The sequence below is a fragment of the Labrus mixtus genome, chromosome 13 (genome assembly GCF_963584025.1).
Source record: "Labrus mixtus chromosome 13, fLabMix1.1, whole genome shotgun sequence".
NCBI classification, from domain to species: domain Eukaryota; kingdom Metazoa; phylum Chordata; class Actinopteri; order Labriformes; family Labridae; genus Labrus; species Labrus mixtus.
In genome coordinates, this window is record NC_083624.1 from 24,537,377 (window position 1) to 24,681,555 (window position 144,179).

The 144,179-nt window shown below is 39.5% G+C and overlaps 2 protein-coding genes and 1 long non-coding RNA gene across 3 annotated transcripts; 2 read left to right on the plus strand and 1 right to left on the minus strand.

Moving 5' to 3' along the window:
* The first annotated feature begins 7,064 nt into the window (after positions 1 to 7,064).
* Positions 7,065 to 32,161, plus strand: kcnj3a (potassium inwardly rectifying channel subfamily J member 3a). The gene is made up of 3 exons (XM_061054329.1): positions 7,065 to 8,702; positions 9,711 to 9,927; positions 30,190 to 32,161. Exons 1-3 carry the CDS (start codon positions 8,025 to 8,027, stop codon positions 30,783 to 30,785), a joined length of 1,491 nt encoding a protein of 496 aa, XP_060910312.1. The 5' UTR covers positions 7,065 to 8,024; the 3' UTR covers positions 30,786 to 32,161.
* A 19,449-nt stretch (positions 32,162 to 51,610) lies between these two features.
* Positions 51,611 to 72,226, plus strand: LOC132987140 (uncharacterized). Its single transcript, XR_009675580.1, has 3 exons — positions 51,611 to 51,723; positions 56,539 to 56,683; positions 72,035 to 72,226. It is a non-coding gene; the product is annotated as an uncharacterized LOC132987140 (long non-coding RNA).
* A 57,958-nt stretch (positions 72,227 to 130,184) lies between these two features.
* Positions 130,185 to 135,775, minus strand: nr4a2a (nuclear receptor subfamily 4, group A, member 2a). Its single transcript, XM_061054330.1, has 8 exons — positions 135,564 to 135,775; positions 134,997 to 135,098; positions 133,946 to 134,808; positions 133,360 to 133,489; positions 133,012 to 133,175; positions 132,432 to 132,634; positions 132,087 to 132,265; positions 130,185 to 131,976 (listed from the first exon to the last, which is right to left on the minus strand). The coding sequence occupies exons 3-8, from the start codon at positions 134,804 to 134,806 to the stop codon at positions 131,720 to 131,722; spliced, it is 1,794 nt and encodes a 597-aa protein (XP_060910313.1). The 5' UTR covers positions 134,807 to 134,808; positions 134,997 to 135,098; positions 135,564 to 135,775; the 3' UTR covers positions 130,185 to 131,719.
* Between the last annotated feature and the right edge of the window lie 8,404 nt (positions 135,776 to 144,179).

Genomic DNA, 144,179 nt, shown 5'->3' on the forward strand with positions numbered 1-144,179 from the left:
ACAGAAACATGCTAGCTGTGGTTTCCCTCCCTTAGCCTACATGATAAAACGATTGCTTATGCATATTTCCCTCAAACTACAAATTCAACCATCTATTAACTTAAGCTATAAATTAGCCTAAAGTAAATGACGTCACCTTAATTTATTGTAATATTTTACCTAAAGCACAAGCTGTGTGCATTCACAGGACTCAGGGAAAAGTATTCCCTTTTTAATAAATCACATTCATACTTCAAATATACTTCATATTTTAATTTCCCTAACTCTTTATACATATTTGTTTACCTCTCAGAGGTTGCAGAAGTATTAGTTGTTGCTGTGGAGCTGACAATACATCAGCACCTCACCACACTCTCAGAAGGGAGCCTGGCTGTGGTTTCAGACAGTCTCACACCTGTTGTAAGCACAAGCCAGACTGGTTAACTGGGCCTGGGAGGATAAGATAGTGGGTCTGTGGCCGGGCCAGAGGAGTCCATTAACGCGTGTGATGCTTTAAAATAAAAGCCCTAATGGAGGCCTTATCTGAGGCTCGCTGTGGCTTTAGGAGCTTGTACGTGATCAGAGCTTCTCACCATGGAGGCTGCACAGTTCCTGGGTTCATTTAAGCCCAGGAAACATAGAACTGCGGCTATGTATTAAACCTTTTAACACATACTGTGCATCCCCGGTGCCCAGGGATCTTATTACATGCTGTCTAATTCTCTTGTTTTATTCAGTTAAGCCCTTAAGTTAGTCAAGTGTTTCAATTGTTTTTCTTCAAAATGTTCATAGGGTCTTGAGAAGCCAGAGGTAAAAAGAGAGCCACATAGTTTCTTCTCTTATTTGGAAATTGAAAGTTTTATTCTTACATTTTTTTTCAGCCTCAGTCTGTGTCACTGTGGTTACATAAGGCTGTAAGAATAAAAAGTTCAAATTTTGTTTACTGTCACAAGTTTCTCAAATCTTTACTTACAGCTCCTGTGAGGAGTTTTTTTGTTGATTTTGAAACAGACTGAAATTGAAACGATTACTTAAGTACTCGTTGAGGCCATTATTCGAATAACATTTCAATATTCCCGCACCTGTGCATGCTTTGTCTTAATCTACGGTAGTTCAGCTCAGCAAGTGTTATAGGAACCATGTCAGTCATGAATTAAAATGACTGGTTAGATGGTTAACCACATGTACTTAAAGGGATACTTCACCCGTTTAAACATGAATCTGTATTGACATTGGGTCATATATGTAGAAATGTGAAATACATTTTGAAGTTGGTGTTTTCTTGGCCGAGAAAAGGCAGAAAGTGTCTTTTTGGCTCATGTGGATGAAAGACACCAAATCCCAGAATGCACAGCACGGCAGGCCACTCCCACTAAGGTCAGGTTTACAGACATATTTACTTCAACACATAAGGCCGTTTCCTCAACTGATTCCTGCGGCCAGCGGCTTCTCCATAGAGCCTGTTAGCATAGCTTCCAAGCAATATGCCGGACGTTAAGTTTAAATTCTGGGAGTGAGTTCCCACCCACTGATCTGTGATTGGTCTGTAGCTTCAGTGGTCAAAAATATGAGGTTTCACCCCGCTAACCGCAACAGCTTCCGATGATGCAAAATGACGATTTTTGCGTCACTGGAAGCTCCTTTTCAGACTCAGAAATACAAAGATTTCCCATCTCAGGGGAAAATGAGGGCGGGATGCACGACCATTCAAAAATACTACCAGGTTTCTAATGATACAAAGATTAATGAGAATGGGTGAAGTATCCCTTTAAAGCACAAGGTGAAACCAGCGGAGACAAGGTTAGGGTTAGGGTTAGTGTTACAATTATTGGCTAGTCGCTAACCCTGTTAGCATGATGACAGAGCAGAGAAGGTCAGCCTGCTTATAACGCAAATGGTGACTGTATATGCTCCCATTAAGTTTTGTGGAACTTACAAGAGTTGGAAATTAGCTCTCTGTGCAGCATATCAGTTTCCTGATCTTTATTGAAACTACGTCAAATTGCATCTTCCAATTCAAATAAAATAAACTGAAAACTTCCAGGAGCTGGTCACGTTTGTCGAGCCAGAGTACAAGCCACCATGATGGAAAAAAACTATGAGAATGAAAAAGGTGTATGGGGAAAGCGCAGCAGAATTAAAGGCTAATTTGTAAGCTCTCACCACAGAGTCGTATGTTACCATCATTTGTTGTTTCATTCAGAACTGGGATTTGAAGACCACTGTACAAACAGCCACCACAGAAAACACAGCAGACCACCTCAAAGAAGCTGCCAGGGAGTTGGAAAAAGGTACAATAAAAAAACTTGATTTGTGAGTAATTTATAACATGGAGTAATAGAGCTACACACACTTGTGTTCAACCTCGTTTTTTTAGATAGTTTAAAAGGAGATTTGAGGCATGAATACCACAATGTTAGTAATATAATAAGTGCAGGGCTTATGAAGGCAGGGCTTACAGCCGTGTAGCAATACAAGATAATGAATGGAATCTGCTGACTCATTTTTGTTTGGTTAATGCCAGTCATTTAGTGGAATTTGGTTCCCAGTATAATACGTAAATGTAAATAAAAGATAATTGGCTATACAGAGATATGTCAGTAGGTTGAGTTTTTTATTCAATCTAGGCGATGGGAAAACACTGAGAGTTTCTTGTTTTTCTAACCCTGCTGTTCTAAAGCTCACAATTGTAGCTTTTTTCGCTGATGCTCTTCTCCAGGGCAGCGTTCAAGGACACAGGAGCAGGAATTGAACCTCTTACCTCCTTGTTATGTGATTGTCTTGCTAACCTATTTCCATTAGACCTTCATGACAAGAACCTCTCAACGCTTTCCGTGCCTTGACTTTAAATACAAGGCTATACATTTTCTGTCCTGTTTCTCCCAGAGTCCTCTGTTGTGCCTGATTGTACGCCTGTTCTCCTGTCTGCCCCTGTTCAATACATGGGGATCCATCAACTAAGTGAATCCAATAATGGGTAGCAGTGTGGGGAAGGGGGGGGGGGTTATCAACTCTGTGGATGTGCCTTTTCTTCTCACAGGGGAACAGAGGAAAAATCCTGCTCTTAATTGTTGAGGGAACCTGACGTTCCAGAGCGCCTGCATTGAAAAGCAGCTTTAATTAGAGATGGTTTGAGGCCAGTTTCTTAGCGGGGGTCAGATCTACTGCCAAAGGAGGCACACACACAAACACACACACAGACACATATATACACTCACAGAATAATGCACAGTACCTGTTCTCAAATGTACACATCCAGCCAGCCTGGGTATCCAACTTAGACATTTCTGATGTATGCTTGCAATCTCTTGAGTAATTTTTATTGATTTGCAGGGAGGAAGTGGCTCTAACAAGCTTCTCCTATGTGATAATCTCCTTTTAGTCGACGAAAGCGGTGATTAGGAGGAGGGGCCCTGCTGCTTTCAACTGTAATTGTGGAGTAATCAATCATCAATCTCCAGGAGCTGCTCTGCAAAACACTCCTGCTCAGATGCTATTTTTGACCACAGCGACAACTAATAAGATCTGGGGGACAGAAAAAACACAAGACTGCTCCAGAAAAATCGATGCATTTGCTCTCTTAGTGTACCTAAGATAATACCTCATCATCTGACATGCATATAAGAGGCTATAAGAGGCATCATCCTCATTATTAGACACTGTTTGCCTCCACTGAGGGTTCAGTCTGAGGTTGAACGCTGCAGCTTCTTTCACAATCACTCGCGAACAGCTGTAATGTTCTTTGATTACCACAAGATGCTGACAACCTCAAAAGTCCCTCAGAGGCTCCAGATTCTGACCCAATTGCTGCACCCCCATGGAGTCACTGGTTTTAGAGATGCTGCTCCGCTCAGCCACCACATGGTTTCACATAACATGCCAAGCATGAAGGCAAAGGCTGTTAGTGCATCCAGCATCCAGCGAGCATGCCTCCAATCACGCCTCCGATCACGTTAAAAGCTTTGCAGGAAGAGAACATCCGGGTGCATGTCTTTCATAAGAAGAGGATTGTTTGTTCAAAATGTAAAAATCAATACTGTTGCAGCGAATTATGGCTTGAGACATTTTTTTTTGTAAGTGAGGATGTTGTAAATTTATGAGAGGGGGAACTAGAAGAACAAATCCATCAAAACCAACATCAAAGCTGAGACGGTTTTCCCTGCTCGGCTCCTGATTGTAGAGATTATGAAGGGAAGATGGAGAATTAGAGAAGATTGTCTGAAGTGATTGGCTGATCTTCTTGCAGAATGACCTCAAGTGCTATTCTGACTCATTCAGAGAGCAGGACGAATGCATCTCATGTCCTACATCGCACTGATTAGATTAATAAATCAATCCTCATCCTTACCAGCCCATCGGGTTCCTGCTGGGGCTATTTTTATGAATAAGGGTCACCGAAGACCAGAAAAGTATTTCTGATTATTGACTAATGGAAGTTTGACATGCACTGCTGCAAGATATGAAAACAAATACAAGGTGCTGTTCGATGATGGTGATTGAAAATGTTGAAAAAAGAAGCCAATGTCTGCCTTTCTTTTTTACTTTGTACAGAAAAAGAAGTGCAGAAAATTCAGCCGTTTTCAGATCCAGAACCTCATCTACATATATTCTAATTTATTGCACAGTGTTACACATCAGCTGCCTCCTGGTGTGTGACAAGAACAAGCCCGGACCTTCACCTCTCTCTTGTATTAAGCTGTCAGAGATAAAGCCTTTGTGGTGAGCAGGCTGAAAGGAGAATTTCTGCAGGGTGAGTGATGTTTGAATGATGCTTCAAAAAAAAGGGTTTATTTATGTAGATTGTGAAAAACATGGGTGTGTTTTGAAACCACATCACTGTTTATGGAATTATCACTGGGACATTATTATTATTTAAAGGATTAAAAATATACCTTAATGGAAAATAAAAAACAAGAGACTTTATTCATAATGCAAATCTGAATTCAATAGAGTTACATACACTTCACTGATGTTTCAACTAAAAGGCCGGTACTTCCTTTTTCATAAACTTGTTCCCATGAATGTTAAGATCTTACATGATCACATGAACATGATTTTTGCCAAACTTAGAACAGTTTTGATCCTCAAATGAGCAATTTCTTCTTTCCCCCCCTTTGTTCTCCTCACTGACTCAAATAGGGCGGCACTTAGTCAGAAAGGGGGTGATGTCATCAACCGAGCCAATCAAAATTAAGTAACATTTAAAAAATAATTTGGCAGTTGGTTGATGTAATAAAATCACACCATCACAGTCGTGCTGAAACAAAAGTAATGCCAGAAAAATCTTTGTTTTGCATTGACTGGTGCATGGATATTTAAGTCGTAGAGAAAGACTTTAATACAAAGTTTTGGGCACTTTGAAACCCAAGAACACTAGACAGGAATAGAAAAAGACTGAGTCATCAAACAACCCACTGTATGTTGAATTTAATTGTCTTTTTCAAAAGCACACACACACACACACACACACACACACACACACAGCAGACACTTTGACAAGAGCTATAGAAAAACTTTTGAGTAAATATGTGAAACACAGCAATTAAAACATCTCTGTCTCATGGTGCCGGCTGGATGACTTCCTGGCCAGTCCAAACTAATAGCCTTATTTTCGCTCTGCAAATATGTGAATAGGTTTTCCTCCTCCTAATGAGGGCCAGGATGCATGGTGGATGACCTGTGCCCCCCCTGCACTCATTATAAAAGCACTTGCAGAATCTGTTACTGATTGTTCACCTGACAATTATGACGGCCCGGTGACTGATAGGGGAAATCTTGTGCCGTCCGTTCTCCCCCGAAGAGGGAGTGATCCCAGAGCTGCACAGACAACACTTGGAGGCACATCATTGCTGCACTGAGCTGCCACGCAGTCGTTCATTTGGAAACAGTTATGTCAGGCCTTGGTGCTGTTTTTAGAAGCTTCACTTGTACAGTAAGACACACTGGGCTCTGACTGAACATGAGATCTTGTGCCATAAAACACAGCCAGCGAGGTCCAGGATGAGAGGAGAGGTGATTTCACCTGGAAGCACAACTAATTGATCCCAGCGAGCTTGCCAAAGGATCAGATTGGTTTAAATGAAACCAACAAGCTCCAGAAGTCATTTTGGATTTTAAGATATTGACAGAAGATTCTACCTGATTTCTTATTAGGGTATAAAGAAGATTTGTTTCATATTCACAAGAGATTTTGTTTTATCACATTTCAGAAGTGGATGCATTACACAGTGACTTATTTATCGGTTGTTGATGCATTTTTGCTCCGGGGGGGGGGGGGGGGGGGGGGGGGGGTCATAATTGTCAGCTCTAGACCTGCTTTGCTGCTGACACAGCATATCTCCTGGTTAGCATGTGAATTGAAAGGCAGCAGGCATCCCTGATTTCATGAAGTGATAATTGTAGGAGAAATATTGCAGGAACAACACCCCGATTTAGTCTAGCACACAACATCCTGATGCTGAGTGGAGAAGTAAAGAGAAAGGGGGGAGGGTGGCAGTGGCGACGGTGGGGGGAGGTACATGTGTGAGAGCTGCTGGTATGTTGTTCATCCCTCCTTATATGTGTGTTTGGGAGACAGGCAGCGTGTAAAAGCCTGGGTAACCATGGTGTGGGTGTATTCCTCTGTGGCCCTGATCTCTGTAATATGAGTGAATTCTGCGTTGTGTATCCCCCCAATATCTCATCCAGCTTGTTGTGAGTGTCAGTCAGCAGCTTTCCTGCAGAACTTGTTACTCTGTTAAGATCTCCTCTGTGCAGCATTCACAGGATAAAGCGGGTGCAGTCACCCATGGGATGGATGTGCGGTCATTGGTGGCTGTTAGTGCAGTCCCAGAGGTAAAAGCAGCACACAGGCAGCATTTGTAAATGTCCATCTCACATAAAATGTAGAGTAAATAATGTGTAAAAGGAAATGTTTGAAAAGAGGATGTTTTAAGTAGATAAGAAGGTGTGAATTATTTTATTTTCCACTCGATCCCCCCCCCCCCCCATAATAATATATTATTGCAAAGAGTCAGGAGCCTGTTAATTTCTTTTTAGAAGGCAGGAGCCGTCCAGTGTGTTATTTAAGTCATCTTAACATCTTTGGCTGCAGCCTCACACATTTGATCAATTGGAGGAGAAAAAAAACTGTCAAATCAGGCGATCCTCTTCCCTCCTCCTCCTAAATTGTCTGTCTTTGTAGTACCACTAGGCAACAGTGCGTGCATCATTGGAACAGTGGAAGTGCGCAGGAACCGCGCAGAGAATTCGACGGGAAAGAAGGATCCAAGCAGGCAAACAAAGGATCATCTGGTGGATCTCTACAGCTGAAACATGACAACACAGCCAACATTTCTTTAAGAGATGCCTGAAAAGAGCCTGGCCATCAGCGTCGATGCGCGCAGCCAAAAATGACGACAGTGGGACAGTGATTTCTTCCTCCAGCTCGTCATTTTTTACATACTCATATGCTCGGATGCAACTCTTCTCCTATGTATACACATCACAAAGGAAGGACTGGAAACCAGATCTCCAACACAAGGGCGCACAGACACGTTTCATCCTGGAAACCGTTTCCAGCGATCTATTACGCAGAGATTTTTCTGTTTTATGGGGTCTTAAGGGATTTTGAACTGAACTTTCGCATGAGAACTTACTGTGCGAGTACTGTTTTGAACAGGTCGATACAGCCCCAACCTTCACGGGCGATGAGTAATCCACGACGCAGCAACTGATAAACCTGTAAAAACCTGGACTGCTACTGGCGCGTTTGGATACCTCATCCTGTGCGTCTTTCTTTTTTCATTCATATGGCTTCTATCATCGAGGTTTGTAAAGAACTGATCCATTATTGATGTTTCATGGCTGTAAGGTGTAGCAATAGTAGTGTGTGGCGAAAGAGGACAGTGCAAGACTAACTGGTGGCGAAGACAGCACACTTTTTTATCGCCTTATTTCCAAAAGGGGAAACATTGCGCACGGGCACTGCAGCAACTACAAGCCACGCTGTTTTTATTTTTCATCATTGAATCCTTCGTTATTCCTTTCGCTGCTGTCATCGTAGTATGTCTGCACTTCGAAAGAAATTTGGGGACGATTATCAGGTAGTGACCACCTCATCTAGCGGGTCTGGATTCAACCAGCCTCCCCCGGAGAAAAAGAGGAAGAGGCAGCGCTTCGTGGACAAGAACGGGCGATGTAACGTCCAGCATGGGAACCTGGGTGGTGAAACCAGCAGATACCTCTCAGACTTATTCACAACACTCGTAGATTTGAAATGGCGCTGGAATCTGTTTATTTTCATCCTCACCTACACGGTGGCTTGGCTCTTCATGGCCTCTATGTGGTGGTTAATCGCGTACATTAGAGGAGACCTCAACAGAGCACACAACGACAAGTACACTCCATGTGTGGCCAACGTGTACAACTTTCCCTCAGCCTTCCTCTTCTTCATAGAGACCGAGGCCACCATAGGGTATGGGTACAGATACATCACAGACAAATGCCCCGAGGGGATCATTCTCTTTCTTTTTCAGTCGATCCTCGGATCGATCGTCGATGCCTTTCTGATCGGCTGCATGTTCATCAAGATGTCTCAGCCCAAGAAAAGGGCCGAGACTCTGATGTTCAGTGAACATGCGGTGATCTCTATGCGAGATGGAAAACTAACTCTCATGTTCAGGGTCGGCAACCTGCGTAACAGCCATATGGTGTCTGCACAGATCCGCTGCAAATTGCTCAAAGTAAGTGATGCTACTTTTAGTCAAGAGGGATCCAGTATTTGAGTCCTGTACGTATTGTTTATTAACTAGGATCATGTGTTAATAAGATTTGAGGAATTGCCTACACACTGACATTTACAGTAAGCCTCCCCATTACTGTACATGAACCCTCTGAAATATTATAGACAAAGACCACAAATAAACACCAGCAATTCTTGGCCATAGCTAGGGCACAGAAAGCCTATTTTCCTCTTTCAAAAATTACTATTATTATATTTTGCAGTCATAACAGAGGAACAATAATCCGCCCCAAGTTTTCCAAGAGGCCTTTCCCTAAATAACTTCTCTCCATGTCAAACCTTGGGAGGGAAATGAGGTCATACTCTCATTTAAAACATGTTCAAAGTGGTAATGTGTTACACCTCAGTGTAAAGCTGCTACCATCCTTCATTAGGAGAACGTCATCTATGGATTTCCCTTCTGAACATTTTGGCTTCACCAGTGTAAAAACAAATGCTCTACAATCCTAAAGCAAGTCCACAAACGAGCATGGCAATCTTTAGGAATGGTCAATGAGATTAAATGTAAGGTTTAATAAGGTTTAAGGTAAGTCCAATCTCAGAAAGTTTATCCAAAGCCTTACTGCTTTTGTATCCATTTTAGCACGTTATTAAAACTGCTTTTTAAATGGAGACGAATGAGCTTAGTTGTTCTTAGCTTCCGTGAAAAGCAGGTGAGTGTTAGGCAGATAAATCAAACAGTATCAAATCATTTAAACCATCTTGTGAGCTTGGTGGTAGTTAAATCAAATGTGGGCTGGATAAAGTAAATCCTCTATATGTCATTTAAGAAAATAAAAGAAATGATCCAGTAGACTGCTTGACAGCTGCCCTGATTGCACCTAAAACATTAGATTTCTTTTTTTTTAAAGTCACCACAAACCTCTTAATGAGCTGCACATAAGTCTGTCTTTACCCCCCTTTTTTCCCCCCACCAAGCATCTCTGTCTCTTCCCGTACGCTTCCCTAGTCTCGCCAGACGCCCGAGGGCGAGTTTCTTCCGTTGGATCAGTTGGAGTTGGATGTGGGTTTCAGTACCGGGGCAGACCAACTCTTCCTTGTCTCACCGCTCACGATCTGCCATGTGATCGACACCAAAAGCCCTTTCTACGAACTCTCCCAGAGGTCCATGCAAACAGAGCAGTTTGAAATCGTGGTGATACTTGAAGGAATAGTGGAGACGACGGGTGAGTAAAAGTACACCTTTAGAGGCTTGCCTTTGGAAATGAGGGTTTTTTTACTGCATGAAGCTCAAAGTACATCAGCCGAGGATGTTGCATTGTCTTCACTGTGTTTTTGTAGGTGTTGCATTGTCTTTTTCTAGAACAAATCTCGTGAATAATACCCGACAGCTCCCCCAAAGGTGTCAACAGCTGACATATTTAAGGACTCACTGTTGACCTCTTGATTGCATCTCATTGATTTTTTGCTCCTGAAGCAACTTACAGCGCAGCTAATAATAGCCGTGCTTAACATTCATACATAATAGATGATTGACTCTGTCTTGAAGGCATAAGGAGGAACACTTGAAGCATTAGAAGGTGTTTCTTGATTTTGGAGAAGTTTATCCAAGTTTCACATAAAAAATCCAGAAGGTCAATTTTGGACAATAAACATTTTCTTTTTCCTATCTAAAAAAAAAAAAATCCATTCTCCGCCTTTGTGCCCGCACAGCACTTACTTCAGGGCTGCTTTTCTTACAGGGGGGGATAAGAATTTGCTTTCTAGGGTCCCTTTTGAATAAGGGAATTCCATTTCCACAAAATGAGTAATGCCCCGAGTAAAAATTCTCCACTGTGGTCATTTTAAATTCAAACCGTTTATTTGACACAGCTGATGTAGTGTGAGGGGAGAGCTCTTTTTTCAGTGCTACAGGGCTTAATAGTTGTAATAGGATGGCTGAGAGAAAACAACATATGGGAGATGTGACAGCCCTCCACTGTAGACCGCAATTAGCTGATAGTTAGTGCTGTGTTTGAAAGTCTCTTCGCAGCTGAGACTATTCAACATATCTGCAGTTTGAGACATGCAGCATTCTCGTTGTGTTGTTTGGATTTTACGTGTTCAAAGGCAAATTGCCCATGTAAGGCGTCACAATTTGAAGTAGCAGTTCAGCGTGGCTTAATGTGTCCCACAATATAGCATACTATACTGTTGGAGAACATGATTTATTCTCATCTAATTCTGGTGTAAAGTTGATCTAAATTTTACAGTTTTTAATGAGAGTAATTATGCAGCTAACACATAAATACACAAGCTGCTCTGGGTTTATGATATGACTATATTTATTTATATAATATCATGTATTTATAGTATTATATAACGGCTGCCATAGAAGTGTCTAACAGTCAAAATCTCAGTTTTTACTACCCTGCTTTGGGATTGTCCGGCTCTTGTTTTCACCTCACAGAAATGTCTGCATCGAGGAGCACTTGAGCGTATGTGAAGCCAGTTCCTGAAGGCTGATGTAGGAACAATCTATGGTTAAACATTTATGTACAGTGAAAGTCTAAATCCTCAGACGCTTTCATTTCTGGCCAATGTAACTCTGTTTCCATGGCAACCTCTCCTTGAGTATTCAGGATTGCAGCACTGCACCTAAACTTAGATTCTTTTCTTTTTTCTTTTTATTCCTATGGTATAGGGATCATAACACAACCATAACACCCTTTCTGCAATAAAAGCAAGGCAAACATGTGATGCCAAACATGAAATGAAATTGCTTTTTTTTTTGCTGACAGCATCACCTGCTAATACAGAGGATCTAGAAACGCACACAGAGTTCTTACTGTACGAGGAAAGTGTTGGCCGGAACAGGTGATACAGCAGAGAAAGAATAAGATGAAATATTAATGAAGCTCGTTGTTTACTAGCGAGGATGATGCCCAACTCCCTAGATCTCTTTTTTTTTTCATTTGTTATGCGTGGAAAAAAAAAAAAGTCTGGAACACGAGTTAAAACACTCTCTGCTGCAGATTAAAGCTTGCACAATCTTTATCCCTACTACCAGATTATAGAAAACACACAAAGGTGTAACATTCTTGGCATTGTTACCTTTTGTTCCCTTAGATCACACACCTTTTATTTTACACAAAAACAACTAAGTGAATTCTGGAAGATATCACGCAGGAGCCCGGGTTTGTTCCATTAAGCTGTAACCTCTGACAACCTCTCCGTCGTATAAACAGACACGAGCCATTCCTCATTCCTTTTGAAAAGGAGCCCAAAGGTGTTTTTTTGATCACCACCTCAGTACGATGCATGTTCCAAATGAGACATGTAGGATGTCTGGTAGCAGCATATTTTCTCCTGGAGTTGTGCCAGTTGTGGCTCTGTGGTATCGAGTTGCTTTTCTAACACGGCTGTGCCAAGTTGATGTGCTGCTGAGGATAAATTGGGTTTACATCACGTTGCAATTAATGTAGTGTACATGGCGTCTGAAACACAAGCTAGCTGTGGGGGGGAAAAACACAAACAAGAAGGGTGTAGTAACAAGTTTTGGTTGAGTTAACAATAAGAACAGAGATAACGTTTTGACACAATAACAACCAATACATGTCACAGATCTCATCACTCCACAACAAGGATCTTCTTGTGAGGTGCTAACGTGTCATTGGCCACAGAGAAGATCTGCATGTCAGGCTCTGTGTGAGCAATTCATCCCCGTTATTATTGTTGTTGATGTGAATCGCAGCACAATAACACAGAGCCGAGTTACATCTGCAAGATTTGTGAAGTGCAGGAGTGACAGGTGTTTGGATTACAAAAGAGGATTTTAATAGTGTTAATATGAATAACAGGAAATGACTGGAGCCAGGTGGTATTGGTCATGGATAGTGCTAATGCCCATTAATAACAATAATTATACATTTAAAACTTAAGATCATTTTATTTATTACTTTTTATCCATTTTAATTTTCAATTGTATTTCTTGTAATTCTTTTAATAGCATTATTTTCCAATAATATCCCCAATACCTTTCATTACTGTATTGGCTTTTATTTATTTTAATGGTTTTTATTGTTGTTATCTGTTTGTGTTGATTTCTTATTTTTTCTGTTTTATTCCTTTTACCACTTCTATTTCTTGTATATACTTAACTTTTTTTTACTTCTTTTTTATATTCCATGCTTTAGCTGTTTGTACTTTTAATTTCATTTTAAAACTTCTTCCCCTCCATCATTCTTATCTCTTATCATTTTTATTTATATCTCTTTAGATTTCTCTTATCTTATTTTGTATCTTCAACCCACTTTTATTGTTTTTTTTTTATTTATTATTATTATTATTTTTTGTCATTGTCTTTATCTCTTTTAATTGCTTATATCTTCTTACATCTTTGGCCCTCTTGGTCTCAATTTGTGTAGCTGGGTTCCTGTGTTTCCTGGGTTCTGATGATGTTTGGGTCAAAGATGTTGTTGCTGTTTTTTTGTTGCTGTTCCATCACTGTTGTTTTGTTGTTGTTGTTGTTGTTGTTGTTGAGGTGCCTCTGCTGTTGTGCTTGTTTGGCTTCTTACGCTTTGTTCTGTTTACCTCTGCATGCGTCAAAGCACTTTGTAAAGCCTTGTTTTCTCAAAAGAGCTTAACAAATAAAGTTATTATCATTATTGTTATTATCAGCACTGAGCTGTGACACAACTATGTACCAATTAGATTTGCAGTTGAACAAGTCCGCAATGCAGTAGCATCTGTTCAGTTGCAATCTGGTAGTCTGCTGAACAAACTGATCACAGTTTGTGTTCTGCGATCTCCATGTTGTTTCTTTGAATGATTAGTTCATGTGCACGTATCTCTGCACATGTAGCTGCTACTCGTTTACAACAGGGACCATACATTTTTAAAGAAAAGTAAAGTTGCCCCGAGAAAGTACACTTTTATTTAGAACTATAATGGTCTACTCATCTGATCTGGCCTGTGGCAAAACATGACTCAGCAAAATAACATGCTCATTGACGCCATAGTTTATTTGGTTGCTCAGCCGTTAACGGTATAATATAAGCTTTTACGTTCCTTTCACTATGGTCACCTTCAGGCATTCAACAAACTTAACCTTGGTATTAAAATTTGACAAGGTTAAGCCGTCTTATTCTTACTCATGTACACATAATCAAATACCTAACTTGTCCCCTAACGTTAACCAAAGTGCTGCTGTTGCCAAATAGAAGTTTAACTTAGGGTAGTATCACTGTTGAATATTCTCCCAGCTGTGTTTTAAAATCAAAGAAATGGAGGAGAACATAGCTGGGTCAATTTGAACACCTTTAAAAATTGTTTGCAATACGTGTGGATTCACCTTTTGCTGCTCCAAGCTACCTGAATGTGACCATTTCTGATTTACCTTCATGACAACAGAAAACGCTCAATGCTGATTGGCTTTCACCAAAGTGCCACCTAAGTTTCTTGCTAGTGTTTTTTTTAATTTTTCCTCTAGTGTCATCCCTATGATCTTGTCGTTTACATTTACTTTGTAGGTTACGTGTACAGCACATCACAGCTTTATTCAGCTATGTTTCCTTATGTCTCATTCAGCGGTTAAAAAAAAAAAACACCTAACATTATCATATTGAATATTGATGTAATGGATCACAAATCTAACGGCTCGGATCTGATCACAGATTTTTTTTTATCACGTTCTGGGTTTTTTTTCAGGATAAACAAACCTTCCCCTCAGCTAGCCATGACTCAAACTGCATTTTAACAGCACTACAAATCAAAATGCATCTCAATGAATCTTGATAATGTACCTCACACTCAATTTTTTTTCACCATATAGGCCTACACATTGCTACTTTTCTAATAATAATAAAACAAGCAGTTAGATAAACCTGAACTCAGTTAGTATTGAGAAAGTGCTTTAACAATCTGAGAACAAAGACTGTTATGTAAAAAGCTGCATCATCTCAACAACAGTAATCGTTATCCCCCATCAGGGACAACAACTTTAAAAAGAATACATTGAAATCTTTTTGTTGTCTTTATTTCTTGTTTGAGCTTTGACAGTGTTGAATACGTAACATAAACACACTGTTTATTACGCTGATGTGTGTTTCTGGACAGGTGGCTCTTGCAGCTGCAAACAGGAAGTGTGTATTTAGAGGCTATATCTCCAGTTTGTGGACCGAACACAGGGCTCTGTGATAGAGCTTGTTTGGCTAAATATAAAGCTACTACAGCTGTAACATTAATAACATTAAGCTAGTGATTGTTGTTGCACAGAGTCAACGGCTGATAGAAAATCAAAGCAGCGTTTGAAATAAAGTAACCATACATAATGAAATATAAACATTTAATGACCTGTTTCTGTGTGAAAGTCTGTGAAAAATATATGAAAAATAGACAGCAGGTCTTCATGATACAGAAGAGGATAGGGCCACTGAGTTTTTTCTCAATACATGTCAGAACTTAAAAAAAAAAAAAATCAGTGGCCTGAATCGTTTTCTGTATCATAGTCCCACTTAAACGCTACACTTTTCACTGAGAGTCTACACAGATATTTAGTGGGGGTATATTTACTTTACACCATGTTTGTAAGTTTACTTTGCAGAACGAACCATATGAGGTGATCTGAATGAATCAAGTAATTTGTTTCACCCCGAATAAAAAAATAAAATAAATAATGGCAACAGTAAAACAGTGTCACTTTTCACCATTCAATTCTGGAATGGAAAGAGTGAGAACTCACATGGATCCAAAGAGGCATTTGATTGGTATTTTCCATCCAGACCTCAGAGCAGTGATTGGTCAGAGTTTGGATTACAGCAGGTAGAAAGGACGGCTCTTTTTTCGGTTCTTTTTCAGAGTAATTAATAATTAATAATAAAGTAATTTATGGCTATCAGGGTGGAAAGACATTTTTTAATGAATGCTTGATAAAATTACCAACCCTATTAGATCATGCAAATTTGGGGGCTGATGAAAGGTGGGTGCTGCTGGCTGTCTACTATACTGTAAGTGTCACCTTAGCTAGGCTAATTCATTCACTTAACCTACCAGCCTGTGTGTGTTTTCGTAGGGACCTTTGGGCCCAATTTCAGGCTCATATTATGATCAATAAAAGAGTACGCTGTGCGTTTAACAAGCTGTCCAAGAAGTCTGTGAATCCTTTTGTTGGTGAGTGAAATGCTAGCATTACTTTATGGAAATGTTAGCATGAATTAGCAGTGTATGTATGTGTCACCATACTTTGTTTCTTAGCTTATTTAGTGTGAACATACAATAGTTAAATTGTGGCAGTAAGTGCTTTGTGAGAATTCCTTGTCACTGTGTGAAAACATAGAGGAATGTATTGTTCAGAGAACCACTTCTTTCTCCGTGGAGATATGAATGTGGCTAGTCTGCTTTGTTCCACAAGCTCTCCTAGCTCTCTTAACATTAAGTCTAGCTAGCTACTTAGCAAGCTAATGAATTAAACCATGAACTAAGACTGGACTACTGATAACTTTACATTTGTGAATCCCTCGCTTGTCTTGTCCTCCACCCTGTTATCCTAATGTGGTAACTTGTACCTCTATAATACCAAGATGATGATGCCATGCTTCAGTACTGCTGCTCAAAAACCATCATGGTTGCTACATCAACTTCTTCATTCACTTTATGACATTGGTTCCCAACCTGGGGTCCAGACACCAAAGATCTGAAGTTATCAAAATTAGATTTTGCAGATATGAACTCAAATAAATGAAAACACAGTTACTGGATGTTTTAGTCACAGGTCTGAAGATGAAACTGTGTAAAATACATGTTTCTGCACTTGCAATTATCAGGCTACTCAGTCAGACATTCTGGTTCAAATGTATGTTAATGTTTGATGTATCATGTATCACTTTTTTGTTTGGGAGGGCAAATATGTAGGGAAAAGATTGGGCACCGATGTTCTGGTCTAATTAGACAAGGTGATTGAAAAAAGCTTTGTGGATGGATGCACAAGGCATTCAATTCAATGTGTAACTGCATTTGTTTACCTCAGCAGACATTTTGATTGGTCAAAGTATGAAAACCACAGATTTTATAAACAACAGCTTCTTTCTGTTTAAGTTTCCCTGTAAATCAGTGGGAAAGTGTTAGAGCTACATGGTATTTATTCTTTGTCTTCCAGGATGTGTCAAAATTTCTTGCGGAGAAAAAACAACAGCTTCTTCCTTATGTGTAGAGTTGAGCATGTAGGCCTATGAGTTCCCATAGCAAATGAAAAACAAATAGTGAAATAATGTAGTATTAATAGCATTGCGGGGTCATTCTACAGAGCTGATCATGACCTGACTTTGACTCATCCGCTGATTCAGAACTACTACATGCAGCCTCTTAAAATACATCACAAGTTTAGATAAGTGTCCCATTACTGCACCAGTACCGCTGTTCAACACTACAAAGGCTTAAACGCCAAGCCAGAGCCAATCTGTTCATTAGTGGAGCTGATTCTCGAGGACCCAAAGTAAACTGTAGCTGCCAGTAACAGACGTTTATGTTCCCCCAACCATGAAACTAATCAGTGCATTGTAACTAAATTCGTTTTCTTATTTTCTCTGCGGTCTTTGTACAGGATGCTGTTGCACCACAATGCTCTGAATGCTGACGCTCCTGCATGCTGAGGATTGAATATTTATTTATGCAATTTAAAAGAAGGCAGTTTACAGATTAGAGAAATAATAACTAATTAGCATAAACAAGCTGATGTTTTTTTTTTTTTAATGGGGAACTCATTTTCATTTCAGAGCAGAAAGAAGTCTGAAAGGAGCACGTCAGTTTATCCCTGAATGTTTGTACAGTGTTTGGGTTCTAACATGGAGGCAAACCACAGTGTTAAGATCCTCAAAGCTCTGCAAAGTGCTTCTAAATTCACTCATCAGCTATGAAAAGCAATGATTCATGAACTCTATCATCAGCATAAACCTTTTTTCTTTTCAGAGGGATGTGACTTTCATGCAAATGTGTTCTGTGTGATCATTACACTTGCTATGAAATTCATAAAATGGTGCAAATAAGAAATATTTAGGAAATGTTTTCCAACAAAGTTGGCAAGGTTTAAGGGATTAGGAGGCATAAAGTTTTCTTCATGATAAACCAAGCTGTCCTGCTGTTCATTTAAATGCTTGTATTTGTTTTCTCAGAGACTTTTGACTTTTTCTCACCCTTCTGGTGACACAGCACATTTGTGCTGCAGGCAAACAATCTCTGCTTACTGAACTAACTAATAGTCTCATATTTGAAAATTATTTCCCACTGAATGTGTGTTGTACATGAAACTCAGCGTCACATTTCATCTCTTGATTTGATTAGGAGGCAAATTATGGCAAAAAAAAAAAGAAAAGATCAGAATCTCTCGCCTTTCTCTTCTAAAGTCATGCGTTGATTGTTTTCAAAGATTGCTGTCAGCCCCCTCTTTTTCATACAGCTACAAGGCTTTTCCTCTGATTCACTGTAACAGAATAAAAAATAGAGTATCCCAGCTATCTGCTCGTTTTAAAATGATTGTGGGTGGCAGGGGCTTGGTTGCATATAGACAGGATCAAGTGGTTATGTTTATTCATATGTTTTTGTGCATAAATGCAGGAAGGGGCGGGAGAGAGAGCAGCTTTAAATCATGATTCTGTTACCTGTATGTTCCGTATTTTAGATTACGGAGCTGAATCTTTTAAAGAAAGGTATTTGGACTTTTGCAGGTTTAAGTTTGAAAATAAGCGAAAATGTGTACGAAGGTGGAGCTTTAAGATTTATGATGAAATCTATTCAGGCAGCAACTCTCTGACCTGTGTTGTGGAGAATAATAATTATCATGTCGCATAATACTATCATCATCAGCTTTAATTAAAGTTATTGCGGTTGCGACACAAATATACATAAAGAGTATATTTAGTCAATGAAATGAGTAATAATTGCTTTCATGCAGGCTCTGCAGCCAGCATAATTAATTGGAAACATCTATTGCCACTGATTAGCAGAGCAGCAAATGTCAAAGCCTGATCTGTTTTATCATCAGCAGATGTAATTGAAAGAAAATAGAAAGCCTTATGTTTGTCCCACCAGAGGCCCTCTCGTATTAATCATATGAGTCTGGGGCCTTAGCCCCAAGGGTCAAGGGTCGTCTGAAGCTGAGAAAATCCTAGTTTAAGCAAACAATTGTGTGAGTGAACCTCAGTTATAAGCTAGAAACTGACCATGATTCATTACACTGTAAGTGAGTCTCTTGGTGTCTCAGCCCGTGGGTCAGAGGGTTAAAGATGGTTCAGAGTGAGAGTTAAAGCTCCAGAGTAGGAGTTGCCAATTAAATCTAATGTGCTCAGGGTGAGAGCTCTGGAGAGATGCTGCTGTCCCTGCTGAGCTCCACCTGTGCCGTGATAAGCCACGTGTTGATACCAGAGAGCTCTCGTGTTAAATAGGTTTTCATGCTTCTTGGTCATTTGTCTTTATTAAGAATACATTCTACAGCTAACGGCCTTAATTATTTTAGCATGAAATAAAATGTTTGCAGGGTCACAGAGAGGTGTAGTGATACATTAAGTCTGGATCCGAATAAAATGATCTCTCTTTCCTCGTGCTCTTCATTTAAAAGGACCTGACAGTTGAATTTTCATTGCAGAAAAAAAATAGGGGTCTACATTATTTCATATGTAAAATAGCTTCACCTTAAGTTACATTTAAGGACATTTTGTTGAGTATAATAATACATTGTATATGCCTGAACATGGTCTCAGTGCTGTCACCCATCAGTTACTGAAGGGATTATGCATATCTCCTTCATAAAATCTAAACGGATAAGATATAAAAAACTTCAGTTATTCATTTGCAAAAATGTATTACATTGAGTAAAAATAACAGTACACCAAGATTTTGTGGTGCAAAAATGGAGGGTTCTAAGTAGAGGTGGGGGAAAATATCGAGATTCTTCTCTTCTAAGATTTAAAATCGATTCAGAACTTCCAAAAATCAAGGTATTTTTCAATCGGGGATTTATTTATTTATTTTTTTGACTTATCAGTCACTCCCTGCTAAGTGCTAAGGCTAGCTCTTTAATTCAGTAGAAGGCAAACTAGAGCAATAAGAAATTCAGCCAGTCTGACAGATGACTGGAGTAGATCTTATGTATGTACTCATTCAAAAATAGACTTTGAATCCATGGATCAATGAATTCAGAATCGTTTGGAATTGAAATCGATTCTGAATCAAATCGGGACCCGAAGAATCGAAATAGAAATCGAATCGTGAGACACCCAAAAGCTTCCCAGCCCTACTTCTAACTTTGTGTCTTGATTATGGTGCTGTATTAAACATCTTAGGTCATCCAACCACAACCCCCATGGTGATACCAGGTACTAAACTTAAAAGGGTGGCTGCTTCTTTGCTGTATTATCTCCCTTACTTAGGAACTCACCTCCTTCATTCAAATCATCCGTTTCTGTTGAATATTAAAAACACTTCTTAAAAAAACACTTTTTAAAATCAGATTTTAGAAAGTACGCTTTTGATCTCTGTATATGAGGATCTATGTATTAGCATTTCCCAAATGGGTATTCATAATGTTCTGCAGAAATGTAGCCTGGTTTAGCATAGATGTGGTATTGTTTTACACTGAAATTAGCATGCCTAATTTTAGATAAACAAAGATATTCTTAGATCAACTCTTATGTCTACTGTGCATACAATAATGGCACTGGGGATTAACTCCCCATTATGGGCATTGCAGCGAACCGTCGATGACATCCTGGATTCATTATCCCTTTCAGATGAACTGTGCTGGCCTCCCGAGGGGAAGCACGGTAATTGTGTCTTTAGGGATTTGTCAAGTCCCTGTTGGATAGCAATAAATCACCGGTTGAGAAGAAGTGGAGGGAGACCTGAGGTGAACTTGTGTGACCAAGGTGCCGTCAGTGCAGAGGTCTTCTGATCACTCAATGAAGACTGGTCATGGTGTATTTTCGTCTTTGTTTTTTTGACGACTGTACAGTATAGCTCATATTGGCCCCTGTGTCTTTGGAGGATGGACTCTCAGGAACACTGTTTCTTTAAGAGGTTACCGGGAAAGGCTGTGATGCACTCACAATGTTGTTCGATGGCAACATTGATTGTTGGAGCTTTGATTGTCCCTGAAGTGCAGGTGAATCAATCCTGTGGCCTAAACGCAAAGCCACATGAACAAGTTCTTAAGGCTTGTCTTCTAGAAAAAAAAGCCCCTCCTCTGGGATGGCTCACTCTATCTCTTCACTGGAGCATGCTTAGGTGTCCCACTACAATCTGCTCTTCAGCTTGAGTGACAACAAAAAAAATAAAAGCAATTCCTTAACAACGAGCTGGCACCATGTGAGGGTTTAGAAGTCCCTCCTTTGTCTCCTCCTCTTTCAGCTGTGACTCCTCTTCATGGTTTAAGTACATGTAATAGCTGAGATCAATAAGGGATTACAGCTGTCACTAATTCAGGATGGGTAAAAGGTTTTCTGATCACTTGTGTCCTCAATATATCATAAAAAGAAATCATTTGAACCCTCAGTGGGTTTGGACATATTCTCCTTTATGGTTGTTTTGTGTCAGTGGAATCAATAGATCGCTGCTTTGCTCAATTGGTTCCTTTCAGTGCAGCATTCAGGATTGCCTTTGCTTGGTAATATGTGCTCTCCTGGCTGTGTTAATGGCCTGCAGCCATATGTTCCTTCAGCCTGCATGACACTCCACCTTATGTGGAGATGGTTGGCAGCTCTTGCTCCTGTTCCTTTCCCTTCCTTCTCTTCCATTCCAGCCCTCAATTGCCTCAGCACCCAGGCTCTCCCCTCCCCCACAGCCGCCTGCCTTTTCCCCTCCATCACCTTCCTCCATCGCTCGGTCGTTTACTGCATGGGCGGAAGCTACCTTTACAAATGGATCTCACACTAAATCAGCATTTAAACACGGGGAGTGGGGACTTATGTCCCTCTTTGTAAAGTCAAACTATGAAAAAACAGGTCGCTGGATGCTTGTGGATGTTTCTACACTTTCAGCACTTGATGGTGGTCACCATAGAAACAGATGATCAGACAGGACTTGGGACCACAATAGCAGTGTCTGTATCAAAATTAGATTTCTTTTTATGCTGTTGTAGCCACAATTTGTTCCATCCTGTGTTACATTTTATTGAAAAGAGAAACAAGTCAGTTGTGAAATGTCAAAGCACTTAAGTAACCAGACCTTTTCACTGAGTTTTGGTCTCTTCAGTACACTGAAACTCACCTCTGCGTCCTTATATTCTCCTCCTCTTCTGCCACACATTAGCATATTCATCACAGCAGCTTAATCTGTTGTAACACAAATCACAAAATTAGACAAAGGGGAATTCTGCTTCCTGTTTTGCACAAACGAACAACAGGATAATTGTCTCCAAGTAATTGTCTTTCCACCACAATCCAGCACTGCAGCTAAGGCATTTTTTATGCCCGGCCAGAGCCAGCATCCCCGACAATGAGATCAGGATGAATCCTGGAGTGTGTTGTGTGGTTGTGTTGCTGCTGTGTGTGTGTGTGCAGTGTCCAGAGCCTCATGCTTGTGTTTTTGCTTGTATTTCTTTCTCATACATAACACTTGAGCTGTTTCCACAGCCGTGATAGACTGTCAGGGGACTTTGCTGACAGCACTGCACTGGTGAACGAGTTTGTGTGTGTGTGTGTGTGTGTGTGTGTGTGTGTGTGTGTGTGTGTGTGTGTGTGTCCGGCCATTTGAGTGACTGAGTGAAAGAGAGAGAGCCAGAAAAAAAAGGGAGGGATGGTGAATTTGTCACTAAATAGGAGCTTGCGTATAAAGCCTCCGACACCCACCTTCCTTTTTTTTTTCGGTGACTTGCTTTGTGAGAGTTCATCCAGAGGAGTCATTTGAATAAACCTTCATTTTCACAGAGCCGTCAATTTGGAGTGTCATTTGCTCGCTGCCTGCGGGGTTGTTGAATCATATAATAGCGGTGATTTCTTTTTTTCACAAATCTAGATTGAGACCGTGCCTTGGTGGTGTGACCGAGCTGCTCTCAGGTCTGCCCTCTCCTTCCCTCTGTGTTTCAACAGCAGGATGAGAGCTGGAGAATGTGGCTTCCCCTGCAGGCATCAAACAGATATGATCCCCTCGCTTCAACAACCTGGATTAGCTTCTTTTAGACGACCTGGGCTGTGAATACCACTTTGTCTTTTTTGTTTCTTTTCTTCTTTTTTTTTTGTTTCTATCAAGGCACATAGCAGGCTGCCTCTGAGTTTACTGTGCTCCTTCTATCCCAGCCCCCAAAGAAGGCTTTTTATCTTCACTGTCACTCGGCTGAATGTGCGGCTGCCTCACTTTGTTAGACCAGAGGAGCAGCCAGCTCTGTGTTATGGAGGGAAAAGTGCATTTATTTAGTCTCAAGCTGAGATGGCTTTTGGGCATCTAAATCTCAAAAAGTAAAGTAAAGTGTGTAATGGAATCAAATGGGAGTCGTCCCGTCTCACCGCTGTGTAGTCTTTTCCACTTCGGCTCACTTTCTCAAATTCCATTCGGTTTTCTTATTTGGATTACGTATGGAGATTTTATTAGAAAACATATCTGTTGCTGTGACAGCAGGAAAAAAAAACCTCAGCGTGAAACACACCTGTACACATCGAGGCAGAAAAAGTGTCCTCTCTGACTTTCTATCTCCGTTTCCCCTCTGAAATTCACCTCAAATGAGATGCTTTTTTTTTTTTTTTTTTACATCTGTCTTGAATTTGTGGATTCAGCAGAGGATTATTCTAATGCCGCTCATGCTGTCACATGGATATTGCATGCTGTGTGAGAGCAGTAAACTGCTGGGTGAACTTCAGCAACAGGGGGGCTTCTGACGGGATTTCACACTTTGGATTAAGGTATACATCGGCCAATCAGCAGAGATCATATATCCTGCAGTCTATACACTGTTTGTAAGGTGACATCCTGGAGGAACTCTTACAAGTGAATATATGACATTATCACCAAGCTGTCAGATCATATTTTTGTTATTTTCTAAGAATCCTTCACTGTATGCTGCAGTCTTTTATGTCATCACATTGATTTCTTTATGACTTGGGCTGTACTTTATAAAATAGGTGCTTTACAATCATACAAATATAATCACCTAGGTAACGCATTTGTGTCAGTCTGTGCAAGGTTCTTATGATAGTTATAACAAATAGGAAATGTCTGGTTAGACTTTCAAAATGAAGGAATAAAGATAGGGATGATAATAAGGCACTACTTGGTTAAAGCTTGATGACAATTATTCACATTGAATTACTTTTTGACGTTCATGTGATTCATCTCTGAAATAGACACAGTTTAGTTGCCCTTAGAACCTAATTGTATTGGTTGTGTTTAGAATTAAGATAAAATGTGTGTTGAATAAGTATGTATGTACACTGGTTAGGCAACTAACGCAGGAAGTGTAACGTAACTACAGTATCTAGCAACAACAAAAAAACACACATCAAAGTGACTATGGTACATTTGTAACAGAACTAAAGTACTGGAAAACATCTGTCCATTTCCCCTGACAGCCAACGTTAGCAGACCATCATGCTCTTCCTACCATGTCATCTGACCTTTATGTCAAATTCAAGCATCTTGAAATGAAGCTAGAGGAGCACCTCCAGCTAGTGCTGTAGTACTCGAAATCGGTCTTGGTCTCAAGACTGCTTTTTGAAGGTCTCGGAATCGAAAGCATTTTTACCTGGTCTTGTCTCGGTCTCAGACTGGGCGGATTCCGGATTTGAAATCAAGACTTCCACTGAAAGACTTTTGTCCAAGTCAGTAGAAAGAAATGCCTCTTTCTAAAAGAACGAATAACTTTGAATCATTTGTAGTTTGATTTTTTCCCCCTGTTACGGCCTAAGAAAGTGACACCGTCTGCTGCACACAACATGATGATTTTTCAGTGATATTTATGGTCTTGGTCTTTTCGCAGTCTCACCCTGCCTTGGTCTTTGTCTTGACTCTGTCTCAATCCCTAAATGTCTTTGTCTTTTCTCGATCTCGGAGCACTCTGGTCTTGGTTATGTCTTGGTCTAAGTTAGTGTGGTCTTGACTACAACACTACCTACAGCATCATATTCTGATGCATCGGGCTGCTGACCAAGCTGCTGTTTTTGACAACATGGAAGTGAGAATGGGCTTATTATAGCAAATGCGTCAGAAAAGCAGTTGATGGTTACATCTCCAGCCGACTGAATCCCTTTTAGCACTCAGCCAAAGCTGTGTTTTTGACTATCTGGGGAATGCTGCGTTGTTCACACAGCTCCGGATGTTTCTCTTGCAGCTTAAGGCTGTTCTGTGTTAACCTGCTTGTTGCTAGCTTGTCGCTGCATGATGATGAGAAGGTGGTGTTCTGTTGATTTATCAGAATGATTCTCTCCTGCTGCTCATGATGCTGTAAGAGAGTCATGGAAGTAAATGAACATAGTGATGTTACAGGCAGTAAAACTAGAACAATCAGCTTGAAGATACCCTGTAGAACAAATAAAATAACTCATATTTGATGTGTATTTCAAATAAATCAATTCCTTTCATATTGTACAAACTTTTTAAAAATGTTATTATTGTAGCTTTTAGTATCTTTTTCCACTCTCACCTGAGGTAATTTTCCATTGTTGAGAGACTTCTTTTACTTAAAAGACTTTTACTTAAGAGGGGCATTTCTTAAAAACATTTTAACACACATTTGAACTTTTTAAATACCCTCACAATGCTGCTCGCGTCAATGCCGCTAATTAACTGTCCAGAGCAGAAATCTACACTGTATCATAATCTGAAGAAGAAATGTTCTTGTCATACATCTAGTGAGCAATAAGATAGTGTAAGTGGATATTGTATACCACAGTATGTTTTTCTCTGGTACAGAATCTCTATTTTACAGGACGTTATTGAGGAAAGCTCCTCCATTGAGAATTCAAAATCTTTATTCTATTGGTCTACAGAGTCACAGAATGAAACAGATAAACATGGAGTGAAATTAGAAGTGTGATGGATCCTCAGAGTAACAAATTTCTCTCTTAATGAACATTATGAGAAACGGTCTCAACATGGATTTCACTGATTGTTTTTCCCTCCTGGTTTCATTGGTGTCCCTGATCTCAGCCATAGTGTGGTTGAACTGTGATTGTATTCTTGTTGGGTTGAAGAATGAATGCATCTGCTTTGTAGTGATTCCATTTGTTTGGGTAAGGCTATGCAAAGAAATCATTTTAATCATTAAGATTTTATTGCTCAATAATTTGATTTATTTTCAGCTTTACTACACCAGAAAATAGTAAAAGGCAAACAAATGAAACCAGTAAGATAACAGATGATTTAGTTATGGTGATTTTGTTAGTCAGTGGGAGATAATGTAGTTGAATGGCAGAAGTCAAATATTTCCACTCAAACACCACAGGTTGAGGCTTTGGTAGATGGCTTAAGACTGTTGAAATAATAAAGCTGATGAAACTGCAAAAAGTTTTGTTGGCGACTTGGCGTTGGAGGCAGGCACATTACAACCAGCAACAATGAACTGGAGGCAGAGTAATATTTAAAAAAGACATCAGGGACGAACAGGGTGTGCTCTGGGCTGTTTGATGGATTTTATCAGCCAGGGAGGACACCTGGAATACGTTCAATCTGAAACCTTAGTCATTATTTTGTGTATTGAAAGACACATTTGACCTAAAAAGGACGTTTAAGAATCAGTTTTTCCTGTGTCGAATGATTGTAACAGAGGTCACAGCTAATCAGACCTCGCTGTATCAAAAAACTGCACTCTTCCATTTCTGCTTATACAAGCTTTATGCTAAATTTGTAAAATAAAGATATAACCAGATGAACCTTGAAGAAGCATGCAGTTTAATCTGTGTGTGCTTTTATGGTTTCACTTTGTGAAACTTTTGTGTTACCAATACAAGAAACAGGCCGTGACAACACTGCAATCTGATGTGTTTCTCTACACTGTTGTGATGTGTGTGTGTGTGTGTGTGTGTTAGCCAAAGATGTTCCCAGCAGCAAACAGCAATAGAGATGGAATGAGATCTTTGTCCCCTCCTGCTGTGTGTGTGCGCCTGTGTGTGTTTATAACACGATGCTCGTATGATACGGACAGAGGAACTATGAGGATGGCACAGTTATAAAACACAGCAGCAGTGTAGTGTTACAGCGATAGATGAAAGAGGAAGAGACCCTTGCTCTGTGCTTTAATAAAGAGAACATTTGTTATATGTGCCGAGATGAAAAGTCACCAAAATATATGATTCCTCCACTCCACTGAAAAGCCTCTGATCTGAGGTGTTTGTATAATACAAGGTCAGGTTCTTATCTGATATTGAAACCATTCTGTTCTAACTCTGGAGTCGTGCAGATCATTTGATCCTGCCCTCGATTGGAAATCAATTTATGGTATTCTTTTTTCCACTTAATCTTAAAGAGAGACTTTTGTTTTCTTTTCTGTTGTCTCTGTTACTTTTTGCACAAACTCAGCAGTGGAAAGGTTTATGGCTGTCACATGAACACATTCCTACAGTTTTGTTTCCATAGAAACACTGAGTCTCAGGCAGGCGTGTGTTTTATAGTTACATAAGCCTTTGCCAGTAGTACGAAATACACACCGACACGGGTATTCTTATTTGTCTTCCTATTTTTAGGAATCATATTAAAAAAAACAGATTAAATATCGTGTTTTATTATTCCACGTCTATTTTTAGCTCTTTAGCTGTATTCTGATGTGATCTCGAGGTTTTCTTTCTAACACATTCGTCTACATAAGAGTACATTTCCATAACAAATTCAGACTATTTTAAGTCCTTGCTTCAGTGAAAGTCGGGGAACAGAGTTCAGTCCCGTTGCTGTGTCTGTTAAACGGTGTGCTGTGGGGACGTGGGTGTTTCAGAACAGCTGGTCTTTAGCAACACAACTGTAAGTATGTGATGTAACTGTGTTACTAATTATGCACGGCTCAGACAGCAATCCTTGAATAATGCATGGAAATTAAATTTATATTAATGACCATGATCAAGTTGAGGTCTTTAGTTAGATTTTGAAGGAGGGTGCGGTTTGTTAGACTGTCTGTACTGGTGATATGCTCTCTGTTCCTTTGTGTGGGTTGAGTGAAGGGGAGAGTGAGATTCAGCCCCAGGCCTGCACGGTTCATGAGCATCCAGAGGTCTAAACAGGAACTTAAACAGCATCTGCAGGAAGAAAAGAGCATTATTAATAGATGAAAGACAAAGCTATACATGTCTTTTATATCACTGTAGCAGCCTTAAGCCTCAGGCACAATTTAATTTCACTTGTTCCAACCTTTTTTTTTCCCCCATAAAGCTGCTATTGATTCTTTAGTCCTGTATCTGCTAAACAGACGTCCAGTTAGCACAGACTGCTGTATCCTATAAAGCAGGTATGGCTCACTTCTGGAGGTGATTAACAAGCTGTTAGAAAGTGTTTAACACCACAGTTTTCTCCAAATCAGTATATGTAAGCCTGCTGATGATCAAATGCTGACTGTGTTTTGGCTGCAGGCAGCTGAAAGAGCTCACAACACAATAAGCTTTCCATTCACACTTAACTCTCAATCGCTCTGGCCTCAAAGTCCTCATTAGCTTTAGCCGCTTTATTCACCGCAGCGCACACACTTCCGTATGCCCCAAAGGCTGTGGGACTCCTGAGCCACAGTGCAGAAGTAATACTTTGAATACCCCGAACGCACTTCATGTTCAACACTCCTGCACATCTGCCATTGTGTACAGAGCTGCTGTCATTGAATTATTTTATGACCTTGGGAATCAGGCAGAGTCACAGATGCCTCCAGTTTCATTGTAGGCTGTCCTCACAATCAGCCGTGGTGTGTCTCACTGTGAATGAGCGCTTCGTCTGAGTCTGGACCCAACTGTCTCTGCTCAAACAATAATAATCTGGTAATTAAAACATGTGATAACAACACGCTGCAGTTGTTGATTTCCTAATGGATTTCAACAAGTCTTAGCACGAGTGCCCCAAGCCAATCGTCTGTGCTAAAATAAGAGCTTTTAGGACTGATATTGCCAAATTAGAGTTTTGTTTAGGATATAAAACCTAATTATAGATTTTCCATGCTTAGTTTGAGTGTGAAATTAAATGATTTCTTTTTTCATCAGAATGTTCTCTGTGCTCAGAATCATAGGGCTTAGCTGTAAGCAGAGTAAAATGATATAATGCACTGCAGCTTTCACAGCAGCTGTTGCATAATGGTGACGGGGAAAAAAATCACTAATAAGCATCCAATAAGTTTGCATAGAGAGAAATGTTGTTGTGAGATGTTTTACAAATTGCAATAATTTGTTTCCAAGGATGTGAGGGGAATATGTAAGTATTGATTTAATTCAAAGTCCCTGTTGAGGATGGTTTTATTCTAAATTCATTAAAATCTGATATCTTCAATTAGTGCAGCATGGTTACATGTTCATGCACACAAACACTGAATGTGCTAAATTGGATATTTGGTTTTAATTTTCAATCTGAAAGTGACACAATTGGATGCTTTAAACTGAATTGTCACGCTCATTTTGGCTCCTCTCAAGCTGAACAATGTTTGTGTGACAAATGTTTCCGTTTGTGTTTCTGAATTAATTTGGATTCTCTTTATTGTGTCAGAGAGCTTCAGAGGCATTTCACTCAGGGTTAGACCTCCAGAAAACTTTAGCCTGCAGCCGTTACTTCTCTGGGTCTGCCTCTCCAGAAATTTGGTTATCTTAATCCTCCATCTTTGTACCTACTGGCCAAGCTTAAGATGTGAACCTTTTTAGTAACATAAAAGTGGATGTGAAGAGGAGCTGTATATAACACAACATGCAGCATCACTGTGTCCTCCACAAATGCATTCATATCAGGTTTTTATATTTCTTGTTTCATCCCTAACCTGTAATGTGCATTCATGTGGAGCCTCTAGTTTATAGACGGTAAAACAAATACTAAAAACATAAAGATGTCATACTGTGTTTACTTAGCGACTGTATATGATGAGTGCATATGTAGTTCTTTATGAACAGTAATTACAGAATGTATTAGACCTTTTATGATTAACTAATTAACCGAACAAACACAGCAAATAACTCAGCTGTACTTCTAATTATATTTCAAGTTAGGCTGGAAATTGCTCCTAAACATCACGTTTGGAAGCCGAATAATCCATTAAGCTTTTTATTTATGCAGCTGGCTCTGTAATACAGTAAGCACTCATTCACTGAGGCACTTTTGTTTGCATTATTGTTGGCTCTGTGATCCGGGAATTGCAAGAATCCTGATGAATACCGTCTTGTTGATGGAACTGTGCCAAGCATATAATTAAATCAGCGCTCCGTTGTTTAACACTGGAGTCATGAAATATTTCATGTCAAAATGTTAGCCTCTCGTGTGTTGGGCTGGGGAAAGACAAAGGCACATAATTTGTTATAATTTGAAGCCTCTTCAAGAATTTTTCCAGAAATAATTCATCAAGTTTTCTTTTTTTCCCTCTTGGACAGGAATGACCTGCCAGGCGAGGACGTCGTATACAGAGGACGAGGTTCTGTGGGGACATCGCTTCTTCCCAGTCATCTCCCTGGAGGAAGGCTTCTTTAAGGTGGACTACTCGCAGTTCCACGCCACGTTCGAGGTGCCCACCACTCCGCACAGCGTGAAGGAGCAGGAGGAGGCCCTGTTGCTCTCCTCGCCCCTCATGGCTCCGTCCCTGTGCAACAGCGGGGAGAAGAACAGCTCCCTGGACTGCCTGGAGACCCTGGAGGACAATGACAGCACCACCAAGCTGCCCACCAAGCTCCAGAAGATCACAGGACGGGAAGGCCTGCCCAAGAAGCTGCTCCGGATGAGCTCGACCACCTCAGAGATGACTTACAGCTTTGGAGACCTGCCAATGAAGCTGCAGCGAATCAGCTCTGTTCCCGGGGTCTCTGATGATAAGATGGCTGGCAAGGCCTCCAAGATGAGCTCAGAGCCCATGAGTAAGTCAGTGGCGGACTTACCTCCTAAGCTGCAGCGACTTGCTGGGGGAGGAGGGGGAAGGATGGACGGACACCTGCCCCCCAAACTCAGAAAGATGAATTCAGATCGCTTTACATAAAGGCAACATACTTTAACTAATGCCATCCACCTTTACTTCCCCACCTGAAGTCCTTGTACTATTCCCCCTTTATTAATGGACAATATTCTTATATTAAAAGAAATGTAGAATATGTGCACAAATACCTTATATAAAGTAGGGTGATGGAATTGAGCACATTTGTCCCAGGCTGTAAGTGTATACATGCTATGGCGAAAGATCTCTGATATATTTTTTAGGATGATGTACAATTAGCACAATCTGGCATGTAAGAAACAGCGCATGTAGAGCAGAATCTCAATAATTTCTGGCATGACATTTATCAATATCTTATTTTACAAAAAAAAAAAACAATTTCATTAGTGAATTTACTGACAGTGGAAAAATTGCACAAAGCCATATGATTTACAATGTGGAAAACCTACATTACACGGTTCTGATTTGTGGTGAGGAAAGGCACATACATTTGTTTTGAGTTGATTGCTTTTGTTGTTTAATGTAAAATTGTGGCAATGTTCTGTTGATTGCATGCTCCTCTTATTGACTTAGCTATACAAAGGTAATAGACAAGATGTTTAGCCTTAACTATATTACCTTGTTTCCATTTTCACGTTTGTTCACCGCTGGGTTTTTTGGTATTTCATATATAGACTATTTTACCATGTGCAATTTTCTGACTTTATTAGTTGATCAAGTACAGAATATGTTGCATATGATGCATTTTGTCTTTTGGAGAATGCATTATTGGCATCATATGAGCTGTCTGAACTGGGCACAATGCTACACAATTTTCACTTGCTTATTAAAGTAACACTTAAGTTGAAAGCGTCAATACTTGTACTTGATAAGCACAAACATCATACCCTGTGATATTAGAAAGCATTTATGGACATTTTTTTCATTAATGACCTGCTTAGGGCTCAGTACTGTGCAATCACTTTATGTCATAATAAAACCAATTTAATCTATGGTAGGCCTTTGTAGTAACACAAAACACGCCATTAGGATTTCAACTTAGGTGTTACTAGTTAGATTAGAGGTGGGCCTGTAAGGAAACCATAACCTTTTGTCTTAAGGGTCCATAACCTCCCTCCTCTGTGATGAAAGCAATAATATTACAATGAATATAATCTTTATATTGCCACAGGGTCTACCACAGCCCCATATTCATTCTGTTTACTGAATCCATGCCATGAAATCTGGTTTTCTTGAAATGCTTCAAAGACATTGTATGATACCCAATCTATTCAGGAATAAAGATCTAACATACCTGTTTAGCATCCCGCTACTTTGACTAGACTTAATGCATGCTTTACCCATTAGATCAATACAAAATGATTAGCAATGGAGGTGTTAAGAATGACGGGAGGCCAACAACTCTCTTACCTCACATATGTCACTGTATAAAAAAGTCCAAGACCAAATATCGGGCAATTGCTAAAGCTAAACATTTTCATTCCACTGTGCACGTGTATAGGCTAACATTTTTACTTAATTGGCTAAAAGGAATATTGCTTGACCTGAAGGAATTAGTCAACCTTCAGAGAGCTCGTATACCATGTCTGTACTGTAAACATGTAAAAGGAATTGTACATTTTGACATTCGGAAAGATTATACATGAAGCCACAGCTAACAATTAGTCAGCTTTTGCCTAGCAGAAAGATTAGCGTAAGCTAGCTTCAACCTACAGTTTGTTTAAGCTCCTTTTTATGTTATATATTAAATCATGTTTCAAATATCCTGATAGGTTGGTTTTTAATTACTTGTATAGCAACGTTAGCTTTATTTATGCCTGTTTTAAGTGTTTGTGCACTGAGCTAACAAGCTAAAGATAAACATACAGACATGACAGAGCTAGCATTTTACTTCTTATGACAAAATGTGTACTTTTCTTTGTTGGACAGATACAACAGCACTTCATACCAGATAATACCATAGTTTTAGTATTTTTAAGTGTATTATTATGTACTCAGAGATGTCTCTGAACACTTATACTATGCATTAAATGAGCTGAAACAGATTGACTCAGTAAAAAAAGATATACTCTGATGGTCACTCCAGTTTTGTATGCTGAACATGTGCTCAAGTAGATAAAAAGAGCAAACTGTCAAAAAATCTCAGGGGCACAGACGCAGACGATTGTATCTTTTTAGAATCAGTGGACCGGTCTGTAGACCATTTTCAAAACACAGCCCATACAACATTCATTAGAATTGCTCTTGATATTTTTGTCCAATCAACTTGCCTTTTTATAAAACAAATACAAACTGATGAGATGCATTTTAAAATCTGCACCAGATCTGTGTCACATAAAGTATTCATCATCGACACTGAGGCAGTGTTACCGTGAGAAGTCTTTTCTTCTGGCATTTTCATAGTTTTGATCGTACAGTGGGTAATCACTGCTGCTCTTCACACTTCACTGTACACTCTTTGTTGTTTTCAAATGTTTTGGGTAAATAATACCTCTACTTTAAGAGATACCTGGAAGGCTTGTGGAGATAAAGTCAAATGTATGATCGTGTCAGTGGGTTCATTCTGTCTTCATCACAAGATAACCCAGCGTTTATTCTGAAAAGTAAAATAATGCTAAAGGATGGATCAGAATATCAAAACAGACCATGTTATTGCACTTTGACTCCCACAGGTGATGGGGTACACTTCATTTAAGGGCACCTATGAGCACTTGATCTGCCAGAAAACAATTGCCATTTAAGACTGACGAGATCTTTGCTCTATGTCACTCCATTGTTTTATTCTCTAGTCAAGTGTGGTCTCTCCGGCAGTGCTAATAATGCCTCTCCACAGAAATAGCATTTCAATACTAAAATAATTGACTCCAGTGTCTTTTGAAAAGGTGGGAGGATTTTAGTGGGAGGCAAGAAAAGGGTTAGTCAGACTTAGGAATCTTGTTTGCTGTCCAGAAAAAAATGCAATTCTTGGAGAGTTGTTTTGATTCTTACTGTTATCATGGTTCTTGAGAAATAATCTCTGTCACCGACTCAGCCTATGGCAAAGAAAACAGCTGCCAATGCTTGCAGGACAAATGAAACACAATTTTGCACTGAAATGGCACATTTCTATTTCTCTTTGTAGGCTCTATTTACCCCACAATCAAATCTGTTGACTTTGAGAGAAACAGTTTGCTGAGTTGTTCAAAAAAAAAAAAAAGAGAGGAACTTCATATAACATTCAAGAATAAATATGCCACGCCGACTGGTTATCTAAGGACTCCTCTCACTTCTCGTGCCACATCACTACGTGTCAGCGTCAAGTTGGGTCAATACATGACACATCACATATGAAGAATGATGCAACATAAGAAAAAAGTGTTGCTGACTTTGCGCTGCATTGCAAACTGCTAAAAAGAACAAATGTCCTCACACCATCTCAGTGATTTTCTGTGTTTCCCTTCTGTAGCAGCTTTGTCTTCAGTATAAATTACTCTGAACAAGAGACGTACATGTGTAATTCAATAGGATCCAATCCTGAGCAGTCAAGTATATGGTTACTATTAAAAAGACAAGATCATGTATGTGAGTATGGTAGGTTGGAAACATTTAAATGTTTTATCTGTAATATGTTAGGAAAGGAGTTTTTACTGTTTACCAAGCCCCTCCCCCCTGCACAGTGTTTGTCTAATCAAAGCTACCCAGTAAAACATGGCCATCAATATGGAAGAGCTTTGGAGCTCCTTAACATGTTCAAGTGGTGTTAGGGTTGTATCTTGTAAGAGGTATAGGCTTTACCTTTAAAAAACAGTACATAGTCTGAAAGTTGGTTTCTTTTTGTTTCTCTCTCTATCTTCATTTCCACCTAACGTCTGAGGCTCTGTTCTGCTCTATTTGATTTGGGGAAGTTCATACTCCATTAAATAATGATGTGTTGCCACAACAGTCCTCTTCCCAAAAGGCTTTTCTCCTCTAATGTTGAAAAGTGAAACACACACAGTTTGAAAATACAAACCACAAAGCATCTCTCTCTCTCGCTCTAACAAGCAGCCAACCTTAGTTTTTGTCTATGTAGTGAGTTAAAGTGAAAGTCAAATATTTACATGTTTCACTGTCAAAAGCCATAATACCAGGAATAACAGTTCATGACCATGCTGTTTCACTTTTTTATCCACATGGATCAGCCGGTTGTTAGGTTGCTGGCTCTCTGCGTGGACAAGCAGCTTTAATGTTAGAGTGTGCAACAAAAACAAAAAAGTGTTTTGGTGCAATGCTGAAGTGGCTTTATGAGGTAGATTGTCAATTTTGACCACAACAAAAAATATTCTACTAGTCTACTAGCACATTTGTCCTGGTCTTTAAATACAACAACACATTTTTACCTTTTTACACAGTTTTTGTTGTTATTATAATTGAAAAAATCCAGCATTGCTGACTAGAAGTGAGTCTGTAATTATCTTTCATTTCTGGAAAAGGTTTTTAAGTGTTACCATGCACCTTTTAGCAGAATTATCACTAATGTTATATTTGTATTCCTGCTATGCTCTACCCATGGGTGAATGCAGGTTATATTTTATTTATTTTTCAGGACCACAGAAACACTAACCGGCATTCTTTGCGTTTTTGTCCCATATTGAAACTCCTGTAGCTCTATAATACTGAGTCATCTCTCAGCATGAGCCAGCCTGCCGAGTCTAAATGTAAGCATGTTGGACTGACTGATTTTGTCCCTTCTGCATTTTTGGGTTTTGTTGAGGGCTTTTACATGCTGATCTTTTTCTAGTCCGCAGATTAGACTGTAGTCCATCTGACTGGAGAGTGTATCACATTCTCAAGGCCTCTGTAGTGATTTTCCAATTCAGTTTTTATTGCAGCGCCTCCTGACTCACGAGCCGAGCACTGGGTGTGATTTACTGCTGGGCAGGTTGAGTCGGGAGGCTTAGTGCTCGTTTCTGCTCAAGGCAATGATGATAGTGGTTAGATAATATCTGCTCCATGAAACAAATATGAGGGCTGAAGCCTATAACAGTTTGTGGTTCAACATGCATTTTGACACTGAGCATAAACTCGAGCATTATGCTTGGAAAGGTTGCTGGAATGAATAAAGTAATCTTAACGCACAAGGACATCTTATAGTCCACATCTGCAATCTATAATACATTTTAAAGAAAATTGGAAATTCCAATTTATTACTTATTTAAGTTCCTCCTTCATGTTTAAATGTCATAATTTCTTTCGTTTAAACTTCACAGATCCCCAAAGATCAGAACGACGGAGAAAACGGAACAAAAGCAGAAACTGACAGCAAGATGAGAGAAGTGCATTACAGACAGCAGAGGAGACTCAAATTGGTGTGTGGGATGAATAATGCATTTGTCTCAATCCTTCCAATCCTGTAAGTTAGCAGAATGACAGTGATCAAAGTTGAGTCGGGATGATATTAAGGGGGAGATTAAAATGGTTTAGAGAGTGTAAAAGAGAACACCAGAGGGAGAGTGAGGGGATATTTCTGTCTCTTGTCAGATTCTGTCATGACTTGTTTTACATTTGCACTTCCGCTCTTTATCCCTCAGCTCCTCTCCTGGCCATACACACAAGTCTCATAATATAGTGTTTAAAACAGCTGCTACAGAAAAACAGGGATCAATACCTCATAATATATATGTTTTTTACAAAGTAGTGTGAGAGGTTTGTTTTAAAAATGGAAACAGAAAGGTGCAAAGGACAAATAATGCTAAAAAAAAATTCATCCTCTGTTAGTCTTCCACTGTTTCAAACATCTACACAGACTCACAAACACATCCCTGCATCCTCACACCCACACACACACACACACACACACACACACACACACACACACACACACACACACGCACAGGCACACGCACACAGCCACAACAGATGCCTTGTCTCTGGTGTATTGTATTTGTAAGATAACGGGGCTGGTGTGGGCGTCTGCAAAACAGCTCAGTTTGCACCTGAGTCAAAATCTCTCTCTCTGCTTTAGTCGCCAACAGCGCAGGGAAAAAGAAGGAGCTGAGGAGGACACATCACACTGAGCCCACTCTCTCTCTCTCTCTCTCTCTCTCTCTCTCCCTCTAGAGTGATGAGCCTGTTTGCCTGATGCTCCCTCTATCTACTTGCTTCCATTTCATGTTTGCTTTAAGATCAGTTTGCAACTGTCGCCCTCCTTTTGACAAAAATATCACTCTGAGGGGCACGAGAGAGTACAAGATCTATTTTTCACTTCTGCCCCTCCGGTTTAAAATGTGATGCAAATCATTTGAATTCAGAATAGTTATTTGGCACTGAAAATAATTTATAATGTAGATTAAATTATTGTAAGTGCAGGGATTTTGATTCTCTGTGCATTTAAGCCTAAAAAAAACAGAAAGAAAATATTTAAAATGTAGATGTGTTCATGAATTTGTTCAGTTCTCGGTATGAAAAATGACCTCATCATTAACTCACTCATGTACAGTTACAGAAAGAGAGGGTAAAAGGGATCGTCCGTGGCCACGAGGAACACTTCTGCTAGCTGCAGCGAACCTTTCTAAAATCCTGCCACCTTTTGTTCATCCATGTGCTGGATGTACGCTCAAGGAAAATGACTCTGCATACTCGAAGGGCACCAAATAATTGTGGTACTTCAGGCAGAGCCGGTAGGACTGAAATAAAACAAGTGCTCTCTCACAATCCATGCATGCTAAAAATAAGCCTGTTCAGACAAGGGTGGCGGATTCTCGGCTGCAGCCTCGGCTCTGGCTGTGGAGGCAACTGTTTGATAAGTGTGGAGCTATGAGAGAGGTTGTTTGCTTACTGTCTGCAGCTCTTTTGTCTCTGCATGCGTGACATACAGTACGTGAAGGCTTTTTTGGATCCAGATACAGTGTAACGTAAACTGCTTCCACAGCAATCATGTCCAAAAAATGTAATAATTACAGGGGGAACCTCCTGAAACGGGTTGAAAAATCTTGTCATGCTTTGGATTCAAACATTGTCATATTCACACATGCTGTTACTGACGTGTGTAAAAGTATTTAAGATAAGTATTCAAATACTTATGTCTCCAAATTAGCAATTAATGATGCGTTCAAGATACTTCATAATGAGGATTCCCCCTGAAGCACTTGTTACCTAGCAACTGCATCCAGAATACACTGTATCCGCATGTTTCCACAACTAGCGTAGATGTATTTTTGTGTACTGTATCTCCTCTACGGTAGGGAGGTTTAGATTCATGACTCTATATTTCAGTGCAGCAGAAAAATGACTGATAGTAGATTCAGGACTGGTTTCACTCGACTGGGCAAGGTCTTTCTCTCCCGCTGTTGGTCATTCACTTCATCATAGTCTTTTCGCAGCCATTTCAGTGTCTGCTGTGGCAGAGGGATGAATATTTCAAGAGGCCACACTCGCAGACACACACTGTGTTGCTTTTGTTACTGTACCAGGTTGTAAACAGTGTCGGTCTCTTCCCCAGGTAGTCGAGTGTTTATGTGCTGCCAAAAACGTCTGTTCATCCGTCTTACACAGACACTTGGCTGTTAGCTAGTATGCAATTAAAGCAGAGTTTTATTTTATGCCCAATTTTTTTTTCACCTTCAGTGCAATGATAACAACAATACACAACATGCCTTTAGTTTTTCATGCAGCTTGCTGAGATATCAATATCAGATGAAAACCCAGGCAACAGGCTAGGGATGTTGCGTAACCATAAAGGGGTTCCTCTTTTATTAAATGGCTATTAAATTAAGAAAACAACAATTTGACACAATATATCAAAATGGTTAATGAATTTATTGACTAACAGTAAGAATGACAAGGTTTTCTGCCTCGTTCTTGTTAAAGCCTGCCAACATTCTCTTCCTTTCACTTGTCTTTAAACAGCGTTTTATCCCATAGCATGTTCCCTTTGGTGTTTACTCAATATGAAATCTTTAGTTTGGTAGATTTCTCTGACGAAGGTTACAGCTTTTTTTGTTTTGTGTGACCTCTCTGGCTTTATCTCTGCTGTTTTCACCTCTTCTCCCCTCCCCCCAACATTAAACGGACTGTCGTCAAGAATTTACCAGACTTCGTTTTGCTGATTGAAATGAATGAAAATACACTTCCAGAGTCTGCGATCAAAGCTGCATCCCAAGGAAGCCCACTATAGTCTGACATTTCTAGCAATGATCTGCTATAAAGAAAATAACAAACCTTGTAATGCTGTAATCTACTCATTAGAATTGAATTTTAAACAGATCTGTATTCATTTTAAGGTATCACACTTGTTACATACCTTTTCAGAGATTTTTAATATAAACGATAACATAAGTGATAACATGCAAATAATTCAAGCTTTCTTCCTTGATCATTCAAAAAAGAAGTGATCCAAAAATGACGTTCTTACCTGTCAACAAAAGAAAAAAGTGCTATTGAAATGTCCCAAAAGGTTCTAGCAACAACACAGTCCATATAATTTAGTTTGAACTTATAAATCCCTCCTATAGGAACAGGGTAGCCAATCTTCAATTAGGATGATGAGTTCGCATCTGGATGACCAATCAAAATTCAGGTGGAGTCGTCATCCATCTCCTGGAAATTCCCCTGAAATGTGCACATAGAACAACAAGAGTTTTAGTTTCACTTTAGTAGAAGTCTAAACTGACTCCTCAGTCCAACACTGATACAAATAGCTGAATTCTTTTGGATAAAGATGCCAGTCAGCAAACTGTAATGCTCAGCGACCTTGTCCTTATGGCTTTATGGATTTGTAAGCTCCTGCATGTAATTCGTAATGCACTTCATCCACATGCATTTTTCATGCTATAGAAAAATAGAGCAAGCTTACATCCCCCACTTTCCTTCACCGCAGGAGTCAGGCCTCCCACCGGCACTCAGCCTCAGCGAGCTGATTGGACTAAATGTAAACAGGATGAATGAAACATCGTTTTCTTTCCCCTCTCTGTCTTACTTTTGTTGTCTGGGTCATGTTGGCACAAAGGAACACATCATTTAGTGTTTGTGGTGTTATTTTGAAGGAGTGGGTGGATCGATAGGTGACAGGATAATGAAGACAGAGATTAGCTGAGGGAGGGTGATGACACAAGGTTCCTGAACATTTGTGGCACAGCAAAAAGGAAGTGTTTTCATTTGGCTTTCACACTTTTGTGTCACTTAAATACATCAATAGTTTCCCAGTTTAATGAGCCAATCACTTCTATACAAGTCAAAGCAGAGTTTTAGATCGCTCTACGCACAGAAGTGGAACAAACACACAAATCCAGACAGCCCAATGATTGGCATGCCCCATCCATTAAAAACAAAAACTCTTACAGAAAGTGTTCACAGATAAAAATAAAAAAAACTTCACCTAATTGGTTTAACTCATACTAACATTCGACCCATCTTTCCTTCCCCTCCCATCTGTTCTGTGTTTCATTATTCGAGAGTTATGCTGAAAGTAATAACACAGAGGAACAATCTTAATTGGGCTCGAATGTGGAGTAGGCTTCCTGCAGGCGCTGAAGTCGAACGTGGGTGAGTGTGATAGCTTTCGCAGCGTCGCGTTTGAAGGCTATATTCAATTATGGGCTACTTGTCAGATAGAATAAATCATTCAGCAACTGTAATGCATAATGCAGTCAAACAAAACTTTACTGTGGAAAAAATATTCCCAGGCTTGAGAACTAATGACTCCGGAGGTTCGGCTGTGTTGCCTTATCATCAAATGTCAAAGTCTATCATGAGGGAGGAAGAAAAAAAAGAGACACCCAAACAAACTAGGACTTTAACAATGGAAGTCAGATGGATTATAGTAGGAGAGCTATGATCTAAAGAGTTATTCATGGACAGTGTGGACCTTCTTTAAGCTAAGGATTGACAGTAGAAGGCCATATTCCCTGATTTGTCAAAGATCAGTGGAGTGACAAAAAGTTTTTAAAAACTCGTAGTGTGCTTGACTTTGTCATTTTCTCTGTAGTTAAAAAATAAACGAGGGTTTTGCATGAATACTGTATGAAAAAATTAACCTCACTCTGCAGAGAGAGAGAGAGAGAAAAAAAAAACTATTAAGTTGTATTACTTTTTCAAAAATGGATTATACTCCGAGTGCTTCCAGGAAATGTGCTGAAAAATGCTCTGCCACCTCTTATTGTAAATGACAGGTAGGTCTGAGGGTAACTGTCCCCTCAAGGACAAACATCCAGCATGGGAGTCTGGAGAGCTAAGCTGCTGTAAAAGGAGAATGTCACACACAGCAGCAAACAGCAGCGTGTTTGCAAAAGGAAACTAAAGATCAGCACAACAAGGGGAGAGAAAACTGGATGTTGATCTAAGAACGAGCCTGTCATTCTAGGTGTTTCTTCAGAAATTTTGCACTTGTTTCACGTGTTTATGCATTGAAACTTGTCAACGGTTTGTGACACTGAGACATGAGAAAAAAAGAACTTGGATACACTAGAAGTAAAACTTTGATCAAATCACGCTGGGACATTTCAAAGCTGTTGCCTGCGTTGCTGTGTCATCAGTTGGGGGAATTATTCATTCTGGCCCAGCTCAAAATATGCTTACCATCTGTTCCATTTTATTCCAGTGCATGGCTGCCTCATGTTTAATGTATCTGTGCTAATGGCATCATCTATGTACAGTACAATGGCCGCGTCCACATCAGGAAATCAGCGGTGAAGGAGGGAGACCTTGGCTGTATGAATGCTTTCAAAACAACCTTTTATCTGCATCATTTGCTCTGTCGCCTCACAAAATTGAGAATGAATGTGAATAATCATCCTTCTGAAATGTATTACATGAATTAAAGGCTATTACCATTTCAGCAGTTTCCATCCAAATCTCATTTTCAAACATGCATGAGACATATTAGAAACATATCAGTCATTTGACCACGCTGCAGCTTATGATCTATTTAAATCTTCTCCAGTGGAGGTCAAGTATGACTCACTCTAATGTGATTATCCCCCTGAGAAATATACAAGGGACATATGGAAGCCACATTTACTCGTAGGCCTACTGTACATTCACTCATATACGTACCACACATACACCAACACACACACTGTGCTGTACACACATGATCATAAAACAAACAGTGAACAGAATCTTACAAACAAGCAGTCTGGAGAAGATGTTTGTGTAGCTTCTTGCACAGAATCTGACCTTCCTCTGAGAAATGATCACCACAATGGAAAAAAAGCTTTCAGCAGCAGGATTATGAATTTTAAGTCAGGAAGGCCTGTAACCCCTGGAACTGGGTGTATTAAAAGATAAAGCAAGCAAAGTCATGAGGGAGAAGCTGGAAGCTTACAAAAAGTTTTAGGGGTTGGGGAGATTTTAACAGAACTTGTCATCTCTCAGTGTAATTACAGCCCATTCCCTCTCAAAGGACATCAAATACAGCATCTTAAAAGTAATTGTTTTCTCTGAGAAGCAGCTCAAATCAAAAGACATTCCCTTTAATAATATAATGCCAAAAAAAAGTTGTGCTTGCCCTTGTACAAGTGGGCATAGAGGAACATCGTTCGAGTCCTGCCATGAATAGTTGTCTCATGTCATTCCCTTAATGTTGAATGTTAATTCCCTCTTATGTTTCCTGTCTGAACCAATTAAAGCTTCTGTGAAGAGTTTTAAAGTTGTTAATGAAACGGACTGAAAATGATATTGATGCATGTTTGTGACCTATAAAAGCAAACAAGACCATTAGCAAGAAGATAGGTCATTTCTGTGTTGTTATTGTAAAGGGGGTAGGTGTCAAAGAGGACATTTTCCCAGTTTTAATCCACAGTTCATTGATCTGCCATTATCTGCCAAATATATTTCAATAAATCATTATTATTATTTATAAATCCAAATATCTTGCAGGAAACATTTTAAATGTCTAAAGACGCATCATGCACTTACTAAGGCATTTACTCATTTTTTCCCAATGAAAAGGTTTGTCTAATTGTTTTGATTTTGAGTTATGGGGCCGGTGTTTGTTTGGTTTTCAAGGATCCAATCAAACTCATCCCAACGTTATGTCCCACCCTTTATCTTGTGATTGGTTCTATCCCATTTCAGTAGAAAATACGTCACAACATGGCAGAAAGATACTTTTTTCTTTTTTACAGCCAAAGATTCATTACAACCTGCATGTCAGACATTTAAAGGAAGGCAGAATGATATTGCTTATGCATTTACAAGACAAGATCAGCAATGAGATAAATTATTCCACTTCGTCCACAAGGGGTGCTAAAATCAACATATCCGGACAGTTTCTCACAGGAGCTTTAACCCTACCCTTAACATTTAAGAATACACATAAGCAGCTTTGCAGTAGAGTTAACGCATTGTGCAGAGAGTCATATTGTCATTTACAGAATAAGTTGGAATACTCAGAAATTACATCTTTTGTCGTACTGTACATTGTTGTTTTTGCTTGTGTTTAGGTTTTCAAGAAAGGGGAATTATCTGTAAATATGCAAACAGCTAGAGGCAAGTGTAATTGTTCCAGGAATACAGTGATTATGTTGAATAAAAAAGGAGATAAAAAATTGGTAAGCTGGAAGAAAAACGCATCCTAAAACCTTAAAATCCTCCCATTCAAAATGTTTGAACCGTCTGCTGCTAACTGATCTGAATGATTGACATCAAAATTGTTTCCAATGATTTGTTTGCCAATCTGTTACGTTTTTGTTTTTGTTTTTTAATCAAAGCCCTTCAGCTTTAATCACAAGTCTTTCTCTCTTCACTGTAACTTGAGAAACAAATGCATATTAATGTTTGATCGCCCAGTGTCAGAGGAACTATGCCACCATACACTATATTTGCAAATGTTTGGCTGTGGACTCATAAAATCATCTCCTTCGCCAATTCCTCAGCGGGAAGAATTTCAAATGATCTCTGTGATGTGCCAAGCCAATCTTTCAATTTATCGTCTAATGATGTCCACTCATATCAAAACATATTTGAATATGTGTGTGTTTTTTTTCCATTTGTGATCTGCTGCCGAGGAAACGTTGGCTCAGGACGCACGGCCTGTAGGGGCCACATCAAATGGCTCTGGCTTTGAGGAAGATGAGAGAGCGGCATCGTCTTAATCTTTTGCTCCCAGAAAGAGTCTCCGCAGCTACCTCTAATCACCTCACTGTGAATTCTCACTGCTGACTCACGCTTCTCCTTTTTCATTTTATTCTCGCCCAAAAGAGAAGCACATGGCCTTGAAAGTAACCACAGTGGACAGCTGAGGTGGTTCATTAACACGAGACATGCCCAGGTCCAGGAAATGTGTCTCCTGATGGCTTAATCAAGACATAATGCTGGTTCACAATGCACTGTATTTCAATCAGGAGAGACAAGTAAATGATTGAAAGATGAAAGGTTTATTTTACATGTGACATAAAATGATTGTCAGAGAATCTTTGGTGCTCGAGCTCTACAGGGAAACAGGGTGATTGAAGATGTCTGCCCTGAACGGCAACAAGATCTATCCCCCCTAGAGTCCAGACCCTGGTGATGGAGGTGTTAGCGGATGATGTCGTCTGGGTTGATGCGATGAAGAAGTTGATTGAACTGTGAAGACTAGAGTTGATGAGGAGATGGTTAATGATGTCATCTGAGGCAAACTGCGAAGGCTGGGGTTGACCGGACGATGGCTGATGATGTCATCCGAGGCTGAAGGAGGTGATGAAACTGCGAAGGCTTGGAGGCGATAGGGAGGTGGAGGGTCGCTCGTAACAATGGCATGAAAGAACTAGTGGAAGAGAAAGCCATTTCTAAAAGAGACAGCAGCAATGTGATAGGCTAACAATGAGGGAGTGGAGCTGTGCTATTGGATAGATGTGACCAGGTGATGATTACGAGAAGTAATGAGTGAGCATGCACGGAGGAGTGATTTGACATGGTATGAGAATAAACAATAAAACGAGTGTGCAAAATATAGTCTTCCAGTCTGAACTTTCCCTAGAGCTACATTATACTGCACATTCACTGTGGCTGCTTTTATATAAGTAACAGAATCTAGACTAAAAGATGTCTCATGTCATAATTGTCCTAATAGGATCAGTTTCACCTGAGGGCTTGTGGGTTGTGTTGTTAGAGAAGAAAGACGCCATGACATCAGGTTCTATTTATGTACTCCTGAGCTCCTGATCATCTCCTGACATTATCAAGGTGGGGTGCATATGCAAACTGTCGAGTCTAATCACACAAAAACTTTTGTTTTCTGCCAGCCCCCAAGTTAAGTCTTCAAGAAGGCAGGGTGTCTGGATGTGTGATCACAGTCAGCATGTAATAGCCTGGAACTTTTTTTTCCCACTTCACTGCTCGACTCAGTAAAGTTGCCTGTATTTTTTTTCTCCTACCGTTTTACCCCAGAAACAGTCTCCAGTACAGAAGACGACCAAGCAGTTATGTCGCACGCCCCGTGTACAGATGTTACAGACCTTGTCGCAGCACACTGTGGGTTAGAATCCAACCGTAGCCCTTTGCTGCATGTCATCTCCCACTCTCCCCTCCCAACATTACCTGTCTCTCTTCAGCTGTCCTATCTAATAAAAACAATAATGGCCCAAAAATATATAAAAACAAAACACTTCTCAATTACAGGATTACAATAACTCTTGTAAAACAGTTGCTCAAAATGTGATGTCTAGGGGGGCTAACCAAATTAAATAAAAGCACAGATTTGGAGAGAATCTTAACTCAGTGGGGTAATATCGGTGTCAGATTTCTTCCCTGCAGCCACTGACGCTAAAGAGCGATTAAGCATGCAAGATGACTGTCGATTCAAAGGAGACAAAGAACTTCACTGCACTCTCTGTTAACATCTTTTATTATCCCAGACGTTTAATAAAATGGTCCTCCCAGATTCAGACAGCACGTGATGTGCTTTCTTAGGATAAAGGAGGATCATTTTTAGAAATACGCAATAGGTAGAGTGTTCTCGAATTGAACTAGATATCTGTGTGTTGAGAAAGGTGCCTGGATTAATTCAGCTATAGGCTTCTGGCAGTGGGCTCAACACTATGCAGCAGGGAGTCACAAGAGGACTGCAACACACACTGTCAGTCTGCTGTGAAGTCAGCCAGATGGGAGACAACATCTTCCTCTCCTCAGGGGAAAGCAGTGGACGGAAACAGGTGAAGAGAAAAGAGCGAGAGAGAGAGATAGAGAATACAAAGAGACAGTAAAACAGAATTAGAGGAGCAAACTTTGGGTCTGACACACGGGATGTTTGGATGCTGCAGTCAAGCGGCAATCGCAGGTCCAGGTTAGCTTCTGAATGATGGGAGAAAGGAGTTCAGTGTAGGAACATGAATAAAACAAAACATGGTGAAGAGTTGGACGAGGTAAACTGGATGTGGGGAAAAAACATGTTTTGCTCCTGAGAGGCTCCCTGCTGCATGCTGAGAGGCTGTAGAGCCCTGATATTTATACATGTTGGGTTAGTTAGACTGGAGCAGCTCATAATACAAAAACCCTGCAGAATATATTTGTGGAGAGAGGCACAGGGAATGGGCTTTTAGAATGAATGTACATATACAGTATAGGCTATATCACCCAAGATAAAGCTAAAACGCTGGCTCTTAGGGTTAGAACACAAGGATACCAAAACACAAAGGGCATGTATTGTGCAAAGACCAACGCTCTGAGGTCCACATACCAGCCCACGTGCAGACTGTTGTGCTTTCATGGTGATTCAGAGCGAGATCTCTGGCGCAATTTCACAAGGCATCAGGAGTCATGATCTCCTGTCGTGGAGAATATATACAGTCTGTCAGCCTCATGATGAGCAGCCTTTATATGGGCAATAAATTTCACAGACTCGGGCAACAACAATACATGTAACGTGGAGATTGATCACCTGTGGACAACCTTTGCCTCTGCTCGTGGTTTGTAAATGCACTCCTGCTTTTTATAGAATGCCATGGTGAACCTGTGATCCTGCACCATTGCAGTTAGATATTAGCTGATAAGTGCATTATTTCTAAACCTCAAAATACCTGATTGAGGCTTAAGTGTAGCTGCATTATGCAACACTGTGATGTATGCATTCAACTAGCTCAGGGTGCCTTATGTATTACACTCTGTTATTCTCTGCTCTCTGTTTGTTAATGGTCTGTTTTTGATTATTTTGAAATGTCTTCTTTCAGAGTCTCCGTTTTCCTTTGTCGTCATGCTTCTGATGTCTTGTGTGAAGCACTTTGAATCGCCTTGTTGTTGAAATGTGCGGTATAAATAAACTTGCCTTGCCTCGCCTTATTAAAACCGTCTATCACAGAGTGTGGTACACTTAATGTAATCACCCAGGTCAACAGTTTGTGGCTACTCAATCAAAGCTGTGATCACACATCAGCATGTTACCCATCTTTGTGGATCTTCACATTCTTGCATCGTGTTAATTCTCATGTGCTAGAAAGACGTGCATACAAAAGCCCCGCTGTTAAAATACATCTTATCTTATGAATGTACACCATTAACTGCTGCACAATAGACGAACAGGAGCAATTTCAAATGCGCCATAAATCTTTTAACAAAGCTCACATGGATATGGCAAAGCAGATTATTAAAGGCGCCCATGAGATGGGGAAGTACTGTACAGTACATTCAAGAGGCGTTGCTAGGTAACCGTACTGCTGGGTGAGTCAATGAGCAATCCACAGGCTGTAAGAGGGGCTACAATAGAAGAGACAGCCTCGCAGGCACACAATATTCTCAGTCCACATGGTCATTGCAATTATGCTAATTAATATAATCCTTACAGCCACTCTTACTCAACAATTTCAATCAGACAACTGGGAGGTAAGAACAGTTTTCTCCAGTGAGGCACAGCAGGTGATACAGTTTCACACTTAGAAAGGAGGAGAGTTTAAAGGAGGCAGGCGAGAGAGGCTGTCACATGTTTAGAGGAAATGTAACGATGTGTTTGAGTCATAACAATGGACATGCAGGTAAGGTTTAGAGGATTGTTTATGCAAGCTCTGACCCCCTTATTTCCTGTTGTCACTTAATTTGCAATTTCTAAAAAACCTGCCTTTTCCTTTGCAGTGTGTTTGGATAAAACATGATGCCGTCGTAGCTGTCATGTATGATCAAAGGGAATGTCGTATCACAGACACAAAAACACACCAGGTAGAGCAGATAATGAGTCACCTTTAGTGAGACACAGCTCTCCTGTCAGGTGCAGAAGACTTTTTTTTTTACATTTTGTTGTGGAGCGCAGGCTTCCTTAATCTGAAGAGGTGGTAAACAGTGTGTCTCTCTCTGCTGTGCAGTAGGTGACCCCATGCTGTTCATGCTGTACACCTGGAGCACCAAAAGGACATTTATCTTGTGGTAAGATTTGTGAATTTTCACAACCAGCTTGTTTAAAGTGAGATTAACAGTATCAGGTATTGCAATTACAGCCAGCGATAGGTGTTTTTGTCATATTGAAGATACTTTATACGCCTATAGAGTCATTCATAAGCCGGATTAGTTAAAAAACATTCAAGTGGAAATTGATTAGTCTCATTTTATGCTCTTCAGTAGTAAAGTCAATGTTCCAAATGCTTTCATTTTTTTGGGATATAAGTAAAATTTGCTGTACAATTCACAATAAATAAATTGATGTTTAAACATAATAGAACTGAACAGAATGACTTTATCTTCATTTCACATTGTAAAATTTGATGTGCCTCTCTAAAAAAACACACATCACATCCCACATGCATTCATGATAGTTATTAGAAATGGTAGATAAGGGTTGATAATAGAGGTACATAAAAAATTCAGAATTATTGAAAATTGAATGCATTCAGTAGAGTCTTTAGTGTTGTTGCTTGTGGATGCAGTTGCACCTCAAATGGATGTTATTGCACCATGAGTAATATTTCACATCTAATTTTATGCACCCTTGATAATGTTGCACATTCAATGTAAGGCTCTACGCTCATACTGTCAAAAGTACCACATTGCTTTGGCACAAAAATATTTCATCTGTTTTCTGAATCATCCATAATAACATCATTCTGACACTTTCATTTACCTTCACAGATATCTCCAAGCAAATAGGATTACCCTGATCCGTCTTTTCAGCGTCTTCTCCTCAGTGATCAAATAATATGAAACCATTCACAAACACAATTGGGACACTCTGCTTGTTTACATGTGCTGCTCTTCATAATACTGGAAACCTATAGCATGAATAATAATAAAAAAAGGAACGCAAGGTAATCATTTTATTCGGCGAGATCACATGAAGGCACAGTGGCTGCAGGATGTGAGCCTGTTAGCATCATGCATCTTCATTTCAAATGACACCAACAGGCTTTTGTAATATTAGATTCAGGAATAAAAAGGAAAACAGCCTTTACAGAGTCAGGAAGCATGACCAGGAAAAAAAGACTTCAAAAGACACAGCAAGTTGTTCATCATCTATTTTTATCAGTTTCATTATCTTCACTGGAGGTTTAAATGTTTTAATTATTTAGATTTTTCTATGTTAATTATTTCAATTATCCGTGACAATCATGTTCCAAACCAAAAGCTCATTAGTTTTTTATTGTGTTCTTTCCTGCTTTGCTGTCGAGTCATTACATGAGGATGTCAACCATAGCTGCTTAAATTTTAATGAAACAAGAAACTTTAATGACACCTTGACTACAACCACATTACACCATAGTACACAACAGGAAGTATATGTTAGATTAAAACAGAATCAATCTCCCACTTGTTGATATGATGTATGCTGTTGGCTTGTCTCAGTAATGCTGACTTGAGTTTATTTGAATTTGAGTGCAGGTTTGCCCATTATTAGGACAACAGTGCCATCTAGTGCACAAATGGAGAATTGTCAGGGTGTTGGCACATTTAAGGCCAAAGAAGTGTGTTTTTCTTTATTGTTCTTAGAAGCTTTTTAAACATTAGGGGCAGCAACACTTCCCATCCATTTATTTATTTTACTATGGCAGTCAAACTTAATCAAGAAAAGTCTACACAGTTGTAAAAGTATTTGCTGATGGTTTCTTCCATGCTTTCTAGAGAATTAGAAATCTGTAATATTGTACACTTGGTGGAGGAAAGTCAACAGACCTAAGTGTTTTTTTTTTCATCCTTACTTTCCTTCTTCGTCTCTCTCTGGCAATCAGGCATCAGAAGCTTGTAAATATATCCACACACATTTTTATTTTACATTTTTAATACATTCTAATAGATGGTAATATATGGTTTTATAGAACATCAATGTCCAGTCAATAAATTAAAGCCACAAAGTTGATCCTTGTGAATGATCATCATCATACAAATAGGCTGTATTAATTGCTTTGGTCTTCTTTTCCCTGTGTTTACAGCTCAAGCTTCTTCAATTTCCAGACAACAATATGTAAGTATGTTCCTGTATATTTAACCGGTCCCTGTTTTCCACTTCTTTTTCGCTTCCCTGCTGCTGCAACACCCCTGTACTAATTCATACCTACCAGTTGGTTGGTTCTACAGAAACTAGTATAATGGCAGTCAGTGTGCCAGCAACTTTGTTGTAAAAATGTCTATTTGTCATTTTTAAAGTGCAACTTGAGCCTAAGGATTTATGTAAGAGAACATAAGAGAGTGAAGTTCTAGTTGCACTCAGCCTGTTGTAGGAAAATTAAATAATTAAGTTTACCAATCAACTACTCCCCAGTAAGCTACTGATATATTTTTTTAAATATTTTATATCTTACATTTTTAAACTCTATTTTATATATTGTAATATCTTCTTATACTGTATTATTTAAGTTGTTGCTAGTTCTGCTTTATTTCCTTGTTAATTTTTTAGCACCAATACACCAAGTCAAATTCCTTGTATGTGTAAATGTAATGTAATGGCAATAAAACCTGATTCTGATTCTGATTCTGATTCTGATATCTGTGTCAAGATAAACTAATTTTCTATACATATTATATACAAGGTCAACCTGTTTATATGTGTGTGTGTGAGCCATGGCATAGTTTTATTGATTTCATTTCCAGAAGATAAATTACTGTCACTTTTCCTGCAGAAACAACATGTGGTAACTATTCTGCTTTACACACTGTTACTTGTCCAAATAATGTGAACAAAAACAAACAAAATGCACATATTTGTGATTTATTTTAATCACTGTCCAAATAGAGAGAATCCTAAGGCTTTTTATAAACTCTTGAAATATCAAAACACAGCATTTGACATATTCTATCTGAACAAAACCATGCTCTGACAAAATGACCTGTTTTGATGGTGACAGCCTTGTCAGTCTAAATGTTTGCATGCAATTTAGAATGATAATACTGTCACTTTTTCTCACCATTGCAAGACTCTTGTGATATGCTAACTTAGTAGAGTAAGAGCTCTTTTTTTGTAAGTATGAATTATTCTATAGTCCCAGTACCATTAATTACTTTACTGCTACCCCTACCCTCTCCTTCTTGTTGCCAAATAATAAGTTGTGTTTAAAGTCTGACCCCCCAAATCATGCTTACTATATATGAAATTTGAATACTATATCTGACTGGTGGAAATCAAAACATAATTTTATGAATCTACTTTAGTCTGAACGATATAAAAAAATAACCCCAGCCATTATTACAAATCTCACTAATTTGATAATAAAAAATACTCCATGGGCCTAAAAAACATAAACTTAAAGGAAACTAACCTGAAATAATTAAATAAACAACAAACGACCACTTTTTCTTCAGAGAACTACAGTCCAGGTATAAAATGTACACAGGTCAGGATGTGCACTATAGGTCCACATAAATATGTCATTACTCTCTTTTAGTTATTGTGTACATTTAAACAAGTTCATTTGACCATTTTATATGCAAAAACCGTACAGGTTAATGTTTTCTAATGTTTACTTTTTACTTTACAACGTGACGTAGTTCACTAGAACCTGTCACCGGGACGCAAGACGTAACGGAATGTCACTTCCGGTCACCATATTTGAATGCCAACCGGTGCCAACCACGTGCCAAATTTGTTTTGCCCACCTGTGGACAAACAAAGGACTCTGAAATGTAATGTTAAAAGGTAACATTGTTGACGTGTGACGCAGAGAGTCAGTGGGGGGGTGGGTGTCGCTTCTGTGTGTTCAGGAGTGAGACCGCTCTGTGGTAGAAGCTGATTCGGAGTCTGGTCGTGTGTGCGTACAGCACGCTGTAGCGCTTGCCAGAGGGCAGGGGGGTGAACATGGCATGTCCGGGGTGTGTGATGTCACGGATGATGACTTATTGTGTCTAAAGTTAAGTCAAGTGTGCTGACTGTAAAGTTTAAACTAGATTTGATTTCAATATAGCCTAGACTACGAGATTAGATTACTCTAGATATTTCTAAATTAGTTTTTCATTCATTTAAACCTTAAGAAATTATTTAAATAAGCCTACAAGGGCTTGAAGCGCATAAAATGCCTCCCTTTTGGTTGTTTCTAACCAATCATTGGAATTCAGTGAGTGTTGAACTTGTTTTCTTTAAAAAATAATTAAAAACTACATTTTTTGATAAAATGATCTAAAATTCAGTCTATTGTTGTTTATAAACAATCTGACACCAACAAAAGCATTTAGAAGTAATGTTATTAAAGTGTCTCTCCCCCATATTTAGGGCTAGACGAGCATCATTCAGTCATTTACTATTCTATGAGTGAGTGCTATGAGATGGGGCCCTCTTAGGGAGGTTTCCTACTGTCATTGCAAACTTTGAAAATTTTGAGCCACTGTTGTGGGTTAAAGTTAATCAGCCCTTGGGGGCCCTTAACTTGCCTGGGGCCCCTAGCAGTTGCCTGCCTTGCTTGTTGACAGTATAATGCTATAGTCCAGTTACAAGTGCCAAGATGCTCTACATTGTTGCCTCTTAGAGGGTTTGTTTAATAAGTTAAACAATTTAGGCTCTTTTGAACTAGCTTCAGGTGCATCACATATTTTACCATTTTTTTTAATTTAATAATTGATTGCATAAAATAAAAGTTGTTTTTATTTATCTGCTATGTGTGTCATTTTTGGAAATGACCCCTTAGAAAAACCTTGAATTTACCAAACCAGTCTGACTTCCGTCTCTTTGCTATTTTCTGGATGAAAGTGACCATATCAGTCGCCTCTTCTCACTAGACTCTTCTCCTCAGTATTCTTGTGAGTTACCAAACTGCATTCGATCTGCAGAGTCCTTTTCCACTAAGGCTTAAGACTGGAGATGCACCGATCCACTTTTTTTGAGTTTCATAGTAAGTGTTATTGTTGTTGTTGGTATTATATGTAAGGCTACACAAAGCTTTAGTCAACCCGGCATTGAGAGTTTCACATTGATCATTCTGAAGAAGCTGTTCCATCTCGTCTGAACGACATGATGGAGACAATTTGTCGACACTTCTTATAGTTCAGTCTGAATGTCTTCAAAGAGAGACTGTACGAGCTGAGAATGTTAACATGCCCAACCATCTTCCTTGATCAGTCCGATATCCGATTTGTAAATTACATCAATATTGGACCTGATACTGATATAAGATCGGATCGGTCCCATCTCTATTTAAGACCCAGCTCTTTAATGATCACTAATGCTTCCGTTGATATTTTTGTTTTATTTCAAGTTTATTTAACCAGGAAAAACATAATTGAGTTTAAGAATCTCATTTACAAAGGTGTTCCTGGCCAGGACAGGCAGCAGTATATTTAACAAAATTACAGACATACAACACAGAAAGTCATTAGTCGAAGAATCTACAACCTGATGCATTTTCCTCCAACACCTTCAATCTACTTTTAAAATGATTGAAGGAGAGACCAGCTCCCCAGACACAAATCCTCCTGCAGCAGATTCTAAGATGCAGGAGCAACCTCCTTTTCCCCATCTCAAGATGCAGTTATAATTGACAAGGATGATGATATTGGTGATGATATTGGTGATGGTGTTGATAGAATATTCATAACGCTGAAATTGATGAAGTTCAGCTGTTGTTGTTTTTGATTATGACTACAAAGAAAATAATTACCCTACATCCCATGCATTGCTTCTCTTCCAGGACCTTCTTCTCTTCCTTCTTGTTTCCTCTTTTCTAGATCCTTGCTTGTGTTGTACTCACTATCAGATGTACGCTGCTTCAGACAAAAGCATCTACTGAATACAATTGTAACATTGTAACCCCTCAGATTAAAAAAATAAGTTTTCTGATTAGGTGATTCTATCAACAGCAATAACATACATTGTATTTTATGGCCTCTTATAAGACTGTTAACCTTAAACATGTTTTAACCAAAAGCTAGGCTGACCAGTGGCTGTTTCCTTTTATCTCGCAAGTCATGTTGGCTGCAACTGCTTTACTCCTGCAGTTTAAAACCCAGTTTAAACAGATTTTGCTGTGACTTTATTGCAATTAAAATGGCAAATGAAAGCTGTAAAGACTTCCAGACAGTGTTGCACAAATTTATAGCTTTTGATAAAAAATAATTCAACTTGTGCACTTGTTCTCACTTGTATATTTGTTGAGCTTTCCCAAGACTTTTCTTAGACAGTGAATACTAGCTTAGATTAGATTAGGTTAATGAAGTTTTATACATCAGCTTTTTAAATCATGCATAAAAAGATAAGACAAACCAAGGACTTGCTGAGCAAAATGCACATCAGGCTTTATATACATTTGACCAAGAACATACAAAAACATGTTTTCAGTCCAAATGGCACCTCTCGCTGCAGCTGCTTTCTGCTCCTCTTGATTTGTCCATTTAGATTTCCTCCACTAGATGTCAGTGAGCTCCTGCATTTCAAAATGTATTTTTCAGCCTCAGTTATTCCTACATTTAACTTTAGTTTAAGCACATTTGAGTCAATTCTAGAACAATTATGACATCTTTGTATGTCTCAAATTAAAATGACCCATGCATGTCCCAGGGATTTTAAATGACACTAAATCATTTATATTTTTGTATCTGCATGAAATACTCTTGAAAATACACAGAAGTTAACATTCTTAGAGTTACAAAAATTCTGATGAGATATTATGGGAAAAAAAAGTTTTTAAATTCTGATTGAGGTGATGTTAATTTTTTCCTAAATTTCATGATTCGATTTGTCCTCTTGTCCCCTTACGCAGCAACCAAAAGAGGGAGACATTACATCATAAATAAGGAACAACATATGCTCCACATGTGAAACCTCTGCATATTGTACACGTCTGAGCCTATGACTCAGTTCTCTCAACTTCCATCTCTGAGCCATTAAGTGCCTTGACCAAATCAGTCTGCCAATTTTTTATAATGTATTTATCCATCTTTTCTTTTAAATTAGCAGAAAAACTTGACTAGTGTAATTTTTTTGCGTTCTAAATTTAGCTGTTGTTCTGTTCAATCTCTTAGCCAATGCATTTCCTGCCTTAATTTGTATGAAGTTCTTGAGTTTGCAGCTTGCATAAAGAGTCATGTGTGACTGTAGTCAGGAGATGGCAATGGTGTCAGGTTATTGCCTGGCTGTCAGTGTTGGTGGGCTGGACGAGCAGCCGCTCCGTGGTGAGCAGGGCTCCTTTCTGCCTGCTGGAGATCTTGTACTGGCTGCTTGAGTCAGCCCTAAGCCGCTCTCCCCACGCAGGGTTCTCTTCACCAGCGTTCACCTAAATCTGTCACACAGATTTGACACTGCGTCACTTGGAGTGCACTCTGAAATGACATGTATATAATGTGGAATATTGTGCACATTTACAGCCTGGAATACCCTTAGAGCATTAACACTTTCACTTTTTAAATGATTTTTTTCTTGGGAGGAAAATAAGACTCAAGTTTTTTTTTTTTAAAAAGCAAGCTCCAAAATATTAAAAATATATATTTTTACATTCACATTTTATTTTTCAGCACAGAATAGTTTAAATTATTATCAAATAAAAACATTAAAATTAAAAAAATGTAGGCATATATTTAGTTGGAGGTTATTTATTTTAGTTTGTTTAAAGTCGATCCAAAGGCTGGATCACATTGTCACCATACGGGGACTGAACAGAGCCTTAATATTTCTGTGGCCAGTCAAACATGTTACCGTCAAACTTTGGGCAGCTTCAGGCCATAAACGTAACAACCTCAATCAGCTCAAATTAGACTCCTACCTATCTATGCGTGAGAAATCTCCCTAAATGATGTCTCCTATCTTTTTCCTTGTGAGAAAACAATTTACACCGATCCTGATTTTAGAATAAATTAAATACATCGTCCTTTTTCAAATTAGAACAGTTTATAATTCAAACAGTAAAAATATAAATTCAACATTACACATTTTCCTGCTAATTATGTAAACATATGTATTTATGTCAAATATGTCCGGAACCCTTGTTTGTATTTTATCTGTTTAATGACTTTTAAATAGTTAACGTACAGATTTAAAATAAACATTTTCACTGCCCCTCATCGACAACTAAGTGATTTCCATATTGCATTATGATACAATAATATATTTCTATACATAAAAATCACTGTTCTGATAGGCTAATGTATCCAATCACCCGTCTCTGTCTGTCTTGTCTGTTTGTTTCCTCTATAAGAAGCTCCTTCCTGCAGAAAGTTGTGCAGAGACAGAGATCTGACATCGAACTGGGTGCCCACTACCCGGGTTCACTTCTTCCCCCTCTTTGGCTCTGTCGCTTTCTTCTGCAGTATTTACTGGATAAACTGGTTGCAACTGGCCTTGGTGGCCAGTAAGAAGGATTTTCTCTCCCCAGCTGGTGTGGCTTTGCCTGTTTGTGCTGCATAAAGTGGCTCAAAACTGGGTTGTTGTTTAGGGTTCTGTAGGCATGGAGTCTAAGGTTTTAGAGTACTGTATAATAAAATGATGATATTTTTGGTTTATCTATTTAAATGTTGATGTTTGTGTCTCCAGAAATAGGCCTGGGAGGATCATTTCGGTCCTCCTATCCAGCTGTAAACGTCTGCTCCTCTGGGAGTCTCCGCCTCTTTGAAAAGAAAATAGAGGTTAAAAATCTGCTAAAGGAGTTAGCAGCAACCAGGATCCTTCGCTTCCTCAGGTAATGAGTTTGATTAATTTTTGACCTTTGGAAACTTTTCACTCCTTTTTAAGCCCCCTTTTATATTTTCCCTTCCCTTGGATAATAATGAGCTGTTGTACAGGCTTTTACAACAAGGACTTTAAGAGCACATTGTGTGCACGTGAATTACATAGGTACACATATGGCACACAGCCATAAAAAAACAGCAATTATATTGAAAATCATCAGCATTTTTTCTGTTTTAGAAAGTCGACAATAAACATAAATGCACTACAGACAAATGAAAATACTTAAAAAAAAAAAAAAAAAATCTTTGCACAATGTTTAAGATACTTTCTTAACTTACAGGAAGACTGAAAAAACTTTTTGGCCTATAAATAATAATGCAGGGGATGCTTATTTTCTCACACAGGTGTTTAGAGATCCTCTCTCTGATAAATCATGATTTGTAAACTTTCCCATAGACAGCAGTGACAGGTTTCCTCTGATAATGTAGAAAAATGGGGAAAGAGAGGGCCGGGCTTAAGTAGAGCTGTGATTTAGAGCAGAGAGATGCAGCATCTCTACTTTCCAGAGGAGGCCCTCCTGGGTTTGATTTAATTCTCTCCTTGCACTATTAAAAAGGCCTTCCACTCTCTTCACTGCATGCACCTTGCTGTCATAACTGGCACAAAATCATTTATCAATGCCGCTTGTAGGCAGTGCGACTAAGGCCTTTCCCAGTGTATATTTTTCCATTATTGATTGTGTATGTAATGCATGAGGAAGTACAAAGACGGGTCTCCTCCTGTGTTGGAATGACCATATTAGGCCAGCAGATGAGGGAACTTTTTTTCTGCTTCATCTACGAATCCATACAGCAATCATCATTCCTGCTGGGAAGGAGAGCTCGTCCCTAAAGTGCTTTTTCATTTTGTTGTTGTCTTACTGGCCACTGAAATCCACACTGATCCTGTGCTGGACGTAGGACCGACCGTATTTGGTGCAATAAACTGAAAGGCTGTGAATGTCACTGTCCCCCTTTGTTGTTTAATTTATTTTCTTTTCAAAGTGAAGGGAGGTGTCCTTGCTGTGAGAGTTCGTCATTGATGTGGCTATAGTTAGTCCGTCCCCTGCTATGACTGTCTGTAGGAGACGCTACTTCCTCCCTCTCCTGCTCGCTCGTTGTTCGTGGCTTCCTTTCGCCTCGCTCGGTCTGTTTGGCTGCACTTTGAAGGTGGGTCTATTTGATCAAGAACAAAATATTTAAGTGTGAAGTACAGCTCTAAGAGTCGCACTGCTCTGGGGTCAAACGAAGTCCCCTAACCTTTCAACAAAGCCAGCACTCTGGAGTCTCAATGTTGGAGGATCAGTTTGTCTATGTCTCTTTTGAATTCAATTAGTGTCGAATATATCCAGGCGTTGAGTCATGTTTATGTCACTTTGTAGGGTTTAAAAGTGTAGCAAAGTCGTTTGTTGGTATTTGGATAACTTCTTCCTTTTGAAAGCCGGAATGTTTTTTGCCAACATACTCACTGACATCACATGCTTGGTTTTGCCACATATCATACATATGAATGCTAAAATCTTTCAGACTGTAGGCTACAGGAATTCCACTAACAAGTGTATTTCAAAGAAAAGCGTAGAAAAAATGAAGACACTGTCAAATAGCAGGCAATGTTGTAGCTGAACATGTATCCTATCACTTGATAACAACCTCCATTTGTTTTATTTAAAGTGCCAATGATACAAAAAGTTGTATCAACAACTACCTAATGGTTTTATCAGCGACTGACAAAGCCTGTGCTCGATAAGCTTAAGGTAAATGGAAAGAATCTATTATAGACTGAGCGCCCTTTATCTCAGCTGTCTTAAATATTGACACTTACAGTCATTTGTCCCCATTTTCTATTGATTTCTTGTTTTGCTTTCAGGTTATGCTGTAAACAGGGTAAATAATGACAGATCTGATCAGAGCTCCCTTCACACGTAGCTGACTGTACTGCAGACGTAGTCCACTCATCAGCTGTGTGACTAATGACGGTTTTGAAGAAAGACTATTACAGTCATTTAAGCTTTTCAATGAAGGCTACGTCAGCGCTGACATCTCTCAGAAACAGATCAGGCATGCTGTCGATGCCGCAGAGAGGCTGGTTGAAACCTGAAGACGCTGATCAGAGCTGGCATGGGACGTGTTAGCTTGCTAATTATAATTCATTAGCGAGATAAAAGGAGGTGTGGCTTTTGCTGCAGTTTGTTGAATTTAGAGGTTAAAGCCCTGATTGGAAATAAAGAGCATGAATGAGGAGTACAGATAAATGTTTACAGGATTTAACATAGGCAGTAACAAGAACACAATTATGTTCGGAGCAAAATTATCACAGGCATCATGTGCGGTTAGCCAGAAAGACTTTCTTTACTTCTCACCTTCTTATAAGTCCTCTTATAACTTCAGATCCATAATGTCCTTTTGATGATGCAAATTCTTGTGCTGTAAAAAATTCTCCTTAAGAGGAAAACGAGAAAGTTTTCCACCCCACTATTTATTTTGAAGATTTGTGCAGAAAACTATGATGTCTTTCCTGGGTTTTATCACTTCCCTATCAACGTCTGGAATGCATTGGTAAGCCAGGCCTCCAAGGGCTAGCATATAGCAGCGTCTGCAGGCTTTGTACAGGATGAAGAAGTCATAATCCTCAAACAGACTTAAATTCCTCCAGAAAGGCTCTTGATCCTGAATCCACTCATTTTCTTCAAACAACCTGGCCCAAAAGAGAAGGGATATTTGGGCACGGCTGAAATCCTTGATTGAAATCTGCTACAAGTGGGCACACACACACACACACACGTGCATCGATTACACACAAACGGGCACGCACATGAATACACACACACATCCCCAGCCGTCCCCTGCTGTCGGCGAGAGCCCGAACCAGCTTGTTGAGAGGGGCTCTCTGAGCTCTTATTAAAAGGTAAACTTCTCTAAGGCCAGGGAATCATGTCAATCACAGGTTGTGTTTTCGCACGGAGCCCAAAGCCTGCTCTCTCCACCCTGTCAGACGCTGTTATCACCCTCAAAGCCATATCAGAATGCTGTTTGTTCTGCGCTTTAGTTTCACCCACACAGTGGATTCAAAAAGGTACAGGTCTATTTGATAGTGTATATTTCATCGCCGGAGAGAGACTGTGTTTGTCTTGCTGTGTTTGTCAGCTCATATTTGAGCTGAGAGTTCCTATTAAAACTAAACACCATATCAGAGGAATATTGCCACCGCCAGGCTATTTTAAATCACATATTGCACCCATGAAGTGTGGAAGCAATTTAGTTGTAGCATAGTTTATAAGTGTTTCTGTGCTTTTGATGTTTCTATTTACTCTTGCTTCTCATTTATTTACCACAGTAGCCTCCCTGCACAGATTTCATATTCTGTAATAATTACTTTAGTTATATCATCATTTCTGTTTTCCTAAAAATATTTCCTTTGCAGTTTCAATTATTAAATAAATCCATCATGAGCATGGAACTATTTTTGTTAAAGGAGCATAATGTAAGATATCTACTTAACTGACTCATAAAATGACCTTACCATATCATCAGACATTAAGGAAACATGCTAGGTTGAAGTGCTGGCTTCTCTGACAACAATGCAGTTCTGATTCTGGTCCGGAATGGTTTGATTTTGTTTTCACGAGAGAAGGTGGACAGATTTAAGGCACCCCCACACAGACGTTTTGGACACCCCTTGGTTTGCCAGATACGAGACCAGTTATCACAGCAAACCAGCAGGTGTTGCAGCAATGGAAGCGTTCAAGCGAAACTGGTTCAGATATAAATGATTCTACTTGACCTAAAACATCCTCTGCATTTTTCTCCACAAACTGAAACGTGGTAAAACTATGAGAAATATTGGAGATGGTTTTGAAAAATGGAGGGAGGTGAGAACTTGGAAAGGTTTGAAGACCGATGCAGAGCTGGCTAAACACTGAAGCTTCCTTGTCTGCATCATGGCCCATGTGCTTATCAGCTTTAGGGAGGAGGGGGCGGGTGAGACAGCTCTCTTCAATGTTCTGTATTTTGGACTGCAGTACCAATTTTAAACGCTAGGTGTCAGAGTTACATATTGCTCCTTTAACTCAGCTCCAACTGGACAAAGAATCCATTACCGTTGTTCTTCAAGTTAAAAATACGCTATGTATGAGATGACAGGGGGACTTCGTGTCGATAACAGCACCATGTTTTTCTTCACTCTGACTCCACCCCCTTATATGTGACTGGATGGATAATGACTTTAAGCTGTTACAACAGTTGCCTTTGTTCCGCGTGATACATAGTTTTTTAACTGTAGTTGTGATGGGTATAATAAAATCACAATATATTTTGCCAAATTTTGTTCCCCAAACTGCCTCCAGACAGATCATTCGAATATAAATTAAATATCTCGATATCAAAATACCCCTCATCTAAATAATCACAATTTTATCACAATGTCAGTTAATACCTATGTGTAATAGGTTAGCTTCTAGATCCAGCTCATCTATAGATGGACCCACCTATAGTTAAGTAAAACCACAGTGAAGCATTGAGGCTCTTCCAGTCATTGGTGAGTTTGCTGGGCAAACTGCATGAACTCACTGTGTTGGTATCTGGGAATTAAAAGCTACTCATGACAGTGTTGACCAATGTTGCTGGACCCATGTAGTCTGCTCTGTGGCTGAGATTCAACAACAGATACTCACTCAGTATATTTATATTTACATTACACGATTCAGCATGCATGTCATGGAGAAATACAGAGAGTGATGCTATTGAGTATTTTCATGTATCTATGGTAGCACATGTCTAACAAAGCTGTGGTAAAACAACAACAAAAGGCAGGCAGCAGTAATTATCAATGCATGAACAAACTCAGCTAATTTTTCATTGAAGGCAGATCCTATTTCATAAATGCATTTTTAGTTGTTCTCTGCTGCAAACAAACAGCAAAAAAATCCGAAAAGCATAAAAACAAATACTTAAATCTGTTCATTAGTATTTCAAACAGCAGTATGCTCTGTTCAAGAATCCGTATCTGTATACAAAAACAAACATACCAAGAAAGCTTGCACTGGAACACCACGTCAGCATCCCATTACTACAACTCAGGCTGATTAACATATGATTGTAATTCATCATATCGTGTACAGCTGGTGACATCTTGCAGTAGCATTTATTCCATGTTGATACATGCCTTTGGTTCCTTTTTGACAAGTCAAAACAAACAGATTGCAAGCTGTCGCTACATTTGCTCAAGATGAATGGAGAAAATGAATTGGAAAATCAGGTGTGTCAGGTGATTAGTACAGCCACGCCTGAGATCCTTGTAAAATTAGAACTTGGTGCATTTGGATAAACACTGAGGCTGCAGACAGTTTTGTAGATGGGATCATGAGAACAATATACTGAGTATTTGAGTGCAGTGTAGATCCAAGCATTACCTGACTCTTATCAACACAAGAGGCATTAAAACTATCACTTTGACTTGCATGAATTAAATCATGCAACAAAGTAGTGACTGGAATTCATTTCATCATTCTTTGTTTCTTTTCAGTATGTTTATCGTAGAATTTCAACTAGCTTACCTGCTGGTTGATTATTTTTTTGGATAATGATGCTAAAGGTTTAAAAACATCAATAAGGGAATGTCAGCCGATTGATAAATGCATTGTTGTCATTTTTCCACCAACCTTGATTTCATTTAAATTTAAAGAAAAGGAAACATTTATGTGCTTTTTGGTGGAGAACCTACATCAACCCCCACAAAAAATATTTATTATTAAGTGCTACAATATCATCCCATGATCTACATGTAAATCATTCTTGGCTGTCTATAAATAGTTTTTTTGTATAAAAAAAAAAAGAAAAGGAATAGTTCAGCTTTGCTCTACAAGAACATGTGGAATTATTACTGAAAGAAAGTTAATAATTATGATAACTTTCTTATCAAAATTGGGTGTTTTGTACTAAGTTATCAGTAATATTCAATAATGAAAATATTTGTAATTAGGTCATTATGTCTTAATTATGTCTTCTTTAAGTCTGGGACTATGCTTTTTTTAATGATCTGATGTATAATGTCCAACTTTCCAGTCTCCAGACAGAAGTGTAGGTTGAACTAAAACTGTGCTGACTGCTGCATCTTGTTTGTCTCGCACAATGCTTGACTTGGCACTGTGGGAATCTTGACTGGTAACACCGAGGACACTGGGGGTGCAGCTCTGTTGTGCAGCAGTCTCAGGATAGTAATGGGACGCAGTCACCAGGGAACCCTTTGAGTGTGGGTACTGAGGGAAAACTGACAGGAGCAGCGGAGAGAGAGCAAAGAGATTCAAACGAATGAGCAATAGTGAGGGAAATAGAGGAGCATTTGTATGGTCTTCTCTGCCACTGAAGTTGTAAAATGGAAACATATTTCTCCCGTGACAGCTGCAGTAGATGTTACCCCCTGAGTGGAGCTGCTTATGATGTTGTTTGGCGTAGAGGTGGGCCGCGGGGGTGTCCCAAAGGCTTGTTGTTTCTTGTCAGAGATTAGATTGAACCAAGCGGCTGTGGTTCATACTCCTGCATGAAAGAAGTCAGGACTCTCTGTCACTGACCACAACCTCTGAGCTTTGATCTGTAAGACTGCATCCAGATTTATTTCCCATTGTAGAATAAAATGTATGTTATTTTCAAATATGCTCAACTCCCTTGGGGGTTTCTATACTATTGAATTGTTTACTCTAGCACACTGCACTGGTGAATTTCCCACCATAAAGAAAATGATACATATACATGTCCCTTCGTTTCATGTATTGTTCTTTGATGGGTTTTTTTTCCAACGAATTGTATCCACTCAATGTATTCATTGAGATATTCACATTTTCATACATTTCAAATTGATTGATTGATCATTGATGTCATGCTTTGAAAATAAACAATTTCATCAAGGATTTAAACTGATGTCCAAATGTTCATATGGCTTTTTTTTTACCCTTTCTCATGATGCCTCTGATATCTTGTGTTAAGCACTTTGAATCACCTTGTTCCAATATTCTGTGAAAGTTGCCATTCCAAATCTCATAAGAGAACATGATGACAAAGTGCTTTTAAATTTGGTTTGCATCATTAATTCAAGATTGTGTCATTCTCTGAGGCTGGGTGTTTTAAGGGTGTTACAACATTAGTGCCCAGGCCTCCATGCTAGTAGGTGTTTTTTTATGTAATGTTAAATTCACACAGCCTGAAAAGACAGAGGCAGCCCTCATTTGTCATGTCAATTCCAGCCACAACAATGTGACAGGAACACAGCGATTTGACAAAGTAATAGATTTTCTTTCATCAGTTGGAGGAGGTGTTTTAAAGACTATTAGGAGGTGAGAGAGGCAGTGGCCCTGCATGAAATGTTTGTCAGCATCACAACTTCCCAAAACACAAACTTTTCATAATGTAGTACATCATTTTGTAGTTGATTTTTGTTTTACTCTCTTCATAAAAAAATCAGATTTTATAAAGTTTCAAGATTCTGTTTATTATTTAGGGGTTAACAATCCTTCGACACATGGATCTAAGTCGTCCTCTTTAAGATATTCCTTTATTTTGAAATTGCCACATCAGCATGTTTCACATTTTCTGTCCAGCTCTTCTGTCCTCTTGAACTTTCAAACAATGCTACCAACATGCTGACTCAAGTGTTATTATGCACTCCGGTTTTGATACCTTCTGTATCAATCCTCTTGTCTCAGATTTATTCTAATTCTGTATAGTGTTTAAATATGCTTTTTTATATTCTTAGAGGTGCATAAACAAAACTTCAGTAAATCCCATTTTTTCACAAAACTTGATTCAAGCTAAACATATGTTACTTAGATAGCCAGAGAAAGACGTATGTGAATATATACAAAAGACATGTCAAAATAAGCAAAAGAGGACAAATGCAAGACTGCATCATGTTTACACTGTGGTGTAGAAAAGGTGCAAATTGGTGCAGGAAAATTGATCAGAATACAGGAAAAGAAATGATTGGTGTTTAAAATTCCTGTGCTTATGTTAGTGCTTAAAATTCAGCGTGCTGAAACACAAATGTGTAAAAGGTAGTTTTTTGTTTAAGTGTCAGAAGTTTTAGAAATAAAATAGTAAAAAACTAATAAAAAAAGCTTTTTCTTATCTGTCAGGTGAAATGTAGCCGATTGTATCGGGTAATGGGTATAGTCTGAAATCGATCACAGATCTGAATCAAATCAACCTAAATCCTATCGTGGCAGACTTTGTTATATCGGCAACTATCATTGCGCAAATAATCGATATAATGTGGTATCGTGATAAAACTGGTGATTTACACCACTAGTGGTATCACTCCTATGGGTTTTGGGGAATTGTATTTCATTATTGCCTTCAGACTGTACTTAAGTAAATTACACTGTAATTGTCTGGTAATAGAGTTTTTTTTCTTCTTTTTTTAGAAATCACCCCCTTTGCTGTAATAATCAATTTGATGCATGCTTGTCTGGGAGGGAAGAGGTTAGCTGTCCCCCTTAGTTTGAGACAGAAGGCTTAAGGAGGAATCCACTGCAGGCATCTGTCAGTGAGGTAAAGAGCGCTGACAGCCATACGTCATCTCTGCCTGGTGCAGGCCCCTGTATTTAAAAGAGTACAGCAGTCAAAAGCCCATAAAAGTGAGTGACTCCTCTGGAGCATCTGCCATTGCATGCAGGGAGGAGATTCAATGTGAAAAAGGGGAGATAATGTGCTCACTCACTAATGGGCACCCGACTAGACACAGGCTCATTTTTCACATCATGTCATCTGTAAGGTTTGAATAAAAGTAATGGCCACGATGAGCCTGGATCTCTCCCAGCCATTATGGCTTCTGCTTCCTCACTTTTATTTGTGTTGACTTGTACAGTCGGAGGAGATGACAGTCTCCGGGTCTGCGGATCAGTCAAAGTGATGATCTGCACTGCTCCCCTCTGCTGCTGACAGGTCCCTTGTCTCTGGCAGGCATGCGAGGCCAGAATGCCGCACTACGTCATATCAAATGCTGTAATCTGACAGAATAAAGGGATTCGCACACTGGGGACATCACAAACTCTGTCTTTTGTAATTTTCTGACAGAGACAGAAGGGGGAAATGAAGGGGTTCCTACAGTTTCATGTAGTAAGAATTAGTGTCAGTCAAAGTTAAGTGGCTATTTTAAGATAAATAGGAGAGGATTTCGGTGGCATGTTTTGGGGCATTGGGCTTTAAAAGACTATGCTAATGTGAGCAGATACTGATTGGTCGTTGGATGTTTTCATTTCCTGAACATTCAGAGTCACAGGACACAGCGTGTCTAAATATCCATTCTGAAAAGGTTATTGTGTAATTAACGCTTAAATTCACTGCCACTGTCAGCTGTGTTCAGTTCAGAATAACAATAGATGCTTGGGTGTTCATCTTTTCATCTTAGAAAAATACGCTGGGAACTAACTTAAGCAAATGCTGAAGAATGATGAATAATATTCATGTTTTTCTGTGTTTCTGTTGTGTTAGTGCTTCAGACCAGTTGCATAACACATTTTTAATGAATGTGAGAAAGAGCTTTAATAGTATTTAACATATATTCCATGCTTCATCAATTGCTTTTAGTGTAAAGGACTGTTTTGTGTCAGCCCCCATAAAATGAGAAGACGGATGAGAAAACAAGTGATTTCCTTATTAGGTTCAGGAGTCACTGGCCGTCCTCCTGAGCTGTGGGCTTCAAGAGCCCACAAGATTAAGACATATATTGGATTCATGATGGAGGCCACATAGTTCATTTTCAAAATAAAACAGAATATTATTCACAGTCCTTTTAGAATTCAGATTGCCAGCTGACCTGTGACTTGGAAGTAGTGTATTACATTTTCAATGAGCTGCCGCTATGTCACTAGAAGGAAAAATCCCATTTCATACTCCTCCGCCAGGGGAATTATGGGATTAGACCAACGGTAGTTTAAGGAACTATGAGAGAAACAAAGATATTGTTACATTTAATTTTGAAATCTTGAGTTTTTTCTTTGTTTTCCTCTCCCACGTCTCGCTGTTACTGCACTCTGCGTTAATTCTTTAAAGCAATGGAACAGAGGCAGACATTTATTGAGAGTCGCACTGAGCCAACACTGTAGTGAGGGGAAACGTAAACACTCCTGCTTTTGTAAGGCAGCAAAAATCTCCCACAGGTGATATTATAAGAGACACATGCACACAGCTCCAGCTGATTTTCATATATATTAAAATCACTACCTACTGTGGCATATGAAATTGTGCAAACTGCTAAGGCCGAAGCTTACCAGTGGAACTTCTGCCTCCCTTTGATTTAGATTTTCCTCTTGTCTCTGACCCGTAAAAAAGGTGGCCAATAATCTCATTCACACACTGTTTCCATCACAGACCCCACATACCCTACACAAGACCATAAAAGTAATATTGACATTGTTCAGCTGCATAAAAAGATGCATGTCAGACACAAAAAATTTGAAAAGTTATCGCTTTCCCTCAAAGCCAGACACACTCTGCTCCAGGTACAATAGAAATCTCAATTTAAACCCTCCTAGAAGACAATGGAAACCTAGATATCAACATAATATTCAGTCCAAATTCTCATTTTACTGTTACAGTACTGATGGCTTTGAGATATTGAGAGAGTGTGGGGAGCATAATCAGTCAATAGACCTGGTGGAGGGCTGCACCACACATGGTAATAAAGCCACAACTTGAGCCCCCCTCCCTCCACCCAACCCCCCATCTCCCTGCACCAATGCCTGCCTCATCACTCCACACAAAATATCCCTCCCTTAATTGGTCTGTGCTCCTCCAACATGTTTGTAATGAAAAAGCAGCACATAATTCTTAGTTTGTTGGCTGGCAGAGCCCAATTTACAAAAGTGGAGGTTGGTGATAAGCAGAGACAGTACGGCTGTGGAGTGCTCAGAACAATGAATCACCCCGCTGCCAGGGTTGAGCAGAATATAATTGAGTCCAACATCTCTGAGCACTTTCACCATAATTAATGATAATCTGTAACAGAGGAATCTGAGATTCCAGTTCACAGAACTGTTTAATTAGGCCCAGTAATGAAAGCACAGGCACTACAAGAATATGGCCGGCCTCATGATTAATGATTTGTGCTACTGAACACAAAAGTGCTGCACCGTTAACTCCAACGGATGCTGCTGTGTCTCCCTGGCATTTACACAACACCAAAATACATATGGAGCTGTTTGCATCCCCTATATAAAACAGGATAAATACTATATTTTATTTTTTTCCATCTGCATATACTCCTGCTTTCATTATTTCATGCTCTGGATTTGCCAAACATTTTTTTTTACCTTTTTATAATAAAATAAATCAACTGCTAAATAGATTTGTACATTATAATGAAGAGTGTTTGTCTGTTTATGAATATATTAGCCAGGACATAAGCCCCAAAAATGTTTCTACCTGTATTGGAATGATTATATTTTTCAATAAACTGATAAATATGATTTTCAACATTACAATGAAGAGAAATGTCATTGCCTGTCGATTTCTATTGTAAGTGTTAACATAACGTTTTAGTACAATTCAAATGCACCATTGTGCCCACTCTGATTTAATTCTAAATAACACTATCCCATTATAACTAGATTTGTTATGAGGTATATCTTTAGATGTATAGGTATAATATGACAAGAAATGATAAAGATGATAAAAGAAGTACATAAATCAAAGTTAAGTAGTGTGGGAAACATGTTTTTTCAAATTGAACACAATGAATAAGTTCTTACTTGGCTACACAGCTAGAAAAACCTTTCCTTGAATAAACAGTGGTGATACGGCTCTGTGCAAAAGATTGGCAGGTGACGGAAAAAATGTGTGCTACCATTCACTCAAGTAATAAAAAAGGACATAAGAATGGAGGTCCTTTACTTAAAAGTATGGATTAAATGATTGAATGAAATGCTCCAGCTCCTGTTTGTGCCTCGCAGGCATCTATGTGGTTATTTCCTGGTAGTATAGCCAGAGTTGTGCGACTTCATAACACAGCAGCTGCCAGGGCTGTGCAGGGGCTATGTGCAAGACTGGCTCCACCTTTTAAATGGATCTCATGAAATGCACAGTAATACAGTCATACCATTACAGAAACAAAATAAGATTTTTGTTTGGCATGAATTGGATTTCTACCCAGAAAGAAAAAGCTATTAGTCACTCCCTGTCAGTTTGTTGACTGCTTCCAGTGTGATGTTTTTTGTGTGCAAGACCTCTGAAGTTAAATTTCACACTTAGTTGCATATTTTCAACTTAGTGCTTCTTATGGTGAAATGGTTGGGCAAATCAAGAATCATGCTAAGAGACATAACAGAGAGATTAGACTGTTATAGAATAATAGGAACAGTATGCTGTGCAGGAACCGACCATTCATTTTATGCATCATACCTACAGTAAAATGTTGAAGTCTCCATCAAGCCTGAGGAAACGACACTGTGAAAGGCAATAAGTGCAGAAAACCAGGCAAAGAAGCTCAACCCTCATATATCTATGACAGAACTTTTCCAAAAATGAGAAAGAGGAGGCCAAAAAAAGAGTGTTAAAATAGATGTATTCCTGAGGAGGAAATGACTGCAACCGCCCAACCCCTTGCCCTCACATTTCCCATGTCTAAATCTTGTTTAGTTCTTTAATTCTACAGTTTCTGACCTGGATCTGGCAATCGCTGCACATGAAAGAAATTACAAAAGCCTCTCAGTCACAGCAGCCCAGCTTCCTCCTGCACCACAGCATTTGTCATTGCCAAAACAGCAGAGTTTAATTAAGTGTTGTGAGCAGCCTAGTGAGAAACACACTTTAAATTAAACCTCTGAACATGCTGCTATTGGTTCTTTACCTTCTCAACAATCAGCGGGGTATACGGCATAAATTTCTATCTCTCGAGGGGGAAGGCAGCTGCTGCACCTCCAGCGATTCATAAACGGCTCGCCTTCCCTAGAGCAATCTCTATTACAGCACATTTCATTACAGCCCAGTTTGGAAACAGCTAGCAGATGAATGTGATAATTAATGTCCCTTCCCAACTAAACATTTTATTTACTCTTGATAAATTAACGGTCGTTATCAGGGTTGGGAAAAAAAAGCATGTACTGTATGTTGGTGCATCTGTGTAGGTGAAAAGAATTACATGGCAGATTATCTTCTGAGGCATCAAGCAATCCTTGATGCAAGAGGCTGAATTAATTCCATCCTCTCCATAATAATGGATTGTTTCAAGTTGGTAAGCATTTTAATTCAGCTATGCATTTTTAAGTATGGCTTTTATTATATCAAAAGATACATCAGCTTTGGAAGAGACCCCCGGCTGTTACATCTGCACAAAAGATGGTCCTGCTTTTCAGAGTTGTTTAAATTTTCCCTTGAGATTTCAAGATGTTAATGTTAGATGATTTTAAGAGCCAGTCTTAACAGAAAGGATTATTTATACGCATCACGATGAATCAGTGTATTAACCCTATTGTGGTAACATGCAAATTACTCTGATACATTATTGATCATACAGTCTCAATGCCAGAGGTGACAAGAACATGATATCCTGCCACAAAGGACACATACTAACCAGGTGGACATTTAAAGTGTATATCAGGTGATGTGAGGGATTCATGGTATCTGATTTATGCACATTTCCAATATGCCAATATATTAAAAATGATTTTAGACAATTGCCAATGCTGCTAACAAATTTATATTTTTGGCTTAATTGAAGGTACTATCATGGAATAATTGTCATTCTCTTTTTTTGATGGTCCATTTAGTATTTTTGTACTAAATGGTCTTATAAGTGAGGGGTACATTAATTTCTGTTTGTTTAAAAAACTGCTTTTATTTTGAAAGAAAATAAGGACGTTCTGGTAGATCGAAGGTTACAACATTAACTAAACCACAGATATAGGAACAATTAGAAGAGTGAATAAAGATAAAGGAAACGGTTAAAAAGTGAAATGTTTGATGTCACAAGTTTGATATTACTTTGGACTTGTCAACTGAACTGTCTGGGTTTTTTTTTTTTGAATGAGACATTCAAAGGCGCAGTGGTGTCGATATTTTCCATCACTGTGTGACTACAGGAAGCTGTTATTTCAGTGCGGTGGCATCGCTACAGTGCACCTAAAGGGGCAAAATATCACGCAATCAGTGCAGTAAGAAAAGATGAATGTGTTTATTTTTGGACCTAAATCGCATCGCGATTAACACGTTAATGCAGACAGTCCTAAATATCATGTTATTATAGTGTGTCCTCTCCTCTTCTCCTCTCCTCTTCTCCTCTCCTCACCTTCTCAATTATAGAGTCAGTATGAATCTTATCCCAATGCAAACCACATATTCAATGATCATGCACTAGGTGAAAAAGTAGGATCAATGGCAGTTGATCCTACGTGAACGAGTGAGTCCCTTTATTTATTTATTATTCAAGTCTGCCTGTCTTTTTGCTATACTGTCAACACACAAAGCAACACCGATTGCTCAACCTACCGGAAACAGTAGCGGGTAAATAAAATAGCGCTGAACACTGATTTGTGACAGAGCAGAGCGACCGGTCTCTCACGCTCACTGATCATAGAGCAGGGCCTCCTCCTTGTGTCAGAGCGGGTTTCAATGTTCACGATGAAAGTGTTTGTGGCTGTGGCTCAGTGTTAGAGTCATTTGTCTCTCATTTGTAAGGTCGCAGGTCCCCAGCTCCTGCAGCTACATGTCCGATGTGTCCCTGGGCAAGACACTTAACACCAAGTTTTCTTCGCTGCTTCGTCATCGGCATGTGTATGTTTTTGAAAGGGATTAGTTGATACTGATAGACACCTTACATAGCAGCGTTGAATGGGTGTGAATGGGTCAGTGTGACCTGCGATGTAAAAACACTTTGAGAAGTAAGAAGACTAGAAAATAACTGTGCAATTTACTGTACATTTATAGCAATCAGGTATATTTGTATTCTCCCAAGTTTCAGCAAATAATGGCAACATTAAGTTGGTGTGCTCTCTCATGGTCTGGGCTTTGAAATGTGTGCTAGAATAGCTGTACTCTGTATCCCTTGAGCCCTTTACAGCAAGGATTTGAATCTCCATTACAACCGGGTTACCTGCTGAACATGTGTTTAAACTGATGTCTGAATTGTATTAAGTCCAAAATTATTAAAAGAAGCAGTATATGGCTCTGACTTGTGGTCAATAGATAGATAAGATAGATGTACTTTATTGATCCCAAACTGGTAGATTGTGGTAAAAACGGCTATAAATACTGTAACTCCCTTCAGTGTTATTGAAAATCTTTTCTAAAGCTCAGTTAATTTATTGATGAACATTTTATTTCTGACATGTCCTTCACAGTTAAAGTCCCCTGCTACAAAGATGTTGGAAGAGTCATATCAGGAGATGGTGGAGTCTTCAGCAGGAACTTAACACTCCTCACAGTGACTTAGAAAGTCATCCTTCTCTGGTCTGATGCACAGACATGAGTTGAGTATCACATTAAGGGGGATGTGTGTGAATATATGTTCATAACCCTTTTAATACTGTAATACTGGGATATAATATTGTTCACTGCAAAAAAAAAAAAATAATGTTTATATACTGTAAATATATATGTGTGTGTCTGTGCTTACAGTGATATTAATCTTGGGTCATATCCCCACTTTTGCATACCAGATTTTTGATTGAAAGCAGCCCATGTAAAATGTATATATACTACAATCTACTCCTGTTTGAGAAGCAATTGGAAAAAAAAGTACAGTTTCTATCAAATCTGTTTACAAAGTTGTAAAGACTTTTCCATAAATTGAAGTACATGTATCTTCAGTCAGAATGAATGGGCTTCTGTCGAAAGTCTCATTATGAGACTCACCTCTGATCAGTTTTATGGAACTCTGTGTACTATTCCTCCTCTCAGCTCAGGTGCAGCACTGCTTTTTAAGGTGTAGTATAACTTCATTTATATACTCACTCTGTATGTGGGAACAATGGTGCCTTAGTGGGCTGAGTGGTTAAAATAACAGCCAGGTCTTATGCCCATATAACAAGCCAAACCCTGGCACAAACACAGAAACCAATCAAATTCAGCCCACATGAACCTTAAACAAAGGTGGAGGTACATTTTCTATCGATGTCGGATGACATTTCCTTGTCCTCCCGTTGCTACTGCTCCCACGTTTGAGTGATCAGACAGCTATTACAAGGTCCAGGTTTATTAGCGAGACCGTATAGGCCCAAAGCTCACTGCAGTAGAGGTGTAATTCTCTACAAAGTGTGTCACGTTAACTCTGTTGACTGATCCACACAACAGCTGGTTGAGGGGACCTCTCACACTTGCAGCAGCCCTGTAAGGAAGCAGCCATGTCTGTAACTCTCCATAGTGCAACCAGTAAGTAGCTTTGACATAATTTTCATACCTGGCTTGTTCATCTTGGAGCAGGGAGTCACTTATACATGGCAGCTTCTGAGTGCTAAATTGGATGAAGCTTCTTGTCTGATGTATCGCCACAAAACATGTTCAACTTAAACTTTAATGTACTTTGTAGGACAGGATATATTGTAGGAAATTGGTCATGCTATATATTCAGTATTTGCAGAAGCTTTGCCATTAAAGTTCACATCACTTCTATATTTAAAGCTCATGTAAGGAACTTGTTGGTTGTGTTGGTTTTGGTGTCCCCTGTGGACAAAGTGGAAAGATTTATCTTTTTGCTGATCTTGTTCTGTATATAAGTATTATTGTCTGACAAAAAGAATCTCATCCTTCTTTATTTTAAATGTCTAAAGTGCAACGTACAATCAATCTTTGGCATGTAATGGTACGCACTAAGATCGTACCATTTGCCTCCATCAAATTTCGTACCGCCCCCACCTCTTGTCAAAGTCTGTCGAGTGTTTTCATGAAGAAAATACAATTTTCTAAGGACTGCAATTAGTGAATTTGTCAATTCTTACTGGACAACACTTATCCCATGGTAGCAGATTTAGTCCTTAAAGAAGCTACTTATTATGAATCACTCTCTCTGATAATCTTGTTGGCATTTGTAGGTCATATAGAGATATGGGTAGTAACCTCAGACAGTGTCAAAACTTCCCACAGGAGCTTAAGGCAGCTAATTGTAGCATATTTGATGAGAACTTTGTAATCTTTCATATGTAATAAATCTAAGACTAAAGGAAGCATGGTTACATTTAATCCATGAGGTAGATAAGTCACCCTTGTTACAACATCAGGCAGAATGTATTGGGACGTACAGTATGAAGGTCAGAGTTGGATCTCTCTCATCGTTGATCATTTAAGGATGCTCCTCTGCTCTTCCTCTTTGGTTTGCCAAATGATATATGATCACTTCTGCAGCGTTAGTTAATGTACACTATTAGCTCTGTATTTAAACATGATAATGTAATTGATTCACAAATTGATTTATTGTTGTTAATTCAAGTGTTTCATGTATTAATCACAGTAAAGAAATTAATTTAGTATATTTTATGAGCTGTTGTGCGATCAACTAATGATATGAATTAATCAACTTTAATAAGAATTCAAACACTATTGTTCGGCTAATTTGTCACTTTGTAAGATGGAGAATGAACAAGGGCCTTTTGATTTACAACACATAACTCTACTTAAAGGGATTCTAGGGAATTACACTGTTTTGTTTTTGGATTATAGACTCAGTTCTCAAATGTATAGTCTAATCCACTCCAGGTGACTGCCGTGCTAAAATCCTTCCTTGTTTATCTACCAAGGTTTAAGCCTGATCACTTTCAGGATACATGTCAAGATGCAGATTCCAATCTTAATTCCAAACTAAATAGTCTGTTATTGTTAATGTTTTTTATAGTACAAGTGACAACAAAGGTTTGGTTGTGTTTGCTTTTCCTATAAGTTGAAATCAAAGTGACTCCTACTTCTATCTTCACATTTGTGTCTTCTCCATGAAAGTAGAGCTTTGGTTTTATAAAACAGTTTTCATTCTTTGCCTAGAGTAAATACAGCAGTTGTTTTCCACTCCAGAGAGACATTTAAGTAGTTCATTAGTGGCTATGTCATGTCTTTAAAGTATTGATCCCTCCAGTCAATGGAAAAATAACAACCCCGGTTATAAGCTACTTGTCCATAGCGATGGGCAACATAAATTATTTAAAAAGGGCACATTCACTGCGGCCATGGAGCCATCAATCATAAGATATAGCGATGACAAAAAAGCTGTGCTTCACAGGTCCCTCCTATCTCCCCACAGAACAATTCTATCAGCCAGGTGAGTGTGAGGAGGCAGGATGACCTGATGTCACTCACATTGTTGCCTCTTCCTTTGAAGTGCCCAGCTCTCCTCTCAGCCCGGGAATGGGATGGCTAAATAGATTCTCTGTGTTTACCGCTGGCCTCCCTTCCAGAGCACACTTCAATTTGTCTAACAATAAAAGGTGGACAGAAGAGTTGGAAATTCCCAAACAATGGATGAATTTTTTATCAAATGCTTGAATTGAGTTGCAAGTTGCGCAATATTTATTCATAGGTCTTTATTCAAAAATATTCCATTGAAAAGTGAAAGATACAAGTGTTTTATACAACAAGAGGTATACGGGAGGTAGCTTAGAGTAAACAGGATTTATGATACGGATCGGGATGTTTTCATCCTGATGTTTACTGTAGTTTTGATCTCTACAACTGGAGGAAGAGAAGATAGAAGCCCTAGACAGAAACTAAATGATCATGAGTTTACTGTATATCTTATTCAACCTTTATTTATACTCGAAAGATCATTGAGGGGCAACCCTCGTTTACAATGACATCGAGTCATTACAGAAATAATTAGAAAACAGACATTAAACCAAAAAAAGAAAAACAGGAGACAGATACATATAAGACTGCTAAAATCAGTCTAAAAAAGTTTAAATAATTGGATAAATTATTACACAAATTAGATAATTAAGTGAGTACAAAACTGCAATAAATAAACACACTTATGTAAAACAGTTACAAACAGAGGTTGGGAGGTTTAACATCAGGTTACTAAAATGCCCAAAAAGTAAAAGTTAATTTCCCTCATGAAGATGCTGTATGTTGTTCCAAGAGTCCGGTGCAGAATAAGAAAAAGCAGATTTTCCCAGTTCCGATCTGACTCGAGGAACATTCAACAGTAAACGCCTTGAGGAACGTGTCTGGTAATGCCCAGTCGAAAGATGGATCAGTTCTGTCAGGTATGAGGGTCATTTTTCTGTGAGAGCTTTCTGAATAAAAAGATGCCAATGCATATCACGTCTTTCTGTTAGAAATGACAACGTTGGATGGTCTGTTATAATCCTGGGAACAAAGATGGCTGCATTACAATGATATAATGTTTCTGATGTAGCAATCTTGAAACCTATCGAGTATCACGACGACATTATAATCTCTGGTTTTATTTGGATAAGCAGTAAAGATATCTAGACCAGATGGACTTCCTTTTTTTGTGTGCTGGTCATTCTTAACAGTAGAACTTGAAACTTGCTGGAGTGTTGTGATAATATCTTAAACTGGATTATTGTCAAACGTAACACATCATATGCAGAAGTTTTATATTGATAACATGCACAACAGCTAATTAATTCAACTCTTTTGCTTTCCAATAGACCATTCTACTTGGAATAACCAGAACATTTAATTTAATAGTGCCCGACCGATTTATTGGCTGGCCGATAATATTTGCTGATATTAGCATATCAACTGTGCTAACAGTTCATCACTGTGAATGGAGACTGTAGCGTACAACATCGTAGATCTACGTTTGGTCAATCAGCCTTCTCCATTAAAGGCTGCAAACTCTGGAACACCTTACCACCTGAAATAAAATTAATGTCTGACTTAAAATCTTTTACAAAACAGGTGAAATGCTGGCTCAAAGCAAGCCAGAGCTGTACCCACTTTTAATTAATATCTTCAAACTTCATTTTAAACTGGTTTATAGCATTTGTATTGTTGTACATGTATTTTAATGTATCCTCATATCGTGTTATGGGGTTTTATGTAACTGAATGTTGTACATTTTAATCTGTTGTTTACACAAAGGCCTAACTGGGGACACGAGTTGGAAATTAGCAATAGCTATATACTCTTTATGCAGCACATCAGTTTCATGCTTTGTATTGAAATTATGTTAAATTGCATTGTCCCTATTAAATAAATAAATTCAATTCAATTCAAAAGACTATCGGCATTGGCTAATTTATATCTCTGATATTTGCCGATTTTGTTAAGTTCGTTCATCAGTCAGATGTAATTTTACTTGCCCATAAATTGATTAGAAATTAGCATAAAATATGAGAATAACCTACGTACTGTAAACCATCCTTCTCTAAACAAAACAACAATAAAATACATACCAGTAACATCGTGAATTTATTGATTGCATTCTGGAACATGGTAAGCAGCAAACTTAACAAAATATGAAGTCCAGAAAAGCATGATGGGATATGTGGGCAATACTACATATACAGAATATATCATATGAGCTGCGGACATGCGGAGTCAAGTGTTGTTTTATGGATTTAGAAAACAGATTTGTATTGGCAGAGCTTAATTTTTCTGGTCAAATATCAATCTAAATCTGCCTTATTTGTTATTCTGCAGATATGCTTTTCTTAACAAAAAAACCCTTCATTTTATATCCTGTAATCTGATTGAATCAGATGCACTGTCTCAGTAATCCTCATGGTCATGTGTCCTTTATCTAATATAAATCATGCCACACACAAAAAGAACTGCCCCACTCATTAAGATGTCCTATAAAAGTGGTCATCAGGACCACACTCTGTTAAGCATTATAAATGCAGCCTTTAAAGGCAGCCAAGCAAATATAAAAAAAACACACAGGAAGATACTTAAGTGTCCCAGACGTGTCTTTGAGTTTGGGTTTCAAAAACCTGACTTTGATTAATAATTGATTATATGATCCCATGCTACATGAAAGGCAGGAAGAGGTGCCGTTCTTGTGAACGGCCAGCCAGTCAAACAGCACTTTGTTGTTTCAAATGCTCCCCTGCATATCGCTACCATGGTCAGTCCTCTAACCAGCCCAGAGCTGTGCAACAAAGACAGGCTGACAAAGAGCCGGTGCTGCCCTGATGAAACGAGACATGCAGGGATATGAATGACTACATCTGAGGGGTAATTGCTGCCGAGCAGGAGCCTCCTACCTCGTTTCATTTAGTCTATTAGCAATTTATGACCAGTCTCACTCAGCTCCTCGCAGGAGGGGTTTGATCTAAATTCTCATGAGCTTTTAGGTGAGGCTGGGACCATGTAGAGAGCCTTAGGGGGAAGAAAGGGGTTTCACTTACCACTGTTTTAATTCTCTTTGGCTTATCATTAATTTGTTGTCACATAAGAAAGGTGAGCATCACACAGTTCTAATTAAAGTTAATGGGATTATGATCCCATTCTCTGAGTCTCTGAAGTCCTGTTTTGTGGATGTTTAAGGATTGTCTCTTAGTGTCTCATCATCACTGTGCTTTCCCTCTGTGTTGATTTAATGACTGTATTTGTACATATAATAAACTGTGATAATCCAATTAACTCAAACTGACTGTAAAATTAGAGACTTGAAAGATAAAGTAGATGTAAGACGGACAGTCTTGATATCTGAGCAATAGCAAAATGGCACAAAAAACCCCCATAGAAACCTAGATTTTGAAAGTAAAAAGTGTATGATAGTGAAGCAGAAACAACACTGATATAAAGAAAAGGAGTTAAGCGGTCTGTAAACATTTGTTATCATCCATGTCCTAGTGCTTCTGTATCTGGTAGCAGAGGTTCCTAGTAGGGGTTCAGGCTGAAGGTGAAGGTGTTGGTGCTATCAGAGGCCCCGCCGGCTAATGCCTGGTGTCAGCCCCCCACTGACCAGGATGCAGACCGGGGTCTTTTAGGGTGGGGGGTTCTGACTGGTCCAACAACAACAACAGGCAGACAGAGCAGGCAGGCTAACTCTGTGTGATGGCTTCATGCCGCTCTTGCCTAGTGGCCAGCACATCAAGGCATTGTGTTCGTGTTAGCTGAGACTGAGATATGTGCTGGTATCGACAGTATTTGGTATTGGAGGTTGTTTGGGTATAACTGGAGTGTAGATTAAACTCATCGTGATTGTGTGGCGTAGAAACGAGAAAGCTGTGATATTTGTGATGAGGGAGGATGAGTATTGTTGGACCTTAACTGTCTCCATTATTTTTATTAACCACACACAGCGTGTACAGTTGAAGTCATTATTAACAGACGGAGAACAAATAATGCTTGTTGAACTGACTCAGAACTATTAAATTAGCTCTAACAAACAATGACTTGTGGACTGGAATTGAATGCAAAAGCGAGGAACATCCTGTTAGGTGGGGGTTGTTTCTGTAGTAGATGAACAATGATGAAATCGTGAAACAGACTGTGGATCATCTTAGATTTATTCAGCCATGGTCAGACAACATAGAAACACAACACACATGTCTGACAAAGTGCAGACCATCGCTGACCCATGCGGACCAAGATCTCACAATCATTGGCAAAGTGGCCATCAAGGGCAAAATGGCAAAGTCTTCATCACACAGTGTGGCTTATATTCTGCTAGAAGGTAGAAATTCCTTTCTATTTGGGTACATCACTATAAAACAATAAAGATGACATGACACTGATTTGTATACGTAACCGATGTAGACTCTTTGTCTAGCAAACAGTTGTTGACAACATATGGTTGGCTCCTATCCAAACATAGATCTGCTACAATTAACATGTTTCACCATATAAGGTTACAGCTTCACAGACCCAAAAGAAGAATTACTCTAAGATGGTTGACACAATTTAAAGATATGTCCACAAAATTATCAAGATGAAGAAGAAGGGGTAAAAAATTAGCTCAGTCCGAACTGTGTTTTCCATCCCTGCCACTAACCTCCTGCTGTGCCCGACCATGTGCCTCTACTGAATGACAGGTCCGGTGTTTGCTGTGAAACTCTCTGTGGCACCTCCCTCCACAGGGGACTCTGAACCACCAGCCTACAGGAGTGACTCCCACTGGGAGGGCTGAGGCCTTGCTCTTCCTCCCTTGGTCGACCTCTGACACACCCAGTTTGTGCTCGGTGGCCTTGAAGAGACGGTGGTAGGGATTTCTCCCCGGCCAAGCAGCGGGTTGTAATTGATGTGGCAGAGACGTCAGCACTAATCTTTTGCTCTCTGATGGCCTCTCTGTAAGCCCCTCATCCACTCCACTTGGAGACCTGCCGAAACCAACCTCTGCAAACTGCTACCTAGTCAATTAGATCTACCCTGTCTGCTCCCTGTTTTGTGTAAATATATCTCCTGTAGACACCCAACATGTTCAGTTATCTACCCCGGCACATTCAGGGTGATTTCTTAATACCGCTGCATGCCACTATCAGCAAATGGAAAGCTCAGCTGATATCTCCTCCTGCAGTGGGCTGACTGATTATATATTGAATAGGGGGACACTGTTGATTTTCATATTTGTATGGAGGATTCCTATCTATTCCTACATACCTTGGAACCCACAGTGCATATGGATATTGTAATCACCAGTTATATATTGTATGCTACACCTGGGGATACCATTACTAATTCTTTTCTAAAGTGGTGTGTGTATAGAGTCCGATGTGAAGCATATCACAAGCACTACTCTGTTATGTGTTCACTCATCCCTCAACAATGTCAGCAACTCTGATTTAGAGGACAAACCATGTGATGGAAAGAGGTAGTACTTGTTGTTGTCAGGAATGCAGAGAGGACTTCATAAGCTCTTAGTAAGACATTGCCAACCCATGTACTAGAAAGAAATATTCTAAGCTCTGAGCTGTTCTTTTAAAGGTTTTAAGATGAACATTACACCTTTTTAGAGAAGATTTCACAGCATGAATGTGTTTGCTCTCTGGTTCTGATTACATGATAGAAAACAATTAGAAAGAATGATCCCTGTTGTCTATTCAGACTTATAGCATGATTTTTTTTGCTTCTTATCATGAAGACGAGTAACACGATAAAAAAAAATATAAATACACAACATATTACAACACTTTCCGTTTCAAATACATAGTCAGCGTGCAAAGACTTTCTTTTATCATTAATGATTTAAGCAAATGTTCTGTTTACTCACAAGAGGTGAATTATGATTATAAAGTGATTAAGAAACTCCACTTTTTTATTATTTGAGGACCCCAGGAAGAAATGCTTCTCACTATGCTGAAGCTAATGGGCATCCAAATAAATAAACAATTTAAATTCTATGCAGATGACGGTGTATTGGTTTTACTATGACAGGTTTCCTAAATTGGATTTCAAAGTGTATTCAATAGGGCTTTTTCGATTTTATCACGATTATTGGATGCCTATTCCATTTGTATTGAGATAGTATTTTTAAGTATTGCGAGCCCCCCCCAAACTAGCGTAGTATTGGCTGCCTGGAGCAGTGACATCAGCACCTTGCTGAACAGCACAGGCTGAGATGTATCAGTCTTAGCGCATAGAGTAGCTGAACACTGAACAAGATGCTGGGTGCAGCTGTTTCCTTCCAAGTACCCACAGGCTGCTGATTTAGCGCTCTCTTCATTCAGGAACAGCTCTGCTAAAAGATAAACGCACTAATGTAGCGTGTGAGCTAACCGCTAATGCTACTGGGCTAGCATTCATCAATGATCACTATACAATCTCTCTACTACAAAAATATTTACTCACCTGACATAAATAGCTGTGGATCCAATAACAGTGATCCACTGCAGCTGAGCTTTTTCATCAGTATTTCGTCAAAAAACTCAATGTGAGACAGTTGTATGAAATTGAAAATAGACAGAACAACTCTCCACTGGTTATCTTCTTTGAGTTAGAATGGAACAATAGAGGGCAGGTTTCCACATTAATAAAACGTTCTTCATTTATTATCTGGTTCAGTCAGACAGTCTGATAGAGTTCTAGCTTTAATGATAATCTGAAAGACTTGCAGCTATCGAGAAAACAAGGCATGCATTGTACGCTCCTTTTACACTTTCTAATGCTCTCAGATCACGACGGCTGTTTTAAAGAGAACGGATATGATGTCACAATTATCAAATCTAGAGGAAAGAAACTTTTTTTTTTAATCGTCCAATAAAAAATTGTGATACTTTAGTGAAGAGATTTTATTCTCCCAGTTCTAGTATTCAGTCACCCTGCTAGCAATACATTTTATTGAATCATTATCTAGTTGTCGAAATATATATTGGTCACCAGATTATTGTCGGTAAAAATGCCTATGCAACATTTCAAGTTTTGTCCTAAAATAAGAGAGGAGAGTTAAATGAATGCAGTCTTCTGAAATCAGTGTACTTCTGGTTGAACTTAAATAAAGGACCACTGCTAGACCATAAATAGATTATTCACATTTTGTCATTTATACTTCTTGAACTTTGTGTGTAAAATGCAGTAAAATCAACCTATTTAAAGCTTTGATTGGCAATGAGTGTTGTTTTACTGTGTTTTAAAATCAGCCGCATACAGAGAGGCGACATGTTCATCACAGTCTCATCCATGAGCAATCCCACCAGCAAACAGTGACAACCTCTCCCCACGGCCTCACTCATATTAGACACATGCTGTCAGAAAAAGGAGTCTGCTTCCAGTAAATCCTGTTGATTAAACTGAGTCATATAATGTGAATATGTGGTGGTGAGATGTTATGCATAAACACTGATTTGAATTATAACCAGGTGATATTTATATTTTCAGTTGGAAAGGTGTCTGCCAGTCCAACCACAGGCAACAATATCTGTTCACTTTGAAACTTTAAACCCTGAGTTTAAGCTAACAGTCATATTTTTTTATTTAAGCCCGGGAATTAACCCATTGAGATCAAGATCTCTTTCTTAAGAGTGACCTGGCCAAGAGGGCAGCAGCACGTGTCATTATAAACATTACATGATTAAGAAACAGTTCTCAAACAATAAGTTAAGAGCAACAATTAAAATGTGCAAATTGGTTCACAGAGAGAGTGCAGAAGTTTTGATCACAGATTACAATTCAAAAAGCATGAACATAAATAAGAGAGAACTAAACCAAGAAGATCTTCATAAATAAGAGTCAGTCAGTGTATATACCTGCGTACCTTCAAGAAAAAATCAGATATAAAAATCAAAGTCCCATAGAAAACACAATGACTGATTTGTCACTTAAGCATTTTATAGAAAAAGCCTTCTAACAAATACTAATTCTATGAGCTTACTCTTATTTTTTTAAACTACAAATCCCATGTAAGGCATAAATTGTTTGTAACAATTATTTAATCATGCCACAGGCTTTGTTGTTCAACACCAACATAAATGTTTTCCCTTATGATACAAATCTTAAATAGATAAAGATTGTTGATATTTTGTACTTGGCTAATTATATTTTTAATTTTGTACATTTTTTATGAATTTTTGGGAAATGGCATCAGCTTATTGGGAAAACACAAGATATTGTCTCAAATGGAGATCAGCATTCAGATACCTTCTGTCAGTCTTGTGTCAGTGTTTATCAAAATGTCCAAGTATGAGTCAGAAACATCATCAAATGTCTGAAAATATAATAGGTGCAAAATGTCAGGGGAAATAGTCCAGTGTTACAGGAAGCGATGCCATTTCCATAAATGTTTAATTGATTGTAATCCTTTGTTGAGGAGACATTTGCACAATGCATGGCTTCACACCCAGCAGGATATTGAAATATTGGAGTAAAATAATAATTTTGATCCATTTGTAGCCTAATTGTCAGAAAATGACTGATAATGGCCTTTTATGTTGTGTGAGTATCTATCATACAATCTTACATTTAAAGTGGCAGGAAAAAAAATGAAAGTAGTAATTGGAAGCTGTCACTGAATGTATATGCAATCAAACTCACTCGGTGATGATTAAGCTGCTGATAAAGTTGAGTTGTTAACTGCAGCATTCCTGCCATGGCCACACTGAAAGCTTTAATTGTTTTCATATGGCCGTTCATTAGTGCACACGCCGTTGATTAAGTCATATGTCAGCAGCGAATTGCTCCTGAGCTGTCAGGCCAGAGGGCGGCTGTGAGAGGGATGCTGGGATGGTAGTCATTCTCCTCCACATGCCGGCCAGCCACCCAACCCGCCACCTCCGCAAAAAAGCTACTAACCCCCTCCCAGTCAGGTTTGCGGGCAACCATCTTTGCTTGAGCTGTTCGGCTCGCTGCAGCCATGACAAGATTCGCAATTCTCTCCCTTTATTCACACTCCATCGCCCCAGCTCCACGTCACGTCAGAGTGGTGTTGTCGCGTGGTCGCGGGTGACCCCAGGGTACGGGGCTGTCTCCACTGATCCAAGCGTACCCTGCTGGGGGACAAGGCCCTGGTCATATAATACACAGCTTTACAACAGCAGCAGCAGGCCACCACGCAGATATCCTTTAAGAAATTAAGAAATGTTCACACAGGTTAAGGCAGTCATAGAGCTTAATTAAAACACGTTTTCTGTTTCAAATATAAATATGATATTAAAAATGTATTTTTCCCACTTTTATCATCGTAACCTTGAATACAACATGTGTACCTTGAGCATAGAAGAAGAAATGGTCCAAACCTTTATATAGCAATTGTCTGGATGTTGTCTACTTTTGTCACAGCAGACGGTCACATAAGATGCTCCAATCACAAGCAAATGTATTACCAAACCAAAAAGCTGCTGGAGGTGTCATGTAAATACCTAACCACAGTTAAAGTAATAGGCTATAAAGTGATCTTTAAGTGGAGTTTTAAGCACCCCCATAATGGCTTTGGCTGCCTTTTAGCAGACCATGTGACTCCCCCAGAGTAGTGATTATGAGTCACGGATGAAGAGGTCTTGTGTGTAGGTCAGCCTGTAAGCCTTACTTTCACCTGCCAATCTTTACTTTCCTCGATACTCTGAGAGCCTTGTTCTTTTCACTGTTAACTGTCTTACAGCAGGTGGTATCTGGTAAATTATGTCTACAAAACACTTTGACAAAACTTGGGGATAGCCTTGTGGAATTCCTACTGTGGTGAAAAGCCTCCAAAATGGAGCCGGAATTAGAAGAAACACATAGATTAAACAGCCTTGTTATTTGGCAAATTGTTGCACAGTAATAGGTTACTGTATATATAATGTAGAAAGAAATACACATTTGCCAACAGCGTTTGTAAAGGAGAATTCCTGGCTCTGCTTTGACGGTTTTCCCTTTATAATATTACCACAAGGACACCGATGCATGGTGCTTCTGTGAATTTTGTATTATGTGAGAGGTCTTCGGGGCGAGTTTCAGGAAGTGTTCTTAATTTCACAGGGTTAAGGAACAGCAGATTCACAAGGAATACAGATCACTTAGCACAGGCCTGCGACCGCCCCGAAGCTGGCGAGCTTTCTCCCGATTTGTTAACCACATCCTCGGGGCCGCTGAACCGTTGAGACTGCCAAGGTGAACGTGCAGTCCCAGAAGGAGGCTTTGCTGTCATAGATCAGTGAAACAGTGATTCAGCTTCACCCATGTGTTTATGTGTGCATGCTCTTTTTAGTGTATTAACCCTCATGGTGTGTGCATGTGCGTGTACATGTATGAACGTGTTCTGCCTATGTGAAAAGCCTCTCCAGCCCTGAGGTCCGCAAGTCTTCGGGCCTCATGATCAAAGCGGTGCCATCTGAACTGTGCCACAACTGATGTCTACATCAAATCCCCTCATGAAGAGAGACAGAAATGGAGAAAAAGGGTCTTTTTTAAACATTTACACCTCTTTTTTTACCAAACCATTTTGAAAACATGTGTTTTATAAGAGGAAATAGCTTCTTTATATATATATATATATATATAAAGAAAAGGGATGAATTGAGTGTGACATGAGGAAAGAGATTTCCTTTTCCCCCTTCAAACCGTAGACATCTGAAAACAAACAGTGAGTTAAGCTATTGGATGGATTGCACAAGAATCCGCCCATTATTTGCCCAAACTAAGAGGAATTGTACATGTATCAGTGATAATCCGATAATCATGCCGCTGCTAAGCTTTTAATTTGATTAAGTGTGTGAAAATTGAGGGCAGAGAGTCTCTAGGAGGATAACATCACAGACAGCATCTCCTAATTAGCGCTGTAAATTTACATATGGATTCCTGTTTAATGTTTAACCAGTCCTTAATCCACCCCGCTCTGTGATGTCTGCAGTCGGAAACATCCTCCTCTGTCACATGATGTGTGATTATTCCAAATGCGCTCCGGCTTTTCAGCTTTTCTGAGGAAATGGTAACAATTACTGACGCCTTCAAATTGTTAGATTTGGGAAGCGTTTTAGTCACGGTGGACAAATCATCCTCCGTTTCCTCCAGGAATTGAATAGAGCGCTGCTTTTAAAGGGCTTTTGGCTTGAATGTGCACTGACCAGATTAACACCAGACAATCATTATCTACATTATTGTGTCTTTACAGCACACAGCCTCCCCTATTGAAATCGATCATCGCCTCCCTTGTGCTGTGCTGAAAAATGACAGATTAAAGTGATCATGCAGTTCATTTTAAAATACATGTAATTAGGATACTGGACATGGTTTTTTTTGTGTGTCTATTTCTGCTTGAGGATCTATCGGCTTAAATCTTATCTGCCACTGTTGTTACAAATTTATTGGAAAACAACCGACACCTCACAATGCGCGGTTCAATTTACAGACATCCTGCGAGTTTACACATCAGTCAATCAATAGTTTTGGATTAAGTGTTACTGTTGATTTATATGAGGTAATATAAAAGTGAGAGATTTTTCATTACTGTATGTTGTCTATAAAAAAAATCTTTTACTCTCCTTTTTATTTCCTCTAATCCTGCACTCCCTCTCTGTTTGTTTTTCCTAAGCCTTATTTTCTTTCCATTTTTAATAAGCTGAACCAAACCATTTTCATCTTTTTACAGCCCGTTTCACTCTTGCAGCTCGGAATAAATGGCGACTTTATTTCCATGAAATTCTCAAATGACATAGATTTTACTTTTGCATAAAAGCATGAAGAATGTGCCTAATATCGGCTGCATTCATCTGCTAAGTGGACATTTGCATGGGTGCAAGGGGAAGAGTTGGGGGGGGAGAGGGAGAGAACCACTAGCCTCCTGGGGTGACAGCGGTGCAGGGGGATGACATGTGACAGCTGTGACAGTACTGAAGGGGGAGGTGGGCAGGCAACTTGCTGCGCCCCCTGATCCAATTACGCCACACGGCCCCCTGTCAGACCCAGCAGCTTGACTCCAGCCACTCTGAGGACAGTATTGATCTCTTGTCAGGAGGACCAGTTGCCCTTCCTTACAATACAGCACCACTGCCATCACACCCCCACTTACTCCCACCATCTAAGCTGATCCACTCATGCCAACCACCCTCTTAGTAAAATCGGGTTATGGCATTCAGGTACAGAGAGAGAGAGAGAGGAGGTCAATGGGGCTGTGTGCTAAATACTCCCATAGCTAGTGAGGGAGTGTGCGTAACATCCTGGGAGCGGTGGTAGTGATGCACCTGTCCAGCTGCTTTATGTACAGTACTTCCCTAATGGTCTGAGAGGATGCCTCCTCTCCTGGGTTGCATGGAAGCGTTTGATTTGAGATGATGAAAAGGCCATTGCAATTAGCAGGCGCTGGTTCTTTTTCTGCCAGAGCTCGGACGGTAGAGACACTGGCAGCTGCCAATAACTTCAGCTTACACAGAACAGACAATTAGGCCGGGGGGCCTGTTACCGGTTACAGCGGTGAGTCCCACACCTCCAGACCTTTGCACCGGCCCTACCTCCGAGCACCTGCAGGTCAATAGGCAATGATATTGTGTGGAGCATCATCTTGGAGCAGAGGTTAATCAAACCACAAGCACACACACACACACACACATACACATCACTTCCATTCAGCTTATTATACTTGCCACAAAGGCCAAGTGCAGGAGAGGAGGACAGAGAGGGAAGATCCACTTCTTTCTGTGTTATAAAAGATGCTTCTGTTAAATATATTGATGTGATGATCGTTGTTTTTGTTTTTTAATTCTGTACAAGAACGATAAATATAACATGACAGGGTAAAACAGGAAATGATAAACAATGATCAAAGTTGAAAAGACGACAAGAAAAGAACAAACTAACAAACAAAAAACAGAAACTGAAAGAGCAAACAAACAAACAACAGAATAAATAATGTTACTTTCAGACAGGAAAAAATATAATATTATTATATTACAACCCCAGCAGCATCATCGTCATCAACAAGGGTACAAACAAACAAAAAAGGGGAGGGAGGGGAGGTAAAACAACATAAAAATGGTCAAAAGGGGTGGGAGAGGGTGTCTCTCCAGCTGCAAGGCACTGCTGTTGTGAAGGCATTAGATACCTGATACTCCACCAATGGTGTCGGGTAAATATTCCTTTTGAAATGGTTTTAAGTTTGTATCTTGGTTGGGATAAATCCTTACTAAAGACTCCCTGTAGAACTGTATCTGTTGTTTTTGTTACCATTACCATCCATGGCAAGGCGGGCTATTGACAGCCCCTTGGAAAACACAAAAACACTCGGTATATGGCAAATCAGTGTGATCTACTGACGCTCTGTGTGTACAGCGGCATGAAATTGGGCACAATCTGGAAAGAAGCTCATAGTCACTTTCATGGTACATGCAGTGTGTATCCAATGCAGAGTGTGAACATTATCCGGGTCACTCATGCATTCAGTTGTGACACCAAAGAGGTTTGGTCAGAGGTTATGCAGAGGTAGACGATCCTTGTCTTCCTGGTTAAAAAGGGAGAGGAACAAGTCTTTGTGGTGCAGATATGGATTCCATATTTGTAGTATATCTGCAGAAGTGCATCTATCTGCCTGTCTATAGGTCTGTTGATAAGTCATCTTTATCTATCTTCAGTATCTGTCTATATCTTTGAAGACAGGATATTTCTTAAAGCATGATATATGTGTGCCTGAAGTTGAAATAGCTCAAAGAAATGCCTTGAAAGGGAACTATTCAAATTAAACTTTCAAGAGAAACATACGCTTAATAAAGACTTACAACAAACATCCTCACAAAGAAACCACTGAATTAAATCATCAAGGCAATTGTATTTATTTCATTTGTAGGCTATTAACAGAAAACAAAGGAAAGATGTAATTGTTCTAGCTTTTCAAAAAAGACTTCCATTTCAGCATCCATTCTCCACGTTTCCCTCTAATGTAATACTTGTGAGCAAAAATAGGTTGTGTCTGCACCACTGAGTTGTGATAGGCTGGTGTGTTACTGCCCGACTTATGTTCAGTTAGCAGTGTTGCTTTTCTGAGCAAAGTAATCATTCATGTAATTAATCTAGAGGAAACTTGTGAGCAAAATAACCCAGATCTATCGCTGAAACACAAAGTCGCTCCTCTGTGATATTTGATTTAATGCCCTGTGGGACAAAGAAAGGGGATGTGGGTACACTGCTACATTGTTTTGTGACATAAATCAAGAGTGATTGTTGTGTCATCATATACTGTTGATAGTCCGGCCTAGTCTAAAGTGGTAAAAAAAAGATATAGTTCTTGCTGTTTCATTAAAAGACTGTAATGCAACTATTCATTGTTGCAGGGGGCTTATCTAGAGCGGCCATTGAAATCTAATTGAAGAAATAATTCTCCTTACTTTGTGTGCATAAAATTAAACACTAGAATGACACTGTAACTATTGTGAGTGAATTTTTAAATTGAGGATGAAGAAGTTCCTAGACTTGTAGAAAATCCAAGTCTTTTGGCTTCTTTTGATTGATCCCCTTTGAAGTATTTATGTAACAATAAAAGTGTGTGCTGAATGTTAACATTTGCTTTCAACAAACCTGCTACGCTCATTGTTTCACAATCAATCCATTTGTAGTTTATGTAGCACCAAATCACAGAGGAAGTTGTATCACACAATTTAAACAAAGGGCAGATCTAGATTAAACTTTTTTTTAAAACTCTATTTACAGAGATCCAGCTCTGATCCTCAATTTACAAGCACAACACACGAGAGGAGAACAATTTATTTTCAACAAGCAGAAACCTTAAGCAGAACCAGACTTGTTGGTGGAAAGTCATCTTCCTCTACCTGACTGGCTGAGAGAATGGGATCAGGGGTGAGACAGAAAGAGACTAATTCAAAAGAAAATGGACAAATCTGTAGGTTGTATGAATTATCTTACAAAATGTTTTCCCCAAAAGAATTTCTCAACAATCCTAACCTGGGCAGATCACATGTTTAGTAGATGCTCAAATTTCACATAAACGATCATTTGAATATTATCAGGATTGAAGTGCTTCATTCACGAACCCAATGGCAAACTATTACATAAAAAGTGTGAATTCATGCAGTTTTAGAATCAATCAAATACCAGCAAAGACTGCAATCAGAACCAAAGATCCACAAGTTTCACCAAATGAGTATAAAAATGAAAAACAAACTCTAAAATGATAATATTTTGAATTAATTTTTAAGAAATGAGCTGCTAAATATCCCTCATTGTTGTGTAAATGTTGGTATAAAGTTGTTGTTATTTAGCAAAATATGCAACATTAAGCATTTTCAACTGCTCTTTGTATCAACCACTCTATTCAGATACATTCATTAATCAACGTTGAATGTGGTCCTCTGGTGTGATGCCCCGCATGTAACACACATAACAATATCAGACACAGAGTAGCTTCCTCTCAGGGACACATCATTGTAGCGTGAACCAAATTGGGACACTGCTTCCATTTCGGAAAGTGCAATTATGAGTGTTTTAAGACATCCCGGTGACATGTCATCTGTGAACCAACACACCACTAGCACTTCTAAACCAAAGATATTTGTCACACCTACTGTAATGCACCATCAAGTCGCTGAAGCCTCGGCTCCTCCAGAGGGGCCCAGGAGGGGAATCAAAGAATCTGTCAGATTAATCCACGCAGTGAAGATTCCTCCTGTCATCTCGGCTCTCTTTTACCACTGGCTTTTAAAAGCCATTTAAAGGCAGCAAAGTGAACGGGACAGACAAGCTTGACAGCAGCTCTTGAAAGAGCATCTGTCTCCTTTAACACTTAAATAAACTATGATACTGCCTTTTACACATGAACTTAATTTTAATTAATGAATTGATTCATTGTGTCATTGACAAAGCCAAATTATTTAAGAGATGCCAGAAGCAATATATACAGTTCTTCCTATAAGGACAGTGCCAGGCTTTGCATCACTCTGCATAATCCTTTTCTTAATTAGACATGTGCTTGAAATTATAAAGCATCATTAGAGGTGTGGATCTACAGTGGAATCGTAATTATTTTTAACTAGTCGACAACAGAAGAATACACAGTACATGCTACCATCTCTAGTAACTCTATGTGGCTTGATGGTGTGAAAGCTGTTAGAGAAGTTTGATGCATCACAGAAGCATGGAGTATGAAGTCAAATTACAAAGTTTCAAGTTGAGAAGAGCATGCATGGTTTAACGTGCGACTGTAGCTTTAAATTGAATCTAAAGTCACAGCAGGGTTTATTCAGAAGTATAACCCACTTCTTTGTACTTAAAACTTTATACCTCTAACAAACATATTTTATCATGCCTCTTAATTTGACATAAAAATGCTTTTCATAAAGAATAGCTTGCAGCATTTCTTATAACATTCTCCTAAAAGTACATGGTAAAAAATGAAAACACATCATAACAGATCTACATTTATCCCATCTCCTCGGCCTGCTGTAAACTACCTTACAATTCTTCATTAATGATTCCCAGTAAATTCCTTAAAATGGTAATTTGTCATCCTGTCACTTCATTTGCGACCTAAGATTCCTCACTAGAGGCATCATCAAATAAATTAATCACTACCCAGGATCCATCTCTCCCTCGTGCGTGCTATTATACCCGGCTCTCTTGTGTTTCTCTTCATTTACATATATTTAATGGCCCAGTTGTGCTTGATTGTAGCATGCGACTTGCTCAGCTCATGTCAGGTGAAATATTCCGACTGCCACAGACTTTAACTGTGCCCAACCATGTCTTGTTCATTTTCTATGAATACCCTAAACACAGGAGAATAGGAAGAATTAGCGACATTTTATGGAACTGTAAAACCAAAAGTGCACATCTTGCAGGTTTCTGGTTGGGGAATTAGGCTAATAAGATTGCACACTTTTAACAGGCATAGTGATGTTTTTTTTAAATTCCTGACACCAGAATCTGAATTTGAAAGAAAAATTAGAAAGATTGCTTAAAGCAAAAAAAGATTAGAAAATGAGATACACTAAGTTGTCCACACAATTTGGTTTGATTTAATTGTATCTCATTACTGCACATGTGTACAGTACATTACCCACCAGACAGATCGCTTTGCTATGCTCCTCAGGGGAATTATTGTGGGATGTTGAATGAAGCTATGACCAGGCTAAGAGCTGAAGCAAAGGATAAAAAAAAAAACAGGAATGGTTTAAGTAGGATGAAACAGAGATTCAATTTATCATGTATATTAACCAGCAGGGACAGAGAGAATTTTAACTGCTCTTTGTTTCATGTAAAACTTTGGTGTCCTGTTTAGTTTTACATTCAGTACAACATGTTAAAGGCATCAGCACACAAGGAAAAGCAGCTTCCTGAATGTTTATTTTTCTGACTCAAACCTATTCTTTCCTGTCTGTTATCTATGAGCCATGAATGCATTATGATGCAGGTTAATTTATATAGAGACATTTTATTTCTATAGTTAGATGTGCCATGGGGGACTTGAGATGTGCAATGACAATACTTCATATTGGGTTGATATAATCTATGAAAACTCACAAATATGTCAGTATGTTAATTATCTTATATGTTGCTGTTCCCTCTAATCGTCCTGCTTTTCTCATGTTGTTGTTAGACCTCATTCCAATTGTATCCAAAATAATTCAAGATAACAGCTCTGTCATATTTAACTACATGGTCTTTGCTAACCACATTTCCTTAGCTCTTAGCTAACCTCCATTCACCACCAAAAAAGGCATCAATTAATCTTTGGGTAGCTGATCATCTCAATTTACAGATGATTCATGAGACTCTGTAGGTAAAGGTATAGTTTTTCCAGTTTTAGTCCAAGTCACTTTCAACCAGTGTTTCAGCAGGTATTGTATGTATACAGAAACATATTCTGTCTAGGGAGCAAAAGAGGTACAACACAATCTTCTGTAATGCAATCCAAGAACCCATCAGCAATCATGGTGACGACGATTTAGCTCTTTAATTATTGTCTTTGAACAGATATCTGCATGCACTGCAACAAATAAACCCCTCTTAGATGTTGTTTCTCAGCACTCCAACTCCAGTCTCGCCTCTCAAGTTGCCAGTCTGACTGTAAAGAACGGCAACACATGGAAAAGAGAAGTGTTGGTTGGTCTTTTATTCCTTACTGTTACACACCAAAAGTCCTAAAAAATATAGTCACTCGCTCTTAGAGGATATATTGTTGTCGGCGGGGATAGCCCATGGGTTCATGGATTGTATAGCTGATGGCTTTGACCTTATCTGATCGGCCAAATGTTTGCATGCTCTGTGAGAATGTATTGATAGTGTAAGTCTTTTTTCTTCTCATTATGATAAGGGCAGTCATATGTGATGGGGTCTAATGTTAGTGTTTAAAGCCAATGAATGAAAATGAGATTTTTTGGGGAGCCTTACTTATTTTCTTATCACAACACTGGAAAATGTATTACAAGCAGTATATTGTTTGTTTCTTGTTAAATAACCAGGTGATGAAAGATATAGATTGTCCTGATGCACCACACAGTTATTGTGTGTTTTAAGGAGCCCTTCTACATTTTGGTAGGGGTGCAAATGAATTACCTTGTTTTCTATTTTTTTTTATTTTTTGGAACCAATTATTCTTATGAGCCCAGAGCATGTCATGTTTCAACTTCCCTGCTCATTAAGGGTCCCTAACACCAGAGGACATATGAATGTGCTCGCAGCATTACCACAGACAACAACAACTCCATGTCGCTAAAGAATCCTCTCTCACCCAGCCACCCTGTGAAAACCTTGCAGCCTGTTTCAAATACAATTAGCATAATTAAGAATTAACATGCATTAATTGTTGTGCTAAATGCAATCTGAAGCCAAATGTGTCACTTGCTGGAGAGAAGCTGCTAAATGCTTTGTCACCTCCTGCTTAGGGGAGTGGGAACACTCCGTGTGCTCATAAAAGAAGAGCCACTTGTTCAGTGCAGATGAAGCTCCGTCAGTGATAGACATATAAACAAACATGCCTGGCTCACGAGTGCTTGTGTGTTGAAGGAACAGAGCTGTGTATTGATCAAGGGAGTTTGTGATGTTGGAAGGATGGCTTTATGACAAAGGAAGAGGGAAGAGGGGATATAAGAAGTGCAGATTGGGCTAACCAGGGCTCAACCTGGCAATAAAGTCTGGCATTTGGAGAGAGCAGAGCACACTCGGGGTTATTCTGTACGGTGCCACTTTGAGTAGTGGAGGAGCTGTCCTTTCCGCCTGTACTTTGTGCTCTGTCAGATGGATTGGTGATCAAAGGAGATCAAAAAGATGTTTTTTTAAAACCCCAGATGAGGACTGTGGAGTTACCAATCCTTCACCACTGAAGGGCTTCTGTTGGTGTTGTTTAAGCTAGAAGTTGTGTTGCATTAAAGTCAGAGTTAAAGGATGACTGCTATGTATTAATGGATATATTCTTTATCAGCATTGATATAAATTAACTGTATTGAATGAACATTTAGAACCTAGAGTCCTTTTTAAAAATGGTAAATGATCAAAGTAAGCTGCAAAAACATTGTAATAAGTCTCTTCAGTAATCATGGGTGTTTATCATGAATAACTTGAATAACACCCATCAGAGGGTCATCCACTTTTCCCTTCTTAAGCCAGGTGTGCCTCCACCTGCTGCACATAAGATGTAGCAGGAAAATAATGATCAATTGCCTTAAGACTTTTTTTAATTGGTGCAAACACTTTGTTACCTCAGCAGCATATTATGTTACCTTCATTGGCTGTTCTACCAAGCGTTACGTCTTTACATCATAAGGCATAAAGCTTTAGTTCATTTTAAAAATAAAGTCCCGATACTAATCCTTTTAGCTATTAACACCATTGTTGTAAAATCATGTAAACTGAAGTTCAAACTCTATTAAATCTTATTAGAGTTTAACCATTTTCTGAAATCCTGCATCATTTTGTCTCTTTTCTGTTGACAAGACGACTGTGTAACAGTGTCCCTTTATATGCAAAGAAAATAAATGTGCGCTCTCCCATAATTCCATTCAATAACTTCAGCTCTCTTGAATTCAGATTTGTTGTAGACCTGATGCTTTGGCTGTTGTTTCCTCTTTGTTTAAGAGGTGCAGAGCACAACACATACAAAGAGCTGCAAGCTTTTCCACATTAATCTAGATTTAATATTCGTTTCAAAATACGTTTTCCCTATTAATTAAAAGTAAACCATGTATTGTATGGTACATTATCCCTCTAACGGCCCCGTGTGGAGATTATGAAGTGGAAAACTAATGGTGTAGACTTTAGCATTTGGGTATTGCCTGAGTAATTTACATATCTGTAAGGGGATGTCGATGTATGTGCAAATAAGCAGAACTCTGTGTCTCGTGCTTTCTCTGCCTACCCCCCTCCTCCCTGGTTTTACAGAGGGAGTCAAAGAAGAAGTGTTGCCTCTCTCCCCTCAGCTAGAGAAGGTAATGAGATTCTGTGCACCCTCTATTACGAGGAGGATGAGAAATCTGATTATTAAGGAGAGGCATGTGGCAGTAAGAAAAATCTGTTTGTTTTTTTCTTATTGTATCACCCCAAGAAACAAAGGTGACCCCCATGTTCCGTTCATTAAATCTCGCCTCCTCTAATTTATCAAGGTAAACTATCACACTTTCTGCTGAGCTAATCAGAAACAGCCAAACTTGTTAGGTGAGCCTCAAAAGGACACATCCCCGGATTTGGAGATCACTTCTGTATACTGAGTGGGGCCTAATTCATGCTTCCCACTGAACAACAAATGCTTTATGGGCATTTGCATGAGTGTATTGAGATTTTTTTTATTTCATACAGGAAAGTTCAGGACAATGAGAATGAATTATGACCTGCAGTACAGAACAAGTGTAATTATTTCAAGGACACAGAGTTGCTGCAGGTGTAGCTTTCTGATGAAAATATCACAGAGAATATAATTTTAACCCCTTCTTGCTATTCTTCATGCAACAGTATTAAATCTCAATGAATGGTGCTTTCTTTTTCTTTACATGTAAACACAAACAACATCTTTATATTATATGTGTATAATAATAATAATCATTATATAATAATAATAATCATTATTATTATTACAAGTTTACTCTTACAAGTGTTTCTGATGGAATACAGGGACGCCGGTAGCCTAGTGGTTAGAACGCCACCCCATGTGCAGAAGCTGTACTCCTCCAAGTGGGCGTCCCGGGTTCGAATCCGACCTGTGGCTCCTTTCCCGCATGTCATTACCCACTCTCTCTCTCTCTGTCTCTGTCTCTCTCTCTCTCTCTCTCCCTGATTTCTCACTTTATCCACTGTCCTATCTCTAAATAAAATAAAAAGCCCAAAAAGGAATGCTCACATGATATTTTCTTGTACAATCAAACAAAGTTTGGAATTAATTGTATTCCTCGACACGTGTGTCTAAGTGGGGGGTGGGTGGGGGGGAATCTCTTTTCCTCAGCTCTAGGAGTTGTTGGGAGATATTTGGAGCTGTTTAGTGTGAGGGGCTTTGCCTAAAGTGATGTGAGAAACGTCCCACACATCAGCAGGGTGAGTCATCGCTGTACGGCTAACCAGCCACGACTTGTGCCTGTCCCTCCTCCAAAATGTCACATGAGCTCATGTCAGCCAACACTTGTGGCCAAGGCACTGCATGGGATGCAAATGTTAACTGTTTGCTTTTCACAACACAGAGATATTTTGTTGAAGATTTTAAAAAGTGGAGTATAGTGCAACATGTGGTGCGATGTTTCCTCTAAGGCAGGTGTTATTAGCACAATTATCAAAACTTTCTGTTCCCTCACTGTTGTGAAACTGCTTTGTATTACTTTTTTTTTTCACTCCATGAAAGTATTATAGGTTTGTAGTATAATGGTCAAAATAAGAGGCCTTCTTTACTTTGTAATGTGTAATAAACACAGTCTAATAGGCGTGTTTTAATCCTGTTGAGAGCTGCTTAGGCGCATGAGTTCTGCAGGTGTTGGTGAGAAATTGGTATTTATTACTGAGCTGGTAATCACACCGGCATCCTCTCTCTGCAGGGCTTTGCCTTCTGACTGAGGCCATGATGTGCACAGCAGGCTCACAAAGCTGCACTCCCAGTTTAAAATGACCCAGTTTAGCTAGCATGGCTGCTGTGACCCACACATGACAAAGCCCTGTGTAATTAATATGCAAACGCTCCCTGCACGGCCACTAAAGCGATTGGAATCATGCACAGGGATAAAATGTGATGTGGATTCTGCACGGTGAACATTTTAGTCAAGCGGCATCTGATTGCAAGCAAGTTTCACCCCCCCCCCTCTTCTGACATCCTTTAAGATTGAGATTAAGACTTTCTCCTCAAAGATGCAAATTAATCTTTAAAACTGGACATTTTCCCAACATGGGGAGCTCAGTGGGGTGACACCGCAGCCCACTGAGTTCATTTTAATCCCTATGGGCAATTATACTTTCAAATGATATCCTGAAGTTGAATCTTGTTCACACTTAATTAATTTAAACACTTCATTTTAGGCATGAAAGTCTCCCTGTCCTTCCCAAGACCAAACTGTTGTTTAATAGGACACAGTCGCCTTGGAGATAAGGAGAGATGTGCTTTGTGCTCTTTATTAATTATGTCCTTTAGATTGTTTTTTTTTAACTGTTTATATATGTGTCTCATGTGTGCAGGGTTGATTAAGATAAGACAAATAATCAGACAGTAATACACTGATGACATTTCTTTGTTTTTTCATATATTCATATACTCACACATTCATCAAAGATAATCTGGATAAGGTCTATGATGTATATAAATTAAATATTGGCCGAAGTTGAAACCACAGATTCAGACTGTTGGTGTATATGTCTTTTCTAAATGCTGAGTTAATTAATGGTATGTATGCACTATTGTTTCTCCTTTTTATAATGAATGCATTACTGTACTGTCACTGAGTCCATTTTGACAAATAGGTGGGTAGCTGGATATAAAAAAACATACATTGGTGGTTGCCAAGGGGTTAGATTTTGAATTAATTGAGGGAAATGAATTCAGCGGTAATAGGCGCTGACAGCAGACTGTGGCAATTGTGATGGCAATGATTGATGGTTGATGCACACACACGGCTGATGACAAATAATGCTTGTTTTTGCTCCTGGTGCATTTTAAATCCTACTTGTGTGTTCATTAAAAGTAAATACATCAAGTGAGAAATAAATGAATTGATAAATGAACAAACGAAAAGTAGGAAAATTGGGAAAGAGATTTTTTTTTGTCTTTTAAAAAAAACACCAAATATTGTTGATACTAAGAATGTAGCGTGTCTCAGTGAGTCCTTTTAGGGAGGTGCAGCTGCCTCCTCTATCTCTGACCCATATGAGCCAGGGAGCCCTATCACAGCTCCCATCACGCTTCTGTAGTCAGAGCCTTCTGACAGTGGCGTAATGCTGATCAGATAGCTGTGTGGAGTCATTGCTTACATGTGTCACAACCGCCGTCCATGATCATGTCAGAGTCATGCTGGGCGCCAGAGCCAGGCTCAGGGCTCGGTGGACCTGGCTGGTTTCGCGGCTGACATTTCCCCAGCATGACCGGCGCTCTAGTGGAGCTTCACTTCGCTGCAAAAAAACCCCGGCTAATGTGGCTCTCCTGGGCCCCGCAGCACAGCGCTGGCAGCTGGAATGTGGAGGCCACAGGTGCTGCCAGGCCCTGTTAGCTTTACAGTACCTCCTGGTGAGTCACAAACAATCCCAGCGTGTGTGTGCTCTGATACCTCCGCTTATTAAAAGTCTAATGAATAAACAAGGCCTCTGTGTGGATGATCCTGGTGGTGATGATGTAAGAAACTTTTTTCTGTTAAAGCTGTTTTTAAATTTCACAGCATTGACAAAAGTAACTACGAAATTACAACAGAAAAGTGTTCAGAGAAATAAACAAACTACAAGGCTTTCGCTTTAGTTTTTCTGGATGACACATGAGAAATAACTGAATGCATGCTCCCGTCTCTCTTTTGAGTTGATAAACAGAGGTGCATGAAAGGCGGCGGTTAAACCAGATTGATTTATTGGTTCTTCGGCCTGGACACGATTATCTTCCGACTCTGGGGATCAGCCGGCTTCCCAAACAGGACCGGGTCCTGCCACACAGTCATGACAGCTAAATTTTTTCACTCAAGAGGTTGTCCTCTTGTCCCCCCGCCCCCCACCTCAGCCACTTGTTACTACAGAGGTATTGTATAATTGTACCCAGAGGAACTTGTAAGCCTATATTGTGAGTGTGTTTCTCTTCAAGAGCGCAGTCCTTTGTGGCACCTTAAACTGAGGAGGAGGAGGAGGAGGAGAGGCTATGTGCTCCCTCTTTGTTAGAGGAGATATTAGATCAAGGTTTCATAAAGTAGAGCACTGTTAAGAATCACTTACTTCTTCCTTTAGAGCTTTGTTTTTCCACTTTCTTTGTTAATTGTCTTTTAACGCTAACAAGATTTTTTTATGTGCAAGACAGGTTCTTAGAAATATAACTTAATGATGTGATCAAACATAACTATTTAAATATAAATATGAAGTTTTTAATGCTATTTCTTTCAGTTTCAGCACTGTGATGTATTGGGCTGCTCATCCCTGAGCATTTTTTAAGTGAAGGTGAACATGTTGGTGTGAAGATACAACAGGGAAGGATCTATAAATGGTTCTGACTCCTTTGGTGTCTGCAGCGGTGGTGTCGGAGAGGGGGAGGAGGAGGGGGGGGGGGGGGGGGGGTACTCACTGACCATTAGTGCGCTCAAGTGCAGTACATTCTATGGCCTGTCAACTCCTCTACTAATGTGTGAGGAAATAACTCTATTTCGCAACCCAGTGAAAATCACCTGCTCTGACATGACTTAAAGTACACACTGTTCAGATTTCTTTTCTCTTTTTTTTTTTTGTCTGGAGGATTTGTTACAAAAGCCTCTGGATAATACAGTAAAGTTAACACTGTGTTAAAGGTGTTTGAAGATAATACGCACAGAAAAAGTAAGACGCTCTAAAGTTAAATAAGATAGTAATTAAGGATAGCATGATCATCCATAAAGCACAAAATAATGAGAACAAGTTATAGCAACACAAGCAGTTAAAAATGTGCCATTATAAAATGATGAAAAGCAGATATTAGGTTTAAATAATCAGAATCGTTTTTAAGATATTTCCTTCCCTGAAGCATTTAAAGGCTTTTAGGCAAAAACAAAATCAGCTTTATCCCTTTAAAAAATCCTTTAGAAAAGTCAGAAGCCAAAATAACCTGAAAATTAGCATCACATGATGTAAAGATAGAGAAATTTAGTAGATTTACAAGTGAATGTATGGAGTTAGAAAAAGAAACACAGGAAATTATGGATGTATACGACTGCCTTTTCCTTTCTTCTTATTTGTGCTATTATATTGTGTTTATTACATGTTGCTACATTCATAGATTAGCACAACAGCTATGTATCTTAAGTGTTTGAGCTTCTTACTGCGGTGTTGCTCTCCCAGTTATGACATTTATTTTTTATATATCAGAGAACGATTAGGGAGGTTAGGGGGAAAAGAAACACTGTAATTCTCCCCACGTCACAGCAATCCTCATGAACAATAATTTTCTTTAAGTAATGCTGAGTGCTACAGAACAAATGAGCCTCTCCGTGCCCGTGTCTCGCGCTAAGAGGCGCCGAGTGCTGCGGAGAGGTGTGTGTTGAGGGGTTAACCCTTGATGTTCCTGTCTGTCCATACCCCCACACCCTCCCCTACCCCCCCACCTCCCACCACCACCACTACCACCACCAACCATCTCACCTCCACCCCCCACCCAAGCCTCTTCCTCTCTCTGCGCTCCACTCCTGCGTAGGGCCAATACAAACAGCATTATTTATGCTCGGCAAAACACCCCTTAATTACTCATGAACGGGCGCACGCTCCAGAGTCCACTGCTCCCTACCACCCACCAACAACCATTAAACACTCCTTAAAAGCTCACTATTTGATATTAGCACACTTGAGCCTTTGAGGAAAAATTTAAAAAAATAAATAAATGGGGAGTGATTTACATATGCACAGCAGCTGATATTTATACTAGGCAGTGCGTCCCTGAAGGGCTTGTCTTATTACCTCTGTCCTCAGGTCCTAGCGCAGAGACCAGGAAGGCAGGCGGGTGATTAATTCTGTTCTCACAAGAAGCCAACAACTCCACAACATGAATCGGAGGATTTCTATAGGGCTTTATGACGAGAACACTCGCTTTACTCCATGCTTTTCTTGGTTGTTTATTTCCATATCCAAGTTTATTGTTCCCTAAAAGGGGGAGCTTACATGTGATTAAGTGGTAATTTTACTCCACTACATGTAGTACTGTGTGGGCTTAATAGTTTAAAATATGGTGATTTGTCTAGAGATTTACTAGATGTGGTTCAAGCATGCTCTCTGGGAAATTATCGCATCTTTTTATCACTGATGTCACTGCAGCGATCGTGAGCAGCTGCGATAAGAGCCAGATGCTTTTTGTACACAAATAGTAGAGATCTCGTATTCCTAAAACATACAACACATTTCACCATTCTTGAGCTCTCCGAAAACCCCTTACTGCATATCAAGAAACACAAGATTTTGTGTATTTAACTTAAATCTGCATCCTGTGATCCTTTTCTCGCACTTAGTCGCAAAAAAAAACATCCATGAATTATACATCTTGCTAGCCTAACCTCCAGCTAGCCCTTCATTAGTAAAAACAGTGTTCAACTTTGTCTGCTTCTAATTACATCATCAGATTGGAACAGTCGAGCCATCAGATGCTCGCTCTCTGTGTACTACTTAAAACCCCTCTGTCTAATTACTGCTTTAGTCCCCATATCCCGATGACATGGCGGTGATATATCATTATTTTCCCCTGCAATTTGTTATATTCTTTACAATATAATTGGATCAGATTAATTATTATGATGAATGGATTCCTTGGTTAACCATTAATATAAGGAGAGTTGGAACAGACAACGTACACACAGTTACCCAGAGCCATATAAGCTTACATGTCCGAGCCCACTAAATTCAAGATTGAAATTGGAATACCACTTTGATTTCAGTTTTTTTTAGTTCATGTTTTCTGTGCTGATTTAAAAAAATAAAAAAAAATAAAAAAATACAACTTTCTTTTTAGGATTATAGTTCTGTTGTTTAAAAGTCAGCACTCATCAGTGTACCACTGCAGACATGGCAAATCAGTTCAATTTCAACATTGTAACATGATAGCTTATTAATTAGAAGTGAAACTGTTTTCAGACGCCCTTAATCTATTGCACGGCTTCAATTAAGCTCTTCCAAAAAATACAGTCCAGTTATGTTGGATGGACACTAGTCAATTCCCCGTGCATGGGAATGGCTCATTAATGGGCTGAGGCAAGCCATGTGCGTTTGTATATGGCTGCCGGTGGTGGATGTGTAGAATGGATTTATGGTGTCACTCAGCCCTGGAGAACGACTAATGAGGGTGCGCAGGCTAGCAGCGTCCGAGTGGGGTAATTCCAACCACCATCCATCCAGCAGAGGGGGGTGGGAGGGAAGGGAGGAGGGGGTGGGAGGAGTGGGGGTTTGTGGAAGGAGGACACATCCCTCATTACGTGCAAGTGTCTCAGGAGCTTTCTTTAATATTTTAATAAATAACATCAACCCAACAAGAAATTAATGAATAGTATCATTAATAATGAGCCAGAGCCTTGTAGTGATAGGACAGATATTAAATTGAACCACTGTGGGGAGATCTCCTGAGACTCGGGGATTTTTCCAGCAGCAAACAAGGCCAGTGAATGAGGCAGCCGTCCCTCCGTGCCAACAGCTTTTACAACAGGTTGAAAGTAATAAAGGAGGATTTTCCCAGCGATAGAGTTAAGCCCCGGGAAATCTGCTCATGTAGATCGCGATGAAAGGCACAGCCAAATGTGATCCTTAATTAAACTTTAATCAAGATAATGCTGTTTGCAGGAGAAGTAGTTTAAAAAAAGGTGTCCCCAGCCCCGTGTTTCCATCCAGTCACCCTCACCGCTCGGTATTGTAGCGGTCATAACCCCACTTATCTGCTTCTCTAACTTGTGTGTGCTTGTTTGTTTGTTTGTTTTTGTTGTCATTTGCAAAGCCTGGTATTCTTTCTTCAGCTTTACATTTGTCCAGATTGTCTTTGTGTATTTGCTCTTACTTTATGATGCCATCCAGATTAGGTGTAAGAAATACGCTCATTTCTGTAGCAGATTTACTGATAATACATTCAGCATGTGTAACATAAGGTTATGATATATCTCTGATAGATATTTTTAAAGAAAGGACATTCACACTTATCACATACGGCTGCAATCACACAGAATGCAGTATAAGTAGTTTTCACCACATGATTGAAAATAAAAGCTTGCCTAAGAAAATCTAATAGTCCGCTGTGTTGCATTGTAGGTTTGAACCTGTAAGCTAAGCAGTATAAACTTTACTGAAACCTGAATTTGCAGCTAGCCTCGCTATAGTGACCACAGATGAGTAATGACACATGTTGTGCACCTTTAAAACCCTCTAATGCCTTATTAAACAACATAAATGCTGTTTATGGAAATCACTTAGAAGGAGAGTTGTTCAGCAGCTTCATCTTGTTGTAATTTATGCCACTTTTTTTTAGCTACTAAATCCCAGCAATGCATTCTTGTTAACATATAACACAAACAGCTTGTGGATGTGCAACATCTCATCTTAAAGGTAAAATACATTAATTTACACAGAGCAGATTTAGGTCATGTCGTATTCATTTACATAACAGTATGCATTATCAAAGCAGGTAAACTGCAGTGGGAGACAAAGTGCTTACACTTAATCATCGTTGTGTTACCTTATTACTTGAAAAGTTAATATATGGATCATTCCAGTGGATATTCTTTGCTGCTTTTCTTGCCAACAGAAAATATTAACGACAGAGAAACTTAACAGTTCAGTAAATTGTTTGCTCTCATCCACGTCATCTGTTTTCTTGGTGATAATTCTAAAGTTGTGATACATTTATTGGCCTGAATGTGGATTTGTTTCATTTTCAAATCCTCCAATTCTAATAAATTGCCATGGTCTATATTTAAAATAAAAAAAGAATAAGAAATTTGAATTTCAGCCAAATAGTTTAGTTGTTGTCTTAATAATAAAACCAAAAACGGTTGAATCATTTACAGACAGTACAATAATGAATAATACGTGCCGAGTATTGTCTCTGAATTTTGGCCTTTCCTTCTGTTTTGTTTGGACCATATGTCCCCACACGTACAATCTTCATTCATTCCCTGCAGTATAAAAAAATACCAGTATTTCCTTCATAATAAAAAGTGGATTACCGTGAATCACAGGAAAGCATCACCAGCTGTCACGGTGAAATGAGACCATGCTGGCCAACGTCTACGATGATTAAAAAAAACACATTTAGAAATTAGTTGTTAATTAGTGGGATATTTGTTTATGAGCAAGGTAGGAGTAGTTCTGCTTGATAGTCAGTTCCTTTAAAAGTTATTTTTTATTATTTTAAGTAATTGTATTTAAAAAAAATTGATGATTATTTTGCAATATTTTTTAAATGTGTTCAACAGGTGGAAGAAAGAAGTTGGACAGTATCAGCCTTTCATGTCTGTGTAAAATTTAGATTGTTACATGCCCCAACATTACTGCTGCTACAGCTGCTGTTACACTATTTGCATTTTCCACTTTTTCACTGAAACTCGCTTTACCAATGATCTTAGGCTGTATATTATTTTTTTTAAAAAGAAACTGAGAATTGTGTGTATATTTTATGGGTAGATAGGGATGAAAGATATAAAAGTGAAGACCTCGTTCTGCACTCTGTTTAAGAAAAGGGACACTGATATCTCTGAGGTAAAAATGCTGCACGCAGTCTTCACCACCTACAGAATTAACAGGCGGGTTTGACTGATTACAGCGCCACCTTCGCTTGTTTGGTTTCCTCCTCGAAAAGCAATGCTCAGCAGAACATGGCTCGTTCTCCTTCACGTTGTGCTTTCTGCATGAGTAATTACATCCTTGATTTCTGAGGTGTGTAGAAAAAATCCTAAGATTGATAGAGGCCCCTCCTGTACACAAGTAGTTAATACTGAAACATAATAAATATATATATGAAGGGAATCATCTTATCTTATCTTATCAAACCTTCATTCATGTTATCGGTTTATTTGTGAAACTTAATGATAGTTGTGTTTGTAAGTGTGGGTTATTCATGTGCTCTAGAAAGACCACCACTGTGTTGAGATGCACCTCCACAACTCTCACAGAATACTGTAGGAGGCTGACCGGACAAAGACAAATCACAAGCTCACTGATTTCCATAGTGCTGTACATCTTTTAATCATAACGACTAAACAATGAACAACACTGGGCTGCTGGCATCAGATGAACAAGAACACTGAGGCTTCCTTTCCCCCCCCCCCCCCCCCTTCTCTCCTCTCTTTGGAGCTGCTGGTGGAATGACTAATGCACAGAGGGTCATGGTGTAAAACTGTTGCCCCAAGGTCAGCACACTGACACTTAATTGTTTGTCCTGTCATGTGTCACTTCCCTGAAATTTCATATCTGACCCTTGTTAGCCCAGTGTTTCTGTTTTAATCCCCAGTGTGACAGAAAGATCAGGACTGTGCCGTGATCAAGATGTGTCAGATTACTCGTGTTGGGTCCTGTCATTCTGATGCAATACAGACTGAAGACGCACGTCAGTCATGCACAGACTGAGGCCTTGTGTGTTGTGCCATCTTTTCCACAGTTTGGATCCTATTTATACTAACTTATAAACAACAGCCAATTAAAGTCAAATTCCATTCTGTAATTGGTTAATGAGAAAATGCCATCTCCTCAAGTATTTTTTTTATATTTGAATATAATAATAAAGGTATCATATTGCCTTTTTTATCGTGTGTAGTTTTCCCTTCTTCATGCGTTATGTCTTTGTCGCACCAGCTTTTATGCTCTTTATCTTTTATAATTTTAGAGCGCTTTGGGAATGAGAGAAAACCAATACAAATCCGGTTATAAACAGGAAGGTACATCAATCACAGCACACATGTATTATTACTTTTTTCCCTCAGCCTGCAGCACAAAGGAGCAGGAATGTGCAGTTAGCCCGATTATTGTTTTTATGATAGACAGATATCTGTTGGTTTTCTATTTCGTGATAAATTCCATTTCTTTTCTTTAGTCATTCTATGTGCCAAATATGTATGCAAAAACACATACTGTGTACATTATGCATTAATGTATAGTCTATGTGCTTGATAGGGAGAGAGCATGCTTGCAATTAAGTAATGATGTAAGCATGATTCAGCATCATGCAGGCGATCATATTCCTATTTATAATCTGTTCCCTTGCTGGGCTTTTAATTTCAGTTTCATTGTTTTCTTGTAATGTGACCTGTATAAAAAAATAAAAACAAGGCAGCATAAAACATGAGTTGCTTTAAAGGTTCAATCCCTGAAGTTTGGGGGGGGAAAGGTGAATGCTTAAATTATTACCTGAGCTCTCCATGGTTAAAATCTATTCCAAGTTATAGATTTATTTCAGGAAATATCTCCCTTGATGTCTATTTTGACACATTGTATTGCGCTAACAAATCTAAAAAAAACAACAACAGGGCATTTCCCACTTATGTGCTGTGATACAAATCATCATAAACTCCATTATGTGTTATTTATGATGTCTTTTTTTTCTCCTCACTCCGGCAGTTTCCCATGTGCATCACTGTGAGGTTATCACCCACGACTTAACAAACGACATGCTTGTGTTTGTATGAATTTATTGATCAGCGCTCTATTTGGGCAGATATCTTTCTTTATTTAGGATGGCAGGCTCACAGGCGGGAAAACGCTGTCTCTCCTCCTTCATGCCATGCTTTCTCTCTTTTTTTTTTGTGCCTCACTGGCTTCCCTAACTGCCCCGCTTTATTGAATAAATTCAAGCTGTCACTTCCCATGCCGGTGGAATAACTCAAACACAACATATAATAATACAGGAAAAGTAGGATAAAATAATCTTGTCATGGCTGTAAAAGTGATTGCTGGAAGCCATCGTCGGCAATCAATACACTAATTCCGTAATTTATACTCGCGGCAATGGAGGAGGAAGGAAGCTCTGATATGGTATTTCTTGGCTCACTGACCAACTTTGACCTTCAGTCGAAGTGAGAGCGGGATTATTGTGTTGTTCAGCTCAAAGAAATCACCTACAAGAGTTGAGAGGCACTGTCTGACATTTTATGTTCAGGACCAAAAACCTAAACTGATTAATTCTTGGTAAGCACCAGCTCTTGAGCTTTCACTATCTTTATGACAGCAAATCCCTGACACTCAGCTGACAGAGAGAAACATAAAAGCTGCCCACTGAATTTCTCTAACTTATTTCTTTTATCCTTTCTTTTTATGGAGGGGGGAGGGGGGGTACCTTTCATTTTCAACCCTGGAGCAAGAGGAATGTTTCACCGATGCCAGAACTCATTATCAGTTCCTTGTTCTGTACGTTTCACTTTTCAGCAGTTGCCAATCACAGGCGGCACATTCTCTATTAATTGTGTCTTTTTTTATGGGTCATTCCTGCCTCTTCTTTATGGCTCAGGCTATATGCAGAGCAGTACTTAAATAGCTCCCACATTAAACTACAATATTTATCTTTATGTCCCTCCTCAGTGGACAGCGTCCTGGTTTCTGTTGTTAGAATAAGATCCATGAAGGCCAACTCGGATGCCGTAAACACCGGAAGGCGTCAGAAGTTTCTCTGAAAGGCAAAATTGATCGCAATTAGCAGAGAGATTTCTCAAGTGTTTTTCTGCCCCCTCTAGTGATGCTAATAACTTAATGATCTCTAAAAATGCATGCAGTTTTCCTCAATTGGAGTGAACCATATTGTATACGTGTGTGCTACAGATTTCCAATCTCTGCAGGTGTGATTCAGCCTCAGACATTGTATAGCAAATATAATGACAACAACAGCCAGGAAATACCACAGCCGCTCTAATTTATAATGGTTGAACATTATGTCATAAATGTGAAGCCATAAGAGAGAAGTTCTTCAAGGCAAACTGTTCCATCCTGCCGCTGCTGGTGTCATATGTATAACTTTGTTTGTTCAAGATTTTGTTGGCATCTCTCAGCAATAGACAACAAAATAAACCCATACAACAAATAAACTGTTTTCAATGTTAAGTAAGGCATTCATAGTTTGGACTTACCTCTAAGAGGGGTAGGCTGTATAGAAAAAGATGTTATCAAGTTTTTTTTACATTATTTACATTATTATTCATCACTAGATATATTTAGCATGCAGCCAGTTTGAGGAGTATACTGATTATTTTGGTCCTGATAAAATATAAAAACGGCTCATTGGTTAAACTTAACAATTTGATTACATGGACTAGAGTTGTCTTATCACAATTTCAAAGGCTGTACTCTTTTTTTAAAACAAAAAAATTGAAGAATGAAGAAAGCCAAGCTGCTGCTAAAGTTAGCTCAGCTTGTTTCTGGAGGCTTTTCTTGTTTACCTAAGGAGTTCTTTAGTGTTCGTCATTATCAAGATTTTATTACTCAAGAGTAATTATCTGCAGAGATCCTAGACTTTTAGAATTGACTGACCAGGTTATCCAAACTGGTAAAACAAATAGAATCAAATGCTGGATTTATTTGGTTAAAAATCTGTTTTTTTCAAGGCTCTCCACTGGGACATCAGGGAGAGATACATGAAGACACTACTAAACTTAACCCGACTTATTTTAAAAGCTGGGTTTGTTTTTCTTTTGGTTAGGGTTTGTTCTGTGTTCATTTCACTGAGCTTGTTTACATCCTGGTAGTAGAACATGTTGGCTGTGTAGCAGCAGCCATTATCCAGAGTTAGAGCTCCGGCCAGTGGTGGGTGGCTGCGTTAATAAAGACATATCATTTGACCTGCATTGTTGGCCTGAATTGCAAAAAATATTAATAGTTAGTTTAACCGACTAGTAATTCTTTGGCTGATAGCGACAGTGCCTACTTTAACCGTTTAGTTGGCAAATCACGCACATCCCTATTGGCCAGACATGAAAACAAGTGAAAGAAAAATAACTGTGAGCTTGACACTGCAGACTTAAATGGCTATCATTGATATTTCTCATGTGTGATTGATTGTTTGATCATTGTTATTTACGTTAATTTAATCAAATTCCCTTTACTTCCTTGCCCAGTACACTGTGAATTATGGCTCTGTTAAGACAAGAAACAGTTTATAGACTTGCTAGCTTCTGACAACCAGCGTCTAACAAAAAGAACTTTTGAGCATATATAGAAATGGATCTACAAAATGAAGCCTTCTAGTAGATGCTGAAATCTCACTTTCCCATTCTCTCTTTATCTGTAACGTGTAACGATGAGCAGCACACTGTCAATTCGAGATTTTCTAAATAAGTAGTCCTTTATTTTTATAATCACTTATAGCAATCAATAAGCAACATGATGATGCTGTCCAGTTACTGCAGCACAAGTGAGCCAAGCTACCAACCCAATGAAGCCCAATTAGAAAACCCACAAACACGGACTGTGCTGTCTGTGTAGTCTGTCTGTAGATAGAAGGTGGTCTCACTCAGCAGGGGGCCACAGTGACTACCCCGCTGAGTTAGACCACCACTTATTGAGGACAGAAGGAACCGAAGGAGTCATAATGATCACTGTGTGTGGTGTTCAGTTACAGCAGGAGATTGGCAAGCCGGTACATGACCTTTGCTATATTGACCTACTGGTTAACTCCTAGAGGGGTGCTGCAACAACACAACAAAACACATCCAGGAGGAGAAGAGGGGAAACTTCTAATTCAGTCTAAGTAGTAATACACTAGATAAACTGATCTATTCATGCTACTAGAACAAATCGTTTTTTTTATGTGTACATTTGCTTCCACTCCTGCATCCAAGCACAAGCCCACACTGTGTTGTCTTTGTGGGTGTGTGTGGTTTAGTGGAGAGGTGTTGTGGTGTGTGTGTGTGTGTGTGTGTGTGGGGGGGGGGGGGGGGGGGGGGGGTGACAGACAGTGGTCTCACCTCACACTTCATGTCCCAAATAGATTAAAGGAATTTTTCCCAGATTCTGCCTTTCCCGCTGCAGCCTGGAGCAGAATGAGCACTTGTGTGAGGATAATTAAAATTGATGATATAGAATGACAGAGACATGATTTCTGCCTGCAGCAAGAGGTCTCTGAAGACAGTGTAACCCAACTGTCATACCACCACTGCTCTGTTTTACATGACTGTTTCACCTCACTAAATTGATGGCAAGTAAATACTCTCCATTGAATTAAAGTGTGATTTATTGGTCTTGGGACTAGCGATTACCTTCTTTTGATACCTTCATCATGGTTCATTTGAGTGATTTCTATGAGACTGTTGTGGAGGTAAGAGTGCAGTATTCGAACAGAAGTAAAACAGTCTTTGATATTTAATAGTATGTCGATAAAGACTATTCTTATTCAAGGGGAAAAGTTATTCAACCTAATTTTGTATATACTACCTTCTACTGCAATTACAAATGCTCACATTTACTAAAGAGGGATACCTTTAAAAATGCATTCCACAAATTAAAAATTATTTGTTTACTATATAATTTTCCTTTTTTTTTTTTTAACCCTCTAAGTTTTTACATTTTTTTTCTCATGATTCAAATCTGCCCAAATCTAGTCTTTCCACTTGTGCACAGGTGAGAAGATAATGTCAAACTAATTAACCAACAGCGGAGAATCAAAACGGAGGAGAGTTCTCAGCCCCTGATTATTCAAAAGCTTAATCCCCAGAAACTTCCACAATATTTAAATATGATGGTTTGTGAGAAAATGATGGATTGGCTCTTTTTGGAATTGTAGTTAATTATTGCACTAATTATAAAGTAAAGGGCACATTATCTCTTTCAAGATAAAACTGACAGATATCACAGTCAACTTAACTTCCTGACCACTTTTTTGTGCTGGCTCATATTTTCTGGTCATTTGCTTATTCATGGCACATGTCATCTTTACTCCTGAGTGGGAACAGCTTGCTCTTGTCTCTGGTTTATTTGAAGGAGCTTAACAGCTGTCAATGAGAAGAGCAGAGGGACATAAGGCTAGACGTTGGGCAGTGTGGTAGGGGGGATGGTCACTAAACCCCCACCAGGGTCCGTCTAAAGATAAATATTGATTGCGGACAGTTTTAATTACTTCTTTAAATTGAGCAATTTTGGTTTTCCCAGTGGGCTCCCTGTGAAAAATCTATGTAGGATCTCACATTGAGGGAGAGGAAGAGTGTTGAGCATGGCGCACCATAAATCACAGCAGATACATAATTCATTGGAAACATGTGAAAAGGACAAGACAAGATGCTTTGGATCATTGAAAACAGCATTTCCACGGATCTTACCATGTGAGATCACCCTCTTCATTTGTGCTGCCTCTGGAATTTGTTGATTTGTTCTACTTTCCCCCTCATCTGAAGGATGCCAAATGATCTATGGACCTCTTTGCACTTTCAGTCCAATTAATTACATTTTAGATTTGACCAATTTGAAAGGATATTTGAACAGACTTTATCTTGCAAATGAAGTGGTCAAAATAGAAAGAATAAAATAAAACATTTTAGTCAGTAGTATTATCACTGCACTAGTGTGGGTGACTCAGATAAACACATCTTCACAAGGCCAAGGTCAGTTTAAAAAACCCCAATATCAATTCCCCTTTTGTTTCTTACAAAATGAAATAATGCTCCTGAAATGATTAATGAACCTCAAATAAAGTATTGGGTCAATTACAAATAAAACAGAAAATGGGAATGTTTGTAAGCTCTAAACTGTGTTCAAGGGACCCATTTTTCTTTGAATAAAGTTTGTGTATTCAGTACAGAAAATATAGCATAGAATTGTTTCACTTCTCCAACTTTCACATTTCATTACCAAATCTACATAGTGCACCTTTAAAATTCTATGTATGTTTATCCATACATTCTTTATTATTAGTTTATTTTACATATTAGTTATTTCAGGAAGTGTAATGTGTTTTCCCAGAAATGTAGTAAGTTGTGATCTGATCTGTAGATACAGTCAGAAGCCTTTATTGGTCAAGTCAAATTTTAATTTCAGTTGTTCAAAAGACATCGTAACACCTTCTGTAAAAAGATACCAAGGTCAGTTTTATGTGTAACAAAAAGACTGCTTTTGATTTTGATCATTTGGCATGTCAGTTCTATTAGAGCACAGGAAACAGTCAATTACATTTCTTCTAAACCTTGTGATACTCAAGTCCTTGACATGAAGGCAACCTATCACTTATATATTCAATAGATGACTGCTGATAGCTATGGTTTTAGCCTTACAGATTTCCTTCCTTCTAATAAAGATATGCATCACAGGATGAAGATAGTCATCCTGAAAGGCTGCTAAAGTCATGTTCTGAATGCATGATATATTAGGGTTTATCTGATTGAGTCCATGTCATGAAATGTGCCCCATGCAGTCCTTTTAATGAGACTTTACATTGGAACGGCCTCGGTATCCCCTTCTTCATGCAGAATCGAATTATTCCCATTTCAATTTATATCATCATCAGTCTTCCCAAACAGTCTTAGTCATGGGAACTCTACGGGACAAACTTGATATTTAAATGATCCCTGAAACATATTATATATTCTTATTGAAAGGTACAATATAGATCTTAGTTTCTAATGTGCACCAAGCACGATTTGCAGAGATGATACCAATAGGAATACATTGTTGGTATCTAGCATGTATTTGCTAGCATATTGGACAACACTTAACCCGATGATGCAGATTTATTACCTCATTGCAAATGAATAGTATGACTTTTTCTCTGCAAAAATTTGTGAATAGTTTGAGTTTTTAAGCCAGCCAAAAATAAAATCTAACAGTAATACACTGCAGACTATCTTTGTGTTGGAAAGAATGATTACTTATGTAATAGTGCACAACCTGACCTCCACTCAAGAGTTCAGTTATACTAAGAGTCTGGCCCTCATGTAGGCATTCACTGCCTGCATTATAGTACCAATACCATATAAGCAGTGAAGGACCACACAGCTCTGTGCACAAAAGCTCCATTTGAAAGTTAAGTTAAGGTTTTATTCTGCTTGAATAGGATAGCATGAGGGTCAATATCACAAGAGCAAATCTACACCTTAAAATCTACCTACACAAGTGTATCTAATAGTTTTCAGGACATTTAACTGAAAAGCAGAAGGTATGACCCAATGGTGGCACAAGAGGGACAGTCAGAACATTAGCAAAGTCACTAGGATTCATCGTGGGGGGTGGGTGGGTGGGGGGGGGGGCTTAATCTGGATTCTTTTTCTATACAAAACAAGATAAAATCCATCTCATAGACACCAAGATATTTCAATCTGGAACCAAGTACTAGTGGAACAAATGAGTGAGACTTGAAGGTCCATATCTTGGGTCATTATGTGGGTGAACTAATTATTGTTACATTGTCCAGTTGTAGCTGTTTTGAGTATTTGATTGTTTCACATTAAGTCTCACAGCAACAAGGACAAGGAAATAAAATGATCTTATCACTATTATCCTGTGAATCCTGTATCTCATTAGAGACTAAAATGAAAGTGAGCATTGGCCCAGGTGTTGTCTGTGTGTGGCAGCTCCCTCTCAGTGTGACTGCAGCCTGTAAATGGCAGTGCACGCTCTTCTGTCTCTGGACTGACCTGCTGGCTTCCTCTTGGCTTACCTGTGGTGGAAACAGCACAGCTTTCATATGCATCCATCCCAAATTCAGTCAGCCAGACCTGCTCCCCTGAGACAAAGCTTTCTATATCCCCAAACAGACTGGTCACTGGAATTACATGATTGAGGTTTCCGAGCAAGGCATTACTCTGTTGTATTGTAAAGACCCCTACTCTGACCTGTGCATGGAGGCATAGGAAGACAGATTTTTACACTCTGTTCATCAGAGATGCCACCAGCAATCAGTTCTCCTGTCTCTCTCTGGTATTAAAGAGAGAGGAGAGTGAGAGGTATCTGACTGACGCACTGACCTTAATCTGAAGGGTTGTACTGTTATAGTGAGAGGTGAGTCTGGTCAGCTGTGCTACACCAGCCCATTGTCCGTCCATAACATGACGGTGGCTGGGGAATGCATACAGAGTGCAGCATTAAATGTAGATACTCTACATGTAGCGTCTCACTTTTTGTGGGGCGAGAAGCACAGATTCAGACTGCATCAGGTTTCTTCAAGTACTTGGAAAGATTTCACAAAGATGAAATGTTCAATTTGTTTGTTTTCAATGGAGATATATGAATGTGATGTTAAAAACACTTGTTTTCAATTCTCATTCATAGAATCAATACCCAGTACCTCTGCTATTTAGCTGCTAGCTTTGACTAAAAATACACTCTCTGATAGAGCCACACTGTCGTTGTTTGTAATGCAACATGACAATTTAGCAGGAATCAGTGGGGGGGCTAACTGCTTATGTTATTAGATCAGTACCTGGGCTGGCAAACTGGCTGATAACCAAGTATCATACCAGTATCAGTACCAGTATTTGTACTGGTATACCAGATTGATACCAGAATCTGTGTCGATAACAGCAAATGTATCAATGCAGTGCACAAAAGGCTGTCAATCTGCGGTGATTGCTTGCTATTTAGAGGCGGTGTGCGCTGGACACATGGAGCAGGCACACGTAGCTGTGAAGTGTGGAGGATAGAAGACAAACTGCTATTGTTCATGTACTTATTTACAGGCTAAGGTTACAAGTGTGTGTGCGACCTTAAGACCTGTAAGTCATATTATTAAAGTTATCTGTTTACTTATTCTGTTGTGATATTAGTTGATCCATCTTAAAAAAACTTTGGGTGATTTGTGTTAGCATCATTTGTTAGATTTACATCTGCTAGCAAAATGCATGTGGCTGTCTGCATTGTCTGGTCATCTTTGCCCGTGTTAAAGTTGATGGAACAATGACTGAATGATGAACAGTACTGCTATCTATATCTGTGACCGTATCAGTGTTGATACCAATACTTCCAGTTCCAGTATCTGTATCCATACTACATACTGTGTGTGTGTAGGTGTGTGTGTTTGTGTGCGTGTAGGTGTGTGTGTTTGTGTGCGCGCGTGTGCGTTGCAATCAGTTTTTCTTGTTTGATGTGGCTGTTTTGTGCTTTCTTGTCTGTTCCACATTCTTATTCACGCGAGTGGATCAGCATATATACCATACATCAATAGTGTAAACACAGCTCAACACTTTGCCTCGGCCTGCAGATGACGAGGATTCTTCTTAAACAAACTCAAATGAATAAATAATATGTCAAGGAAGTGCTTATACTCAGATCCATAAATTACCACTGCAGGCCCCACGCTGTCCTCCATGACATGTGTGTGAGTGAGAGTCCCGCCTGTGATTATGTCCCTCTTTTTCTTTTTATGCACCAGACTGACAAGCCCATGTGGGGGTGGGTGGGTAGGAGAAATAGACAAGCCCCTCGCTCCAAGTGCTAATGGATGATTGGAGGCAGGATAGGAGGCTTCAGTTCTCTCTTTCATCCTGGCCTGCTTTTGACCCAGAGAGGCAGCAGTAATCGGCCCGGCGGAGGGGTAATCATTCCCCACGTGCGGACTCTGATAAGTTGGAACACCTTCTCCCGGCAGCGGAGAGGGAGCTCCTGCGGCCTCCCCCGGTTATCGCTGTCCCTGGCACCCCTTCAAGAGGCTGCGTTTGCCTCCTCTCCCAAGCTCAAAGGCTCCATCAACAGCCGGCACTCTGCTCCGCTTTCATCTGACAGAGCACATAAGCCGGTGAAAGGCAGGAAAAAAATAAACTGGGTTCTATCTCTCCAATTGTGATCTTATGAATTCGATTTGGTCACTTTTAAAATGTAACTGCACAATTTGTTATTTTCCCCTGTTTCCCCCTTTCTCTGTTAATATCTGTGGCGATAAATTGCTTCGATTGACAGGCTCATTTTATTTGTTATGTGTATTTGTGATAAGGCGGCAAACCGTGGTCACCTGAAGGGGCTGAGAAGTTCTCTGAGGTTTTTCGAGTGCTGTCGCTGCTCCTCAACACCTTTCATGTAAGCCACTGTGAAAATTGTTTGGCTTATTTTGTGGAGGAAAATCCCCATGTTTTGCTTGATTACATTTTGTTATGGTTTTCCTCCCATTTTTCAGAGAACTTCTTAAGCCTGCAGAGATTACTATTTAATAGGGATGATATTGTGCTGGCTTTATTGGCTATTTGCAGCTGCACCGCCGGTTCATTTAATAGCCCCGTCGGTTGTTAAAGGGATTACACAGCTGCCACACTCTAGTGTGTACAGTGGGCCTCTGGTGGAAAAAAAAAAAGACGATTGCCTGAAATGTGAAGACAGAAAGGAAAATAATTTTCCATGGTTTTTCACAAATGTGTGATCATACATGCAAAGTTTGCCTGCCACATTTAAATTACCTGCTCGTCCCCTTTGTGATTTGACTCTGATGATTTCCCATTCCATATCTAAGTGACCTTTAGAAGGCCAGAGGCTCTACCTAACATTGATTAAATAAATTGATCCCCACACATTCAAAGGATATTAATTAGACATGGAAAACAAGTGAATGAACACAAATAGCTCTTAGTTTAAATGCAATAGCAAATAAAACATTGAGGGGGATTTTAGAAAGCCCAATAACACATAAAGAGTCTCTGAAGTGGCTTTTTATCATTTGACAATGGGAACAAACTTCTCCTGTGTAGTTTTAATGAAGGAGTTTGAAGATTTTTCAACTGCAATTTTTCCCTCTATTAATACGAGTATTTTATGGCTTTGTGTAAATGATGTCCTGTCTTTTCTTTTCTAAGCAGTTTACATCCACAAAAACAAAACAAATCAGCATGATTACCATCTACATTCAAGCCTGGAGATCAATACACAGCCTGACTGAATCTGTCATCTTTAAAGCGGGCCGCCTGCTGAGATGTCGTACTTTAGTGGCCTGTGACTTGTCCATGTCAGCAGCAGCTGCCAAATAGGTTTCAATCGAGAGGGCAGAGTCATACAATGTGTGCCAAAGCTAACAGCTGTTAACTACGCAACCTGCAGGCTATGAACTGCAGCTCTGTCCATTGTCAGTCTCTCCACAGTTAAATATTCCAGGAGGAATTTGTTACAACAAGGCCATACATAACGGGTGAAAACCCTTTACACCAATATTGCTCTCAAAATTGGCAGCACGAGCAGGAGGGACATGAGGGATGCTGGAGAGCAGTACCCTATCCCTCTCGGCCCCCTGGGAGCCACTTGGCCAGCTTTCATCCACATAATTATAATAAATTTGACATTTCATAGATAATATTGATTTCTTTATTTTAGCATTTCACCATAGGTGACAGTCTAGTGTCAAGAATGAAATTTCTATTGATCTTCCGCGCATTAATCCCTCATGTGTATGTGATCATTTTTATAAGACCTTTTACTGCACATAAATCAATATTTCATATTTCCAGCCATGGCAGAGGAGATGTCATATTTGTAAACTGTGTCTTGACACTAGCAATTCCTTTCTTGTTCAGCTGCAACTGTGCAAGACCAGTCAATTTGGGGAGGTGGGAGCAGAGGCACAAAGGAGGAGGGGAGGAAGGGGGGAGGAACATTTGCAGTCTGCAGCCTGGGTCTGGCTGGGAGGAGCCGAGCCCTTCTCCAGAAACCTACCGCAGCATTGATGATGAAATATCATTTTTAGAATTAATTAGCCTCCAAAGTGACGGCTGGCTGTTAATAATGGGAATAAACTGGCCATTTATCCAAATTGATTATCTCAGTGGTAAGAGCAGGATATTGAACGCTGCTCTAAATTGTCTGTTAATTTCTCTCATTTCTGGCTTCTTTTTTTCTCACATATTTAAGATTACAGTTGAATCTTAACAGTGTGCAAGGAATTATCCAGTTGGACTGAACTTTTGATAGGCATAATTATTGCCTTTCATACATTTATATTTTGGGATATAGTTCTTGTCCTTTAACTTTTTTGTGTGCAGCTTTTCTACTTGACGTTATGACATTATTCTGAAGTAGCTTCATTTATTGATGTGTTTTAGTATGATGTGCACTCTGGAAAAAAAAAAGAGAAAATAATAGAAATATGGAATATTATACACACATCAGAGCTACATGTCCAACATCTTAGAAGTGTCAGAATGAATGACTTGTTTTCTGAAACGGTTTAAAATAAAATCTCCCCGCAGCCTGGCATGTTGCTCTCAGCTGCAGTATAACATGACAATAGCCATGGAGAATGCACAACTGTTTGGTGAAAAATATGATCACCTGAATGGTGCAGACACCTGACCTTTTCTCAGTCTCCCTTAACATGTCCCTTCCATACAATCAGTGCGAGCGCGCTGCACAAGAAAGGCCAGTCCATTAAGAGAATATGCTAATTTTGCCATCCGCTCCTAATTGATGCCATTTTACCGAGTAAACAAGACTTCTGTCTACAATGGATGTGTTTCTGCCAGTTAAAAGGATATTTCAGATCGGCTTTTTTCCTGTAATTTTCTCCCCAAGAGCTACTGGTGTGCCATTATTGCAAATTATAAGCCTCTCCTTTTGAGGAGAGGTGCTATTCTCGCTGTGTCTTTTTCCCCTCCTTAAAGGCCATCCACTATTTTTTGTCAGCCGCTGGAGAATCTTCATTCACATGAAAAGGTGTCAGCGCCTGACCATTTGAGCATGATGACAGACACCCAGCAGAAGTGTGAGTGACTGCCTGACACCACAGAGGTTTGTCATTGATGTCAACGGCACTCTGGCAGCGAACACAGGATTGTCCGGGACGCTCTCCAGGACAGCATCATAACACAGGACGCAGACAGGGCGTGATGTGTTATCTCCACAACCTCTCTCCCATCCCTCAGACTTTACCACTGGCCGTGACTGAAGGTCTATGAGGATCCCCGATGCACCGAGTCGCCTAGATTCATCTTCCCCTGTCAGCCCTGTAATGCTGTATGAGCTTGTTCCTCCATTCAAGTAATGCTGATGAATCTGCTGTCCAGACGCCTCGTGCTCCACTTTGTTGAAACACGGGGATAGACCCATTACAATGTACCTTTTGGTCTCACCATACATGATCATTTCTCCACTTCTGCCAAATTGTTCTTTATCAGAAAAGCTATCAAAGTGTGTGTGTGTGTGTGTGTGTGTGTGTGTGTGTGTGTGTGTGTGTGTGTGTGTGTGTGTGTGTGTGTGTGTGTGTGTGTGTGTGTGTGTGTGTGTGTGTGTGTGTGTGTGTGTGTGTGTGTGTGTGTGTGTGTGTGTGTGTGTGTGTGTGTGTGTGTGTGTGTGTGAGCATGGCTGAGGTTGACTGCCACTCAGTGCTAAGCTGTCTCTCTGAGGAAAGGGCTGTTTAAAAGGCAGGAGCTGGCAGCAGAGCAGAGCTCTCAGCTCCCTGTCTAAATACTGACTCTGTGTGACTGACAGCAAGAAACAGCACACTGGCATGCTCCTTTCAGCCACTCAGCAACCCTTTAACAAAACCACAGGGTTTAACATAAAACTCCGAGCCGAGTGTCACCTAATGCTGCATTGCTGCCTGAACAGCTCTTTAAATTATTTAACATGACAAGCTGTCCCTTTGTTGTTATTCCTTGGGCTTGTAATATGTCCTTGTTGGTTTAACAAAAGGTGCAACAGTTACTAATGAATTAGCATGATTTTGAATAATCATAATTATGTTTTTTTTTCCTCCATGGAGAAATAGTCTTTTCCAGTTTCTACTGATGAGTTTATGACAGCTAATCATGTGTGCTTAGATTCTTCTCCTTAGAATTGATACAAGTTAGCTCCATCTTTGATTTATTATTTGTTTAGAGACTGACCTTTCCAAATTCAATTTTTAGAAATATAAAATGTTCTTTTCTCATACAAGGGACAAACAAGAGTCATCAACAGGCCAAAGGAAGACATTGTAAATGTTGCAAAAGCTTAATAGCACAAAATTAACAATCTATGCGGCTCAGTTGGATTCAATTAGAGGGATATCTTGCTATTTCATGATGCACTTAGGGATGACAAAGCACAGATATAAGTATTGATTTTTTTGTGCCCATAACCAGATAAACAATATGTATATGTATGTATTTGCAGGGGAAATTGAATCAAAATGCACATATTACATTGAGGGCCCTGAAAGACTGACAGCAATTGAATTTGTCAGTAAAGAATTTAGTTAAAGAGTTAAAGACCTTTGATCCACCGGTGGGCAAAACGATACGAACCATCCAGAGTAAGAGATATTTATTGCATCTTGTCATTGTAACTACAGTCTTGCTTTAACACATAGATTTATTTTTAGATTTATTTTTTTTTCTTTAGTTTTGACGTTTTTATTTGCTTCTTCTTTTCAGTGTTCAATGTGTAGGTGTGTATGTTTGTATTGTGTTTGGAACAGTAAAGCATGTATATGTTAGCCTCCTGATGTTGGTGTATGTGTGCATGTGTCGGGGCAAGTGTCAACAGGATTGTCTCCAAGTGGCAGAGAGAAGGATAGCCATGTTTGTGGATTAATAACTATTAATTCTCCTTTTGACTGTAATTGATGCTTAAATCTGCGCTCTCCTCCTCCTCTCGGCAGACCTCTTGTCCCCCCGTCAATTCTGTCCTTCTAATAAGGGCATTATTCCGAGGGATTTCATGCATTCTGATAAATCAAATTAGAAGGCCAGTGACTTAGATAGATTGCAGCAAGTAATTAGAGAATCCTCAATGCCTTCCTCGCTGCCACTCATTTACCAGACTCTTTGTTATCTACCTATCTGGGCGCAGCATGAGGCGCTGTGTGTTTGCATCACTTTTCCCTCTTAAAATTCCTTCCTTATGTCACTGGAGAGACAGATCCCAGACCGGATCTTGTCACCCGGGCTAGCACACTGCACAACGGACAGCGCAGTGGGACAGCCATTAATTGGAGCAACTTGGGTTGGTAAGTACCCACGTGTGTGTCAGTGACATGCAAGAACAAGGAGATGGGCTGACACATGGAGACAGGGGACACCCTGGGCTGGGCTGGGCTAACCCCCACTTATCAACTCATATACATACATACACACACACACACACCTTCATGTGCCCCCTCCTTTGCCCCCTCTTTGCCCTCTGGACACAACATCATGTTCCTAATACCGAGTCAGTGGTCGCTACCCATGTTAGCTGTGCAGCCTTCTTCACATGTTACAAATGTTTTGTTTGCTTGTCTGGATGTGTCAAAAATAATGCAGCATTTGTTTTATATTTAATAAGATATTTATGTTTTAATGTGTCATTTTTTTAGAGCTTTTTCAAAGATTTTTATTCAACAATTAATTTTTTTAAAAAAGTAAAGTTTCATTCCAATACATGAGAAGGATCAAAATGACAGATTTATAGAAAACTAAACTAATGGGGAAAAAAAAAGGTTTTACTCTTGGTAGAAAAACAAAGTCTGTATTTAAAAAACTGTAACAAAAAACTGAACATTTGTTAATACTGGACTTAAATAGAAATGTGTGATACTTGCTCTTCACACAAATATGCTTAATTCATTTTTTTAATTCTTCCTCTCCTCTGTAAATAAGGATGAATCACTTAGATGTTTCTCTTTCTGACAGTGTTTGGTAGTCTCACTTTGCTTGCTTTCACTTTTTACTTACAAACATACAATGATTTTACAGATATGATACACAGTGATATGTGAAACAACCAAACATACTTGATATGGTTAAATATATTTCATCTACACCGGCTACAACAATCAAAATGCATCAGTGATAATAGTCCAACAATATTATAATACAATATAATAAAAAAGGGTGTGTATGGGGCCATTTTTCTGCTTCAGTTGTATTTTTCAAATTGTACTTTTTCTTGAAGTATTTTGGTGCAGGACTTTCACGTAGAGTATTTTCACTGTGTTGTATTTCTGCTGTAGCCTAAGTAAAGGATACAAATACCTCTTCTACCACTGTTTGAAATGAAAATGAAACATGTGTACCTTCCAATCATCTCACAGTCTAAAGTCCTGACAGCTGCACTTCCTCCTGATCTACTGTATCCCCTCTGTGGCATTTTTCTCCCTTTCTTTCCCCCTTCCCCTTCCCCTGCACCCCTATCACAAAGCAGTCTGACAGAGTTCACTTTTCTCCTTTAAGAGGATGAATGAAGATAAAAAGCAAAGCAGAATGGAGCACGAGAGGCATCACTTGCTTTGATTCATGATGGCTGGGCGTTTGGCGGTTCTCTGCAGCCTGCCTGCTCGGCTGGCCGGATGCTTCTTTTCTCCAGCACTCTCTAATGGAGAGCTGCAGTCTGCCTCGCAGTGACACCGTCAAGCCATCAGGAATGGCTGATTATGGTGCTAAATATTGATCTCTGCCTCACATGTGTCAAAATTCCCTCCACCCTTTAATTAGAATTTCCCCTCCGCGCCATACAGGAACTAACCGAATATATTAGAGCACTTCATGAGGAGGAGGGGAGTGCAGCGAGCGGGGCATAATTGTGACCTCTTGTCTTGCCTCTTCCCTCCTGAGTTTTGAGATGACTCCCAACTGTCCGTCTAATGCTCCCGGCCTCTGTGATAATCAGACTTATATTCCTCGTCTTATCACAGGATGATCGGCCAGCCTCTCCTCTACTTCATTCCCCTCTCCCTTTCTCACCCCCCCCCCCCCCCCACACACACACACACACACACACACACACACACACACCCTGCCCCCACACCATCCTTTCTGCATTGTCTCATCCAGCTTTTATTTTTGTCTGAATTTAGCATGGACTGTTAAAAACGACTGCCCTGAAACATGATGTTTGAAACTATTTGAATTAGCAGAAAGCAATAGTGTAGTTTTTTCTTCTATCTTCTAACTCATTTTATACTTACTCCTATATATATAAAATATACATCCCTCTAAGAGTAATACATTTATACAGCATTGCTCATCTTTAACTTGTTTCACTCACAGTGGACCGTTTTTTCAAAAGTATCCAAATGTGTTATGGAGGACCAGACAAATCAACTTTTTATTCCTTGCACCTTATCACCTGGCGCCTACATAACCCATAATGCAACTTGACAGCCTACTTTTCATTCAGAGATTTCTGTGCGATATGCTAGCTACAGCTAATGTAGCATTGAAGCATCTGACCTCAGACAGAGATAAGCAGTAACGTCCATTGATGTTTATTCATATCCAAACGTGTACTCCCTTAGGTACTATTGACACTGACTCAGATGACATCATTTGAGGCAGTGTATAACTTTTTCACAGCTTCCTTTTGGAGGCAGTGAAGACTTTTTACAACAACAATAAAATCAGTGGTTTTTCTTTCAAACCTGCAAAACAGACATGGAAGTGCAATCTTTGTTGACTTCCAAATGCAACTTTTTTTATTTACAGTTAGTATATCTTTTGTAATTTATTTCAATGTATGTTTATTAATAATGAATGTATATACTGTAGCATTCAAGCATCTCAGTTGCCTTATAGTTAGAAATAGAAAACAGCTAAATAAATGTTACTTTGACTTTTTAATCAGGTTAAAACCACCATCAGAGTTATTAATAAAAGAAAGTAAACACATTCATAGCAACACGATGATTATTTATTATCTGTAGATAGAAAATAAAATACTTCTAAATACCAGTCTGCTGTTAGAACTTTTGATGTACTGAATTATCAAACCATCAGATTGTATCATCATTTATTGTCTTTATACACAGTTGTATATACTTTCTTCTGGTCACTATTTAATCTGTTTTTAACTTGCAGCTCTCTTGCACAGGATTTCAGAGCACTACCATACAACCTTTTCACTCCCGCCTCTGCAGCTTTAAATCCCTCTCTTCCCCTCTTTACCAGCTCTTTCCACTCTCTCTCCCCCCACCCGTACACTCTTTGGTTAGGAGGCACCGGTCGTTATAATAGGACGCTGGCAGGCTTGCCGTCAGTGGTATTCTGGCGAGAGTCAAGTGCCACAAGGTGCCTTTTTCTATTTGTTTGTTTCATGCTACAGTGCACCAGGCACTGACCTGTGGTAGCCATGTCGTGCACGAGGGAGGCAGGTTCATCCAATCAAAGACTGGCTGAAAATTAACACTGATCTTTCCATTCCTGAAGAAGGTCTGTGGCAAAAGGCAATTTCATGACCATAGTGAGGATTCTGATTTTTTTATTGACACTTTTTTTATTTTTTCATTTTTTTTGTACGACTTCGATTCCTTTTTAAGTTTCTGATTCATTCATTGTTTACTTTCTTGCACACTTATTTAAATACCAACCGGGTCTAACCCATCCGTTCACTCTCATGCTGTTTGCAGTTGAAAATGTTGTAATTTTTGAGACTCAATCTCAAAATCAGATATTTGAATATCGCAGATTTGTTTTCGGTTGTGTTTTTTTTTTTTCACAGTGAATTCAATCTGATCCCGACGCAATTCTCTTACATGCAATATTCATAGTTGATCCATTGACTGCTATTCAAGCGGGAACTATTTGAAGAGGGAAAGTTCATGTGCATTTTTGATGGATTGTGCATGTCTTCCCCTACTCTATATGGATAGAGAGCTTGTTTGAAGGTCAGTGATTCTCTTCAGTCAGAGTCTTCCCTCCGCACTGCTTTTTAGGGGGGAAGAATATCTCTGGTCTTCACTCCATATTTTTTCATGTGCTTCTAGGATGACTAGGTTGGATGACCTTGGATCCTGGTGGAGATGAATCTCTTTGAGCCTCCCCTCTCTTCTTTCTTTTTCTCAGAGAACTCTGTCATGAAGAAAGACAACGTCCTGCCTCTGTTGGGGTTTTCATGTAAAATATCCACTTTTCACAGATTGCAACCTTTTCATTTCTTTGATGTTTTTCTGTATAGTTTAATAATCACATTTCATTTGAAGTATTCCTCTGTTTTTTTGTGATAAGTTGAGAACGGTGCTCAAAAAATTGATTTGTTTTTCTTATGATCTGAAATTAAATCCTTAAGTTTTTGTGCGCATCAATGAAGGGGATCAATATTTTATAATGAGGGACATTTAGGTGTGTGTGTGTGTGTGTCTGTGTGTGTCTGTGTGTGCTGTTGTGCGAGCATGTCGGGACAAGGGCTTGGACAGGGGGTTGAGTGGATCTTGAGAGCTGGCAGGTGCATTATTGCAGCAGGCTCTGCCTAGCTTGACATGTGTGTGTGTTCCTAATCTCCCAGTGATATGACAAAGCTGTGTGGGAGCCTGGGCTGAATCTCTTCTGTCTGTTGTGACACACACACACACACACACACACACACACACACACACACACACACACACACCGCACTCCCCCCCTCTACTTCTTCCCTTTTGTCCGACACACACACACGCGCATGATGTTCCCCTCTTGACCCCTCAAGAATCCTCAACTCCACTATCTTCTGGCACCTTGGCACTGTAGATGTGCACTTCTATGTGCTAAGAGAGATTTGTTAAACCATCACTATGCATCTATTTGTGTTGTCACTGTGGGTGCAAGTGTGTGTATTCATGCACACACAAATTCTTGCACATACTCGTGTGGAGGCCTGAGATGCCCTGTAGAGTCACACAAGTGAGGGAATTTCAGACGTTTTTACTTCCTGTTAGTCAGAGCGGGAAATAACGAGGTAGAGGATACAATGTTGTTTGTCGCTGCAAAATCTTTTCTCAAATTCCGATACGACGGGGGTTTTAGCTTAGTGTAAAATAAAAAGTAATGTTCAACCTTCCAAAATTCTTCTGAAGACATATATTTGTGGAGACCTACATTAAAAAAAAAAAAACAATAAACAAATAAAGCTTTTATTGTTATTTCTATGTCATGCCTATTAATGATGTTCTCGCCTTTCTTCAGGTAAATTTGTGGACATTTCCTGCCTTTATAAAAGAATAGAGACAAACTACTCCAAGAAATCCGGTAAGAGAGAAATATGCAAGTGATCATATCAGCACCTTTGCTACCAGAGCAACCATTTACCTACATAATAATAATCACACTGCCTTAATTTCAGCAAGACTAAGTGTAAACCAACAGGGCTGCAAAAGACTAAGAGAACCTCTAACACTTGGCAGATGATAGAAAACCAGACACACACACACACGCGCGCACACACACACCGTACACACATCAGCACACGATTTGACCCAAAGACATGAGCAGATTACATGTGCATGGGTGTGTTTAATATGTTTCACTTCACATGGAGCAGCAGCACAAACCATATAGCACAGGACGAGGGCATATTCTTGCAGGAACCAAGCCAGTGCATCTGACCATGTTGACATTTTACACACTGACATCAGATGGGAAGAAGGGAGGGGGAGGGAGGGAGGGAGGGAGGGTTAGACTGCAGCTCTGCATTCAGTCATATTGTCACAGTGGAAGGTGTAAAGGGAAAGAATGCAGAAAGCAGGTAATGATGAGCAATTTTTTTAAACATTTAGAAATCAAAGTCACAGTTCTACAAATCCAAATCAATCTTAAAATAAACTCATTTTAGATTTAGGTCTCTTTGGTAGAATTATGTGATTTTAAGAAGGAAACAATAATTGACTTTCTTCTCTGTGATACCCCAAACATGCCATCGTAACCGGACTCCGGTCCTCCCGTGTGTTTTTACAGTCCGCCCCTCAGTCTCCTCCAGCCTCGCCCCAGAGACCTAATGCATCATTTGAGCCTCATACAACTCACTGCCTCCTAAAGCCACCGGCTCCTACCACCCTGATGGAGGCATTTTTTCGCCACTTAGAAACACGCACTGTGTGTCCGATCCCTTCCTCCTTAATATGTCCTCTGTTACCATCAGGCATTTATGCCTGTTTTTTCTACTCCAGTGACCACTGAGCACCGGCTTCATTAAAACTAATTGAATCGGAAACGTGTCCGCCCGAGGAAACATTAACTCTTTCTATTAAGGAAATTTCCGATTTCATTTTGTCAATAAGGTCAAAGGACCGAGCCTGTGTGTTCAATACAGATACATGCTGCTCATAGACTTAAACTGTTTAATTTGGGCAGAGCCAGCTGTCTATTAGCACTAAATGTAGCATCAAACTCTCCTGCTTTCTGCTGATTTTATTGTGATTTTGCTAATACCATACTATTTTTTTCCCCACTAAATCAATAGTTCCCCAAAGGAACTCCCCTCTTAACGCAATATCCTGTCAATTTTATTCCATTATTAATTTCTTGTGTTAGCATAATTGAGTTTTGGTACAAGCACTGCGTTAATGGTTTTACTGACCACACTTGAAACAATAATTTGATGGCATCCGTCAGAAATCAATGTGCGATAACAGAGCATACACAGCTGTTTAATATGAAGTAAATATTTATGAGTGATCTGACTAGGCATCAAGTCCAGTCAATCTTCTTTGAGAGGATCTGTGCGAATGATTAACCTCATTTTACTGCTGCTGTCTGGCCTGGTAATGGCCATTAGAGCTAAGAAGGAGTGAGGCCTTTGATTTTTGGCTCCTCATCATTCACAGCTTGTCGCATCCCTTCATCCTTCATACATGGCTGCTGAATTGATTGTCTGTTTAGTCCTATGAATGATATAGCCACTGTGGGCCACAGGCTGAGAGGGGCGGGGGGGGGGGGGGGGGGGGGACACACTTGGCTCGCTTCCATCTATATGCAAGGTGGATTTCTTTCCCTGCCTCTCCACTCGGAAATCCGCTTTTTGCATTATTTATTGGACAATCATCAGCATTTCAATATGGTAAATCAAATAGTCACAGTAATATAACTATGGGCAGTCATATCCAAAGGGCCATCATTCCCCTCATTATTCATTCATTTTGTTTAGAGGTAGAGTCGGCAGTGCTCGTGGGATTCATAAGTTGTGTAATCAACATGTTTTACTGCAGGCTCACGCAGTGGAGGGAAAAGTAACCTGAGAAGAAGGGAAGAGTATTGAGCGAAGGAATGAATGGTAGAAGTGCGCCTGAGGCAGATGGAATACATACCTCTAAAACTAGAGTGTTAAAAGTTTTGAAGTCACTAAAAAGAAAGTTTGTGGCCTTTAAGTCCTAAATCTAAACAGGTGGATCTGCTCACAGGCTTTCTGGGACGATTCTTAATGCCTCTCGTGAAAAAAGTAAAGCAGCAGGATCAAATTGAGATCCAATTTTTTTTTTTCCACATGGGAGAAAATGATATTTTGTGTTCTTAAACTGTACAGAGAGAAGAAAGGTGATGAACGAGATGCTTCTAAGAATTTAGTTTTGTACAGTGTAATTGTGGATTCTCATTCACATCTGCTGTGATTTAAAATCAGACTACTCTATCTTGGTGCAGGTTGAGCAACACTGAGTTCTCTTTAGATGTCAGTGTACTAAGTTCTCATGCAGTGCAAAGGTGAAAAGTCAAGTGCTCTCCCACCACAGGGATCAGATGAGGCAAAGATCTGAGCTTATCTCAACCTCTCAACATGTAATCAAACATTTAGACCTCATGACGGAACCACAGCTAACGATGTCAACATGCAAGTGTTCAGGTAAAAAAAAAAAAAAAAAAAAAGAGACAAATTTACAGATTATAGAGTTTAAAGAAAAGCGGGACTTTGTACTTTTCTATTGTTTTGATGTTAATAGTCTGACTGAGCACATAACAACAGAGATGCTCAAACCCAGGAAGTGTCACACATGTGAACCTGTCAAACTGCACAACAGAATTTGTTGAAAGTGCAGCTTGTGCATGCAACATTATCCAAACTCTGTGTAGCATCCAATACTGTAAATATGAAACCTTTCATAAGCATTTAGCTGCAGCCACAAAGTTTCTGTTCATGGATGATAGCCACCTTTCCTTGCATGACTTTGTTGTCCTCCGTGCAAAAGCTAAAAAAAACATGGCAGAACGACTACATATCTCTTCTTCCCTCCACGCCTGCCTGTGCTAACACATCTTTCCCTCCACTGACTCCAAGTGTGGGGAGGAAATTAAGTCGTATGCTGCTAATGAATCTCGACTGTGAGTCCTCCAGCATATATAATCATGCACAAACACTGACAGAAGTATTAGCTGCTTGTGTCATGTTTTATTGTGCTGAGACAGACATGTTTAAAGCCTAACTGTACTTTGAGTCAATAGAGAGAACTTGTGACATTGTAATGCACCCTTTCAGCAGATCTGCTAAATGTCAGCAAACTGGTTCTGAATCTAATCCCAATTTGCCTTGGAATTAGCACTTTACACTGACGATCTAATTATTTAGACAATTTATTGCCTGCTGCTAATATCTCTCAAAATAAGCTGTTCCCTTCATCTCGATCCTGTGATAAATGTGGAATCGGGGAGGATAAGTCGCAGACATGCCTCAGAGCCTTGCGTCACTTCTCTGCTCTGACAGACTAACGGGAAGGCTTTGTGACAGCGCGCAGGCCAATCACTGCCGCTTGGTTTTATTTTCTATTAATACACACCAAAGTGCGCTGATTTTATTTGTGGACAGGATTAAAGGATAAACAGGCGGACTTTTTACCTGTGGTAACTAAGAAGACTCTCCCGGGGGCTGTGCGTATGGTTGACGGTATTACGGGAACAGGATTATTATTAAACAATTATGTTGCTTTTTTTAAATAGAGGACAATATACATGTCTGTTATCGGGGTTTCTTTTTTAATTCGAATTACACAGACAGGCGCAGCGATGTGACGCACAATACACAATGTGTGCCACCTGTGCGCACCCAAAATAACCTTCAAAAAGAAATGTTTTCCTTTCAGCTGCGCTTATCAAATATGTTTCATTCTTTTTTATAACTTCTGGTTGTAGTCTGTCGGTCTTTTATTCTGTGGGGAAACTAAAACATTAGGTTCTGGTTCTGTTCGGACTTGTCGGCTGTGTAACTAACACAGGTTAAAGTCTGTGTTCAAGGAGTTTAAGGAAGGAGAATGAAGACTTTAAAGCATCACACACATGAAGGTTGAAAACCAAATTTAAGAAAGGTAACCCCAAACTTTCATTTAGGCTACATCAACAGCCGCACCACCAAAGAGCCTCCTGGGGTTTAACTGAATTTAACAATGCCTTAGCTTACTCCTTTTTTGAAAATGTTCGCTTAAAATATCTTTTTTTAAATTTCGAATCTGGGAATAAAGAGGTTTTCAGTTTATTTAATCTGAAGCCTTTTCCTTTGTCGAATACATAGACGGAATAAATAAAGAGCTTCTGACAGTCCGGGATGTTTTTGTGAAAGATTTGTTTTCCATGTATTCAAATACAACTCAAATATTCAAACATACATGATGTATTGAATATTTTCTAAAAGAATACGATTATAAAACTTCAAGGATGAGTGCAATATCCGCGCAATGAAGGCCTTACATAAACGATTACATTTTCAAATAAAGGGAGAGAATTGAAACTTGTTACACGAGTAGGCCTGTCCGTTCTTTAGTAATTCTTTAAAGTTTATAAAAGGTACCTTATATAATAATCTCCTAACGTTGTTCCTTATTATTGTCTGCCGGTGCTGGTCTCAACACTTCAGGTAATTACGGGAAAGTTTGAATTCCAAAATTATATTTTTCTATCCCGGGCCAAAGCAACTATTTCCTATGAGCCAGGTCTGAATTAAAAAAAAAAAAAAAAAGGAAACCAATTTCAGAGAAATTATTTAGCAAAGAATTGATTTAAAAGTTTTATTTGTAAACATTAAATATTTCTTTCTCTCTAAAGTTTTTGAATCGGGCACCAAATGCGTTACAGAAGTCGTAAGTACATCATGATGTCAGAATGTGGGCCTACATCACACTCTCATGAACCTCTTTAAATAAGATGGACTTTATCCAATTTTTCCAAAACGTGTGAAATCAAAACTACGACGTTTCTAAGACATAAAAACATAGACAACGTGCTCAGCATGAACTTGGATGGGTTTGAAATCGTTTTTAAATTGCACCATGCTTAGTGTAGCTCTTGGCAATAGAAATAATAAATATATAGAAACGTTTATATTCAACAGCAACAATACTTACAGCACATACAAACAAGGAATGTCTGACAGTTTTACAAACACCATGGGTCCCTCATTTTTCTATACACATGAGATATTTTCCACATATGCGTCATACATAAAAGGAGTGCCATAACTACGAATCTGTATCAAATCTAGCAGACTACATAGTGTCCGGTATATATTATATATAGACATCACCTCAGCAAGTGCCTATAAAAGAAAAGGAAACTGAAAGAAAAGAAAAGAAAGGAGAACATGCGTTGTCTTTTCTGGATACTGTTTGGGATCCTGTCAGAAACACATAGGCACGAGTCAGGAAAGAAAAGAGAATTCAATCTTTTCATTGTAACAAACTTTGTACACGTGTTATAAACCGATGCATTGGAGGCATCACATAATCTATCGTAATATACACTGTGTGTGTGTGTGTGTGTGCACTGTGTGTTCTTATATATAAATGGGATATATTACAGCTGAGGATGCTGAATCAGTGGAGCTGATGTGAAATAAACAGGTAGGGATTGCAAAACCGGATTTAGTGTGTTGATAATTTGCGGGAGAAATCCCCCGGGATTATTCACTTGTTTGTCACTCAAGGGAACTATTTCAAGGAATTAAAAAAAAAAAAAAGGCCAACATTTCTTCAACTTTCTGCCTCTTCTTCTCGGTATTCTTTTTTATTTCAATGAATCTTTACTCATATTCTGTACTATGTGCCTATACGTGTCTTGCAGATATTCAGAAATAATATTACAAATTCTGACTCAAACAGTCTTTTGGAAGTTCTTTGAGGTCTCTCCAGCGAGTCGGACTCAGAAAGGCAGGGTGTCGAGGAAAAGTTTGTCAATTATTGCTGGCGGAGGGACTAGATCTTCTAGTTTAAGGTAAAAGATACGCTGCAGACCTTGGGTACATAGCGTGCGCAGTTCAGGGAGCTTTCCCAAGAGTTTTGACAAGTAGTTGGGACGATTCAATCCACCGCCATTGAATGTTACTTGATCTTTGAGGCAGTTGACTATCTTGTTTTGGAGGTCCTCGACTCTCTTCGGTTCCTTGAGTCCGTGTCGCTCTGAAACATAAGGAAAAGACATCTAAATTATTACAAATGCCTGAACTTTTTCCTTTTTTTTAACGCAGGGAGAATTTTGAAAGAGGACAGTGGCAGCGGCTTTTACGCACCTGTTACCATGGCCAGAGCTGCGATGCAGGAGAAAGCTGATATGTCTATGTTCATGCTCTGCAAGTTGGAAGAAAACTCCGCGATGGAGTCCACCCACTCTCCAAATCCACGGACGCACTGTAGCCTGTGTAACACCACTCCATTACAAAAAATAAGTTTGCCTTCCACCGGGTTGGACCTGCAATTAATAAGAAAACGCCGTTAATTACGCACGGCAATAAATGGGGATTTAAGAGCCTTCTTATTATAAGGCAGCTAATAAAACCCAAAGCAATGAAGCTTGAAGGAGGAGCTGATTATTATCTAAAGCTCGGTTTGTTTGGTTTAATAATTACGCAGCTCACCTGTATGCCAGCCGCAGAACGAAAAGTTCCAGGAAGGCGGATTCAAAGAGGAGATCTTGATCTTGTTTCGGTAGATCAGAGAAGCTGGGGATCTTCTCCGCCCAGCCCCGGATGATCTCCATGGAGCCCGTCAGGAGATCATAGAACTGCTGGATGTGCTGAGTGTTGTCTCCAGTCATTTGGTAGTCAGGGTTAGCCTGGAACTGGAATTTAATTTAAACAGCGGCTTAATGAGGTCCTTTAAAATATATAATCCGTGAAATTGCAAATGGCCATTTCCAAGAGGGAGAGAGCGCTTTTCTACTATTAAATTCATGTCTTCCTTTTATTAACTCCTCTATTTCAACGCAATTTACTTAGGAAAAAAATATGCCACATTAAAAGCCAGACAAAGTTAGGAATCCAGCGATGTGTTAGAGAAAACTTTCCAGGCAGTAAATTGTTACCTAAACGCAAGACTAAATTAAAAAGGCCGTCAATCTTATTCTTCATTCTTTTCTCCCCTCTCACTTCAAACTATTCCTCTTTTTAAGTGCTCTTTGTGCCTCTTATATTTCTTGTAAAGAGGTTCTTTACTTACCCTGGAGTAGTCCAAAGCAGACATGGAGGGGTTGGAGTCCACGTGAGCCCTAACAAGAGCGCTTATGAGGCTCACCGGCGGCGAGGGAGGGGATGGCTCCTGGGGACTTTTGGGTTTGGATGGCAGCCGTCCTCTCCGACCTTTAAGATTATCTGTCCGGACAACTGTAATGAGCAAAACAATACGACATCTAATTTATTAAAAACACACCTCTGTTGTTGTGCGTAAATAGGCCGAATTAAAATAAGTTTGAATTAACAATCAAACACTGTTTTACGCACATGATTATGTGTGCATCAGAATGTAAAGTTCTGTTCCAAAATAAATTAAGGCATGGCCTACACGTACCTTCTCTCACCATTCCGACGACAATACACTTTTGGAAGCGACAGAACTGGCACCGGTTTCTTCGGCGTTTGTCAACAGGACAGTTTTTATTCGCTAAACAAACGTATTTGGCATTTTTCTGAACAGTGCGCTGCATGGAAAAAGAGAGAAAAGCATAATGTCAGTCGGTATAGGCCTGTTGCCAAGGCTGTATAACATGCATAACACTGACTCTGAACTGATCCTTCACATACACATACACCAACAAAAAATAATAAAATGAAAAGGATATACTATCTCTCATCTCCTGTTTGAGCGCAAGAAGCAGCAAGAGGGAATATACAGTCTGCAAATACACGCTCCTGCTCTTTCACATTTTTCTTATTCCTTTGAGATGAACTACATGACTATCATATAAAGTTATTTTAGGCGCGCACCTCCCTTATGGTTTTAGTGCAGCCTGCATTAAACATCTGATTGAAATACATTTTATTTTTCAAGTAATGAGACTGTCTTGAAGCTCGCACGCACCGTAAAAATCAAATCAAAAATATCTTAGAGGTAATTACAGTGACATTGATTCATGCTCGCTGTCATGTCATCCCACCTTGAAAAATCCTTTGCAGCCCTCGCAGGTCCTCACTCCATAATGCTGGCATGCTGCGTTGTCCCCACACACCGCGCACAGACCCTCGTTTGACGGAGATCCTCGGGACGGGGGCGATGGCACTTGGCTGTCCACCAGCTGGTGCGCGTGGCCGAGCTGCAGGGAGTGCGGGAAGGCCAGACCCGCCTGTTTCCGGAGGGCGCTCGGCACCGCAAAACTCTGAGCGTCCAGGCCGCGGTGCACGCCGGAGTTGTCGTGGTTCATGACGTGCAGCGGCCCGTCAAAGCGCATCTGACAGCTGGAAACGGGCGTGCCGGGCGGGGACTGCTTGAAGGAAAAGAGCGAAAGCCTCGACACTGGGTTCTTGCGCTGGTCTATCATGTGAGAAGTGACATAGTTCTGGTGGAAACTGTGGAGGGAGCCCGGGTCCTCCCACATGTGATTAGGCTGAACCTGGAAGTTTGGCGTGCTCGGCGCGTGCGGAGAGGACGGTTTGAAGTACATAGGCCCAGAGTGGGCCAACATCTCTTCTGATTGAGGCGGCAGGTGACCCTGCTGATGGTAGCTGTGCATCTGGACGTCCTCCACCTTGATGGAAGACTGTTCTCCAGAGTGCGGCATTTGATACAGACAGGGCGGTTTGACGTCGTAACCGGTGTTATAGTTGTCCATGAATGTACTGAAACTCGGCAGAGAAGTAGTGGCTGTGATCTCAGTATTGGTCAAGTCCATGCTAAACTTCACAAACTCGGGTGTTAAGAAGTCGCAGCTGTATTCTCCTGCGGTGTGGTAGCTGTAACTCTGGGAGGCAGGACTCGCTCCTTGAGGTGATGATCCATACTGAGCCTGGACGCAGGGCATGGCTGAAATCAAGCGGGGAAAACACATCAGAGGAGATCTCACAAATGTTCCCAAAAGTTTCACCGTTTTTGAGAATTTTTTAAATTCTAGATAAAAAAAATTACAGCGCTATAGTCATGAGTAATTTCACAACAAAACAACACGCAGGCATAACATGTTTTTTTAAATTGTAAATAATTTTCCATCATACCTCAAGTCTTCTGACAGTTTTTCGGTGACACTTGAAATGGGTGATGTCAGGAGTTGTATGGCTGTCAGGATTCAAGAAAGCGGATCTGTTCTGGTTCTTCCCCTGATAAAACACATCACTTTTACATTTACTATATCATAAAAGAAAACATTACAAAAACTGGCCCAACGATCAAGAGGAAGTCTGGTTTCACCCACACGACTGCGCACCAACACATTTCTTTTTACGCACGGCGCTTCGGAAAAATGTCCTCAAATGTTGAATGGCAACAGACAAATGCAGATAATTCATCTTTTATTTTGACCTAATAAAGTGTTGAGTTGATGAACTGACAAACTTCGCGCATTTAACATTAGTGGCAACTTGTCTAGAAAGCTTTGGAGAAAAAAAAAACGTGAAATAAAAGAAACAGCCAAACATCTGACCAGTCAGACCCAGATATACAGAAAGTTAGTTCAACAGTGAGAAAATACTCCCAAGTAAAAACATCCAAAGTCCCGTGGAATGCTGTGCAAATAAAGCGCAGACACGGATTAAACAATAAAGAAAGAGATGAGTGAATCTTACCTCTTTCACATCAGGATCGTGGCTTTCAATCCATGCGATAAGCATGCAGGGGGGATTCATCAATTTGTGTAAAAGCTCCAAATCATGAGCGTAGGTACCCAACAATACCAGGCAGGCGGGCGGGCAGCTGAGCAGGCAAACCGTGTGACTCCTCGCACTGACAGCGACACGAGCTTCGACTAACCCAGTCTGGCCAATGTGGCTTTGTTTATGTGAGCTCTGGATACCGTGCCCCACGTGTTTCACAGCGTGACGTAATCGGCGTCGACACCGCCACAGACCAATCCGCTGGGGAGCCTTCTCAAGCCCCAATTCTTCTGGTGAGTATGTTTGTCTTGTGGTATGTGTTCTATGTTGCTTCCCACATGGACATTAGCAGAAATGTAGTGGAGGGTAAACCCTTCTGTGCTCACTCCACACACACACCTTTGTGTTTGCAGGGGGGCTTAAGTCACGCGTGTTTTGGGCTGATATTAACCTAACTGCTAGGTTTCCAGTCTATTTATCTCACAGTGAATATAGGCTATGACTAGCTGTGGTTGTTTATGCAAATGTTAATAAATTGTGTTTGTAATAATTTAAACCTTAATTTTATTTTGTGTATTTCAACAAATTAACACCAATTATGATTACAACTAGTTTTATATCAGAAAATGCAATAAAATAAAACTTCCACGCAGTAGAAGGTAAACATAAAGTGTTTTTACTTGTGCATTTTTAGTCAAATTTAGAAAACACAGCTCATTGTTATAAGTATCCTTTCTCACTATTATTGGGATCATTTATTGTATCATAGTGTGCAATAATACACAGATGAGTGTACATTGGCACATCTAGGCACAGTTATGTCACAATAAGGCTCCTATGACAGACTCACTACACTTGCATGAAAAAGGTCTAATGAAGCGAGGGTCAATATTATCCTTTGTTATCTTCTTACAGGAATTCTGTATTTCAATTGTGTTCCAAATTTAGACCTCATGCATGGGGTGGGGTTTACGGGGTGGGCTTCCTATTCATAGAGCTACTACAGTGTATGTGAAAGGAGGAGGAGGGGGGGGGGGGGGGGGGTAATTAGTGGGCCGGTAGCCAGTTGTCATAAGGGGACCAATTTAGTCCCCAGAGAGGGAAACGTGATAGGAGCAGGCAAGAATGGAGAGTGACGCAGAAATACGCTCAAGTCGACGCAGTGGCCAAAATAATCTCTGGGCCTTATTGTTCTGCAGCGATGGAATAACCGATCTCAGTGTAATCTTACACAAGCACCTTGTGGCCAATCAAAGTTGGCCTGATTTTTTTTTTTTTTTTTTTTGATGCATTTTTGCCTGGACTGCAAGCCAAAAGTGAGCAGAGAGCATGCGAAAATAGGGTGCACCAAGATGTGTCAAGAGATGTGCATGCAGCTTGGTGTGTGATTATTGTAGGAGACACAGATCAGCCGTCAGTCTTAGAGCAGCTTTTTCACTGCATGGCCTGTACTCAGTGCAAACAAGGACAGAGAGGAGAGAAAACTGTATATCATGGTAACACTCACCTCTAGAGGACACTATTGTTCACCAGCCATCCAGCAGCTCCTGCTTCTTACAATTAACCTTTTAATTAACCCAACCCCATTAAGGCTGTGTGGTCACACCCACTCAGTTTCAGGTGGCAGCATATGTAATTTACAAATTTCCCTCAATGCACTGTGAATAAGCAGAAGCAAAATAATGTAGTAAAAGTAATTTTGTCCTAGAAGTTGTAGAAATCTTGACCACCATCTTTAGCTGACATAGTGTACAGGAGGCTTATATTTTTGCATAAAACCCTCTCAGTGTGTGCTGAGCTCATCTGACCAGCGTGTGCATGTTTACTTACAGTATATGTGACACACCTCTGCATAACACACTCAGTGTGTCTAAAAACATGCATGGCTGCATGCTGCATGGTCACACCGTGTTTCTGTTATCCACTTACCATTTAGAATTTGGAATGAAAACACAATTAGCAGTTTAATTGGCCGTTTTACTGAAGAATAATTAACTTCCCATTTATATGCACAATTAATTGACAGTCATTTGAAAGTGAGGAGTTGGTTTTAATCACACAGAAGTTATTTCCTGAGATTGTATTTTTAACTTTGTTTGAAGAAATGTCAGCTGGCATTACCAATTTTTAGTGTGTGGGCGTGCAACCTTGTGATTGTGTGTGTGTGTGTGTGTGTGTGTGTGTGCGTGTGTGCGTGCATGCGCGTGCGTGTGTGTGCGTGTGTGTGTGCGTGTGTGTGTGTGTGTGTGTGAGAGAGAGAGAGGCATCTTTTTCATTGGCTCACAGACTCATCTTAGTTTTTAATTTCTCTGCAGGTGAAATTCCAGAAACCTGCTGGAAATGTTCTTTCTTCTTGGATAAGACTCTGTGATCATGTAAAGGTCACATGACACTCGTGGTACAGTAGGACCAGCAGCTGACCGCTGTCTGAAGGGTCGACCCCGAGGGAGAGCAGGAAATTGAACAGTGAGTGATCACCTCGATCACCTTGATTCACTAAAAACTAATTTATAGTTTGTATTTAGCATTACTGCGTGAATGCAAAGTTAGCCTCAAAACTACAGAATAGTTTTTGTTACCATAGCCTCAAAGTTGTTAGAAGTCCTGTTTAGGGCCTCTATCAACACCACACATTCACCCACATGAGCTGAGATTTTTCCCTTTTATTTCTTTTTAAAGAGATTTGGCCTGGACACAAATTATTGTATCAGAAAAAAAATCCCACAGAACACTTGCCTGTCGATTTGGGTTGCCGGACTTTTATTCATTGAAGTATCATTTATATATTGTTTTATTCTTTATCTTAAACCTTAATACCTCTTCTGCTACTGTTGACGCAGCACCTCCATGTGAAACCTAAGTAAGTTTAATCTTTTTACATTTAGTTTATTTGTTTCACACAAAATTGCAAAGCACATGAAGAAAGTATGAAAGCACGTGTGTGGGTCTGGAAGAAACCTGCAAATGGCTTTTATGAAAACTATAACTAAGAGACATACAAAAAGTGATACTTTACCACCAAAACAATCTAAATATATGAGTTCACTTATGAAACAGTGAAGAACTCCATCCAAACAGAGCTAATCTAATGTTTCTGAAGGCAAAATATTTTATGGAGAAATGAAGAGAACATTAGTTTTCCACTTATCCACGTCCTTGTTTATTGTGTTGAGTCCTCTGACCAATCAGAGGCTGTATTCATAACTTCTCACCAACTAAATGTGTGTTTTTGTGATTTTTATTGGAGTGTTTGTCCCTCCCGCTTACTGTTGATGTGTAATGTATAACACACAAAAAGAGACACAAAACATCCCAACTTTCACTTGAACTTTTTATTTTTTAAAGCGACTGCAAAATCAGGTAAACAATCAAATAAATTCTTCAAGGAACTAATCATTTTTGATCATCCACTAACGGTATATAAGTCGGCCTCTTACCTCTATAAAAACCTAGAGGAGGTTTTTCTACTTTCCTTAAATTGAAGCTTAGGTAGTTAGCAAAATGTCCTGGTTTCTCTCACAAACCCTCGTTTCATTCCTGAGCACCAGCAGGTATCAAACTTTCTGACGATTGAACATCCCAACCCTGAAGGCATCCCCTTTACTTGGTGTCCTCTTCCCATTTCTGGATTCCCTCTTTACAAGCTTAAATGTCTACTTAATATGCTTTAATGCCTGCTCTTTAGAGCCAGGGAGCACTTCATCACTTTTATACACCTTTATATAACACACTGTTAACTAGCAATGCCTTATGGAACAGCTTGTCTTGCAGCTGGAAGGCGCCTGCATGGCATGATGGAGGTACCTGTTCACCATTCACAATGAGACAGTAAAATGGGAATAGAGGCCTCTGCACACTGCTGCTGTCTATATCAGTCAGTGATGAATATTCATGAATCACAGTGTCATGACATGCTCTGTAATTGGCAGCAACATTAGTAATGACACTGCTGGTATCAAGTCCCTGCATATTCATGTGGTGGGGCAATATTTCCTCTTGGTGCTGTTTTTTTTCTTCTTCTCACTCCTCCTGAAAGTGGAAATGTATTCTGAAGCTGCAGGTGTCCCTGGTGCCACAATCAATTTCTGGCTGGATTGTGCCCCAGTGAAAATCAGACAAACCATTAGTTTTTTGTCAGGCTCTTTGATTAATAATAGATGTGAATTATAAAAGGATGGGAGGGATACATATATAGTTTAACGTGAATCTTTTTGTAATAGTTATAAATGAAGGCCCTTAGGACTCTTACACACCGTGGCTTTGGCTATTCCGCTAATGTGTAGAGGACATAATTATAATGTTCTCTCTTATGATGCAACACAGACTTGATCTCCTATTGAAGCTGTTTGAGGTGTGATTAGATTTAGCATGCTGGTACAGAAACAAACCGTCTGATAGTGAGCGCTCTTGCAGATCTCTCTCTGCAGTGGAAGTTGTTGTGACTCCATTTCAGCCCCTCTAAAGTGTCCCACAATGGATGGTGAGGGAATTGGATAAAGCTTTGGCTAAGCTGTGAGGCTTTCTCCTCTAAGTAGCTGGATGGGAGGATGTTTTTTCTGCTTCAGTTTGAGAGCAGAGCAGCGTTCAGTCTGTGGCGTCTTCCAGACAAGAAAAAAACGGTTGCAGTTCCGGGATGGGAACTTTCACAACAATGTGAGTTTCATAGGTACAACACTTGTGATGAATCGTGCTTGAGAATGATCAACATTGGTCTTCAGTAGAAGAAACAATACTGTAAACAGAGTATAAATGCCATGACAAGCAAATATTGTTTATACAAAATTCTGATTTAGTTAAAGAGAAAAAATATCACCAATCAAATGTACTTAAACTTTCAGAGTAAAAGTACTTATCCTGACTTATGACATTATCATATTAGTTACTCAAACTGAAGATGGACCTATAATAAACTGTTTTACAACGGTTTTAATTAGTTAAGTGGTTTCTAACCTGTGGTTCTGGACCCTCCAAATGGTCACAGCATTGGTCTGATGAGTCGTGCGATAAATGATTGACGAAGAAAATAGAAAATAAATACAAAAGTCCTCTGCTACACAATAAATCTCTACCATAGTTTGACCTCCTCAGTCACTTTTTAGTTTGGAGGGAATATCTACAGTAAGAATGTAAACAGCTTCGACATCTGAAAAAGACAAGGAGCTTCAGTATGACAATGTTTTAGTGATAGTTTAAAGGTAAAAAAAAAGAAATGTTGGCGACCACTCGTTTAATCTTCAACAATGTATTACATTTAAGAACTGTTAATACGCTTTTAATAGGAAGCAGCAACAAATTATAACAGATAACTGTTATGATGTCAAATCTGAGTTGCATTAGTATATCAATATAAAGGAAAACAATGTAAATAGTACAAGAATGTAGTTTGTTTTCACCTCTGCTTGTTTCTTTGTTTACGTCTAAAAGCTTTGGGATAACAAAGAAAACATCCTTAAACTCATCTTATCTTCCCCTCTCAAACAGCTGAAGTCAGTTTGTTCTTTCTTTCTCTCTCTGATGTTCTTTATGCTCCTTCCTCCTTGTTGATCACCAGCTGACCTGTACACTACTTGTGCATTGCAGACGGAGGCGAGGCGTTCCACAAGGCTCCATGGGACCTGCTGCCGATGTTACTGGAAGCTTGTTTGGATGTTATATCTTTAATCATGCTGGCAGAAAACAAAAGAACACAGGTGAGATTCTCAAAGCTTAGTGTGCTTAGATTTGAACATAGTCTCATTTATATGAAGAAAAGGCCCAGGATGAAGTTTGTTCAAACAGAATAATTTACAGACTATAATTGGGATACAAGAAGCTACTTAGAGATGTAATCTTATATCTGTGCGCCCTGTTCCCCGTTACTCTTCTTGAACAGATGGTAATTGTAAGGATCCTCCGTATGTGTATGTGTCTAACAATACCAATGGACTGGAGTATGTAATTTGTCTTGTTCTGTTTTGCTTATTTTAGATGATCCTGTACCATCATCTTCTTTACTAAGTACCTGTCATGCAATTAGTCAAGTTTGCTTGTTACCGTGTGTCAGCGCAGCCTGTGTGTGTGCCACATGCAGATCTTGTGATTAATCTAGAAAGACACTATTTTGAAATGTTATTTGGAGTGGAATATAAATAAGCATGTGATGTATTGTTTTTTATTGCTTGATGATGTCTGACAGCTTTGTCACACAAAATACATGGCGTCTTTATTCCTAGATCCATCATGAGGAATATAAAGACATATGCATAGTAATGAAACACATTTATTAATGTGCACTGTCCCCTGGAGTCACATGACAATGAAATGGATGACTTTTCTTTCTTTTGCATGGATGCTATAAGCCTGTGTATCACATGTGCAGGGAACTGAACAGGTAAAAACCAGAGGAGCTCAGATAGTGGACTCGTGTTTGACGGGTTCAGGAGGAGTCACTGACTCCTGCTCTCATGGGGAGGAAGCTGCTTTTGTCCTCTGGTTTGAAAAACACAGACGGAGCTCAGCACTGCTTATCCAAGTAGTTAGCTGTTTCGTTTGAGTCTACCATTTATGTCATGGACAACATCCTACTACTTTTAATAAAAGCAGTTTTCGGTTCAAATATTCCTTTCCCCCCGCGAATAGTTTTAAAAATTGCAAAAAGATATCAATGCAAAAATTATCTGCACCCTCTTCAAAGATTACTCACTTTATATTAAGATTTGTATTTTCAACAAATCCCATGAAAAGCTGATAATGTGCAACCAAATAAGTCTCCAAATACTGACAAATCTTTTTCTTTTGTTTCATTGACTTTCAAATTAAAAGCTCATCAACGGGCCACATCTTAGGAACATGTTCCTTCATTACTTCAAAGATCAGTACAGCATAGTTTTTACAGCATTAACACTCAATGGAGCACTACATGTGTATTATTCCACTGCCCAAAGAAGTCCCCATTACATGTCCAAATGACTATACTGTTTGACTTAGCTTTTTAAAGTCAAATCAAAGTTGGTTTATAAAGCCCATTTAAAATAAGCTCAGTTGACCAAAGTGCTGCTCAGGTTAGGGAATCTAAAGTATGATCATATATTTATTTACAGCACAGGAGCCAGGGGTCTCTAAATGGGCTTTAGTCCATGGCCTGTTAAAGAAATCAGAAAGTATTGAGAAACAGCTCTTGCATTGGTCAAGACCACACATTGAGCCATTGCCACTTGACAGTGATAAATAATTAATTTACTTCACTCGTTTTCACAACAAAATACGACTAAATCAAATCTCATGACATGCTTTAGGAATGTGTTGAAGTTTCTTGGGCAAATAAAGGAATCTTTTTTCCCCTCAGCCCCTGCTTGCAACCACAAATGGGCATTCCTATTCCTGATGTTGCATAACCTCTCTGCCATTGTGATGGAGTTGCCTCCAATCTGCCTCTCTGTGGCTTCATCTGTAAGGAAAAGTATCTGCTATGAAGTCTGGAGCAGCAGCATGTTGAGAATGAGAGGATTGTTCACAAACTCTTTTGTCTTGGATATTTGATGGTAACAGCCAGAGGAGGCTCTCCTTCTTTGAATCAAATCAATTATCTAAGCCACTGGTTAAAGGCTTCTTAAATGTGTCTTCTTTTATTTGCTTGTGTTGTCTAATGGTGGGGTTTCAAACCCTTTCTTCCTTTCTTCTTTTCAAAAACTGGGATTTACAGATCATCTGGGACAGCAGAGAAGCGTCTAATAAGCAAAATAAAGAGCAGTTTCAGTGTTAGCAGTGTTCTGAAAGCCTCACAAAAAGTGTTCTGAAGAAAACTGATTTTTTAGATTAATTTTGTTCGCTTTGGTTTTCCATAGCTCTGCTCTCAAAAATGCAGTTCCTTTTTATAGATCCATGCCATCACGGTGTTGGAAATGATTGTTGTTTTTATCCAATGGAATATGTATGGCCCCACAATATTGTTCACGTCATGAATATCACAGTGGAAAGTTGTGCATATGTGAGTAGCATCTGGATCTATTCTAAAGATTTGGGGACAATAAGTATCCAAATGTTGATGTGTTTTCTTGGCTCCTATCGTCAGATATCAAAACTGCCCTTGTACGGAGAGACGATTTCTCATCAGGCTCCAGCAGCCGGAGCAGCGAGCTCATTCACGGAGGAGTCCGATATCTACACAAAGCCATCATGAAATTGGATTACAAACAGGTAAATGCTTCATTTTTTCTCCGCAGCTGACACTTATCCGCAGAATTCCTGGTCCCTCTGGTCATATTGCTTTATTTACCCTCCTGTGTTCATTTTTCATTCCCGGGAAGCAGTGACATGTTTGCCTTGAATGACTGCCTGCCCGGAATTCTCTGAAGTTGTTTTTTAAGAAATCTTCCAACTTAGCACGCCCTCTTTTTTTTGTCATCTGATTGTGAATTAATTCATGAAATTATCCCTCAGTAATAGGTGGAATGAAACCAAAGTGTCGTCCTTTGTGTGTGGATTGTTTAAGACGAGTCACCCAGGTTCAAACTGAAATGTCACCATTTTCTGTTACATTTCACAGCATATGAGAAATCTCATTATTCTCAGCTTGTGTTTTCTTTAGGTGCCTTATTTTGCTATCTGTAT

Coding starts and splice junctions, on each gene's coding strand:
- kcnj3a (XM_061054329.1), top strand. CDS start 8,025: ATGTCTGCACTTCGAAAGAAATTTGGGGACGATTATCAGGTAGTGACC. Junction 8,703..9,710: donor TCCGCTGCAAATTGCTCAAA/GTAAGTGATGCT, acceptor ACGCTTCCCTAG/TCTCGCCAGACGCCCGAGGG. Junction 9,928..30,189: donor AGGAATAGTGGAGACGACGG/GTGAGTAAAAGT, acceptor CCTCTTGGACAG/GAATGACCTGCCAGGCGAGG.
- nr4a2a (XM_061054330.1), bottom strand. CDS start 134,806: ATGCCCTGCGTCCAGGCTCAGTATGGATCATCACCTCAAGGAGCGAGT. Junction 132,635..133,011: donor CTGCTTTGGACTACTCCAGG/GTAAGTAAAGAA, acceptor ATTAAATTCCAG/TTCCAGGCTAACCCTGACTA. Junction 132,266..132,431: donor GTTCTGCGGCTGGCATACAG/GTGAGCTGCGTA, acceptor TATTAATTGCAG/GTCCAACCCGGTGGAAGGCA.